The 128,421-nt window shown below is 45.7% G+C and overlaps 1 protein-coding gene and 1 long non-coding RNA gene across 3 annotated transcripts; both read left to right on the top strand.

Annotated features, from left to right (window-relative positions):
- The first annotated feature begins 31,059 nt into the window (after positions 1 to 31,059).
- GNL3L (G protein nucleolar 3 like) lies at positions 31,060 to 68,346 on the top strand. Of its 2 annotated transcripts, XM_058658609.1 has the most exons (16): positions 31,060 to 31,134; positions 39,761 to 39,801; positions 41,647 to 41,754; positions 42,436 to 42,552; positions 43,918 to 44,001; positions 44,168 to 44,303; positions 45,525 to 45,628; positions 52,058 to 52,202; positions 55,123 to 55,210; positions 56,410 to 56,584; positions 56,674 to 56,816; positions 57,118 to 57,254; positions 58,966 to 59,001; positions 59,182 to 59,309; positions 64,067 to 64,286; positions 66,627 to 68,346. In XM_058658609.1, exons 1-16 carry the CDS (start codon positions 31,119 to 31,121, stop codon positions 66,707 to 66,709), a joined length of 1,761 nt encoding a protein of 586 aa, XP_058514592.1. In that variant the 5' UTR covers positions 31,060 to 31,118; the 3' UTR covers positions 66,710 to 68,346. The 2 variants fall into 2 exon arrangements, with proteins under 2 accessions (XP_058514592.1, XP_058514593.1); XM_058658610.1 differs by lacking the exon at positions 58,966 to 59,001 and having other exon boundaries at positions 31,104 to 31,134; positions 66,627 to 68,345.
- A 16,731-nt stretch (positions 68,347 to 85,077) lies between these two features.
- Positions 85,078 to 122,198, top strand: LOC131478600 (uncharacterized). The gene is made up of 3 exons (XR_009244571.1): positions 85,078 to 85,134; positions 120,260 to 120,324; positions 122,093 to 122,198. It is a non-coding gene; the product is annotated as an uncharacterized LOC131478600 (long non-coding RNA).
- The last annotated feature ends 6,223 nt before the right edge of the window (positions 122,199 to 128,421 follow it).

Genomic DNA, 128,421 nt, shown 5'->3' with positions numbered 1-128,421 from the left:
ATCCGCCTGGCAACAGCCCAACCTTGGATCCGTCCAAGCGCCAGCCTGCCTGTCTGCCTTTTCCATGCCTCAGCCCAGCCGGTTGAATACTGCTGGCCAAAGTCATTCAACCCCGCAGAATTGGGCCGTTAACCCTTGCTTCCTAGCTTCTGCCAGGCCCTCAGTGCCCACCCCAACCCAAACAGCAATCCAAGGCGGCCCTTTCAAACCTTCCCTCAAACTCTCAACTCCTCGAACTAGCGGCTGACCCACACCTCCTACTTCACAGTCAACAGAAGCCACCAAAGACGTGTGGACTTCTTGTCAACACGCTCCTTTCCCCTTCCCATCACCATCTAAACATCGTCAGGTTTCTTTTGTCTAAAAACAAATAATGACCCCCAAGATTTGCGTCTCCCTCACCTCCCTCTCTTTTCTACAGTTGCCTACGCTGAAACTGTCTTCCTTTTGCCATGTCCCACTTATGTGTCAACCCTCTTCACTCAGCCTCCACTACTTGTTTGAACTGGCTCTCGATGAAGTCCACTGCGGCCCCGTGCATCTAAATCCAACAGCATCTCTTCAACGTGTATCCTCTGGGGCTTTGGGTAGCGTTTGACACCGCTGACCATTTACTTCTCTTTTGCACCTCAACATTTGTGTTTTTCCCCCACATCCTGGCTAATTCCTTCTTCCTCTCCAGGCTGTCCAGGCTCTTCTGTCCAGCTCCTTTTTTTTTAAAGGATGTATTTATTGTAATTTGAGTTTCAGAGAGGAGAGAGAGAGAGAGACAGAAAGGAGAGTGAGGGAAAGATAAATAGATAGTGAGACCTTCTATCTGCATGTTCACTCCCCAAATAGCCACAATGACCAGAGCTGAGCTGATCTGAAGCCAGGAGCCAGGAGCTTCTTCCAGGTCTCCCAAGGTTTTGGGCTGTCCTCTACTGCTTTCCCAGGCCACAAGCAGAGAGCTGGATGGAAAGTGGAGTACCCGGAACATGAACCTGTGCCTATACGGGATGCCAGCCTTTGCAGGTGGAAGAATAGCTTGATAAGCTCCTGCGCTAATACCAGTGGTTCAGCTCTTAATGTGAATACTCTTTAGGGCTCGAACTCTCTTTGTCTTACATTATTTCCTTCATTTGTCTAATTCCCGCCCCAGGCTTTAGTTAGCACCTCTTTGCTGATGATTCCCACACTAATTCCTCAAGTCTACATATTTCTCCTGACCCATGCATTCAACTATTACCTCTACCTAATTTTAGCGACATCCACAACTTCAACTTCTCCCTTAACTCAAAACCTCTTTCTCCCCGTTTGTCCTTTGTATCTTACCTTAGTGAATGACCCCAGTGGAAGCAGACACCTGAGAGACACGCCTGGCTCTTCATGCCCCTCTACCCGCCATGCAATCTCTAAGTCCTGTCATTTTTACCACTTGAATAGTTCCTGGTCTATTTATGTAGCCCTTTTCTGCTGCTACTACTCTCACTTAAGACAGCCCCTTGGCATCGGCATATGGGCAGTGGTTTGAGTTCTGGCTGCACCATTTCTGATGCAGCTCCCTGCCAATATTCCTGGGAAAGCAGTGGAAGATGGCCCAAGTCCTTGGAACCTTGCACCCATGTGGGAGATCTGGAGGAAGCTCCTACTTCCGGCTTCAGACTGACCTGGCTCTGGCCATTGCAGCCACTGGGGGAGTTTATCAGCAAATGGAAGATCCCTCTCTTTCTGCTTGTTCTTCTAACTCTGCACTTTCAAAAAAATAAATAAGTTTTTAAGAAAAAGACAGCATCCTTTCATTCTCTTTCCTTCTCCCCCCCCCCCTTTTAAAGATTTATTTAATTACAAGGCAGAAATACAGTGAGAGAGGAAGTGAGAAACAGAGAGCTCTCCCATCTGCTGGTTCATTCTCTAAACGGCCCCAACAGTGAAGGCTGGGTGGCTGAAGCTAGCAACCTGAATCTCCATCCGAATCTCCCAAATGGGTGGCAGGGGTCCAAGGACATGGGTGGTCTTCTGCTGCTTTCCCAGGCATATTGAGAGGGAGCTGGATCAAAAAGTGGAGCAGCTGGGACCAAAACAGTGCTCATACATGATGGTAGATATAATGCCAGCCTAAGCCACAATGCTTTCTACCTTGCAATATAGTGCCATAGCCTTCTTGGTTCAATCCTATTCTCCAGGCTCTTTACATTGTTGGCAGTGTGGGTCTTCGGAAAGGGAAGTGAAATCATATCACCCCTGCATGCAGGATGCTTCAGTGTGTCCCCATTGACTCTGAACCTGGAAAACGATGGAACTGGATCCTTCAGGATCTGGCTGCCCCCTTGGCCTGCAGCTGCTTTTCCAGATTCCATGCCTGCTTGAGTCAAGGCTGGAATTCTTAGACTGTGCTTAGTCTCCTCAGTTTTATAGTTGTTGCATACACTGTTGCCATTGCCTGAAACCTCCACACTGCAGCTCCCCAAGTCCACCTCACTGGCTCTTCAAGATCTCAGCTCACTCAAACACTAGCTTTTTTTTTTTAAAAGATTTGTTTACTTTTATTACAAAGTCAGATATACAGAGAGGAGAGACAGAGAGGAAGATCTTCAGTCTGATGATTCACTCCCCAAGTGAGCGCAACAGCTGGTACTGTGCCGATCCGAAGCCAGGAACCTGGAACCTCTTCTGGTCTCCCACGTGGTTGCAGGGTCCCAAAGCTTTGGGCCGTCCTCGACTGCTTTCCCAGGCCACAAGCAGGGAGCTGGATGGGAAGTGGAGCTGTGGGGATTAGGACCGGCGCCCATATGGGATCCCTGTGCGTTCAAGGCGAGGACTTTAGCCGCTAGGCCACGCTGCCGGGCCCAAACACTAGCTTTTTAAAAAGAGATTTATCCTATTGTTTATTGGAACGTCAGATTATATTTACAGAGAGAAGGAGACACAGAGAGAAAGATCTTCCATCTGCTGATTCACTCCCCAAATAGCCACAGTGCCTGGAGCTGAGCTGATCCAAAGCCAGAAGCCAGGAGCTTCTTCTAGTTTTCCTCCATAGGTACAGGGGCCCAAGGACTTGGGCCATTTTTCACTCCTTTCCCAGTCCAAATTGGATCACCTAGGACACGAACTGGTACCCAAATGGAATGTTGGATTTGCAGGTGGAGGATTAGCCTGTTGAGTCATTGCACCGGCCCCAGAAAAAGTTGTTTTTAGGTGGGAATTTATTTTAGTGAAAAAGTAATCTTCAGATGCATGCATAGATTTTTCAAAATACACATTTTCCACATATTATGAAGCAAAAACTCTGTAGTCCCCAAAATTTTTGGACCAAAATAAACTCATACTTTTAATTCCATTTGCATGAAATGTTTGATGTAGTCTTATATTTATCCCTTTCTTGATACCCTCTGATGTCTTCTTTTTTTTAAGATTTATTTATTTTTATTGGAAAATCAGAGTTTTACAGAGACAAGGATATGCAGAGAAAGATCTTCCATCTACTGATTTACTCCCCAAGTATCCACACTGGCCAGAACTGAGCTGAAGTGAACTACAGTCAGGAGCCAGGAGCTTCTTCTAGGACTCTCACACAGATGCAGGTTGCAAGACTTTGGGCCGTCCTCTACTGCTTTCCCAGGCCTCAAACAGGGATTCTATGGGAAGTGGAGCAGCTGGGATACAAACCTGCACCCATATGGGCTCCTGGCGCATGCAAGGCAAGGACTTTAGCCACTAGGCTATTGAGCTGGGCCTCTTAGATATTTTCTAGCCTTAAACTGATTTCACTACTTTCTCCAGTTTGACCCACATTTAAAAGCAGCCCATTAATACTTTCCTGTTGCTCATAAGATAAAATTTACCCAACTTGCTGAGGCCTAGAATGTCCCCACATATTTGCCTTTCTCTTCATCTTCCTTGCCACAGTGTTGCTCTGGGTTGCTGTGCTCCAGCTCTGCAGGCCTTCTGACAGCTCCTGGATATGTCCCTTCCCTTCGCGCCCAGCCCTTCCCTTCCGCCATGTCTTCTACCTTCAACACGTTTACGTCCAAGGCTCATCAGATGATGTCCATACCTTCATGTCTCACCTTCAGTAGCAGGCCTTGCCAGACAGCTCAGGCGAAGTCCCCCGTCCCCGTTACCTCTTTCCTCTCTTCCTGTTCTGTCCTGTAACAGCCTTATAATGATTTACAATTACGTGTGTTTATGTGTACTTGTGATGTGTTTGTTTTATGTTCTCTCTAATGCCAGATCCAAATTCCAAGGGCAGACCTCACTGCTGTCTTGGTCACGTCTGTCTTAGTGCTGCATAGCCAGTACCTCACGTTGCCTGGCTTGTAGTGTGTGTTCAAAAGTTAGTCTTTGGGAAAAAAAAAAGTTAGTCTTTGGGCCCAGCGCGGTGGCCTAGTGGCTTAAGTCCTTGCCTTGAATATGCCGGGATCCCATCCACCGGTTCTAATCCAGTCAGCCCCACTTCCCATCCAGCTCCCTGCTTGTAGCCTGGGAAAGCAGTGGAGGACAGCCCAAAGCCTAGGGACCTTGCATGCATTTGGGGGACCTGGGAGAAGCTCCTGGCTCCTGGCTTCGGATCATTGCCACCAGCCATTGCAGTCACTTGGGGAGTGTATCATTGGACAGAAGATTTTCCATTCTGTCTCTCCTCCTCTTTCTATATATCTGACTTTGCAATACATTTTTTTTTTTTTTTAAAAAGTCTTTGGGCCTGCTGTAATGGCTCAATGGCTAAATCCTCACCTTGAATGTGCCAGTATCCCATATGGGAGCTGGTTCACGTTCTGGCTGCTCCACTTCCCATCCAGCTCCCTGCTTGTGGCCTGGGAAGGCAGTCAAGGATGGCCGAAAGCCTTGGGAGCCTGCACCTGCGGGGGAGACCAAGAAAAGCTCCAGGGTCCAGGCTCCTGGCTTTGGATCAGCTAAGCTCCAGCTATTGTGGCCACTTGGGGAGTGAATTATCAGACGGAAGATCTTCCTCTCTGTCTCTCCTCCTCTCTGTATATCTTCCTTTCCAATAAAAATAAACAAATCTTAAAAAACTTTTCAGTTTGCAGTGTGTATGAACTGTATCATGAAGATACAGCATATCTTTTGTAGATTACATCCAACAGATGCTGAGCTATACACTGAAAGGTTTTAAGCTTGCAGTTGAATCAAAAGATGACTGGTTGCTGTGGATTGGATTGGAGGTGGACAAGAATACGGACATATTGTGGTCAGAGATGATGACAGGTTAACCTGGGTGGTGACTGCACGTGGAGAGAGGTAGATTTGAGAGAGATTTGGAATGGACAGGATTTTGTCTGGCGGCTTAGAAGAAGGAAGCAGAGGGAGGAATCAAGGAGAACTCCCAGGATTCCGGCAGTGGTGGGACCAGTCACTCGCTGGGACAAGACACAGGTTTTCCAGGGAACATCAAGTTCTGTTTGGGAGATGTTAATCCAGCCAAGCCCTTGAGCTATCCAAGTGGAGAAATCAAGTAGGCAGTGGCATATACACTTGGGATTTGGATAAAGTTGAGAGGCAGTAACGTAGAAATGTCATTTTGATGAGCCCTGGTATGCCTACATCCAGCAGCAGCAGAGTTCCGATTCCAGTCTTTATTAGTCTGCTTCTGATCTAGTCTCCTGCTAATGAGCATCCTTGGAGGAAGCAGAGGAGGAAGCAGAAGCTCACTCAAGTAATGGGAGATCTGGATTGAGTTCCGGGCTCCTGGCCCAGTCCCAGTTACTGTAGGCATTTGGCAAGGGGGCCGAGGAGAGGGGATAAATTAACCTGTCAGTCTGGTTCTGTCTCTGTCTTTCAAACAAATAGATTAAATAGAACTTGAAAAACTGTTTTAGTAGGGCACCACAACGGTAGCCTAGTTGCTAAAGTCCTCGCCTTGCACGTGCCGGGATCCCGTATGGGTGCCAATTTGAGTCCCAGCTTCTTCACTTCCCATCCAGCTCCCTGCTTGTAGTCTGGGAAAGCAGTCGAGGACGGCCAAAAGCCTTGGGACCCTGCACCCACATGGGAGACCCGGGAAAAGCTCCTGGCTCCTGGCTTTGGATTGGCTCAGCTCTGGCTGTGGCAGCTACTTGGGTAGTGAACCAGCAGATAGAAGATCTTCCTCTCTGTCTCTCCTCCTCTCTGTAAATCTGACTTTCCAATAAAAAAATAAATAAATAAAATCTTTTTTTTAAGTAAGAGTTGAAAAAAATCAGCCTGAAACAGTCAAGGGTGAAAAAAGCAGAGGATCAATGATTGAGCTCCAAGGAACCCCAATTTTCTATGTTGGATGAAGGAGCAGGAACTGGCAAAGAGACTGAGAGAGAGGTGAAGAGATAGAAAATAACAAGGAGTGTGCCAGGCATGTATCAGGAATGCTGAGTTGAGTTAGATGAGGATGGAAAAGGGTCCACTGAGTCAGGCAACATGGATATTATTGGTGACCTTGACAGTAGTTTTTGAGGAGTGATAGGAGTGATTGGCAGAGCCAACGAGGAGTGGATGGAGTGGATGGATCTACCATTGGTGGGCATGTGAATGGATACAACCATTCTTTAGAAAGAAAAAATTGCCCCCCTCTTTTTTTTTCCAGCAAAATTAAAGGTTGCTCTGCCCCAGCAGTTCTAGGTGTACTCGTATATCGCAGACTAGTAACTCTCACAATGTGTCTGGGGATCCTGCCGACTGGAGTGGGCAACCAAAACCATAACACTAGTAAGACTGTATTAGATTTTTTAATCTCTGCTCTTTCAAGAATGTATAGTGGAGTTTTTCAAGTGGCAACATGACATGTGCATTCACAACAGACTGAATGCCCGAGTAGATTTGACAATTCACATGTCGTCTATTAAGCCACACAGTAGAGAGAACTACAAAAGCGTAAAATAGGGGCCAGGATAGTGGTATAACAAATGAATCCTTTGTCTGTGGTGCCAGCATCCTGTATGGATGCTGGTTGGTGTTCTGGCTGCTCTGCTTCCAATCCAGCTCCCTGCTAATGCACCTGTGAAGGCAGTGGAGGGCAGCCTAACCCCTTGAGACCCTGTACTCACATAGGAGACCTGGAAGAAGCTCTTGGCTTCCAGCTTGAGACCAGCTCAGCTCTGGCTGTTGTTGCCATTTCGGGAGTGAACCAGCAGATGGAAGATCTCTTTCCCTCTCTCTGTAATTCTAAATTTCAAGTAAAAATAAATGAAACTGTTATAAAAATATTATTCATTGTTTAGGTATTTGTGGTTACTTTTCATAAAAATGTGTTGTGTAAAAATAATGAGCTAAAAATAAAAAGCCAATGAAAAGAACATATAGAAAAAACACACAAAAAGTTGTAATGGGCTTATTACTATCATTTAAAATGAACATATTTAAAGTTTTTGAGTTTTAATTTCTTTTTGTTTTTAAGACTTATTTGAAAAGCAGAATAACAGAGTGGGAGAGACGGAGCCAGAGCTTCCGTCTTCGGGCTCACTCCGCAGACAGCTGTAAGAGCCAGGTCTGGATGAGGAACTCTACAGGTGGCAGGGTCCAAGCACTTAGACCACCTTCTGCTGCTTTCCTAGGCACATTAGCAGGAAGCAGGATGGGAAGTGGAGCAGTGGGGACTTGAAGTGGCTCTCTCATTTGAGACGTCAGTGTCACAAGCAGCGGCTTAACGTTCTGTGCCACGATGTCAGCTCCTCAGTTTTAATTTCTAATTTCTATAACCCATATAAACCAAATCCTCGTGGGGGTAGGCAATGCCTTTTAAGAATGTAAAGGAGTTAAGAATGTAAAGGATTGCTTCCTAGAGCAATCCTACCCCATATGTACTGGAAGACCCTTCAGGATGATTCATTTCACAAAAGGTGGGTGTTTGATCTAGCAGTTAAGACACGGGTTCATTGGGGAGGGGTGGGAGAACCCAAGTATCTATGTAACTGTGTGACATAATACAATGTAATTAATGAAGTTAAATAATAAATAATTAAAAAAAAAAGACACGGGTTCAGGGGTCGGTGCTGTGGAATAGCAGGTAGAGACTCCTCTATTTCCAACTTGGTTCTCTGCTAATGTGCCTGAGAGAACAGCAGAGAATGGCCCAATGACTATGCTTTTGCCGTAAGAGTGGGAGATCCAAATGAAGCTCTTGGCTTTTGGCTTCAGTTCTGACCCATGTTAGCCATTGAGGCCATCATGGAAATGAACAAGCAAATGACTTGCAAATAAATAAATACTTTTTTTAAAGGAAAAAAAGAGAGTGTTTACAAAGACCCATTTACAATAGCAAAAAACAAGCAAACAAAAAACCTGGAACCTAGAGCACAGAATGAACACACTGAGCCAGTTATATAATGGAATACCATAAAGAAATTAAAAATTAATGACTGCAGCTACATATATCAACATAGATAAGATTCAAAAAAATCTAACACTGATTCACAAAAGTCAGAGAATTGGAGCGGGTGTGATGGCATATCTCGCTCCTGCACCCATGTGGGAGACCCAGGAGGTGCTCCTGGCTCTCAGGTTTGGATCAGCCCAGCTCTTGCATTGTGCCCATTTGGTAAGTGTACTAGTGGATGGAAGATCTTTTTTTTTCTTTTTTTTTAAAAGATTTATTTTATGGACCCGGCGGCATGGCCTAGCGGCTAAAGTCCTCACCTTGAAAGCCCTGGGATCCCATATGGGCGCCGGTTCTAATCCCCGCAGCTCCACTTCCCATCCAGCTCCCTGCTTGTGGCCTGGGAAAGCAGTCCAGGACGGCCCAAAGCATTGGGACACTGCACCCATGTGGGAGACCTGGAAGAGGTTCCAGGTTCCTGGCTTCGGATCGGCGCGCATTGGCCCATTGCGGCCACTTGGGGAGTGAAACATCGGACGGAAGATCTTCCTCTCTGTCTCTCCTCCTCTGTGTATATCTGGCTGTAATAAAATGAATAAATCTTTAAAGAAAAAAAAAATCCTTGCCTTGAACGCACCGGGATCCCATATGGGCACTGGTCCTAATCCCCGCAGCTCCACTTCCCATCCAGCTCCCTGCTTGTGGCCTGGGAAAGCAATTGAGGACGGCCCAAAGCCTTGGGACCCTGCACCCATGTGGGAGACCAGAGGAAAGGGCGCACCCTTGCCCTAACCCCCGCACTGAAGCACGGTAGATGGACACAGGCTACCGGCAGGGCTCCAGATGGGGCTGTGCAAAGGGAGGCCTCTGGAACAATCCTTAATGTCTGATGATGTCTATATCTGCCGCGTAAGGGAAGGACAGTTTTTATAGAGAGAACAAAACCATTAGTCAATCTTTCTTACTATACCATGGTGAACAGAAATTTGTTTTATGCTATTAATAGTTTATAACAAGTTTCGACTTTAAAAATATTCTACATGTTTTTTTAAGGACTGTTGTCAAATGTGAAAAATCTCTGGCTTTCTTCCCTATGTGGACTGTAAGATTTCTGAGCATTTCAATTTTCTTGTAGCATAACAAACATTCAGTATTGTGCTGTTTCATGGTTCATTCCCTTTGGGGGAACTTGTGCAAACCAGGAGTCCTTCAGCTTAGACTTGGTTGATTTTGATGTGCACCTGCTTCTGGCCTGTTTGAACTACCTCCTTCTGTAGGAGGCTTTCTTTGCTTGGGCCTGGGCTGAGCTGCTCCCCGCAGGGCTTATCCGTGCCGCTTGGAGGACTCACCCCAGTCTCTCCGCGCTAGCTGGAGCTACCTCTCTTAGCTGACAGGAGCTAAAGGGTAAGTTGGGACACCCTGACCCTAAGGTCACCCATGAGACAGTCATCAAGTCCTCACTGAAGCACTATGGCTCAGGGATCAGTCACCCAGGCCTTGGAGGCAGGCTGAGCAGCCTTTCGCGTTTTGTCCCTTGGATGTAAGGGTTAGGCTTCATCCGAACCCTTCATTCACAGTGTCCTCTCAGCTTGAGGGGTTTCACTCCCACGGCCTCTTTGTGACCTTGGACAAGTGATCAGTTTTCCCCTCTGAAAACCATGGAGGATGAGAATATCTGTGATATCATGGTTGAGGGGAGTTTATGACTTGATCCACACAAAGGCACGCCACAGTCTCTGGTATTTAATGTATAATAAACAGGAACCCTCCACATGGCTGCTACTCACTAGGGATGTTGGATATTCATGGGCAGCAGACAGCAGTAACGGCCTTGGGCCCTGCTGCCTGAATTCAGAGTGTAGGGGCCCACTCAGTGCAGTTCCAGTTCTGGTATATCCAAGAGACTTTTTTTTCAAAATTTATTTATTTATTTTATTGGAAAGGCAGGTTTTTTACAGAAAGAAGGAGAGACAGAGATAAAGATCTTCCATCTGCTGGTCCACTCTCTAAACGGCTACAAGGGCTGGAACTGAACTGATCTGAAGCCAGGAGTCAAGAGCCTTTTCCATGTCTCCCATGTGGGTGCAAGATTCCAAGGACATGAGCCATTTTCTGCTGCTTTCCCAGGCCACAAGCAGGGAGCTGGATGGGAAATGGAGCAGCCAGGACATGAACCTGAGCCCATGCGGGATGCTGGTGATTGCAGAGGTAGGATTAACAAATTGAGCCATCGTACAGCACCTGCCAAGAGACTTTTGAATGGTGGTTGGATTGAAATAACTTCATCATTTTGTCTCTATCTCCTTTTCCTTCTTTTAAAAACATTTCCTAGTTTCAAAGGCAGAGAGAAGGGGGTGGGGAGAGAAATAAAGAGATTTCCCATCTGCTGGTGTAGACATCGAATGCCTGCAATGGCTGGCAATAGGCCAGAGCAAGGCCCTGAGCCAGGAATTGAATCCAGGTTTCCTACGTGAGTGGCAAGGATCCAAGTACTTGAGCCTTCACCTGCTGCCTGTCATTGTGCGTCCTAGTAGGAAGCTGGAATTGGAAACTGAGCCAGGACTCAAACCTAGTGACTCCAATATGTAGTCACCCTAACCCTAACCCTAACCCCAAGATGTAAGCATGCCAGGTAGCACCTTACTGCTGTGCCAATGCCTGCCCTCCTCTCATGTGTTTGGCTGTGGTCCCCTGCTGCCAATCCCCGTCACTGTCCCCACTCTCAGCCCTCATCTCTCTATTTTGCTTTCTCTTTTTTATTTATGTGTATCTGGCTTTCTCTTTCCTGGTTCTCATATTTTCTCGAACCTGCTCCTCTTGTCCTTGTGCTTGCTTGCTTGCTCTTTCTCTGGCTTTCTCTTTCCCTACTAGTTACACTGCCAGCTGTCCTGTCCCGCTCCTGTCCCTAGCTAACCCACAGTCCTCACCTTGGTCTGTGTCCCTGTCTTTAGAGATAGGACCACACCACTCTGCCTCATCTGTTCTGATTTGATGTGCTCCGAGTTTCAGCCTTTCCTGTTTCCCTTGGCTCCTGGGCCTCTTTTGTGGCCTCCTCCTTCTCTGTCCATGTCCCAGTCCTCATCTTTGTCTCATGCTGCTGCATCCATCTGTCTCCGTTCCCCACCTGTCTCACTCTGTTCTCTTTCTGCTCCAGTAGCCAGATCTATGGCTTCACTCCTGCCCCCTCTCCCACTAACATTTATATGCTTTGTATCTGTCACTGACAGGCTAGTCAGGAGTATGGTCTCTGGGGCCAGATGGTTGCCTTGGAATTCCAGCTGGGGCACTGACTTTATGAAACTCAATGTGCCCATCTGCAAAATGGGGCTGATGAGAATACCTATGCTTCACAGTGTTCCTATGAGGATCAGATGAGTTCAGGCACATCCAGAAGGCTGTCTGTGATAGTACAACGCTCTGAAACTTCAGCTTCTATGTGATCAACATCATCCTCATTGTCATCACCATCCATTTCCATCTTTGTCTAATCCTAGTCATTCCCTCCTGATCTATTTAGCTCTGCTATTCTCTCTGGGTGTGTCTCTCTCCCATCACTTTTTTCCCCATGAAGTTTTTATTCTATTTTTTTCTCCCATCACTTTAAAAGATTTATTTATGGGCCCAGCGCGATAGCCTAGTGGCTAACCCCTCACCTTGCACTACCAGGATCCCATATGAACAGCAGTTCTTGCCCCGGCTGCTCCACTTCCCATCCAGCTCCCTGCTTGTGGCCTGGGAAAGCAGTCGAGGACGGCCCAAAGCATTGGGACCCTGTACCTGCATGGGAGACCCGGAAGAGGTTCCTGGATCCTGGCTTCAGATCGGCATAGCACCGGCCGTTGCGGTTCACTTGGGGAGTGAATCATCGGATGGAAGATCTTCCTCTCTGTCTCTCCTCCTCTCTGTATATCTGACTTTATAATAAAAATAAATAAATCTTAAAAAAAAAAGATTTATTTATTTATTTCAAAGGCCGAGCAAGAGAGCAAGATACATATATACATAATATAAAATATATTTTTAAAGATTTACTTATTTTTATTGGAAAGTCAGATTTACAGAGAGAAGATACAGAGAGATCTTTCATCCACTGGTTCACTCCCCAAGTGACTGCAACAGCCTAAGCTGAGCTGATCTCAAGCCAGGAGTCAGGAGCTTCTTCCAGGTCTCCCATGTGCATGCAGGGTCCCAAGGCTTTGGGCCGTCCTCGACTGCTTTGTCAGGCCACAAGCAGGGAGCTGGATGGGAAGTAGAGCAGTTGAGATACGAACTAGTGCCCATAAGGGATCCTGGGGTGTGCAAGGCGAGAACTTTAGACATTAGGCTACTGCGCCAGCCCAAGGAGAGATATCTTGCATTTACTGGTTTACTCTTCAAATGATTGCAACAGGCAGGGCTAGAGTCAGGAATTCTAGCCTGGTCTCCTGTGTGGATGGTAGAGACCTGAGCACTTGAACCATCATCTACTCACTCATGGGGTACGGATTAGCAGGAAGCTAGACTGGAAACAAAGGTGGGACTTGATCCCAGGCACTCTGGTGTGGAATATGGGTGTCACATGCGGTGGCTTAACTTGCTGAGCCATGATGCACCCCCTGCCCCCTCCCCCGCCATCTGCCTTCATTTTCAATGTGGCTGCTTCTCTGACCTCAGTCTGACTCCACCCTGTCTCTGTATCACCCTACCTTCCTGCCTCTTTGACGCTTCTCCCTCTGCCTCCACCAGGCCCACATCGTCTGTGTGTCTGTCTCTGAGGTTCTACTTCTTGGTTTCCATTTCGCACTCATCTTTGGTCTCTATTTTGCTCTCTGTTGCTTTTGTGTTTATCTCTGCTTTGTATCTGTTCCGCAAATCTGTTTGTTTTATCTATTTACTTAACAAAAAAAATCTCATGCTACAGTTTTCCCCATGTGCCTGTGCCTTCCCCTGGCCACTCCAAAGAGCTCGGATGGGATTAGTCTGGTAGATAATGCGCAGCTATAAAAGGGTTCAGGAGGAAGAACTAGGCCTAGCAAGAGGCGAGTGGAAGAGTGTGGAATTTCATGGCTCTGCCCAAACCTCCTGAAAGACATGGCCTCTAGGTCAAGGTTAGTATAAACCCCCTCAACTTAGGCTCTTGAAAAAAAAAACAAAGAATTCTGCATTTATTGGGAGGGCCAGGAAGGGGTATTTTTTTTTTTTTAGTGAAATTCCATCCGGAAGCTGGAATCCAGAGCATTTCCTGTTGTAATGTTTCTTCCAGACTTGGAGAGACTGAACTTGCCACGTAGCATGTGCACTTTCAGGCACAGACTCCTGCAGCAGAATGCAGAGATGCATAGAGAAGGCTGCCTTAGAGACCCAGACCTGTGCCAAGACGTTAAAGTCACGCACAGAATTCAGGACTGGCACAGATGCAGAAATTCAGAGACATGGCGGAACCCCCATGGGCTGAGCTGCAGGTGTGCACGGGGACACAGAGACCTACAGACCTCCCCCCTCACAGTTCGGGGACCCATGCAAAGCAATCTAGAGGAACAACGACACAGAAAGTTATCCAGCCAATTTCCCTTCGAAAGATTGTTCTCTTTCAGTCTTCTATTTTTGTATAAACACAAGCACAGCAGAGCATCATGTATAAACACACATATTCAGAGATGTGTACACAACCATGCACAGTCCCAAATATCCCAAGCCAAAGAACAGCACACTTAGCCATTGCTTGACTGGAAGTGCAAAGGTAATCCAAGTCCCTGTGCCCCCAAAGTGCAAGCATGCACTGCTCTGGCACCCCTCCCTCTGGCACCCCTCCCTCTGGGAAGGCACTGCCAGGCACTCCAGCTAACAACTAGAAAGAAATAATCTGAAAGTCTGTGGGAGACATTTTTTTTTCCTAGAGAAATTGAAAATGGCAAAGATGGTATAGGGAAAAGTTCACAACTCGAATACACGGCTGCGTGCTAGTGAGACTGAAATGGAACACTAGGCCCTCCCCTGCCCACACCCCCCGTGATTTTTGTGGGTACATTGTGCTAGACTCTCAAGGAACAATTCATTCTCTCAAGCTCTTCTCTAACTTTCTCTTTCTTCAGATTTACTTATTTATTTTTACATTTTTTTGAAAGGCAGGGTGACGGGGCAGGGCAGGGGAAGAAAGCGAGAGGGTCTGCCTCTCCATTCCCCAAATGGACACAGCAGCCAATGCCGGGCCAGGCTGAGCGGAGCCAGGACTTCCTTTTAGGCCTCCCATTTGGATGGCTGGGACTCAAACACTTGAGCTGTACTCTGGTGCTTTCTAGGTGCGTTAGCATGGGGCTCAGTTACAAGCGGAACAGCTGGAGCTCGAATCAGTGCTCATCTATGGGAAGCTGGTGTCCCTCGCTATAGCTTAACTGGCTGCACTGCAACATTAGTTCCAAATTTTCTTCTTGTACAAGTTATTGAAGAAAATATAAAAGCTAGGGCTGATGCTGTGGTGCAGCAAATAAAGCCACTGCCATTGGTGCTGGCATCCCACGTGGACTGAGGCCCGACTTCCAATCTAGCTCCCCGTTAACGGGCCTATGAAAGCAGCAAACGATGGCCCACATATTTGCACCTCAGTCCATGTGAGAAACCCACAGGAAGTTCCCAGCTCTTGGCTTCGGATTGGCTCAGCTCCAGGCATCTAGGGAGTGAACCAGCAATGGAAGAGCTTTCTCTCTGTCTCTGCTTCTCTCCGTAACTCTGTGTTTCAAATTAAAAAAAAAAATTAAAAAATAAGATGACAGAGAGATGGGGAGGGAGAGACAGAGAGAGAGACAGAAAGAAAGAAATCTTTCACTACCTGTTCACTTCCCAAATGGCTGCAACAGTTGGGTCTGGGCCAGCCTGAAGCCAGGAACCTGGAGTTCCATCTGGGTCTCCCGCGTGGGGAGCAGGGGCACAGGAACATAAGTCATCTTGTGTGGCTTTGCCTGGTGAGTTAGTGGAATACTGGATCAGAAGCAGAGCAATTGGGACGCAAACTGGTGCTGCTGTGTGGGATGCTGCCATCACAGGTGGTGGCTCAACCCTAAGCTTGACATCGGGATTGGTAAGTAAGGCAAGAGCAATACAAGGAAAGAAAACAGTAAGTTTGCACCATTTGTAAATATAGTTGTACATGTATAAAATTGAACATCAGTCAAAAGAATCCAATTGTATTCAAAACAAAAAGCATATGTACCTGGTGTAGCACAGCACGTAAAGCCACCCACATACAATGTTAGTGTCTGTTCCACATGGCGCCAACTTGAGTCCCAGCTGCTCCACTTCCACTCCAGCTCCCTGCTAATGGACTAAGAAAAGGAGTTTAAAAAAAAAAAAACAACTGTTCGGGCCCCTGCGACCCACATGGCAGGTGTGGAAGAGGTTCTGGCTTCCGTTTGGCCCTGCCCTGATGTTGCGGCCATCTGGGAAGCGAGCTAATGGCTGAAAGACCACTCTTCCTCCTTGTCTCTCCCCCTTTCTTTGTAATTCTGACTTTTGAATACATAAATAAATCTTTAAAAAAAAAAACACCCTGTAACATCTACTACACTTGTTCTACACAAGGAAAACACTTCCTTTAAAAAAATATATCACAACAAAATGGAATTTATTGAAAGAATGCAAAAATTATTTCAATATTAGAAAATCTACTCATCCCATTCAGTCTAAAATAAAATCATCACACAATTATCTTAATTAGTGTAGAAAAAGCACATTATAAACCCATGGCTGATTAAAACTCCTACCACATGGGCCCAGCGTGGTGGCATAGAAGCTAAAAAATCCTTACCTTGCATGCTTGCACCAGGATCCCATATGGGTGCCAGTTTGCATCCTGGTGTCCCGCTTCCCATCCAGCTCCCTGCTTGTGGCCTGGGAAAGCAGTTGAGGACAGCACAAAGCCTTGGGACCCTGCGTCTTCGCGGAACTTGGAAGAAGCTTCGGATCAGCTCAGCTCTGACTGTTGCGGCCACTTGGGGAGTGAATCAGCAGATTTTCCTCTCTGTCTCCTCTCCTCTCTGTATATATGACTTTTCAATAAAAAAAAAACAAATTTTTTAAAAAGGGGAGCCCGGTGCAGTAGCCTAGTGGCTAGAGTCCTCACCTTGCCTGCTCTGGGATTGCATAATGGTGCTGGTTCTAACTCCAGCACCTTGCTTCCTATCTAACTCCCTGCTTGTGGCCTGGGAAAGCAGTAGAGAATGGCTTAAAACCTTGGGACCCTGCACCCACGTGGGAGACCCGGAGGAGGTTCCAGGTTCCCGGCTTCTGATCGGCGTGCACCGGCCCGTTGTGACTCACTTGGGGAGTGAATCATCGGACGGAAGATCTTCCTCTCTGTCTCTCCTCTCTGTATATCTTACCTTCCAATAAAAAAAATAATTTTTTTTTAAAAAAGGTACATTTAAGATTGAGAATAGGGCCCGGTGCAATAGCCTAGTGGTAAAGTCCTCATCTTGTATTGCCGGGATCCCATATGGGCACTGGGTTTAATCTTGGAAGTCCTGCTTCCCATCCAGCTCCCTGCTTGTGGCCTGGGAAAGCAGTCGAGGATGGTCCAAAGCCTTGGGACCCTGAACCCACATGGGAGACATGGAGGAAGCTCCTGGCTCCTGGCTTCGGATCGGCTCAGCTCAGGCTCTTGCGGCTGTTTGGGGAGTGAATCAGTGGACAGAAGATCTTCCTCTCTGTTTCTTTCCTCTTTTCTGTATATCTGACTTTCCAATAAAAATAAATATAAATCTTTAAAAATATGGCAATACTAATATAAAATATCTTCATATCAATAAAGGTAAATGGTCCTAACTCACATATTTACAGAAGAATAGTCCCTCATTGGATCATCAAATAATAGCCAGCTGCTGGGAGATTTAGGGAGACCCAGCTAGTGTTTTAAAGCAGGTCGACTAACACGACCAGACTGGGAAAGAATGTGAAGACAGAATGGACATGCTGGTTTCACTGTTAATATCTGACAGTTTGCGAACTCAGAACAAAATGCATTCGTTGACTGACAATGAAATGAAAACCAAGAAAATGTGGGGAGCTGACAGCGAGTTGAGGAGACACGATGACTAAATGCAGTTTAGCCTGAACTGGAGCCCGAGATTAAAGACAAACAAACAAACAAACAAACAAACAAAAAACGATACTGGTAGGAAAACTGGTGAAATGTGAATGAAGTCTGGAGTTTAGTTATTAATAAAATACCAGGATTAATCTCTTGGTTTTGACAAATGTAGTTACAAGCTAAGTGAAGGGAAATTAGATAGAGGGTATGCAGAAACTCTATTCTTTTTTGCAACTTCTCTGTAGGTCTAAATTTATTCCAAAAGACAAAATTGCTGCAAAAAGGAAAAACAAGGCCACAATTTACGAATAAAACGTTAGAAATATTTTTGGACCAAATAACAAAGCAATTCTCACAAAATTGAAATGATAAGCCATGTGAGGGAAATGGCTAATAGACTGAAGCATAACAAAACGGGAGGAGTGTAATTCACTTTTCTCCCCAAAGGAACGTCAAATTTGGTAAGAATGCAGACATCAGTATGGGGGCTAGAAGAAAATTAAATAAATTCCAGTAAGTAAAAACTTCTAGACAATTTTCTTTGATCAAAATTGAATGAAATGAGAAATCAATGTAAAATGGGTTTTTCATCTGAATATTTAAAACTCTTAAAACAACACTTGGGTCAAAGGGAAAAGAAAGTGAAACCAATGTTGTTGAACTTCTAGGCAATTATGATAATGACAACATTGCATATCATATCAGAGTCTATGGATGAAGCTAAGGCAGTGGTCAGAGGTTCATATCCTTAAAATCCTTATAGTCAAAGGTGAGAAAATACTAAAGAATTATAGGAAAGAAAATACTAAATCAAGAAACAGAAGATCCAGAAATTTGGAAAAGGAAAAGCAACAAATTTAATGAGAAGTGAAGCAAAGAATTGGCAAGAAAATAAAAGTAGATTAAATAAATTACAGAGGGCCTGGCGCTGCAGCCTAGCGGCTAAAGTCCTGGCCTTGAATGCCCCGGGACCCCATATGGGCGCCAGTTCTAATCCCGGCAGCTCCACTTCCCATCCAGCTCCCTGCTTGTGGCCTGGGAAAGCAGTCGAGGACGGCCCAAGGCTTTGGGACCCTGCACCCGCGTGGGAGACCTGGAAGAAGTTCCAGGTTCCTGGCATCGGATCGGCATAGCACTGGCCATTGTGCTCACTTGGGGAGTGAATCATCAGACGGAAGATCTTCCTCTCTGTCTCTCCTCTCTGTATATCTGACTTTCCAATAAAAATAAAATAAATCTTAAAAAAAGAAAGGTATCCGTTAGATAGCCAGACTCAAAGTCAAAAACATGCCAAATTAATTTAGCATAAATCTACTAATTTTAAATTATTTTTAAAATTTGATTTAATCTATTTTTTTCATTTTTCTTTTTTTTTGTCTTTGTTAAGTTTATTGACTTTTTCTTTTTTCATTTGAAAGGCAGAGTTATGGAGAAAGTGAGAGAGACAGAAGTCTCTATGCACTGGTTGACTTCCCACTGGTTCACTCCTCAGACCTGGACCTGGAAGTGGAGCAGCTGGGACTTGAACCAATGCTCATAGATGCTGGTGTCACAGGCAGCAGCTTACCCTACTATGCCACAACACTGGCCCTATTGTTTTTTTCTGTTTCTGAAACTAGACAAGCAGATTCTGAAGTTCAGGTTGAATAATGACATGCAAGCATAGCCAGGGTATCTCTGAGAGAGAGCGATCAATTATGGAGCTTTATTGCTACAATCATATTTTGTAAAAACCCAAAATGAAAGGGCTGGCATGTTGTGCAGTGGATTAAGCTGCCACTGGCACTCTGCTTCTGACCCAACTCCCTGATAGTGGGCCTAGGAGGCAGCTGATGATGGTCCAAATACTTGTGTCCTTGCCACCACCCGGGAGATTCGTAATTCTTGCCAGAGCTGGCTGTTGCCAACATTTAGGGAATGAAGCAGGGGATGGATCCTGGAGCTTGCGAGGTGACGATTTAGCCATCGAGCCAGGCGCTGGGTCGCCCAGGTGACTAAGTCCTGGGGACTCTCTAATGCTGTGATATGGACATCTCCAGAATATATTACTAAGTGCGAAAGGAACAGCACATATACTGTCTGGTACCTTTTGGTAAGAAAGCCTGGAGGTGGAATTGGCTGTAAATTTTGCATTCATATCTGTATAAAAAATCAGTGGAAGAAGACAAAATAAAGCCATGAAAGGGATGTTTATTGATAAGATAGTGTGCATGGAACGGGGTGAGTGAAATGCCTGAGGGTAGAATTTTAAAATAATTTTATATTCAAAATTTTCACATATTATTTATTAGAATATAAAGATATTAGCAGTTGTGATAAAAAAGCAATTTGGTCTTAATATATGGCAATTTTATAGATGAAACTTCAAACTCTAATAAAGAATACAGAGAAGATGAACCCAACAAATAAGATATTCCAAGACATTGTTTGGAAAGAGTTATCATTACATCATAAATTCCTCCTCCTCAAATTAAGGAATAAATTCAGTCAAAATCCCAGTGGGGTTTTTTGAAGACCTTAATGGACTAACTTTAGAATTTATGTGGCAATACAGCTAAGACAACCTTAAAATCAGCTGAAAGAGGATGAAATGTCCCGTCAGATGTTATGATGCGTTACAAAATATTAGAACCAAAAAGCCCAAGATATTAAAACCAAGTGGGGTTAATGCAAGAACATGTATACTGCATGTATCATAGCACGTCCATGTCGAAGAGCACATGGCAAATCAGTGGGAAATTATTTATTACTTGAAGTGGGAAGTTCATTTTACTCTGTGGAAAAAAATAAAGCTGCCTCTTATATCCGTCTTCACATGAGATTCAATTCTAAAAAGGAAAGGTCAAACCGTGACGTTAGTAGGGAAAAACAGAATACCTTCGTGACCTAACAGGGTGAAGAACTTTTGAAATAAAAGACCACAAAGCAAAATAATGAGGAATTTTATTTCAACTAAATTAACAATTTCTATTCAGAGAAGGCTGCTGTGGGGCAAGTTAAGCTACAGCATATTTGCAACTTCTGAAACTAATAAGTACATTATATGAAATTCCATTAAATTAACAGAAAAGACAGAAATGTCATTAGAAAAAAATAGGCCAGGTAAACAAGAATGCAATTTAGAGAAAAGGTATGTAAAAGACATATGAAAAGATAGTTCAAGCTTGGGGCCTGGGTGGTGGGAGCTTTCAGCAGCCTGGCAGCTGCCGGGAATACCCAAGCCAGGTCCAACTCAATGCTTGGGGCCCTGGCCACAGCCACCGCTGCCACATGGTGAGTGAGTTCTGGGGTTTAGGTGGCCAGCGCCAGCTGGCACCAAGCTCTGCCTGCTGGCCACCCGGCTGCGAGCTCTGGGTTCTTGGGGGTGTGGAATTGCTGTCTAGGTACATCCATGAATGAAGCCACTGTGTGTGTTGGTGAAGAATCAATCCTGAGTGACTCCCAATGACAGGGTAACTTTACTTGAAGGTAAGCGAAGGTACTGGGACCTGGTGGATTGGAGGGGAGAGGCCAGATGATCTGTATGGGTCAGACTGATACAACAGCCTACATGTGAGTCCTGTGTAGGACTTGGTACCACCGAATAATGATGACCACCACAGCCAGTTCATGCAAAAGCTAGGGCTGGGGGCCTGTCTAGCAGGGCTAGATCCTAGTACCTGACAGAATGCTGGCTCAGGGTACGGGTCACATTAGGCAAGACCATGACACTAACTAGCATGCGAGAGAACCAAGTCTGGGGGTAGATTTTGTGGAAATACTAGTCCCGCTGGTTAGCTCAAGAGTTGGGGTGGTGACAGGCTGAGTTGAGGTGGTGACCATGGAACCTGCCATTACTCATGGGTACAGGGAATGGTAACAGTCTGGGCAGGTCCAAGCTGGAGCACCTGAATGTGCATCCTAAAACAGGGTGTGGGGCGGGCTGGACCACAATGTTCACCAGCTCATACAAGCCAAGATGGAAGGGCAGATTATGCCGGGCACTGGCCTAACACCCACTGGCATGTATGAGATCTGGGTCTGGGAGTGGGTCAAGTGGGGGAACTTGGGAAACTCCCCTAGTGGCTCATAATTCTCACTGATGATCACATGGTCCAGGTCTGGGGGTGGGGAAGCTGGGCAAAGTAGCTCCAATGGCTGGCTAATGTTTGGGTTGGTTATGGAAGTGGGCGGGCTGAGCAGAGCCAAGCAAACCTTATCTCACAAGTAAGAATAGAAATCAGGCTGGAGCACAGGTCATGCTGAGCTAGGCTCTTACATCTACTGGTTTGCATGAGCCAGGGATGCCAGGGTACAGCACCTAAGGCAAAGGCCAAAACAGACGAGGGGCTATGCCAAGCTGGATCAGGGCAACCATTGGCATGTGTGCCATCTATGGTTGGGAACAGGCCTAGTTGGGGAGCTAAGGGGACACCCTGGCTGGGTTGGGGCTCCCACTGGTGAGTGCTGGGGTCGGAGTGGGAGCTGTGTTCTGGTCTGGATATGGCTACAGTGTTCCTTGGCACAAGTGTGGACTGGGGCTGGGTGTACTGAGCCAGGCTAGACTTCAGCATCAGCTGGTGCTTGTGAAGACCAGAGTAGGTGTAAGACGGACTAGGCTAGGTCTCTGCCCCTACTGAGCCATATGTGAGCTGTGTCTGGGTGTGGATGAGCCTTGGCTGGGCTGAAACATCCAACAGTAAGAACCGGAATGGGTTGAAGGCCAGTTTGGAAAGGCCACTGTTCCTTTTAGGACAGGAGGTGGACTAAGTAGTACTGGCTCATGGACCCACCAGTGTGCACGAGATCTGACACTGGGAGAGGTTCTGATGGAGGAGCCTGGGAAACACATCTGTCGGAGCACAGTCTGTCCCTGCAGGTGAGCGTGAGAACCACTATAGGGAGTAACCCAGACCAAGCCAAGGAGTGGTACCCACTGCATACATTTGGCCCAGGTCAGAGGCAGACCAGGCTGATCAGTTCCCATCACCCGCTGGTGAATCTGAGCACCAGAACAGAATGTGGATCAAGCTAGGTTCAGTCACAACACATACCAGTACACAAGAGGGCTGAAACTGGGGGCTGGCTAGGCTGGGCTAGGGTGTAACCCCCACCAGCCTGAGCTGGAACTGGAGGTGGGCCGGGCTGGCCCAGGCTCCACACCCACTGGCAAATGCTGAGGCAAGGTGGGCCATGCCAGAATGAGCCACAGCACCCAATCAGCACATGTGAGAAACAGGGTGGGAGTGGGCAAAGCTGGTAGGGGGAATGTAGGGAGCTCCCCTGCTGGACAACCACTGCCACAAGAGAGCGTGTGTTGGGATGGGGCAGACCAGACCGGGAAGGGCTACAACACCTGTGGGCCTCATGTGAGCTAAATCAGGGAAAAGCTTGGTGCAAGCATAAGTCAGATTGAGTGTGGGTTGGTTGGGCTTTGCTGCAGCATCAGCTAGCAGATGCTGGCATGGGGCTAATTCTGTCAAGTTACACTGCAGAATCACCTGGAGAGTGCATGTTCCATAAATGGGAGTGGGCCCAGTAGGGAAATAGTGGGCACCTCCCTCTTGGGTTGCCACTCCCACTGGTCAGCATGAAAACCAGGTCTGGGGCAGGTGTGGCTAGACAGAGCGGCACCCACCAGCATGTGTGTGGGCTGAGTACTGGGGCTGTTTGGGTTGAACTAGACCTCAATGCCCACTGACATGTATGAGAGCTGAATGGGATGTGGGACAGACTGAACAAGTCTGTGGTTCATACTGGCAAGCGTGGGAACCAGGGTAGGTGGTGGGCCTGGTGGGGGTTATTGAGGGTCACCTCGACTAGGCTGCAGTTCCCACTGGTTTGTGTGAGGACAGAGTGTGTGGTGGGCAGAATCAGGCTGGACTGCAACACCCATTGGTTCTTGTGGAAGACAGGACTGGAAACAGAATGGACCCAGCAATTGCAACCATCAGCATATGCATAAGCTGACTGGGGCGACGGATGGTGCCGGACCCTGTACACAAGAATCAGGTCTGGGATCACCTCAGACGAATTTCTTTGGAAATCCCTCCAACTGAACTACTGATCTCAGAACCCCAACCACGAAGACAAGTGCAGGTTCCATGGTCTAACCATGGAGTGCTTGTGTCAAAGCTGAGCTTCCTCAGAGGCTCAGACGGAGCAGTGGACAGCATACCCAGGTGCACGTGGAGGATATGGCAGTCCATCGGAACCTGCAGAGGACACCTGGTACCACAACAGAGGATGGAGGACAGAACAAATCGATCATCTACCCCAGTCATGTGTTGGCAGTGAAAATCTGGACAGAGACTCTAAGGTGGACTATGGCAGCCAGTGGATTCTAGAGAGATTTCGTCATGCTTGGGATGGCGAGATTGGCAGCAATTCAGAACTGTTGAACTATCAAAACCATTTGAGCAGGACCCTCGGAGCATGCCCCACATCGGGGAACTTTGGGATGGCTGGGAGACTGGGTGGGGCATCTCCCTTTATCTCCCCCCTTATCCGACACACAGAAAAAAATGATGTGGAAGCAATGGTCTTACCCACTTTCCTGTAGCCCTTGACCCTTTTTGCCCTAATCAACTATGTAAAGATTATCAAAATAAAATAATAATTGAAAAACAAAACAAAATAAAAGATGGTCAGAGATTCATTAGTAATCAGAGTAAATCAAACTACAATGAAATAAGATTATTTTACATCTGTTAAGACTGGCAGAGATAAAAATTTGAAACATATTGTGTGTCAATAAGGATGCGGATCTATAGATCTCCTTATATATAGACATAAGAAAAAAAAATCTTTACACCATGGGGCCCAGTGTGATGGCTCAGTGGCTAAAGTCCTCGCCTTACACGTACCAGGATCCCATATGGGCATTGGTTTGTGGCCCAAGTGCTCTGTTTCCCCTCTAGCTCCCTACCTGTGGTCTGCGAAAGCAGTGGAGGATGGCCCATAGCCTTGGCACCCACATGGAGTCCTGCGAGAAGATCCTAGCCCCTGGCTTTGGATTGGCTTAGCTCCAGCTACTATAGCCACTTGGAGAGTGAATCAGTGAAGATCTTTCTGTCCTTCTCTCTGTATATTTGCCTTTCCAATAAAATGAGACCTAAAAAAATGTATATACTTTGATATGCATAGATTTTAAAAACACAAGGACAGGGGCTGATGCTGTGGTTTAGTAGGTTAAGCCTCAGCCTGAGGTGCTGGCACCCCCACATGAGCACCGGTTTGAATCCTTCTGATCCAGCTCCTTCCTGATGACTTGTGAAAGCACTGGAGCATGGCGCAGAACCTTTAGCCCTGTACCCATGTGGGAGATCGAAAAGTTCCAGGCTCCTTTTTGGACCAGCCCGAAACCAGCAGTTGGAGCCATCTGGGGAGTGAACTAGTAGATGGAAGATCTCTCTCTCTCTCTCTCTCTCTCTCTCTTTTCTTTCTCTCTCTGCCTCTCAAATAAAAATAAATCTTCGAAAAAAAAATCACAAGAATAAATGAACATGATGTGAAATATTGGGTGAAATAAACCTGACCCAGAAAGAAATATACTTATGTTCTCCCATATATACGAGAGCTAAATTAAAAAAAAAAAAAAGAAAGAGAAAAAATAAGAGAAAAAGCATCCGTGTGTCTCAGTATCACTGCAAATACAGTTTGGTAAGACTTTTGCACCTTTTTGAAACCAATAGTTAAGAATGTTATACTACTATGAAAAATAAAATGAATGAAAAAAATGAAAATAAACAAGTTATTTCTTAGAATAACAGTATTACAGTTCTGTAGAAGAACACATGACAAAACAATCATGGTACAGGAGTTGTAATTCTACTATTCCTTCAACTTCTTAATTTTGAAAAATTATAGGGCCCGGCGGCGTGGCCTAGCGGCTAAAGTCCTCACCTGGCGGCAGGATCCCATATGGGCGCCGGTTCTAATCCCAGCAGCTCCACTTCCCATCCAGCTCCCTGCTTGTGGCCTGGGAAAGCAGTTGAGGATGGCCCAAAGCCTTGGGAGCCTGCACCTGCATGGGAGACCTGGAAGAGCTCCTGGCTCCTGGCTTCAGATCAGCTCAGCTCCGGCTGTTGTGGCCATTTGGGGAGTGAGCCAGCAGATGGAAAATCTTTACCTTTCCTTCTCTCTGTAAATCTGCCTTTCAAATAAAAAAAAGAAATAAATCTTTGGCTGCGGGGGGGGGGGGGGGAATGCAAAAGAACCGTAACAGTTTAGATAAATAGTAGACGTCCCCTATATATCTGTCTTGCATTCTGTTACTTGTTTTCTCCCCTGCAGATAATTATCATAATATTTTTAGCATTTCTTTTTAATTTTTTAAAAAGAGATTTATTCATTTTTATTGGAAAGTGAGATTTACAGAGAGAAGGAGAGACAGAAAGATCTTCCATTCCCTGGCTTAATCCTCAAGTGGCTGCAATGGTCAGAGCTGAGCCAATCTGAAGCCAGGAGTTGGAGCTTCCTCTGGGTCTCCCATGTGGGTGCAGGGTCCCAAGGCTTTGGGCCATCCTCAGCTGCTTTCCCAGGCCACAAGCAGGGAGCTGGATGGAAGTGGGATTTGAACCAGCGCCCATATGGGATACCAGGTGATGCAAGGCAAGATTTAGCCGCTAGGATACAGCGACAGGCCCATATTTCTCTCTCTCTCTCTCTCTGTGTTTTTAAAGATTTATTTTTATTGGAAAGTCAGATATACAGAGAGGAGGAGAGACAGAGAGGTAGATCTTCTGTCTGACGATTCACTCCCCAAGTGGCTGCAACGGCTGGAGCCAAAGCAGGAGCCAGCAGCTTCCTCTGGGTCTCCCACAGGGGTGCAGGGTCCCAAGGCTTTGGGCCGTCCTCAATCGCTTTTCCAGGCCACAAGCAGGGAGCCGGATGGGAAGCAGGCTCGCCGGGACACTAACCAGTGCCCGTATGGGATACATGTGTATGTAAGGCAAGGACTTTAGCGGCTAGCCTACTGCGCTGGGCCCAACACTTATGTTTTTAAAAATATTTATATATCTATATCAACAACATAATGCATTATTTTCTGGACATTAATGCTAGTCTCATGCTCCATGTTTCCTTCTGTAGCTTGCAGCTTAGCTCAGCTCTGTTTCTGACACTTATCCAGGTTGATGACTTTGTCAAATTTTTTTAATGGTAATGTGTTGTAAGGACATATTATGATATATATTTATTCTCCTCTTGCTAGACATTTTGGTCATTTTCTGTCATAAACATTTCTGTGAATATCCTCATAATGCTTCCTTGAACTTCTCTAGGACTTAATGTCTTAGGGAGTTCTGTGGATCCGGCCACCCCCCCACCTATGTCCAACAACAGACATGCTCTTTTTTTTTTTCAAACTAGTAATACTAATTTTCACTGATATTAAAGACTTCATTATAATATTGTCCGTTTAGTTTGTGCATGTGAGACTTTTTTTTTTTTAAAAAAGAATTACTTCTTTGTATTTGAAAGACAGAATGAGAGACAGTATCTTCCATGCACTGGTTCATTCTCTAACTGGCTGCAATGGCCAGAGCTAGGCTGATTTGAAGCCAGGCTCCAGGACTTCTTCTGCATCTCCCACATGGTTGCAGGGGCCCAAGGACTTGGTACATCATCCGCTGTTTTTCCAGTTTAGATCAGAAGTGGAGCAGCCATAGCTAAAACTGCTATTCATAGGGGATGCCTGTGCAGCAGGTGGAGGATTAGCCTGTTGAGCTACTGAGCTGACCTGTGGAGTTTGGAGGTAGGACATAGTGGCTAACTCACTGCATCCCATATCACAGTGCCTGGGATCAAGCCCTCTGTTGAATTAGTTTTAAAAAGATTTATTTATTGGAAAGTCAAAGTTACAGAGAGAGGGAGAGACAGAGATCTTCCATCAGCCAGGGCTCAGCCGGGCTGAAGCCAGGAGCCAGGAGCTTCACCTGTGTCTCCCAAATGAGTGGCAGGGACCCAAACATTTGGGCCATCTTCTGTTGCTTTTCCTGGCAGAGAGCTGGCTTGGAAGTGGAGGAGGGGGCTTGAAACAGCTACCAGTATCCATTTGGTGGGTTTCTATTCTATGCCACAACATTGCCCTCTTTGCTTTAACTTCTGATCCAGTTTCCTGGTAAGACACAGCCTGGCAGGCAGAGGACGGCTCAAGTACACGAATCCCTGCCACCATGTGGGAGATGTGGACGGGGTTTTTGCCTCCTGGCTTCAGCCCAGGTTTGGCTATTACCAGGCCTCTGTGGTGGTGGCGCTGGTGTTGAACCAGTGCAGTCAAGGTTTCTGTTGCTCTGCTTTTCAAGCAAAGAACAACCTTTGAAAGCATGAGCCCATGGTGGATGGGAAACAAAAAGTCCTTTCCTAGCAATAACTCACAAAGACGTTTTCCTGTACATTTTTGTGTAAACTTTACACCTTCACAATCTACACTCTTACACGAAATAACTAGGGACCCAGTTTTCTCTTTCTCCTCCTGCCGAGGCCAATTTTCCAATGTTACTTCTGAACTAGTTCGCACTGCTTGTGGTGAAAGGCAGTAAACTGACTTATTGATTTAGTTAGTTATTTTATTTGAAAGGCAGATTTTACAGAGAAGGAGGGAGAAAGAGGAGACAGGGAGATACCTTGCACTTGCTGCTTTACTTCGCAAATGGTCACAGCTGAGCTGTTCCAAAGTCTGGAGCCAGGAGCTTCTTCCAGGTCTCCCATGTGAGTGCAGGAGCCCAAGTCTTTGGGCCATTGTCTATTGCTTTTCCAGGCTATAAGCAGGGAGCTGGATAAGAAGTGGAGCAGCTGAGACTCGAACCACTACCCATACGGGATGCTGGCACCGGAGTTAGAGGATTAACCGACTATGCTACGGCATCAGCCCCAAATTCATGTATTTCACATCTGCTGAAGTTGGCCTTATACAGGTCCTGTGCTGGCTTGATATTACTGAGGGCTCTAAGCTGTATGGCTGCTGCTCTCAGAGTTCAGGCTCTCGTGGAGACAACAGCCAAGTAACTACAGAACAGAATTGATACCTGTCAACTAGCACCGACAAGGTGCACTGGACCACACACTTAGAAAAGCCACGGAAGATTTCAGAGAAGTGGGAAGATTTAAGGCAGCAGAGAAGTCGGAAGAATTTGCAGATACAGGGGAAAGGTGAAGGTGGCCAGGGCCGGTGTGGGGTCCAGAGTAATTTGATGTGTCTGTAGGGTGAGAGGTTGGAAGCCCTCTAACGCATGTAGGGGTGGGTAGTAAATCTTATGTGTATAAGGGGCGAAAGGGAGGCATTTTCAGCCTCAAAGTGCTTGGGTTGGAGAAACATACTTTTGGGTAGGGCCTTCCTGTACTCTGTGCTCCACTCATTCCAAGATTTAGACTTGCAATTTTTTTTTTCAGAGTGCTATTCTACTATTAGGGGAGTGGGGGAGACCTCACTCTCCAGCCAGATTAGCAGTTCCTCGCCATGGAAGTCGTGCAGAACCCTGTGTTCGCCCCCCACTGCAGAGACAGAAACTCATTTCCTTTTGCGGATGCTGCTCCGGGACCCATGGCGGGAAGGAGGAAGAGCGGCCCAGTAGGAAAGGAAGGGAGCGGCTGTCATTTGTCCCCGCTTCTGCTCAAGCCGCGCCTGCCCATGGCTCTGACCTTTCAGATTGGGTCGCTGTCTCGGGGACTGTCTGGGGACCGTACGTTCCGGGAAGTTTGTTGGAAATAACTGACAGATTCACTTCAGGCGGAGATATTTGACCAGACATGTGACCCGGGCGGCCATTTTCTCACACCCGGCTCGTCGCCATCTTCCAGGCAGACAAAGACACCAACCCCCACACTCGTGAGGCCGGCAGGGCCTGCTCATTACGGTTTGGAAACATTCACGTTTAATTGCAGACAGCGGGTCGCGCATCAGATATTTTGCCTTACAAGTAGGATATACGGCCTCAAGACTCACCAGCTGCTTCCTCTGGCTACCTCCCCGCCTTCTCCTCCCACCCGTCGGCTAATTCCTTTCGGAGCAGTCGGGAGGTGGGGCCGGCGTGGGGACGGGAAGGGGACGGGCGGGCGCCAGCTGTCAATCCGAAGCTCCGCCTCCGCGGAGGACGCACGGAGGGCGGGGCCGTGCGTCCGGGTCGTGGGACCCGGAAGTTGCAACCTTGCCGCGTGAGCGCAGGGTTCTCCGCCAAGCTCGTGCTACTGTGTCCTCTCGGGGCCCCGCAGGAAGTATAGGTAAGAAACAATTCTACTCCTTTGCCCTCGTGAACGCTCGCGCAGCCTGCTAGGCTGCAAGATACATTGTTTTTGAGGTGAATCCAGAGTTGCCGCCAGCTTGGAGCAGAGAAGCAAATAGCCGGCCCGCTTCCAGCATAGCTGGGCCAGGGGAGCTGCGCACGCTGCGGCGCGCCAAACTGGTTTCGCACGGGTTAAAGGGGCACGCCCGTGCCTGACCGAAAAGACTGTGGACTCTGCTCACAGCGTGTACGGAGGCACACATCTTATTTGTACGGAAGGGCGTCTGTGGCCCCCTGGTCCCCAGTATAATGGCATTCCTGTGATGTAGACAGGCTGGCTGGGCTGAACCACGCAGACCTGAGATCCTGCCTGGACGCTCCCCATCCCGCGGACAGGTGCTCTTCACGGCCACTGCCTGCTCACATAGAGGGGTGCAGAAATGTTAGCCATATAGAGTCAGGGGACCCCTATCTCCCTCCACCCACGAAGAGGAACTCTGAGATGCAGTCCCACTCTCCCTCTTGCACTCCCTCCCTGAAGTGGGGGCGCAGGTCTCGGCCTGTTACACAGCTTTCCCCTCCCCTTCTGTTTAGGCATGGCTGAGAATAGACAGGAACCTTAATCCCATGAAGAGGTGGGCCTGATAGCAAACGGAACCGCACCAGAAACAAACCGTGCTGCCTTCAGTGTTCGGGTCGTGTTGCTCTCCCCCCGCAGCTCATCCCGGTCCACGTGCCCTGTTAGGCTCCAGGATAGACTGGGCCAGGCCAGGTGCTGGCCCCACTTACTCAGCTTCACAGTGGTGCCCTTTGCTCCTGCTGTCACCTCACTGTAGGGGCAGGACTGTCAGTGTGGCCCCATAACTTTTTCCACGGTAAAGTGACCCAGGCCTCCCCGGGCAGCAGGGAGGCACACACTCTGTGTGCCAGCTTCCCTAGATTCTCCACACCCTAGAGTAGAGGCACAGGTGCCAGGCCCCAGCTCTGGTTATCAAAGTCCAGACCCAAGCCACACGTGGAGACACAGATTTTTCTGCTCCTCCTCCAAGATTCTCCACTGACCTCTGTCTGTATATACACACTGTTAAGAGCTCCTTTTTGAATTCCCCTTCCCCCAAGTTAGACACCTGGGGTCTGGTCTGTTTCCTCTTTTCCCAGGGGAGGTCAGACCCAGAAACCCCTCCCTGGGACAGGGACACTGGTGCCATCTCCTGTGGAAGCAGACCAGGCGTGCCCCTACCCTCCCGCTCGTGCCGAGGGTTTAGCTTACCTAGGGTATAGAACTACAAGGTGGTAGCTTGAGGCCCCGACTCCCTCCACACAGAGAGCCTCATGCTGGTCTCTCCCTGTGGGGACACTGCCCGTCCTGTGTGCACTCAGCTGTGTGAGGTCCTAGCTCCAGAGAGCCCTGCTTCCTGTGACTGTATTTGCTAATATCTTTTTTTTCATATTTTTATTTTCCTCACAAATGATCTCATGGCGCTGTGATTTCTACCCATGTCTCATCTCTCATTTTGGCAAGAACAAGGCGGGCACAACTGAAGCTACGTGCTTTCCACTGATCACCATGAAACTAAAAAACAGTGAGTGTCCTTTGCCACCCCATTGCATTCTGTGTTTCTAAGAAGTATTTACAGTATTTCACAGTAACTTTATGTGTCTGTGTGTGTGAAGAGTTAGAGTGAGAGACAGATAGAGGGGGAGATCTTCATCCGCTGGCTCATTCTTTGGATGGAGGCAGTGTCCAGGGCTGGACCATGGTGAAGCCAGGAGCCTGGAACTCCATCCCAAGTTCTTAGGCCATCTTCTTTTTTTTACTTTTTAAAAAAATACATTGTTAATATAGTTGAGAGGGATGCATGCCCATGTGGGTCTCTGATCACTGATTACCGTGCGGAGGGTCGAGGTATGCAGGAAGTGGATGGGACAAATGTTTCTTTTTTTTTTTTCTTGATGTTCACCGGGGAGGAGGGAAGGGTACCATTTCTTGCCGTCAAACTACATCAGCACCTGGGGATGGGGGACAGTCATTTGATGAGTCCTTAGACACCCCAATGTGGAGCAGAGTGTTCTGAGGGTGTTATTTGGGTGGTATTGATAATTCTGAGATGATGTTGGCTTTGTTGCACCAGGTTTGAGAAAAACTTTCTGAGGTCTTTTGACTGACTGTGTTCATCTTAGTTCCTCCATAGACCCAGGAACCTGTTGCAAAGCTTGGACACGAGAGTTGCCCATCCTGTTTGGCTTTCCATCCTCTGATGAGGCACTTGATGCCCTCTGATAGCCTAGATGAGCTGGCTCTCAGGTTCTCTGTGTGCATCTGGGCGTGCTGACCACCGCACGGGCATGAGCAACTGAGGGAGCCCAGTCCTGACACATGCACTCTAATATCAGACAAAGATTTACTGATTTTCCTATGGACTCAAAAGATCAGAGGTTTATTAAAATAATTTTCCCCACTGTTTAATTTTTTTAAAAGTGTAATGTGAGAGTAGGTAGGTTAGGACCAGCAATGTAGCATAACAGGTAAAACTACTGCCCTCAGTGCTGGCATCCCATATGGGCACTGGTTCAAGTCCTAGAAAGAATATTCCTGTTTTGATCTAGCTCCTTGCTGATGTGTCTGTAAAAGCAGCAGAGATAGCCCAAGTACCTGGGCTCTTGAATCCACAAGGATTCTAAAGAAGTTCCTGGTTTGTGGTTTTGGCCTGTCCCAGTCCTGGCTATTGTAGCCATTTGGGAAGTGAACCAGGAGATGAAATTTCTTTCTTTGTATAGCTTTCTTTCTCTCTGTAATTTTTCTTTCCAAACAAATAATCTTTCTTTTTAAAGATTTATTTTATTTTTATTGGAAAGTCAGATATACAGAGAGGAGGAGAGACAGAGAGGAAGATCTTCTGTCTATTGATTCACTCCCCAAGTGGCTGCAATTGCCTGAGCTGCGCCGATCCAAAGCCAGGAGCCAGGAGCTTCTTCTGGGTCTCCCATGTGGGTGCAGGATCCTAAGGCTTTGGGTCATCCTCTCCTGCTTTCCCAGGCCACAGGCAGGGAGCTGGATGGGAAATGGAGCAGTTGAGATATGAACCAGCGCCCATATGGCCTTCTGGTGTGTGCAAGGCAAAGATTAAGCTAGGCTATTGCACTGGGCCCATTTTTGTTTTTTTCATGAGCCATTCATAGGTCATAAAATTTATCAACTTAGGGGCTGGTGTTGTGTGGCTGGTTGACAGCATGCCCCTAAGTTGCTGGTTCCTGTCCCAGCTACTGCACTTCAATGCAGTTTTCTGCTACTGGCCTGGGAAAGGCAGTGGAAGACAGTCCAAATGTTTAGACCCATGCCACCCACATGGGCGACTTGGGGAAGCTCCTGGTTCCTAGTGTTGGTCTGTGATCCAGCCCCAGCCATTGTGGCTATTTGGGGATGAGCCAATGGATGAGGATCTTTCTCTGACTCTCCCTCTCTCTCTGAAACTCTGAGTTTCAAATAAATACATTAAAAGATTATCATCTTAAACATTAGCCTGCTATAGCTTTAGTTTATTGAATTTCTAGTCCCATTTGTGGTTGCCTTAGCAGAGCCAGACCCAATGATTTCATGGGCCTTCTAGAGCCCACGTGCTGGTTTGCCACCTCTGGCTTAGATGGTGGTGGTGGATGTGGACATTGGCACTGAGAGAGGTTTAAAGTCATTCTTCAAGGTCACGTAAGAATAAGAGCCTAGGTCTGCCAGTTACGGAGGGCTGAGTGCTTGGAGAATAGCTTGAACTAGCCGTGCTGAGGTGCTCACGGCCCCGTTTCCCCTTCCCCCTCGCTCCTGCTGATGGCTGAGTGCAGGCGCCCAGTTTCCAGGGGAGTTGAGCAGATGGAAATTGTTGGGTAAAATGGCCAGACCTGGTTCATTCCAAACCTCACTTTTTTTTTTTTTTTTGTCGCTACATGAGTACTTTGGCAGGAAAGGGGACTGGGGATCTTTTTTTTTAATGGTTTTTTTTTTCTAAGATTTATTTTATTTTCATTACAAAGTCAGATATACAGAGTGATGACTCACTCCCCAAGTGAGCGCAATGGCCGGTGCTTTGCCGATCCAAAGCCAGGAGCCAGGAACCTCTTCCGGGTCTCCCAAGCGGGTGCAGGGTCCCAAGGCTTTGGGCTGTCCTCGACTGCTTTCCCAGGCCACAAGCAGGAAACTGGATGGGAAGTGGGGCTGCTGGGATTAGAACCGGCGCCTGTATGGGATCCTGGCGCTTTCAAGACAAGGACTTTAGCTGCTAGGCAAGGATACCAGGCCCTATATGTGTGTTTTTCAACAGAGAAATTCAAAATTCACAGTTGCTACAATAAAATTACTTCCATTTTATTTAAAAATTTTTGAAAATTTATTTTTAATTGGAAAATGAGATTTACAGAGAGAATGATCTGCTGATTGATTCCCCCAAGTGGTTATAACGGCTGGAGCTGTGCCAGTCCAAAGCCAGGTGGCTCTTCTGGGTCTCCCATGCGGGTGCAGGGTCCCAAGACCTTGGGTCATCCTTGTCTGCTTTCCAGGCCACAAGCAGTGAACTGGATGGGAACTGGAGTAGCCGGGACACAAACTGGCACTCATATGGGATCCCGGAGCATGCATGGCAAGAACTTTAGGCATTAGGCTACTGTGCTGGTACTCATTTTATTTTAATTTTACAAAATTGAAAACACCTTATTATGAAACAAGAGGCAGAGATACGGAGAGACAGGGAGAGATTTTCCATTTTCTGGTTCACACCTCAAATGCCTGTAACACCTCGGACTGTGCCAGAGTGAAGCCAGAAGCCAGGAACTCCGTCTGTGTCTCCCGCGTGGGTCAGGGACTCCGCCCCGTGAACCACCATGTGCCTCCCGGAGCACACATTGGCAGGAAGTGGAATCCAAAGCAGAGGCAGCACTTGAACCTGGCACTCCACTATGGGATGCAGGCATTCCAAACGGCATCTTGACTGCTGTGTCAAATGCATAGTCCTACCAATTTATTTTCCACTTATTTCTTTGCCCTTAACCCGTTGCTGTCTTTTAAATTTTTTTTATTAGAGAAAGAGAGAGATTGAGATTGAGATTGAGATTGATAAAAATTCTTCAAATGGCTGCAGCTGCCAGGATTGGGCCGGGCTGAAACCAGGAGTCAGCCGCTCCGTCTGGGTCCTTACCTGGGCTGTCTTCTGCTGCTTCTCCCAGGCACGTTGGAAGGGTTGGAAGTTGAATTTGAGATTTGAAGGGTTGCTGGTGTTGCAAGTGGCGGCTTGCACTGATACGCCACAACACCAGACCCTACAGTCCTTTCTGAGTGTGTGTTGCAGTGCTTAGCTACATTTCTAGCTTTTTAGCTATGTTTCTAGCTTTTTACAGAGGAGGAGTGAGTGACAGAAAAATCTTTCGTCCGCTGGTTCACTCCACAAATGGCCGCATTGGCCGGCACTGAGCCCATCTGAAGCCAGGAGCCAGGAGCTTTTTCCAGGTCTCCCACTTGGATGCAGGGTCCCAAGACTTTGGGCCGTCCTCGACTGCTCTCCCAGGCCACAAGCAGGGAGCTGGATGGGAAGTGGAGTAGCCAGGACACAAATCGGCGCCCATATGGGATGCTGTTGTTCGCAGGCCAAGGAGCAGCCAAATAATCCATTACACAGGCTCCTCCACCTTTCTTCTTTCATGCTTTACTTATTTATTGGAGAGAGAGGAAGCTCCCATCTCCAGGTTTGCTGCTTAAAGCCTGTAGGTGCTCCCTAGCTTTGAGCTGGGAACTGAGAATTCAGTCTAGGTCGCTCACATGTGTGGCAAGAGCCAGGTCCCATGGGCCTTCCCCTGCTTCCCGGCCTTTGTTAGCAGGGGCTGCAGTCCGGAGCAGAACTGGGAGTTGATCCTAAACGCCGGGGCCCAACGTCTGCTCCCAGCTTTCTGTTTTAGATTTAATAATAAATTGTAGTAGATATTCTGCATGTCACTATTTGTTACCTTTAGCTTGAGATATTTATTCTGATTTAATTTTTATTTTTACTGGGAGTTTTACCAGAAAGGAAGTACAGGTAATAGTCCACACATCTGAAAATGTCTTTATTTCAGATTCACATAAGAACGATCTATTTACAAGGTCCAAGAACTTGGCTTGCAACATAGTTCCTTTTCTGGGAAATTTGGAGTGGATTTCCTTATGTCTCAAGTGTGCGGAACTACAGGTTTGAGAAGGCTGTCTGCTTCATTCTCTTTACTAGACAGTTTCTTTCTTCTTCTTGTTCTTTTTTTTTTTTTTTTTGAAAATCAGATATACAGAGACAAGGAGAGAGAGAGGAAGATTTTCTGTCTGCTGGTTCACTCCCTAAGTGCCCACAACAGCTGGAGCTCATATGATGTGAAGCAGGAGCCAGGAGCTTCTTCTGGGCCTCCCACAGTGGGTGCAGGGTCCCACAAACCGGTGCTTAGGTGCTTATTTGGGATCCGGTATGTGCAAAGTGAGGATTTAGCCACTAGGCTATCTTGCTGGGTCCCCATTCTCATTTTTTTTAAAGATCTATTTTATTTTTATTGCAAAGTTAGATATACAGAAAAGAGGGGAGATAGAGAAGATCTTCTGTCCGATGACTCTCTCCCCTAGTGATCCCAATGGCCAGAGTTGCACAAATCCGAAGCCAGGAGCCAGGAGCCAGGATATCTTCTGGGTCTCCCACGTGGGTGCAGGGTCCCAAGGCTTTGGGCCATCCTCTCCTGCACTCCCAGGCCACAAGGAGGGAGCTGGATGGGAAGTGGGGCTGCTGGGATTAGAACCAGCAACCATATAGGATCCCTGTGCGTTCAAGGTGAGGAGTTTAGTAAGCTTTTTTTTTTTTTTTTAAAGATTTATTATTATTGGAAAGCCGGATATACAGAGAGGAGGAGAGACAGAGAGGAAGATCCTCCGTCCGATGTTTCACTCCCCAAGTGAGCCGCAACGGGCTGGTGCGCCGATCCGATGCCGGGAACCTGGAACCTCTTCCGGGTCTCCCACACGGGTGCAGTGTCCCAATGCATTGGGCCGTCCTCGACTGCTTTCCCAGGCCACAAGCAGGGAGCTGGATGGGAAGTGGAGCTGCTGGGATTAGAACCGGCGCCCATATGGGATCCCGGGGCTTTCAAGGCGAAGACTTAAGCCGCTAGGCCATGCCGCCGGGCCCAAGGTGAGGACTTTAGCTGCTAGGCCACCACACTGGGCCCGGTTCTCATTGTTTTTTTTTTTTTTTTTTTAGATACTCGTGTTGGGAAACTTATGAGGTTTTTCTTTTTTTTTTTTTTTAGATTTATTTTATTTTTTATTACAAAGTCAGATGTACTGAGAGGAGGAGAGACAGAGAGGAAGTGGAGCTGCCGGGATTAGAACCAGCAGCCATATGGGATCAAGGCGAGGACCTTAGCCACTAGGCCATGCTGCCGAGTCCCAAAGGATTTGATTTATTTTTTTTTTTTTAATTTTTATTACAAAGTCAGATATACTGAGAGGAGGAGAGATAGAGAGGAAGTGGAGCTGCTGGGATCAGAACCAGCGGCCATATGGGATCAAGGCGAGGACCTTAGCCACTAGGCCACGCTGCCGAGCCCTCATGAGGTTTTTCTTTTTAAAAGTTTTATTTATGGGCCCAGCATGGTAGCCTAGCGGCTAAAATCCTCACCTTGAACGTGTTGGGATCCCATTAGGGTGCTGGTTCATGTCCTGGTGGCCCTGCTTCCCATCCAGCTCCCTGCTTGTGGCCTGGGAAGGCAGTCAAGGACGACGGCCCAGAGCCTTGGGACCCTGCACCTGCGTGGGAGACCTCGAAGAAGCTCCTGGCTCCTGGCTCCTGGCTTCGGATCAGCTCATCTTTGGCCGTTGTAGCCACCTTGGGAGTGTATCAGTGGATGGAAGATCTTCCTCTTAGTCTCTCCTCCTCTCTGTATATCTGCCTTTGCAATGTAAATGAATAAGAAGAGGTTTATTTATTTATTTATATTTACAGTTTCTTTTCATTGGAAAAGCAGATACAGGGGAGGGAGATAGAATCTCCTCTCTGTTGGTTCACTCCCTCAAATAACCACAACGGCCAGAGCTGAGCCTCTCTGAGTCCGCAGCAGGGAGCTCCTTCTGGGCCCCTACATAGATGGTGGGAGCCCAAGGACTTCCACTGGCTCTCCGTGACCGTTAGAGGGAGCTGGGTTGCAAGTGGAGCAGCTGGCGGCTTAGATCCCATATAGGAGGCTTGTGCTGGAGGCATAGCTTTTACCTACTAAGTGACAATATCAACCTAGTTTTTCTTTATTCTTGGAGAAGTTTCATCAACTTCAGGAAATGTGATCTGTTATTTAAGAACAATATTTCTAGGGCTTGTTGTGGTTAGCCTAGTGACTAAATCCTCGCCTTGCATGCATCGGGATCCCATATCGGCACTGGTTCGTATTCCAGCTGCTCCACTTCCCATCCAGCTCCCTGCTTGTGGCCTGGGAAAGCAGTCGAGGACGGCCCAAAGCCTTGGGACCCTGCGCCCGTGTGGGGGATCCAGAAGAGGCTTTGGATTGGCTTAGCTCCAGCTGTTGCGGCCACTTGGGAAGTGAACTGACAGAAGATCTTTCTCTCTGTTTGTATGACTGCAATAAAAAAAACGAATAAATCTTAAAAAAAGAAAAGAAAGTGTTTCTTCTCACTTTGGACCGTTTTGTTTTGTCGAGACAGAACAGTGTGACAGAAATGTAGAGGTTTCGTTCACTGGCCCATGCTTCAGATGTCTGCAGTAGGCCGGCTGGGTGAGGTGCAAGCCGGGAGTCTGCAAGGCCGTCTTGGTGGTTTACACGGGTGGCAGGGATCCCGGTTCTTGAGTCAGCACTGTTGTTTGCTAGAGTCCAGGAGAAGGAAGCCGGTCAGGGGTCAGAGAGTTGGACTTGAGGCAGGCATTCTGATGAGGATGTGGGCATACCAGTGGTGTCTTAACTCTTTTTTTTTTTTTAAAGATAGGTCTATTTTTTTTAAAGATTTATTTATTTATTTTTATTGCAAAGTCAAATATACAGAGAGGAGGAAAGACAGAGAGATAGATATTCCGTCCGATGATTCACTCCCCATGTGGCTGCAATGGGGATCACAGGGAGCCAGGAACTTCTTTCCTGGTCTCCCACAGGGGTGCAGGGTCCCAAGGCTTTGGGCCATCCTCGACTGCTTTCCCAGGCCACAAGCAGGAAACTGGATGGGAAGCGGGGCTGCCGGGATTAGAACTGGCGCCCATATGTGATCCTGGTGCATTTAAAGTGAGGACTTTAGCCGCTAGGCCATGCTGCCGGGCCCGTATCTTAACTCTGGCCTCAGATTCCTGTTCCCATTTCTTTGGAATTTTGTTTTTGTTTTTTCCTTTGTTCAAAGTATGCTTCCCGCTTTGTCTTGTAGCTTATTATCTTGTTAGTGATGTCCCATTCATTTTGTTTTTCACAACATCTGTTGCATTTTTATTCAGTATTAAGTTTTTGGATTTTTGTCTTTCTCACGTGGTTTCTTTGAAACATCTTGGGTTTCCAGGAGGATTTCCAATAGTGTTCCAGTTCCGTCTCCTGCACTAACTGTGCCTCAGTGTGTGCCGCCTGAAGTGACGGTGAAGCTGGTTTTCTGTGCTAACGCCAAGTCGCTCATATGTTTGTGATGCATCTTGATCTTCCTGAGCTTCCTCCCTCTTTTGGAATTTCTGAGCCCCTCTTAAAGGTGGGGAGAGACCTTCTCAGTTCTGGGCTTTATCCAGGCATGACTGGGCATTTGGCTGCCCTGCCTCTTCAGCTGAGCAGGTCAAATCACTTTGCAGGCAGTGGCTTCAGCAAAGTCCCTACCTGCTGAGGGCATTTGCCCAGGCTTAGGTGCTGGGACTCCTCTGAGCGCTTTCTCAGGCTTTCAGCAGCCTTATCTCTGCCTGGCACTAAAATTGTTGACTTGTCCCCGTTGGGCTGTTGGCAGGGAGCAAGCAGTCACAAGTGCATATTTAGGTCACTCTTTATGGAACTGCCTTTAGTAGAATTGTTGGTGTTTGCCCCAAATATAATAGAACCTTTTCTCCTACCATTGTCCGCGTCTGCTTGTCGGCCTCGTGTGGTTCTAGACAGACATGCTGAGGTTTTCTAGGCTCTCAGGGCGATCTGGTCTTGATGTAGTTGTCAGTAAATGTCGGGTAGGTGAACGATGGCTCTTTCCTCTTTGTTTTGCAGAAAATAAGAAGGCAGGTAATGGTCCCAAAGGCTTCAAGAAGGTAAGTTGGCTCTGCCCTCAGGTGAGGAGTGCGCACTGAAAAGGGGTTCAAATTAGGAACAGGTTGCTGGCCGTTGGAATGGCTCACACAAAGTGACAGACACTGGAGTGACTGGCGGAGTCAGCGGGTCAGGCCTGATCCTTCCTCTCTGGGTGGCTGCAGCAGTCAGCACTGTTCATGAAGCTCCTACCACAAACCATTTGCTGCTTTGTGCTCAATTTCCCTTGATTGAGATTATCATCATCCCCATTGAAATTTTTATTTATAGTGTGAGAACTAGAGAGAGCAAGAGTATATGCTCAAATGGTGGCTCACTCCCCAAATGACCCCTATGGCTAGGATAGGCCAGGCCACTGCCAAGAACCTGGACCTGAACCCATGACTCTCAGTTGAGTCACAAGGGGCACATTAGCAGGAAGCTAGAATCAAGTGGAGCCAGAACTTGATCCCAGTTATCAAGTGGCATCTTAGCTACATCCATCCCCACACCCCCATTTAAAGTTTTTTAAAGATTTATTTATTTTTATTGGAAAGGCAGATATACAGAAAGGAAGATCTTCTGTCTGCTGATTTACTCCCAAACTTTACTCCCAAACTGGCTGCTGAGCGTATCTGAAGCCAGGAGCCAGAAGCTTCTTCTAGGTTTCCTGTATGGGTGCAGGGTCCCAAGGCTTTGGGCCATCCTCGACTGCTTTCCCAGGCCACAAGCAGGGAGCTGGATGGGAAGTGGGGCTGCCAGGATATGAACTGGTTCCCATATGGGATCCTGGTGCATCCAAGGCGAGGACTTTAGCCACGAGGCTACTGCACCAGGTCCACCCCTATTTAAAATTTATGTTTAAAGTCTTATTTATTTGAAAGTCAGAGTTAGAGTGAGTTAGAGAGAGAGAGAGAGAGAGAAATCTGCTGTATTCTGCTGATTCATTCTGTAAATGACTGCAATGACCTGAGCTAGGCTAGTCTGAAGCCAGGAGCCAGGAGCCAGGAGCCAGGAGCCAGGTCTCCCATCGGCTGGTTCACACCCCAAATGCCTGTAATGGCCAGAGCTGAGCCAGTCTGAAGCCAGGAGCCAGGGGATTCTTGCAGGTCTCCCAAGTCCCTGGACCATTGTCCACTGCATTTTCAGCCTGTTAGCAGGGAGCCGGGTGGGAAGTGGAACAGCCAGCGCTCAGTCCGGCGCTCATCATGGGATGCTGGCACGACAGAGGAGGATTAGCAGGCTATGCCTGTGCTGGCCACCCCATCCCCTTTTGAAGTGACTGAGTCCCAGAGAGTTTTTTGGAAACGGTAACACAATTGGGAATTGAGTCTTGTTCCCAGGTGCTTCCTTCTTATGAGGAGTTGAAAGCATCATGTTTGGCCCTAGAGTTTAGGTCTCCTGGTGCTGCCGGGAATGATGTAAGTGAAGAAGGCTCGGGCTAGAGCTGTGAGAATGAGTGTGGTCTGCCGAGGATAGAAGCACCGCCTGTGTGGTGGATGCTGCTGCAGATACCTGGCCCCATCCCGAGGTTTCTGAATTATGTGACAGTTTTTCTGAGTAGCTGCCAGTTTGGTAGTGAATTGTCCAGAAAGCGTTTCTCTTGGCCTTGGGAAAGCTTCCCACCTGCCACTCCCTGTACCCTATCTGGAGTTCTTTAGTTCATCCTTACCTGCTTCAGGAGGAGAGATCTTCCAGTCAGATGGGCAGGTCTCAGGAACAGAGCCCATAAGGCCCACTTCTCGCCTCCCCTGCCGCCTACCAGCTGCACTGCTCGGAGCTGCTTTAGACTCTGCCTCTCTTAGGTGGGCTCATGTGCCTGGAGCTGTCAGCTCTGTTTGATTTCTCTTCTCTTGTGTGCCCACCAGCCAGCAAAGGGCAGTGGTAAGAGAGCAAACCATGACGTGCCCTCTGCCTCCCAGTTTGTTCGCTCCAATGATCATGCCAGTCGTGAAGCTGAATTAAGGAAGAAGAGGGTAAGTTCTCTCGGAGGAGAGCGCTGGCCTGCCTGGAGTGTCGGATCTGTCCAAGGGTGGAGGGGTGGAGGCTGGGGCTGTTAGAGTTCTGAGGCTGTTTGTGAACGGCTGAGGGGAGATTATGGTGATATTGAATGTAGTACTCCGTTTGCTCCTTTGCCTCTCGGCCCAGACCATTGTTGCCCACCTTATGCCCACACCCCTCCACTGCAGCTACCCCTGCTGTCCTTACTAGTGTCTTCCCTGACTTCCCATTTTACAGATGATTCTCTTTTCTCATCTTAATGGAATTGTCCACATTTGAGGCCATGCTTTGCCTAAAGCAGTCCGAGCACCTCACTTTTCATCCTCCTCCTCTTAGGCTTCTGCTCTTCTTGCTGCTCTCTCATTGATAGTGAATCCAAGACCTAGTCCTCTCTTCTCCTCTGGTCCAAAGCAGTTCTCTGCCCGGGCTGCATTCTGCGTGTGCTTCACACCCCCGGTTTTCTCTGCCACTCTTTCCTTCTTTTCATCTCTCTTCCCCTCAAACCTATGTCTGCTGCTGTCACATGATCCCTCTCTGTACCCCTGCACCTCAGATCTCTGTCATCTCACACTCCATGCTTTTTCTAGGTGCCCCCTGTCCCTCCTACAGGCTGCAGTCCCAGGCAGCTGCAGTCTCACTGTGTGTTCATTTGTCAGGTGGAAGAGATGAGGGAGAAGCAACAGGCTGCCCGGGAGCAAGAGAGACACAGACATAGGACTATAGAGAGCTACTGCCAGGATGTCCTTAGGCGCCAGGAGGAGTTTGAGCGCAAGGTAAGAGAGCTCTCGCCCTTTCCCTGGAGTCGGTGTGGGTTTCCTCAAAAGTAACTCTTATCGTTGTTCAGTGACAGGACAGGTGTTTAAGTCTGTTTTCTGTTGCTGTACCGCAACAACTGAGGCTGGCCAATGTATAGAGGAAAGAGATTTGTTTAACTCACAGTTCTGGAGGCATATACATCCAAGATGTGATGAAAGCCTTGTGTTCTGTCTTAGCAAGAGCAACTGGGCATGTGTAGAAGAGAAGGCCGCAAGGGTCTAGTAACTATTCAATGAGAACCTCTCACTGCTGTGACACAGCATCAGTCTCTCCATGACAGCTCTGGCTCTGTGACCCAAACCCCTGGGCTCCCTTCCTCATGCTGTCATATTGAGGGATCCAACTCAACATGAGTTTGGGTGGGGACAGACCCTTTTTAAACCATAGCCAAGAGTTGTGTGGGTTGTTGGAGTGGGATATCTGTGGCAAGGATAGAAAATATTGGAGACAAGAAGCATGAGGATAAGAGGGAGTAAAGGAGCCTGACTTGTGACTGGCACAAGCCGTAGAGAGCTCCTCTTTCCCAAACTTGAATCCAAAGATTGAAAGTGGTGGCTGGGTCAGGGACCAAGAGAGGTGTGACTGGGATTTCGGGGTGTGGGGGAAGGGAGTGTTGAGAGACGGAGAGAAACTTATGCAAAGGCATTCGTCTCCTAAGGCTCCTTGGCCTGCCTTTCTGGTATATATTCTCATTATGCATCTGGCACCCAAGACTCGTTTTTTTTTTTTTTTTTAAAGATTTATTCATTTTATTACAGCCAGATATACACAGAGGAGGAGAGACAGAGAGGAAGATCTTCCGTCCGATGATTCACTCCCCAAGTGAGCCGCAACGGGCTGGTGCTGTGCCGATCCAAAGCCAGGAACCTGGAACCTCTTCCGGGTCTCCCACGCGGGTGCAGGGTCCCAAGGCTTTGGGCCGTCCTCGACTGCTTTCCCAGGCCACAAGCAGGGAGCTGGATGGGAAGTGGAGCTGCCGGGATTAGAACTGGTGCCCATATGGGATCCTGGCGTGTTCAAGGCGAGGACTTTAGCCGCTAGGCCATGCCGCCGGGCCCAAGACTCGTTTTTCTAACAAAATGTATTTTGCCCCCTCTCTTGTCGCCCGTGGACAGTCCCTTTCCCCACTGTGTACAATCAGATCTGAAGCTGGTGCTCAGCGTACACGTGGGTGCAGACCTTCACGGTGTCTTCGCATTCTTCCAGTTGCGCTGGGCCGAGACTCACGTGACCTCCCCAGCTTCTTGTGGTTACCAAAGCCCTGCTGTATTCCCCTTATCCTCCTCTGGATTATTCTCTCTCTCTTTTTTTATCTCTGTTAGGAAGAAGTTTTGCAGGAATTAAATATGTTTCCTCAGCTGGATGATGAGGCTACGAGGAAGGCTTATTATAAAGAATTTCGTAAGGTATGGGGGTCCAGTTCTTGAGGCCCTTTGGGCAGGGCCCGATCCCTTCCCATTTCCTCTCCATTTTGATTTGATTTTACCTGAGACAGCGACATTTGCTTTCCCAAGCTTCCGAGGCTACTGTCCAGTACTTCCCTACTTGGAACCACTCTCTTCTGCCCGGCAGGTGGTAGAATACTCTGATGTGGTTCTGGAAGTCCTGGATGCCAGAGACCCATTGGGCTGCCGTTGTTTCCAGATGGAGGAAGCTGTCCTGCAGGCACAAGGCAATAAGAAGCTGGTCCTGGTCTTGAACAAGATTGGTAGGTGTGCCAGAATTGGGAAGGGCAGGAAAGGACCAAGGTTTCTTGAAAGACTAACTTGGATTGGACACAGCAATCCAACAACTCAGTGGTACTCATGATAGTCAGTGTAAGATAGGAATTCTTGTTCCAGGTTTTCAGAGCCAGGAATGTAGTCTAGAGGTCACACACACACACACACACACACACACACATGGTGTCTAGCCCCAGGTGGCAGATGGCAGTGGAGTCAAGAGCCTGTCTGCCTTTTGGTTTCCTGTTGCTGATGTTTTGAGCTTTTTCTGTGAGCACACAGTCCAGGAGAGCTCCTGTTTCCCTAAGCTGGAAGCCCAGGACTGGAGCAGGAGAGCACATGGATCCAGAAGGTGGTTGGGAGTCACTGAGATCTGGATTTCATCCAACCCGTGCAACCTGTTCTCCCTGAGATCCTGGACAAGTCTTATCGCCTCTGAGAGTTTCTACTTCTCTAGTGGTGATATGGACCAGAAGTGTCCCAAGCTAGGAAGACTTTTGTTAAAAAATGATTTATTTGAAAGAGCTACAGAGAGGGAGAAGCAGTTATCTTCCATTGCTTGCTTCACTCCCCAAATGTCCAGGCTAGGCTGAAGCCAGGAGCTAGGAACTCCATCCACATCTCTCACAAGGGTGGTAGGGTCCCAAATACTTGGACCATCTTCCCAGGCATGTTAGCGGGAAGCTGGATCAGAAGCAGATAGCCAGGAGTCAAATTGACACTGTGATATAGGTTGCCAGTGTTGTGGACAGTGGCTTAACGTGGTGAGCCATAATACCAACCCCAAGCAGCCTCACAATGTTGTGAGAAGTAATGATAAAGTGCTTAGTATATGGTTGGTACTTTGCAATGGCACTCATTCTTGTTAGGGTAATTCTTGGCATTTGGCCCAACCTGCGATGATCCAGAGAGGTGATGGCAGAGAGGTCTTTAAGAGACCTCTGGGTACCCTGTCTTGAAAGGAAGATGTTTGGGATCAAACAGCTAGTGTGACTTTCCTGAGAATACAGCGTCCTCATCAGGGAGAGCCACATTTTCCCATAGACCAGGCTGTGCTTTTTAATGTCAATCTGGGGACTGCATGGGGACCGGCAAACTGATGGAGAGGCTTGCTGAGAGGAGGTCAGGCTAGCCTTGTGTGTGGGCAGGTGCTTTGCAGTGAACCATGAAGGTGTTGTACCCTGATCATCTGTTCCAATTTTCCCTAGACCTGGTCCCCAAGAACATTGTGGAGAAGTGGCTGGATTACCTTCGGAACGAGCTGCCAACTGTGGCTTTTAAGGCCAGCACCCAGCATCAAGTCAAAAACCTGGTAAGCCTCATTTGTGGTTGTCTGAGGCCAAGGTTACGAGGATCACAGCTTAGACTGTGCAGTGGACTCCTTTTAGTAATTGAATTTGGACTTTAGCTTTGAGTTATATTGAAGCAATTTTTTTTATTACTGGTGACTTTTTTGTTTTTACATTTTATATTATTATTATCATTTTATGATACAGTTCCACTGGCTCCTGGCATTTCCCTTATCCCCACCCCAATTTCCGCCCCCCCACCTAGTTCCTCTGTATCATTACTAAAGTATAGTTCTTCATACACAGTCATATGTCCATCATTGCAGGAATGGACAATGGCAGAGAGTCCAGCATCCTATTGTCAAGATATAGTGAACAGTTTCATTGTAAGTCCATCTTTGTCTGGAAGTAGAGGTGCATACTGCATTGTATCCTCACATCTGGATATGTTAGTCTCCATTTCATAGTTACTGTACATTCCCTTAAATAAAAAGTCACAGTACAAAATCAACAATAGAAAGAAAAATAGAAATTTACAACGCCATGAAGTTAAATAGCATGTTACTAGATATGACAGTCTCCATTATACAGCTACTATATATCCCCTTAAATGAAAAGCCACAAAACAAAATCAGCAACAGGGAGAAAAAAGAAATTAACAACACCATGAAGTTAAATAACATGCTATTAAATGACTAATGTGTAGCTGAAGAAATGAAAATCAAGAACCTTCTTGAAGAAAATGATGCTACTGTATGATCTAGGAGTCATTGAAGAATTTAATCAGAAGAAAATGTTTTGAAAAGAAGAAACTAACAGAAAACATCACAACCCATGCGATATAGTTTCTGCTGATTTTTGTTGGTGAAATGTGTCTCCTCCAGACAATAAACAGATGGTATTTTTTTAAGGTTTATTTTTATTTTTATTACAAAGTCAGATATACAGAGAGGAGGAGAGACAGAGAGGAAGATCTTCCGTACGATGATTCATTCTCCAAGTGGCCGCAACGGCTGGTGCTGTGCCGATCCAAAGCCGGGAACCAGGAACCTCTTCCGGGTCTCCCAAGCGGGTGCAGGGTCCCAAGGCTTTGGGCCGTCCTCGACTGCTTTCCCAGGGCACAAACAGGGAGCTGGATGGGAAGTGGGGCTGCTGGGATTAGAACCGGCACCCATATGGGATCCCAGGGCATTCAATGCGAGGACTTTAGCTGCTAGGCCATGCTGCTGGGCCCTTGTTTTGTTTTTTAATCCAGTCTATTAATCTATGATGTTTGATTGAGCTGAAGCCATTTACATTCAGAGTTAATATGTATGTGTAGTACTTTGGTCCTGTCATTTTAGGAATGGCTTGTTCATTGGTTTAGCTTCTGGTGTCATTTTACTGGGATGTTCTTCCCATTTGCCTTTGGTTTTGCTGGGTGCTCTTCCTCTTCTCTGTCAAGAGAACATCTTGAAGTATCATTTGTAGGACAGGTTTGGAAGAGGCAAATTCTTTTAACTTTTCTTTACTGTGGAAGAATTTTATTTCATTTTCAAAGACAAAAGAAAGGCTTGCTGGATATGTTATCCTAGGCCGACAGTGTTTTTCTTTTAGAATCTGGAATATGTCACTCCATTCTCTTGTTGCCTGTAGAGTTTCCTGTGAGAGGTCTCCTGTGAGTTTAATTGGCATTCCTTTATATGTCAATTGATTTTTTTTCACATGCACATTTAAGGAGCTTTTCCTTATGTTCGATTGAAGAGAACTTGATAATCATGTGTCTTGGTGAAGATCGCTTTGATCAAGCCTGTTGGGAGTTCTGTGCCCCTCCTGGATGTTGTTTCCCAATTCTTTCTCCAGATCAGGGACATTTTCCTTTATTATTTCATTAAATACATTTGCAAACCCAGCTTCTCTTTCTGCACCTTCTGGGACTGCCATAACTCTTATATTAGGCCTCTTAAATAGTGTCTTTCAATTCTTGAATACTTTTTTTGGCCTGATCCAGCTCTGCTTCCAGCTGTTTGTTTGTTTCCCACTAATGACAGGAAATACCTTCCAATTCTGAGATTCTTTGTTCTGCTTGCTTCATTCTATTTTGGAGACTCTCCACTGTATTTTTAATTTGCTCTACTGTGTTCTTAGTTTCTGATATATCAGCCTTGATTTGCTTTATTGCTGCTATTGCTTGTGTAAAATATTCCTTTAATTCTTTGAATTCTTGTATGTGCTTCTCATTGTTGATCAGAAGCCTTAAAATGAGTGTTCTGAATTCTGTGTCCCTCATATTCTCGATGTCTTTCTCAGTTAACTCTGAGTTTGGCATAGGGTTTAGCTCCTTTGCAGGGAGAGTTTTCAGTAATATTCATTGTGCCTTTGTCTCTTCTTTTGCTCTTGGTCATTGTACTTCTGGTTGGCATAGTCTGCTCCTTGGGGCAGGTTTCTAAGCTGTGTCACCACAGGTCTACAGTTTGATTTTACTTATTGCAGTTGGTACACAACTCTTTGCTTGCAGCCAATTGTGCCACTCCCTCCAGCGAGTTCCAGGTCTGGGTTCTTATGTTAGATTTCCACCATGGTCTCCACAGCCCCAGCTCCTGGCTCACCACTCTCCACCTCCTGTGACACCATGCTGAGGCTGCACTGTTGTCACTGCAACCTTTCTCCCACTTCCGATTGGAGCAGGTCCCAGGATTAGGGAGGTACCAGGTGTCCTGTATAGCTAGGTTGTTGGTGGCGCTGATCTTGTTGGAACCTGTTGGACGTTAGGTCTGGGTGCCACACGGACCTATTTTGACCGGTATGATGCCACAGTCGGTATTATTTTCCTGTGGGACCAGTGCAATCCACGGAACTCAGTGGGTACTCGTGAGCTCAGCACATGCGCAGTTCACTGTTGTCCCCTGCAGTCCTAAAGCTATTGCCACAGTGTACAAAATGGTGCCTGACATACCACTACTGCAGTTCTTGATCTGCTGGCCATCAGATCTAAGGACTACCCAGACCTGTCTTGGGTGGAACCTGTAGAATGCCATGTTGATGCAGTTCACTGAGTCTGAAATGAGTTCATTCCCAGCTCAGCGTATGCTCAGTCCTTTCCCTTGCCTTTGCCTCCTTAAGCAAAATGGCCCCCAATTTGGCTCTAGGGGACTGACTGGGCTGTGAAATCCACCCTGTTCCCACGCTGCCCATCTGGGATTTGCTGCTCTGTCTCTGCTCCTGGTGAAATCAAACGGACCAGCAGGATGGACAGTTCTTTGTCTGGGTTTACCTCCCGAGCTCCCAGTGAAAGTCCCTTCCCACCTGGTTGCTGGTGGAGTTCTGGCTGCTGGTGGAGTTCTGGCTGCTGATCGCCGTTAGATGAATGTTGCTGGAGTATCAGTCACTGCAACAACACACCATTATGTCCGCTACTTTCCCATGTCTGTCAGTCTCCATGTACCCCTCTGCTGTTGTTCTGTCTTCTCCTATTTCCTGGAAAGTGTCCTCTCTGCCTCATTCTGATTTAATGTTTCTCCGTCCGTTTAAACGTGTCCTTACCCTATTCTGCCATCTTGATTCTCCTCTTACTGGTGACTTTTTAAAAAAAGATTCATTTACAAATTTATTTGCAAGGTTGGGTGGTGTTTGGAGGGGGATCTCCTATTTGCTCTTTCACTTTCCAAATGCCTGCAACAGCTAGGATTGCTGAAAGCCTAACTCCATCCGTTTCCCCCACGTGGGGAAGTTGGGTCGGCAGTAGAGTAGCTGCCACAGCAGTAGGGGATGTGAATATGCCAGCTTGTGGCTTGGGCATTGGGATCCCAGCCTGCTGCACCGCAAGGCTTGCTCCAACTTTAACTTGTCAGTAGTTTCATTTCAATCTGCCCAGATTATCACTCCTTGGGAAACTTTTGTTTTTTCAGTTGGGAGGATAAAACATGATGTTAATGGGAAATTTGGAAAATACAGTTAATATAGTTAACTATTTGTTAAGAAAACCTCCATTTTTTTTCTTTAAAACAAATCATATCACTTAACCTCAGAATACCTTTTCACAGTACATTATTAAAGTATTTCAGAAGGTTCAAAGGAAAGATTCCGTGCTAGGGAACTTTTTTTTTGTTTTGCACCTGATGTTAAACTTATTGAAAAGTAAAGTAGAACAAATAAGATCAGTTACAACTTAAATATCTTCTTCCCAGCTACCTTAACTCTGGTGTCCTTTTCTGTACCCAGAAGTGACAACCGCTCTCAGTTTGGAGTGTGTCCTTCCCAGACATTTGCTGGGTTTTGTACATGCATAGGTCATATATAAACAGGAAATACTGTTTTTGAGGTGTTATATGAAGTTACTTGAACAAGTTCATGGAAATTGTATTTAAAAACTAGGGCCTGATGCAGCAGCCTGGTGGCTGAGGTCATTGCCTTGCATTGGCCGGGATCCCGTATGGGTGCTGGTTCATGTCCTGGCAGCTGTACTTCCCATCCAGCTCCCTGCTTGTGGCCTGGGAAAGCAGTATAGGATGCCCCAGGGCCTTGGGACCCTGCACCTTCATGGGAGACCCAGAAGAAGCTCCATGGCTCCTGACCTCAGATTGGCTCAGCTCCAGCTGTTGTCACCCGTTGGGGAGTGTATCAGTGGATCAAAGATCTTCCTCTCTGTCTCTCCTCCGTTCTATATATCTGACGCTCCAATAAAAAAAAAAAAATCTTTAAAAAGTTAAGTTTATTTTGTTGCAAAAACTTTTTTTTAAATTGAAGATTTGTTTATTTGAAAGGCAAAGTGAAAGAGGGACAGAAAGAGACCTTTGATCTACTGATTCATTTCCCAAATGGCTGTGATGGCTAGGCTGGTGCAGTCAGAAGACAGGAGCCTGGAGGTCCGTCTAGTCTTCCACATGAGTGGCAGGGCCCCAGGTAATTGTACTGCTTGCTGCTTGCTTCCCAGATGGCTTGGCAGGGAACTGGATCAGAAGCAGAGCAGCTTGAAGTTGAACTGGCACTGTGATCGAACTGGCACTTAGTTATGGAATGTCGGCACCACAGGCAGTAGAGATCCGTAAAAATAAGGTGTATGCGTACTTTACTAAAACTGTATTAAGAACAAAATTGTATGGGTTTCAAATTTTTTTGGTACCAAACTTAACATCTCATTCCAGTGTCCATGAACTTTTTTTTTGAAGATTTATTTATTTGAAATTCAGAGAGAGAGAGATCAATCTTTCATCCATTGGTTCACTCCCCAGATGTGCATAACAGCCAGAGCTGGACCAGGAACCCTGTTTTGTTCTGTCACATGTGTGACGCGGCCCAAACACTGGGGCCGTCTTCTGTTTTTCTCAGGTGCATTATCAGGAGGGAGCTGCGTCAGAAATGGGGTAGCCAGGACTAGGTCCTTAACAGGCAGTGGCTCAATATGCCTATGCCATATTACTGGCTGCTCCATGAACTTTTTGAAGTATCTTTTCTTATATTCTTTTGTGATTTTTTTTCTTAGAGTTATTTCCATGGAGATATACCTTTGGGGTGGCAAAAATAAATTTAATTTCTGGTTTTCCATCATTATGACCAGTGTGTACATAAATGTTTGTGCCCATACTTTGCTGGCATGTGGGCCATCGTTTGTGCAGGTTAGGTCCTGAGATGGGGAAAGGCGTTATGCTTTTTGCGTTCTTCCTGTGTACTGCCAGTTGTCTAGCTGTGGCTATGCCAGTGGCTCTTCCCACCAGTGCAGTAGAAGACTGGGAGAGGGCCGCTGCCCTATGCCTTTGCCAGCCCTCAAAAGCATTGAATGTCTAAATCTTCGAGAAACTTGATATTCCATTTCCAGGTTTTTGGTCTTCTTGATGGCCAGAAGGTGATAAATGTCCTTTTCTAAAAGCTGTATTTCAGTTTATTCCACTTGAAGGATACACCTTTTGAAACTGTTTCTTATTGCTTGACTATTTAGGCTAATTCCAATTTTGTGATTTCAGAAAGCATGCGGGTGAGGAAGTAGTGAATGGGAGAAGTGGGGGAAAGATATTTTTGGTATTGGAGGTGGCATCGAGAGTAAAGACCTGGAGGCTGGAATTTCATGCCTTGTATAAGGAGTCCAGGCCATATAGGCCGTGGCCAGTTGCTGTCGTCCCTGCACAGGTAGGGAGAACAGGCATCCTTGTTGTGCCCATGAGGGCATGGAAGCCCAGAGAAGGGACGCAGGCTTTGCAGAGTATCAGTCTGTGAGAGGTAGAGCTGGGTGAATTCTGGCCTGTCTGGAGTAAGCCTGCACACATGATCCTGCTGTGGGGGCGAAAGAGAATCATTGAGGCAGAGCTCGGGAGGTGCAGATAGCAGAGGGAGCAGGGAAGCAGCCTGTGGGAGAAGGCCCCTGTTCACAGGCTGAAAGCCCCAGTGGGGAGTCTGAAAGCTTCCTTGGAAGTTGAGAAGCTGGGCTCAGACTGCATTTCCTTCCTGAGGTTTCTTCTATACCTTCCCTTGTCTTCTAGAATCGTTGTAACGTGCCTGTGGATCAGGCCTCGGAGTCCCTGCTGAAAAGCAAAGCCTGTTTTGGAGCCGAAAATCTCATGAGGGTTCTGGGGAACTATTGCCGCCTTGGTGAAGTGCGCACCCACATCCGCGTGGGTGTTGTGGGTAAGGCCTGGCAAACAGGCGCAACGCGCAGGTTCTGCCTTGGACAGCAGGGGAAACAAGCCTGAGAACTTGGTGTTGCTCTTTTGGCAAAGAGAGGAGCGCTCAGGAAGGATTTTGTGATTTGTGCTTTGGATTGGCGGGGGTAGGAAGGCACACTGATTCACCACTGTATCATAAGTGTTTGAAGCGTGGACCAAATGTGTGGTGCCAGCCCTGGAATTGGCACCATGTCATCCTGTCAGAGCCATGGGAGGGAGAAGTGACCACCCACCTTTTCAGATGACAAAACAGCCTCAGACTAGGGAAAAGACCCCATGGAGACAAGATAGATTCAAAGCTGGGCCTTTTAGGAACCCAGGGTATCGAGGGAGGGCTGTTGCAGTGGGAATAGGGAGCTTGTGAGAGCAGAGATAGCTCATCTGGGAGAGAAAACGAACCCAAAAGAGACACTGGAAAGAGCTGGGCATTGCGAACATACAGATGCACAGCCCTGAGAAGCCTCAGAAAAAGAACCAGGGTGCTGGAAGGCAGAGTTGTTGGACTATGGAGAGGAGGCAGTGAAAAGGAAGATGCCTGCAGAGACAGGGGGATAGAGCCAGGGAGACACGTATGTGTATAAATACCTGCAAAGGGGCATGCCAGGGATGGACACCTGTGTCTCAAGAGAGGCAGGCATGTGTGCACAAAGGAAGGATGCTAGCAGCAGAGATAGTGGAGCAGGAGAGAGGCTGTCAGAGATAGACGCAGAGAAGTTGACACAGGAGTGCACATATAGACCTCAGTACACCTACAGCACCGCAGACAGATCTACACGTGGAAAGATATGTACAGGCCTGGGAGAGGCACATCTACAGATACTACTGGTCCAGGAGCAAAATATGTCAGCCTTTCCTACTCACACTACTCCAGCTCTGCTCTCTTAAAGCAGATAGAGCCTCAGGAAGACACACACGTACCCAGAGAAAGCCTCACCCACTGATAGACTGGTGCACTCTTGAGTCCCTGAGAGGCAAATACACAGACATATCCATGGTGACTCAGATGAGGGGACTGCAAAGCGCTCATTGAAAGTGGAATTAGGGCACGGGGCAATAGTCTAGTGGCTAAATCCTCTCTTTGCATGCACTATAATCCCATATAGGCACTGGTTCATGTCCCAGCTGTTCCACTTCCCATCCAGCTCCCTGCTTGTGGCCTGGGAAAGCAATGGAGGATGGCCTCAAGTGCTTGGGACCCTGCACCTGCATGGGAGACCTAGAAGCTTCTGGCTCCTGGCTTTGAATTGACTCAGCTCTGGCTATCATGGCCACTTGGGGAGTAAACTAACAGACGAAGGATCTTTTTCTCGTCTCTCCTTCTCTCTGCAAGTCTGCCTTTCCAAGAAAAATAAATAGAAATTGGAATTAAAAATTTGTTTGGGGATACATTTTTTTCTTTTTTCTTTTTTTTGAAATCCATGCATACAAGGGGTCATCAGACAGCTCCTATGTGTGCTATGAAGAAAAAATGCATGAATTTTGATTTCTTAATCTTTAATTTTTGATTGAAAGGCAGAATAACAGGGAGATATAGAGAAAGCAGTTGCCCGTGTGCTGGTTCACTTCCCAATTGCCTGAAACAGGAGGGCTGGGTGAGCCTGTGACAGGAGCTGGGAATTCCATCTGGGTCTCTCATGTAGTGGCAGGAGCCCAGATAGTGGGATGTGGACTCTTACCTCCCAGTGTGTGTTCAGGAAGCTGGATTAGAGGCCAGGAGTAGCCAGGACTTGAACCAGGCATTCCATGTGGGATGTCTGTATTGCAAGTGGTAGCTTAACTTGATGCTGTGTTCCCAGACCATTAGCTGGATAGGAAGTAGAGCAGCCGGGACATGAACCGGGATCCATATGGGATGGCAGCAGTGCAGGTAGAGGATTAGCTTGCTGTGGCATCATGCTGGCTTTCATTAAGCTTATGTTTTCACCTCCCAGTAAGCTGTCCATTTTTCCATGGACTGTTTAAAGTGCCCCCTCCCACCCCCAACGAACGCATATAAAGAAATAGAGACATATAAAGAGTGTTAATGAGGCAGAGCAAGAGAGTGAAAAAAATATGGAGTAACATATATATAAATAAGTTCCCAGAGACAGAAAGAGATGGACAGGAATTGGCTTAGAGGGAATTCCAGGTAGAGTGGGGAGAATCAGAGGAAAGGACAATGGCGAAAGTGAGAAACAAGCCAGCAGATAAAGAGATGCTGAAGACAAAGAGCTAGACGGAGAAAGAGATGATGGAGACAGGCTGAAAAGGGAGTAGACAGTGCTGTTTAGGATGCGAAGCCACCCCCTCCACACACCCGTGGAAACTTCCTTGCACAGGAGATAAACACAGGCATATATGGAAGAGAGGATGTGTATATTAACAGTACACACAGAAAGAGAGTGGAGTGAGACCCACTCGGGAAAACACGAGGACAGGCGGAAAGCTACTCAGGCTAGCCAAACAGAAATACAGCGCCAGCAGGTAGCTGCCCGGGGAGCCTGGCACACCCCTGCAGATAGTTCTGCGTCTCCCAGTGGCTTGGTGATGTCCACCTTCCATTGGATTGTGTACCAGGTCTTGCATTGAGCACCTCTCTAAGGCAGCAGCTTCGTGGTGTGGGAGGTGGGTGTCAGATCCCAAGGGAAAGACCTATCTACTTAACATGCTCCCAAATGCAGGAGAGAGCTAGAAAGGCCCTGCTGGAGGTTGGTCAGGGCTTGGTGTGGGAGGGTAGGAGGCTGGGAGGCCGGGAGGCCAGGTGGCCAGGTGGCCAGGTGGCCAGGTGGCCAGGCATTACTTTCGGCTTTCCTGTGGCCTCATCCCTGTGCCTGCCTGGGCCTCCGTCACACGCGGACTTGAACGTTCCTGCGGCTCCTGAGCCATGTGCTGCTGCTTTGCAGGCCTTCCCAATGTTGGCAAGAGCAGCTTGATCAACAGCCTGAAGCGCAGCCGTGCGTGCAGTGTGGGCGCTGTTCCTGGAGTCACGAAGTAAGCACCTGTCTGTTCCGTGCCCCACAACTCCTTGCTCCTTCCATTCCCTTCAGCTCCCACACCTCCAGCCGCTGGCCCTTTCCTCATCTCGGGACTCTTTTGATTTCTGCTCCTGGCATGGGATCCCTCACTTACCTGTCACAACCTGCATGGGGTTAGGCAGTCATCTGGGTACTTCCCACTTGGCAGCTCCTGCTGTGCGTGTTTCTTCTCCTCCTCACCACCATTGCAAAGTCAGTTTTACACAGAGAAGGAGAGACAGAGAGAAAGATCTTCCATCTGCTGGTTCACTCCCCAAGTGACCGCAACAGTTGGAGCTGAGCTGATCTGAAGCCAGGAGCCTCCTCCAGGTCTCCCACATGGGTGCAGGGTCCTAAGGCTTTGGGCATGCTCGACTGCTTTCCCACTCCACAAGCAGGGAGCTGAATGGCAAGTGGAGTGCCAGGATATGACCTGGTGCCCATATGGGATCCTGGTGCATGCAAGGTGACTATTCAGCCACAAGGCTAATGTGGCACCAGCCTCCTCATGTTCTGCTGATGAGTAGCTACCTTGTAGCTGAGTAGGGCGCAGCTGAGGCTTGGAGTCAGAAGCTTATCCAGGAACCCCTGTGGCAGAGGCTGGGTTAGGGTTGGTCCCAGGTCTGTAGGGCCCTAGAGCATCTTGGCTTGATGTCTCTCCAGCATCTTCTATATCACACCCTCCCCTCTTTCTTTATCCCAGTTCAGGCCCAACTTTAAGACGGGAACCTAAAGGATGCCACATATACCCAGGCCAACGTGCCTGCCTGCCTGCCTGCCTTTTTTTTCTTTGTTTGTTCCTTCCTTCCTTCCTTTCTTTCTCTTCTTTTCCTTCTGCCTTCCTTCCTTTGGATTTATTTTTATTGTTACTGGAAAGGCAGATTTCCAGAGAGAAAGATCCTCTGTCCCCTGGTTCATGCCACAAATGGCTACAATGCCCGGAGATGAACCAATCTGAAGTCAGAAGCCAGGAGATTCCCCGTGGAGGTCACCCATGTGGGTACAGGGTCCCAAGGCTTTAGGCCGTCCTCTACTTTTTCCCAGGCCACAAGCAGGGAGCTGGATGGGAAGTAGAGCAGTCAGAACACAAACTGGAGCTCATATGCGATCCTGGTGCATTCAGTGCAAGGATTTAGCCACGGAATCATCATGCCTGACCCCTTCTTTCTTAACTAGATTCATGCAGGAGGTCCATCTAGACAAGTTCATCAGGCTTCTGGATGCTCCAGGTATTGTCCCAGGACCCAATTCCGAGGTGGGCACCATCCTGCGCAACTGCATCCAGGTGCAACATCTGGCAGACCCTGTGACCCCAGTTGAGACCATCCTGCAGCGTTGCAACCTGGAGGAGGTACGTAGCAAGGCCACTGGCCAATGCCCTACCCCACTGCAAGAGCCTTTCATGCCTCTTATAGTTTCTCTCCGTCTTCTCTTTGACAGATCTCCAGTTATTATGGGATCTCTGGATTCCAGACTACTGAGCAGTTTCTGACAGCAGTGGCCCACCGCTTGGGCAAGAAGAAGAAAGGAGGCATTTACAGTCAGGAGCAAGCAGCCAAAGCTGTCCTGGCTGACTGGGTGAGGTGAGGAAGGGGACTGGGCGGAAGAGTGAGGCCTTTTGACATTCAGCTCCGTAGAGCTCATCTGTGTTCATTTCAGCTCTGGGGGTAGCCTGGTCTGGCTGCAAGGCAGGGGCTGACGAAGGTGTCAGATCCTGTCTTGCTCTGGATAGGTTGCCCAGTGATTGTCCAGCAGCTCAACTTCTTGCTCGGAAACCACTAAGTTTTCTAGTTCCTCACTGTTTCGGGCTTGTGAACTCATCGTCTTTGGTCATTTGTTCTATCAGTGACATCTCTGCTGCTGTCCCCCTTCCTCCCAATGCAGTGGGAAGATCAGCTTCTATACACCACCACCACCCACCCACACGCTGCCTGCCCACATCAGTGCCGAGATTGTTAAGGAGATGACAGAGGTCTTTGACATTGAAGATACTGAGCAGGCCAATGAAGATACCATGGAATGTAAGTGCGGTGGGCAGGTGTGCTTCGTTCTGTGCTTCATGATCCTGGGAAGGGGAGTTGTTTCAAGATACCACCCCAAGTGTTCAGTGAGGGGAAGTACACGCTGAGCAAGTGGTCATTTTTTTTTAAAAGATTTATTCATTTTATTACAGTCAGATATACAGAGAGGAGGAGAGACAGAGAGAAAGATCTTCCGTCCGATGTTTCACTCCTCAAGTGAGCCGCAACGGCTGCTGCGCGCCGATCCGAAGCCGGGAGCCAGGAACCTCTTCTGCGTCCCCTACACGGGTGCAGTGTCCCAAAGCATTGGGCCGTCCTCGACTGCTTTCCCAGGCCGCAAGCAGGGAGCTGGATGGGAAGTGGAGCTGCCGGGATTAGAACCGGCGCCCATATGGGATCCCGGGGCTTTCAAGGCGAGGACTTTAGCCGCTAGGCCACGCTGCCGGGCCCGCAAGTGGTCATTTAATCAGTACGTAGGCAGGTGGGATTTACAAAGGGCAGGCGAGGGTGGCTTCTGGTTCATGTCCCTAAGCTGGGTAATTCCATTGTGCAGAGAAGCCAATCGCAACTCACAGTAATTCTAGCAGGCTTCTCCTTCTTAGCCCCATTCGCAGGCAAGGTAACCAAATCATAGAAAAGCATATAGTCAGTGACAGGCTGAAGTGGCCTTCAGACCAGTGTCCCACCGTGTTGTCTGAAGTCTGAGAGTACCTAGGTAGGTAAAAGTGTAAATGGCTTGGATGCAAATCCAAGCTTTGTTTCCTGGTACGTGTGATCCTGGACAAGTTACTTTATTTCTCCTCGACTCATTGATGTCATTTGTGAAATGGAGACAGCAGCACCTACCCAATAAGGTAGTGGTGAATATTTATTATGTAAAAGAACCTTAAGACAGTAGTGCCTGGCATATAGCATATACTCAGTAAATGTTTGCGGTTACTAAGATGATTATTTGCTGCAACAGAGGTATGGTTTTTAGAAACTTTGAGAATATTTGTTCTACTTCACCACTACCCTCTAGCCGTGCCTTATGGCTCCTGCTTCCTTCTTTATTCTGTCCAAGAAAGGTGGGCCTTTCTTTGCGCCTGTCTGTGGATGCTATGGAATAGTCAACAAAGCCCTTGTTGGGCTTTAAGGTTCTCTCTGGGACCAGTAGTCCTCCCTTGCTGGATCTGGTAGCATCCTCAGATTGCAGACGAGGGCAAGGCCTGCCTCCTAGTGTATTCCTCATGTGGCTTTGGGCAAGTTGGTTCCCCTTTCTGTGAACTTGAATTACTCTTTGTGTCAGCGAATGAGTGAGAGATGTGGAGCTCATGTTCTTAGGGTGATGCTTTTCCCTGGCTGGATGGGTCAGGAGGGACCCCATCTCTGGGAAGGCTAATGCTTGAGACTTGGAATTTGAGAGAGGGTTGAGGAGAGGCTGGTGGGAAAAATGTTTGTCAGAGGAGTTGGCTCCAGTGCTGGATCTTGGAGAAGGGCCAGAGGACAGTGCACTAAGTTGTGGAAGCTGGCTTGAGGGTAGTGTGGACACAGAAGGGCAGTGGCACACCTGCAGGTTGCACTGGGAACAGAGAGAGCTCTGGTCATGCAGAGGGAGCCCCGAGGCTGCCATTTACAGTATGGCAGTTTAGGCCTGAGCATTATGGGTGTCTTTTGCCATGTTGCACAGCAGTCCTGAGTGAATAGACCCTGTGGAATTCTCATGTTTCAGATCAGGACACGCAGGTTCCAAGGCAGCTCTCAGCAGGTCAGTGCATTATGCAGAAGCCATGCTTTGAATCCTTTGTCACATAGCCTCTAGCAGGAAGGACAAGGCCACCAAGTGCCCTGGGCAGCAGCCACCATATCGTTTTCCACCGGGGTCTGATCAAGAGTCTGGTTGTGGGGATGGGACGTTCCCCTGACAGTGGTATTGCTTGTGTTCAAGGCTTGGCTACAGGAGAATCTGATGAGCTGTTGGGTGACACAGACCCCCTTGAAATGGAGGTCAAGTGGCTTCATTCTCCGATGGTGAAAATAGCGGATGCCATTGAAAATAAAAGCACCGTGTATAAGGTACTTGTTCCCTTTCTTCCTGGCAGCACTTTCCTCTCCCCAGGGCTCTGAGAAGTGGTCACTGCCTTCTGCCTGACTTCTTGACGTGTGGGACATGGGTGCTTCCTTTGGTCCCGGAGGGTTCCTGGGTGCTGGTCTGGTGCATCCTTTGCCCAGCAATCGCAGTTCTAGACAGGGAAGGCATACTCCGTCAGGCAGCTTTCCCAGCGCTGGTTCCAGCATAGAATAGGTGTCCCTGTCTGATCTCCTGGTTGTCCAACTTGCAAATGGCTTTTGCTTCCACCATCCTGGATGTAACAACTTTCTGTTATTTTTTAAAAGATTTATTTATTTTTATTTGAAGGGCATAATTACAGAGAGAATAAGAGATAAAGATCTTCCATCTACTGGTTCACTCTCCAAATGGCCACAACGGCCCCGGGCTGGGCCTATCTGAAGCCACGAACTGGAGCTTCTTCCTAGTCTCCCACATGGGTGTAGGGACCAAGTACTGGGGCCACCCTCCATTGCTTTTCTTGGCTATTAGCAGGGAGCTGGATGGGAAGTGAAGCCTATGGGACTTGAACCAGTGCCAATAGAGGATGCTGGCACTATAGGTGGAGATTTAGCCTGTTAGGCCACAGTGCTGGCCCCTACTAACTTTTTAGAAAATATTTGTTTATTTGAAAGAGTTACAGAGAGTGGAAGAAACAGATTGCTTTTTTTGTCTGCTGGTTACTCCCAGATGCCTTCAGCAGCCTGGGTTGAGTGTGGAGATGCACTAAGGTCCCTCATGTGGGTGCAGGGGCCCAAGCAACTCGGGTCATCTTCTGTTTTTCCCAAGCCATTACTGAGGAGCTAGATCAGGATATGATCAGGAGCAGCCAGGATATGAACCAGCACCTCTATGGGATGCCAGCTTTACAGCTGGTGGCTTTAGCAACTACGCCACAATGCCAGCTCCCTGATACAAACTAAAAAATATATTGTTTAAGTTTATTTTCTTCTAATTAGAGGACAAAGAAACAGAGAAACAGATCTTCCACCCACTGCTTCATTCCCACAATAACTGGGACTGGGCCAGGCTGAAGCCAGGAGCCCAGAACTCCATGAAGGGTTTCCACGGAGGCGATAGGACCCCAAGCTCCTGAACCATCCTCATCTGTCTCCCAGGGTATATGTTAGCAGGAATCTAGATCAGAAGCAAAGGCAGAGCTCAAACTGCTACTTAGATACGGGATGCAAGTTTTGTAAGAGGTGACTGAAATTAAAGTACTCTGCTACATATGTACAAGCAGATAAAGCTAAATTTTCATTGTATACCTGTTCCATGCTATTCGTATTGTTCTGCACTTTTTAAATTTTTTTAAAGTTTTATTTACTTCATTACAAAGTCAGACATACAGAGAGGAGGAGAGACAGAGAGGAAGATCTTCCGTCCGATGATCCACTCCTCAAGTGAGCCGCAACGGCCGGTGCTGCGCCGATCCGAAGCTGGGAACTGGGAACCTGGAACCTCTTCTGGGTCTCCCACGTGGGTGCAGGGTCCCAATGCATTGGGCCATCCTCGACTGCTTTCCCAGGCCACAAGCAGGGAGCTGGATGGGAAGTGGAGCTGCCGGGATTAGAACCGGCGCCCATATGGGATCCCGGGGCTTTCAAGGCGAGGACTTTAGCTGCTATGCCACGCTGCCGGGCCCGTTCTGCACTATTTTTAAAGATTTATTCATTTTATTGGAAAGGCAGATGTACAGAGAGGAGGAGAGACAGAGAGGAAGATCTTCCGTCCGATGATTCACTCCCCAAGTGGCCGCAATGGCCGGTGCTGCGCCGATCCAAAGGCAGGAGCCAGGAACTTCTTCCTGGGTCTCCCACGTGGGTGCAGGGGCCCAAGGCTTTGGGCCATCCCCAACTGCTTTCCCAGGCCACAAGCAGGGAGCTGGGTGGGAAGTGGAGCAGATGCCACACGAACTGGTGCTCATATGGGATCCTGGCAATTACAAGGCGAGGATTTATCCTCTAGGCTATCATGCCGGGCCCCTGGATAAATTCCCTGGATGGGTTCCCAAGGCTTTGAGCTGTCCTCTACTGCTTTCCCAGGCCACAAGTAGAGAGCTGGATGGGAAGCAGAGCTGCCGGAATACGAACCGGCACCCATATGGGATACTAGCACATTCAAAGTGAGGACTTTAGCCACTGAGCCACCTTGAATGGCCTGGATGGGTTTCTTAAACAGGGGAGTAATGTGGTCAGTTTTGCATACTAGAACAGTGATTCTGGTGCCTGGGGAACAATCAAATGAGAAATGGGTCAAGGAGTGACCCAGTAGTTAAGATACTTGTGTCCTGTGTCAGAGTGCTGGTTCTACATCCTGGCGCTGGATTTCATTCCTGAGTTTGGCTGCTGACCCCAGTTTCCCAGCAGTTCAGAGTCAGGGAGGCAATGCTGATAGCTCAAGTACTTGCATTCTCTTCCCCCCTCCCATGGGAGATATATGGATTGAGTTTCCAGCTCCCAGCTTTAGCTGGGCCCAGTCCTGCCCATGCTAACCATTTTGCGATGAGTCAGTGGATGGGTGCTCTCTGTCTCAAACAAATTTGAAGAAAGAGGGGGAGAGAAGAAGGTAAGAGAAATTGGAGGATTTATTGAAGGGGAGGTAGTGAAGGGCAGGGCAAGTTCAGGGAGCAGCCTGTGACCTACAGTGAGTCGATGAGGGAAGATGAGATCTGAACTGTAACAGTGGCAGGTGTCATACTCCTCACCTAGCTGCAGAAGTTCCCTGGTGGAAGCTGTGTGTTTAGCTTCATAATCCTCTAGTACTGCCTCTCACTGAGTTCATATGCCCCAGAGCCTAGTTTTCCTCCGGAACCTGCTCTCTCGTCAGAGCCATAGCATTGCACAGCTCTGAGACACACCACGTAGAGACACTATGTGGTCAGTGGTGTCCCTGTCCCAATCCCAGAATGGCACAATATGTGGTCTATTTTTCTTAAATTATATTTTATTTATTTGAAAGGCTGAATTATAAAGAGACAGAAATGGGGAAAAGGAGAGACAGAGATCTTCCGTGCACTGGTTCACTCCCCAAATGGCTGCAACAGCCAGTGCTGTGTCAGGCCGAAGTCAGACATCAGGAGCTTCTTCCAGGTCTCCCACATGGGTGTGGGTCCCAAGCACTTGGACCGTTCTCTGCTGCTTCCCCAGGTGCATCAGTAGGGAGCGGGACCAGTAGTAGGGCTGCTGGGACTCAAAACAGGAGCTTCTTTGGGGTGCTGGTGTCATAGGTGCAGTTTAACACTTCAACGCTGGTCCTGGTACAAGATGATCTCTGCTCAGACCCACTCGTCTTCCCCATGATAGGGTAGTGGGTTGCCTGTGCATATGGGTTTTGGAGCCAAACTGCTTAGGTCATTATTTTTTTCTGTCCATTAGCTTTCTGGCCTCAGGTACCTTGTTTGTCATAGCATTATTAGTAGTATAGTCATGCATCATTTAGCAGACATAATGTTCTGCAAAACAGATCATTAGGCAAGTTTCTCATTTGGTAAACATCACGAGGGTACTTAAAGTGTGACAGTTTATGGCATTTCTGTGTGATAAAATATTACGGAACCACCACATACGTGTAGTCCATTGTTGACCAAAATGTCTTGATGAGGTATGTGGCTGTACTTACGTATGTGCCTGTGGGCATGTGTATTGCAGGCACACTGCTCATGGTGATATCCGTCACACAGCTTTCTGTCTTTTCTGTGCATTTGCACCTTTCTCTTTGGTCACAGAGGTCCCTTTTTGGTGCCCATGTATGCTGTGTGCTTTTCCAGTGTTCAATCAGGAATGGCCCTCCCCATCAGTAGTATGCTGACCAGGCCGTTGCCCACAGTCTCCCAGTCACTTGACCCTCATATCTCTGGTGGGCAGTTAGCCTCTGGCTGGCGGTATAGGTTGTTCTATCTTCTGTATGTAGCCTTGCTGTTCTGTGAAAGTGGAGCTGAGTCTGTCCCATTTCTCTGTTCACAGCATGCCCCACGTAGAACTGGGCACAAAACGTGTCAGAAAGTTTATAAAATTGAATCAGACCTTGAAGAATCATTGAAGCCAAAGAATCATTTAAGTACCAGTTATTGATGAGGCAGTTCTTCCATTGTGTTCTTATAAAAGCCATGCAGATGGCCTGCATTTAGCCTGTGTGACCCATGAGACAACTGTGACTGAGAGCAAACAAAAATTTGCTCATATGAGTGGAGCCAGAGGGGAAGCTGAAGTTCTGGTTTTTGTTTGTTTTTTGAATTTTTATTTTTATTGCAAAGGCAAATTTACAGAGAAACAAAGAAAGAGAAAAAGATCTTCCATGTGCTGGTTCACTGCTCAAGTGGCCGCAATGGCTGAAGCTGAACCGATCCGAAGCCAGGAGCCAGGAACTTCTTTCCGGGTCTCCCATGTGGGTGTAGGGTCCCAAGGCTTTGGGACATCCTCCACTGCTTTGCCAGCTCATAAACAAAGAGCTATATGGAAATGGAGCAGCTGGGACACAAACTGGCAACCATGTGGGATCCTGGCACTTGAAAGATGAGGATTTACCCATTGAGCCATTGTGCCAGGCCCCCAAGAGTTCAATTCTACGTAGCTCCAGGTTTCCCTGTTTGTACCCAGGTTTTTCCCTAACTGATCTGCAGTTCTTATCGTGGAGTTCTTATTGTGGTCAACACCAGACTGTTATATTGTCTCTCTCTCTCTCTCTCTCTCTCTCTCTTGCTCCCCATCCTCATCCTGACCAGGTTGGAGAGCTCACTGGATATTGCACCAAACCAAACCGTCATCAGATGGGATGGGCTAAGCGCAATGTGGACTCCTTGCCCAGAAACAGCAAAGAGGTGAATGTGTGTTCAGTGGACCGCCGCCCGATGCTGCAGAAGATCATGGAGACAGACCCCCTGCAGCAGGGCCAGGCTCTGGCATCTGCCCTGAAGAATAAGAAGAAGATGCAGAAACGTTCAGGTGGGTGCCCCTGAGCTCATGGTGTTCCAGAAAATGCCTGCCTCCGGCTTTGAATTGGGGCACTGGCAGGGGCATCTCTGTGTGTCTGGCTTTGGGCAAAGCTTAGGGGCAAAGACAGTTTAGGAGGCTCAGCTATCAGCGTAGTAGTATTCTCAAGCTCCTTGCTTCAGAATTGCCTTAAAGATTTGTTAAAAGATTTCTGAGACCACTCCTAGAGTTTGTGAGTAGAATAAATGTGGGACCCAAGTGTTCATACTCTAACAGAAGATGTTGTTCCTCTGGAGACCACACTTGTTGAATTGTTGGTGTAGTATACAGATAGAAAAGCTGCATATATGAGGTACCTTGTAAGTGGTAGGCAACTTGCAGGCTTATATAATTTTTGCTTTAGCAGTTGACAATACACTGAAAACTCAAAAGATACAAAAAGGCTTATTTCTCATTCTCAAGTCATGTATTCCTCCTCCCATAGGCAATCAGTGTCTCTTTCCTGAGTTAGATACACAACAAAATGTGAGGATACTTCGAAAAGTTCAGTAGGAGTGAAATTCAAAGATAAATTTATTTTGGTGGAAAAATAGTTGCTGGGTGGGTGTTTGGCATATCAGGTAAGTCCCTGCTTAGGGCATCCGCATTTTGAGTTAGAGTGCCTGACTCAAGTCTAGCTCTTTGGCTCTCATCCAGTTGCCTGCTGATGTGCATCTCGGGAGACAATGGATGATGTCTCACGTACTTGGAGTCCCTGTCACCTGTTTGAGAGACACCGATGACTCCTGGCTTTGGCCTGGCTCAGTTCTAGCTGTTGTTTGCATTCAATCAGTATCTTTCAGATAGAAAAAGGAAATTAAAAAAAAATGTGCATAGTTTTTTTCATGATGGGCGTTTTCCATGACCTTAGGAAGACTTGTTGTGTGCGGGGAATCTTTTTTTCTTGCATCACACTAAGCATCTTTCAATTCCATTTTCCATGGAGTTTTTGGAGTATCCTAGTATTTATATTCCTTGTTCTCTTCTCTGGTACAAATGTTAGTCTACCAAGCCTACACTTTTGCTGGTTTTTCCATTTAACATATCTTAGAAGTATTTCCATATTAGTGCAGAAAAGAACCGTCCCTTCCTCTGTGTAGCTGACTTTTCCAGGTCTGTATGGTATAGCTATTCTCACCAACTCAATGCAAAAGTCTTTCCATATTTTGGAAAGTGAGGGAACAGACCCAGGCAAATTCAAGGTAAGGCCACTAGTAACTGCTGAATTTACCCAGGGAAATTCAAGGTAAGGCAACTAGTAACTAGTAACTAGTGACCATAGGTTGTTTGACATGTCAGGTCCATTCTTTGAGCCAGGCTCTTTGTTATAATCAAACATTCATTCTTTTTTCAATATTTATTTATTTGATAAGCAGAGTTACAAAGGGCTAGGACAAGACAAATAGATTTTCCATTGGCTGATTCACTCACCAAATGGCTACAATGACTGGGTCTGGAGCAGGCTGAAGCCAGGAGCTTCCTTTGGGTCTGATTTGTAGATATGGGGGCTCAAGCACTTGAGCCATCTTCCACTGCTTTCCCAGGCATATTAGCAGGGAGCTGCATTGTAAGTAGAACAGCCAGGACTTGAACTGGTGTCCATATGGGATGCCAGTGCTGCAGGCTTTTGCTTTACTCTCTATGCTACTGCACTGGCCCTCAAACGTTCACTCTTAGTCTGGCTCCATCCTGTATTCTGGAAATTCAGAGATGAATTGCCCTTGAACTCCTAGTCTTATGTTGGAGAGTTGTGGAGACAAGCAAACACATGGATAACGATGATCCAAGGAGCACAGTGAGGAAGTTTAACCTTGCCAAGGGGGTCGGGGTTGAGTGGGGGTCGTCAGAGAAGGCTTCTTGGAGTAGGCGAAGCCTGAGGGAGTATTGAGGAACAACAGTGTCTGGAGAATGGGAGCTAGGAGTGGGAATCATCAGGCCCCTAGTCCTCATGTGATCCTGCCGCTTCACTGGAACACCTTTGTTTTGAGATTGATGACAGAGTGCTAAGTTGAACACAATGAAGGAAAATGGCTGTTTTGGGACTTGAAATGATGAAAGCACGCAAAACACTATGTGTTGAGCCTTAAGGTACAAACTGTGTTGAGGTGGAAATTTCACAGATAGACAAGTGGGTTGACCTGTGAAGTAGAGCTGTGGCTTCCCACAGGTCATCAGTTTTGCTTAGTGTTTGGCAGATAAGTGAGCCAGTTTTGGGGAGCTTGGTGTACACTGAGGTAGATGTGGGCCAGCTCTAGCCGGCTGCTTGTAGGCAAATCAATCACCAAAAGGATGCCTGTGTTTGTCCTCCTGCAGATAAAATCGCCAGCAAGCTGTCTGATTCCATGATGTCTGCCCTCGACCTATCTGGCAATGCTGATGACAGTGCTGGTGACTGAGCGACTGATCTCCCTCCGCTCCCCCTCCAAGTACCATTTCCAGTGGGATGGGGAATGCAGATGATACAGTTTGGTTCTCGAAGCCCCTGTGTATTAGAAGAACCCATCCCACGTGTCCCACTTGTATGTCTCCCTTGTCTCCCTACCCCAACCCAGTGTTGCTACTGTCCTGTCCAGTAAACAGAAGTGTCCCAAGTATCTGGAGCTGCCAAACCACCCAATACCCTTTATTTAACTCCTGTCCTCTTAGCAGAGAAGTAAGCGCCACCAGAACTCAGGTAGCTAGCAGTTCTTCCCCCACCTTCACTCTTGGGGTCCTAACCTGTATGTTGGACTGGTGTGCAAGCTGATCCCTACTTCCCTAAACCCTCTTGGGTGATGGACATGCAGCTCGTGCCTAGGCTGCTGAGAGTCCTGGAGGTTCCTGGGAAGGGAGTATGTGTATGTAGACGGCTCTCATAGGCAAGGCTGTCCTGCCATGGACTTCGTGCAACACATCATCCTTCCAGGTCTACAGTCTGTTGCCTGCTTGGCAGCCTGGGTGGGCAGAGAAAGTGATGAGCCTTGTGTTGCTGGAAGAGTCTAGGGTTAGAGGAAAGAAGAGAATGTATAAGTCTGTCTGATGCTGAAGGGTGGCAGGTAGTAAGTAGTTCGCTCACAGGAAGAGGAAACAAGGTAGCTGTTGGTAGAAAGGCTAGGCAGGCTGACTTGGAAGAATCCTTTTAACTGAAGTACTCGGCTGCACCATACTGTGCCAGCATTTGAATTCTGTGATTCACAAGGATTCTGGTACCATGTATTCACAGACTGTGTCTTCAAGGAATTATTGTAGTTGGAGGTGTACCTGCTAACTCCTTTTTTAGAGTTCAGAGGCCACCCCAATAAAATATAATTAGCTACCTCCTCTTGGAGAACTTATTCCATCTAGACAGTGGGCCCGTCCCAGTGCCAGGGACCTTCAGAAGGAGACTAGGATCCATGATTGCAACTGAAACTCACTCTTGTCGTGTTCTTTGGGATTCCGTGCATGATTGCTTAGGTAGCATCGGCAGCTTATTTTTGCATTTGTCTCGGGCTGGCACTCTCTGCCCAGGTGCTAGAAGGGAAACTGCATGATAGGCGCCAGAAAGCCACTGGCTGGACACTGGGCAGGACAGTGTAGACTCTGATCATTTAGGATTAACTGAGTAGATAATTTGGTATTGTTTGAGCACAAACTGCATCAAGGCCTGAGAATCTGTTAGCTCCCGTGACTGTAGTTCCCATGTGAAAAATAAACAGGCTCAGAGGGTGGACAGGCTGTACCCAAGATAACATGTTAGGGAATCATGTCACAGGTACAATATAAGTGTCACTAAAACCTTGTCCTCTGCATTGTACTGCATCTGTAACAAAGGAATATTAAGTGCCTACTGTGTGCTGCTGGTTTCTGATACCAAGTTGTTGAAATGCATCGCCCCCCCCCCCTTGATTTGAAACCAATTTCACAATATTTCATTATCCAGCAACAGGGTTACAGAACTTTCTGGCATGCCTGGGGACTGAGACCTGGTGGTTTGGAGGGGAGAGTCCATAAGATCTATTTGGGCCAGACTGATTCACCAGCCAATTAGGAATCCTGAGATGGGCTGTCAGCATAGAGCATCACTGACTGCCACACACCAGTCCACATGAAGGCTGGGGGCTTGTCTGGCAGGGCTAGGTACCAGTACCTGACTGATTGGTGTAACAGACGTCGGGTCACACTTGGCAGGATCATGACGCTAACTAGCATCCGAGAGAACCAGGTCTGGGGATAGATTCTGTGGGGGAACTGTGGGTCCAACCCTGTGGAAATACAAATCCCATTGGTTAGCTCGCGAGCTGGGGTGGTGATGGTTGAGCTAGGTGTGACCTTGGAACCCGCCATCCTTTACAGGTAAAGGAACTGACAACAGTCTGGGCAGGTCAAGGCAGCAGCAACCGAATGTGCATCCTAAAACAGGATGTGGGTTGGGCTGAGCTGCAACTGGAAGGGTGCGGACTGGGCAGGGCCAAGCAAATCTCAACTCACAAGGAAGAACAGAAATCAGGATGGAGCATAGGTCATGCCTAGCTACGCTCTTAGACCGACTGGTCTGCATGAGCCAAGAATACTAAGCTACAGCATCAAAGGCAAAGGCTGAGACAGGTGAGGGGCTAAGCCAACTGGGTCAGAGCAACCACTGGAACGTACGTAATCTAGGGCTGGGAATAGGCTCGGTTGGGGAGCTGTGAGAGTACACCCTTGCTAGGTTGGGGTTCCCATGGGAGAAAGTGGGGGCTGCGTTCTGGTCTGGAGATGACTGCGATCTGCCTTGGCACAAGTGTGAACTGGGGCTGGGTGTACCTAACTGGGCTAGACACCGACACCTTCTGAGCACCTCCCTGTTGGGTTGCCACTCCCACTGGTCAGCATGAAAACCAGGTCTGGGGCAGGTGTGGCTAGACAGAGCGGCACCCACCAGTATGTGTGTGGGCTTAGTACTGGGGCTGTTTGGGTTGAACTAGGCCTCAATGCCCATTGACATGTATGAGAGCTGAATGGGATGTGGGACAGACTGGACAAGTCTGCGGTACATACTGGCAAGCATGGGAACCAGGGTAGGTGGTGGGCCTGGTGGAGTTTATGGGGAGTCACCTCGACTAGGCTGCAGTTCCCACTGGTTTGAATGAGGACCGAGTGTGTGGTGGGCAGGATCAGGCTGGACTGCAACACCCATCGGTTCACGTGAAGACAGGACTGGAAACAGAATGGATCCAGCAACTGAAACAACCAGCATGAGCATAAGCTGATTGGGGTGATGGACTGTGCCGGACCCTGTACTGGCAAGCACACACCAGAATCAGGTCTAGGATCACCTCAGATGAAGTTTCTTTGGAAATCCCTCCAACTGAACTGCTGATCTCAGAATCCCAACCATGAAGAGACTATGTCAGCCAGTGGAGTTTGAATAGGTTTCATCGCGATTGGAACAGCAAGACTGGCAGCAATTCAGAACTGCTGAACTATCAAAAGTGCTTGAGCAGGACCCTCGGAGCATGCCCCACATCGGGGACCTGGGATGGGAGGGAGGCTGGGTGGGGGTTCTCCCTTTGTTTCTCCCCTGACCCCAGATACAGGGAAAAAAATGATGATATCAGTGTGGAAACAATGGTATTACCCACTTTGCTGTAGCCCTTGACCCTTTGTACCCTAATCAGCTGTGTAAGATTATAAAAATAAAAAAAAAAAAAAAAAAAAAAAAACCGAAACAAAAATCTTCTGGTACATTGTAGCAGTGTTATAGTGTAAAATGAAGATGCGAGAACAGCTGAGGTCACTTTACCAGTATATGACGTTTCATAATTTAACATTTATGATATTTACTTCCAAGAAATGCTTGTATGTACCAGAAGTAGAAGGCTCTAGGTGAGTAAAAACAGCATGTGAATGTAGTTTGGGCAAAATCAGAGGAGCTGAAATAGTCACATTAGGATAAGACTTTGAGGGTCTGGGTTCTCTGCTTTGAAAAAAGCTGTTTGTTGAGGTAACTTTTCTTTTTTAAAGTATTAAGATGTAATTTGTACACAGTAAAACTGGCCATTTAGGTTCAGTGAGAGAGCTGCCCCAGGGTAGCCCCTAACCCTTAGGCTCATACTGTGGCAACAGTGGATCTCTTTGCTGTCTCTGTACTTTTGCTGTGGCATGAATGTCCTATAAATGGAATCATATAATATATAGGTTTATTTTGTGCCTTTGTGTCTTCAATTAAAAAAAAATTCCCATTGCAATTACTGATGTATAGTTCTGTAAAATTTGGTAAATGCCTCCAGTTGTGTTAGTGCTAACATGAGCTACGCAGAAGGACTGATTAACCTCCTCCCACTAAATTATTGCTTGTCTGTTGTCAAAATGAGTACCCCCCAATACCTGGCGATGGCTGTTTTTTTGTCCTTACAGTTTTATCTTTTGAAGAATGTCACGTAAGTGGAATTACATAGGATCTAGCTTTTTGAGAGTGACTTTTGCTAAGAATGATACATTGATGATTCATTTGTGGCTTTTGAGTGTATCAGCAGTTCTTATTTCTGACTCGTACTCCATGGTGGACTTACCACAACTCCTGCTTTTCCCAGTTAGGCACATTTGGATTCTTTTCAGTTTTCGGATGATTATGAATAAAGCTGCCATAAACATTTGTATGTAACTTTTTGTGCTTTAATTTCTCTAGAGTTAAATTGCTGGCTATATGGTAAGCATATGTCTGCCTAACCGCTAAACTGTTTTTCAGAGGGGCTCTAACATTTGACGTTCCCATCAGTGTATGTAAGTTTCAGTTCCACATCCTATCTAGCACTTGATATTGCCAGGTTTTTGTTTTTTTACATTAGGTATTCAGATTGGTATGTAATGGAATCTCATTATAGCTTTGATTTGCATTTCCCCAGTGACTAATGATTTGAGCATATATTCATGTGTTATTTGCCATCTCCATCATTGGCAGAGTGTTCAAACCTCTTGCACATTTTGTATTGGGATGCTTTGCTGTTGAGTTTTGAGGATTCTATGCTGAACATACAATCTTTATTAGATTCATACCTTATAATTGTTCCCAGCCTGTGGCTTAACTTGTCATTCTCTAACTTACTTTCTTTGTGGGGAAGCTTTATTGACAGGCTTATTTTAATTTTCTTTAAAAAAAAGATGTTAAAATGCGTGAATGTAAAAGTTAGCTCTTTCGAAGTGCAGTTAGTGGCATTAAGTACATGTGCACTCTTGTGTGCCATCGCTGCAGTTCACCTTCAGAACTCTGTTGCTTCAACAGTATCCCCTGGCTGTGCCTTCTCAACACCTCACAACTAACATTTTCCTTTTTTTTTTTTTTTTTACCATTTTACTTCTTCCGTGAATTTGACTACTCTGGAATCATATAGTATTTGTCTTTTCATGAGTGCATTTTTGCTAGCATAATGTCTGCAAGACGTTTCTGTGTTACAGCCTGTGTCAGAATTTCTTTTTAAGGTTGGATAATATTCCATCGTATGTATATACCACATTTTGTTTATCCAATCATCTATTGAATACTCAGGTTGCCTGTCTCTTTTGGCAATGAGCATAGCTGTACAGATAACTGAATGATTGCTTTCAGTTCTTTTGGATATAGTCTTATACCCAGGGTAGACCTGTTGGATCATATGGTAATTTCATTTTTATCTTATTTTATTTTTTTGAGAAGCCTCCATACTGTTTTCCAGAGTGGCTACACCAGAGTACACAGGAGCCAGTTTCTCTATCTATACTTGTTATTTTCCATTTTTTATAAGAGCCATCCTAATGGGTGTGAAATGGTGTTTTGTTTACACTTCCCTAATGATTTATAAATGCATCTTTTTAAAAAAGTCTTTAAATTTTTTTTTAAATTTTAGAGGCAGATTTGCAGAGAGAAGAGAGACAAAGATCTTCCGTCCCATGGTTCACTTCCCCAAATGGCCACAACAGTGAGAGCTGAGCTGATCTGAAGCTGGTAGCTAGGAGCTTTATCCAGGTCTCCCAGTGGTCTCCCATGTGGCTTCCAGTGACTTGGGCCATACTGGGTGCTTTCCCAGGGCATGAACAGAGTTGCTATTAAAGATTTGTTTATTTTTATTGGAAAGGCACTTTTACAGAGAGAAGGAGAGAAAGAGAAAGATCTTCCATCTGCTGGTTTACTCTGCAAGAAGCTGCAACAGCCATTGCTGAGCCGATCTCAAGCCAGGAGCTTCCTCCAGGTCTCCCATGTGGGTACAGGGTCCCAAGGCTTTGGGCCGTCCTTGACTGCTTTCCCAGGCCACAGGCAGGGAGCTGGATGGGAAGTGGAGCAGCTGGAACGGGAAGCGGCGCCTGTATGGGATTCTGGCATGTGGAAGTCGAGGACTTTAGCCACTAAGCTACGGTATCAGGCCTGAATGTAACAGTTTCACATCTTCCTTTCCAAAATACGTTTTTGTTCTGATTCATTTTAGTAACTAGGTCAGTTTTTGTTTGAAAACTTACCAGAAAACATCCAGTCTTTCAATGTGATGTTAGCTGTTGGTTTTGTAGATGCCCTTTATTGAACACAGAAAGTTCCTTTCTATTCTTGGTTTGTTGAGAGCTTTTTGATCATGATTAGGTGTAGCATTTGTCACACACTTTTCCTGCATCTGTTGAGATATTGGTTTTTATATAGTATATTAATTGATATCTACATGTTAGATCAATCTTGCATTTCTGAAATAAGTAGTTCTTGGGTGTGGTATACAGTGTATTTCACGTGTTATGTATTCACTTTGCTACTGTTTTCTTGAGAATATATCTGTATTCTAGAGATATGTTTATCCATGGTTTTCTTGTGATGTCTACTTTTAGAATAATTCCAGCCTTATAGAATAAATTTGGAAATGTTAGACTCTCTTATTTTGGGGGAAGAGTTTGTAAAGGATTATTTTTAAAAAATGTTTGTCTTATTTGAAATGCAGAAAGGTAAGGCAGAGAGCGAGGGAGAGCGTGATCTCTTCCATGTGCGTGTTCACTCCCCGAATGACTGCAACAGCTGGAGCTGGGCCGGGCACAAGTCAGGAGCTAGGAGTTTCTTCCGGATCTCCCGTGTGGGTGCAGGGCCCAAGCCAATGGGCCATCTTCTGCTGCTTTCCCATGAGCATCAGCAGGCAGCTAGATCAAAAATGGAACAATGGGGACTTGAACTGGTGCTCAAAGGGATGATGGCATCCTAGGCAGCGGCTTAACTCACTGAGGTACAGCACTAGTTACTGCATTTTCTTTATTTTAAACTATTTATTTAAATTATATATGTGTACATGAGAGAGAGAAAGATCTTCCGTGTGCTGGCTTATGCCCCCCAAATGGCTGCAGTGACCAGGGTTGTGCCAGGCCAAAGGCAGGAGTTTATTCTGGTGCCCCACATGGTGCCAAGCACCCATGTACCTGGGCCATCTTCCTTTTCCCAGGAGTATTAGCTGGGTCAGAAATGGACTCGAAGCAATGCTCAGATGAGGTTCTGGTTTCACATGCAGTGGCTTAACCTAGTGTGTGCCAACCCCTATCTTTCATTTTTAAATCTTCATACTATTTTCTACAGTGGCTGCACTACTTTACAATTCCTCCAGCATTGTGAAAAGTTTCCCGTTTGCGGGGGTGGCATTGTGGTGGGGTGGCTAGCATTGCCTCCTGCTTCACTGGCATCCAATATGAGGACCAGTGTATGTCCCAGCTGGTCACTTTCTTTCTTTTAAAGATTCACTTATTTTTATTGGGAAGGCAGATATACAGAGAGGAGAAGGAGGAGAGACAGAGAGGAAGATCTGTCTGATGAATCACTCCCAAGTGGCTACAATGGTTGGAGCTGAGCTGATCCAAAGCTAGGAGCCAGGAGCCAGGAGCTTTTTCCAGGTCTCCCATGCAGGTGCAGGGTCCCAAGGCTTTGGGCCATCCTCGACTGTTTTCCCAGGCCACAAGCAGGGAGCTGGATGGGAAGTGGGGATGCCAGGATTAGAACCGGTGCCCATATGGGATCTCAGCTCATTCAAGGAGAGGACTTAATCTACTATGCTATTGCGCTGGGCCCTTATCTGGTCACTTTCAATCTAGCTCCCTGCAAGTGGCCTGGGAGAACAATGTAGAATGAACCTGCTATCCATGTGGAAGACCTGATTGAAGACAGGCATCTGACAGAATGGAAGAAAATATTTACAAGCTACCAGAATAAAACTGCTGGCTTTGGCCTGGGTCAGCTCTGGCCATTGTGGCCACTTGGAGAGTGAACAAGTGGATAGAAGATCTGTCTTTCACTCTCTCACTTTCACTCTTTCAAATAAAAAATAGGTCCCAGCACCATAGCCTAGTGGTTAAAGTCCTCTCCTTGCCCAAGCCCGTATTCCATACAGGCGTCAGTTCTAATCCCGGCAACCCCACTTCCTTTCCAGCTCCCTGCCTGTGGCCTGGGAAAGCAGTGGAGGACGGCCCAATGCATTGGGACCCTGCACCTGTGTGGGAGACCCGAAGAGGCTCCTGGCTCCTGGCTTCAGATTGGCTCAGCTCTGGCAGTTGCAGCTTCTTGGGGAGTGAATCCACTGACACAAGTTCTTTTTCTCTTTTTTTCCTCCTCTCTGTATATCTGACTTTCCAATAATAAAAAATAAATCTTTAATAGATGTGTGTGTGTGTGTGTGTGTGTGTGTGTGTGTGTGTGTGTGTGTGTACACGAGTTCCCCTTTACCCACAGCCGTCACTGTCTTTGGATGTAAGCCATTCTGACAGAGGAGGCGACGTCTCCCTGGTGTTTGGATTTGCTTTTCCCTGATGGCCAGTGATGTTGTGCATTGTTTCATTTCTTTGGATTCTTTTTAGAACTGTCTGTTGAGGTCGTTTGCTCATTTCTTAACTGAATGGGTTTATGTTGCTGATATATTGTGGACAGTAACACTTTGAGGGTAAATAGCTTGCAGATATTTTCTTCCATTGTGTCAGATGTCTCTTCACTCGGTTGATTGCTTTTCTGTGCAGAAGCTTCTGCGTTTCAGAAAGTTCCATTCATCTGGTTTTGCTTTTGCTTCCTGTACTCTGGGGGTCTTACCCAAATGTCTGAAAGTGTTTCCTCTATGTTTTTCTCTGGAAATGTCAGCCTCAGGCCTTATAATTATGTCTCTGCTCTATTTTGAATTTATTTTTTTTAATATGGTGGACGTTAAGAATCTAATTTAATTCTACTTGTGTCCAGTTTTGCAAGTACTGTTTATTGAGAAGACTCATTTCCCCATGTATGTCCTTGGCACAGTATCAAAAATAAGTTGGCTGTATGTACATGGATTGGTTTCTAGACTCTGTATTCTGTCTGCTAACCTGTGGGCTTGCTTTTTTTTTTTTTAAAGATTTATTCATTTTATTACAGCCAGATATACAGAGAGGAGGAGAGACAGAGAGGAAGATCTTCCATCCGATGATTCACTCCCCTAATGAGCCGCAACGGGCCGGTGCTGCGCCGATCCGAAGCCGGGAACCTGGAACCTCTTCCGGGTCTCCCACACGGGTGCAGTGTCCCAATGCCTTGGGCCGTCCTCAGCTGCTTTCCCAGGCCACAAGCAGGGAGCTGGATGGGAAGTGGAGCTGCCGGGATTAGAACTGGTGCCCATATGGGATCCTGGCGTGTTCAAGGCGAGGACTTTAGCCGCTAGGCCACGCCGCCAGGCCCTGGGCTTGCTTTTGACTGTAGCAGTTTGCAGAAGTAACAGAATGACTTTAAAGTCCATATGAGCCTCCAAAGGCATGTGTCTTCTGTTCCCAGGGAGTTGAATGTCAATCACACATGAGTTTTGATGGCTGCAGCTATGTTTCTGGTGCTATAGGACACATAGGGATTGTCATCTTGTCCCATCAGGCAAGCCTCAGGGATGCTGGGGCCTATAACATGAATAGCCATGGTCCTTGGACTCTCTGATATTTATAAGACCTTCCCTGGATGCTGATATGTGGGTGTGACTAATGCTGAGAACTTAAAACATCAACAGCACCAGTCCCAGCCCTGTGCCATAGTAAGAGGGCCTTGACCTAGTTCCATGGGGGTGAACACGGGTCATGCTGAGGTTTGTCCACTGATGGCTGTGAGACTGGAGCACTGGCATACAGGTTAGTTCTTCGCTAAGTCCCATAAGGCATGTTCCAATGACTCTTCCAGCAACACAGTGTTCCCTGGCTGACAGCAGGCCGTGGCAGCAGCAACATGCTGTGCAGCTCTGCTTGTTTTCACTATCGCTGCCATCTGCAGTTTTTGTCCATTTTACTGTTGTGTTCTTTCAGCTCAATCTCCTCTTGCCTTTTTTTCCCAAAGATTTATTTATTTAAAAGGAAAACACACACACACACACAGAATCTTCCATCCACTGGTTCACTCCCCAAATGATAGCAATGCTGGAGCTGAGCTGGTCTGAGGCTCGGAGCCAAGAACTTCTTCCAGGTCTTCCACGTGGATGCACTCGGCCCATGCTCTGCTGCTCTTCTAGGCATGTGAGCATGCAAGTGGATTCGAAGTGGAGCAGTTAGGAGTGGAAGCGCCACCCAAATGGGATGCTGGTGTTGCGGAGGTGGCTTCACTGCTATGCCACAGCACTGGCCCCAAATTCTAGTACTTTATATGTCAGACCCTTTCCCCAGCAACATGGTGTGCCCTGGCCAGGATGCCAGGGTAGGGGCAAAGCAGAGTTGTAGTTTGTATTTTTCCTCTCTACAGATTTGCAGAGTCTCCATGAGCTTTGTAGTTCCTGTGACCTCTTCCACGCTTGTCTCCTTGCTCTCAACCCGATTTTTCTGGCTGAGGTAAATGCACGCCCTCTCTTCAGCCATCTTGACTCCCTCTCTTCCAAGTACCATCTCACCTGCTGTGCCAAACCTCTGTCCCAAGCTAGCATTTTCTTGCTCTCCCTGTCTATTGCTCTGGCTAGCGTTTCCACTGTTGAGTAGCAGTTGTCAAAGCAGGTGTCTTTGTCCTGTACATGATTTTAGCACAAATGCTGTCTGTCCATACTATATTTTCCTTATCTATTCATCAACTGGAGGATACTTTGTTTCCTTTTCTGAGCTTTTGTGAATAGTGCTACAGTAAACATGGGCATGCAAATGTCTCTTCAACTGATAGATTTCATATCCCTTAGATAGTTTTCCTGTAACGAGATCTCTAGGTCATACAGTAAATCTATTTTTAACTTCTTAAGGACATGCTTTGCACAGTGTCTGTACTAATTTACATTTCCATCAACTCTATGCAGAGTTCCCTTTTATCCGTGCCCGAACACCTGTTATCTTTTGTCTTTCTGATGATAGCTATCTTTCTGGAGTGAGATGATATCTCATGTAGTTTTGATTTGCATTCTCTGATGATTAACAACAACTTTTTTTTACATTCACGTGAGTTATTTCTATGTGTTCCTTTGGGGAATGTCTGTTTGGATGTACTGCCCATTGTTTAACCGGATTCTTTTTTGGGGGCTATTGAGTGCTTACGTCCCTGCGTGTGAGCACCTTGTCTGGTGTAGAGCTTACCTGTATGTTTTCCATCCTGTAGGTTGTATCATTTGCTCTGCGGATTGCTTCCTTTGCTGTGCAGAAACTCTTTCATTTAATGAAGTTTCACTTGTTTGCTTTTATTTCCTATGATTTTAGAGTCTGGTCTCGGACAGCCTTGCCATTCCAGTTTCCTGAAGTGTTTTTCTTATGTTTTCTTCTAATAATTCCAAAGTTAGCTCTTTTATTCATTTGAGTTTATTTTTAGACATGATAAAAGGGTGTAATTTAATTCTTCTGTATTTTTATATTTAATTTTCCTAGCACCATTTATTAAGAAGACTATTCTTTTTCTTTTTTTTTACTTTTTGAAATTTATCATAAAATTCTGTATAGTCTGGGATTCCCCTCCCCCCATTTCCGCCCCCCCCCAATTGATTTTTCTTATAATGTCACAGACTATTCTTTTTCTAATGTTTGTATTTGGCTTATTTGTAAAAGTTCAGCTGTCTGTATATGTATGAGTTTACTTCTAGGGTCTCTAGTCTGTTGCATTGGTCTATGGGTGTGTTTTAATGTCAGTAGCATATTGTTTAACTACTGTAGCTTTGTAAAATGTTTTACTTTTTCAAAAGGTTTATTTATTTGAAAGGTGGACTTGAAGAGAATGTGTGTGTGTGTGTGTGTGTGTGTGTGTGTGTGTGTGTGTGTATGAAAGAGAGAGAGAAGCTGGGAGAGAGACAGAGAAAAATGATCTTCCATTCACTGGTTCATTCCTCAGATGGTCTCGATGACCAGGGCTGGGCCAGGCTAAAGCCAGGAGCTTCATTTGAGTTTTCCACAGTTGTGACAGGTACCCAAACACTTGAGCCATCCTCTGCTGCTTTCCCAGGCCATTGGCAGGAAGATAGATCAGAAGTAGAGCAGCCACCAGCACCCATATAGGATGCCAGTGCTGTGGGTGGTGGCTTTATTACTGTGCTGCAATGCCAGACCCCTGCAAGATATTTTAAAGTCAGGTAGTGTAATACTTCCTGCTTTATTATTTTTTGCTGAAGATTGCTTTGGCTAGGGCCAGCATAATGGCATAACAGGCAAAGCCTCTGCCTGCAGTGGCAGCATCCTTTTTGGGCATTAGTTCAAGTACTACTGGATGCGTTACTTCCAGTCTAGCTCCTTGTTAGCGGCCTGGGAAAAACAGTGCCGGATGGTCCTCCAAGAGTTTGGACCCAGCACCCACAGGGTCAGGACAGGCTGTGATGCAGTTCCTGGCTCCTGACTGTACCCTTGCCCAGCCTAGACCACTGTGGCTATTTGAGAAGTGAATCAGTAGATGGAAGCCCTCTTTCTGTCTCTCTACGTAACTCAAATAAATAAGTGTTTTTTAAAGAAAGAGTTCTTAGCTTTTCCTCCTGCCACTATGGCAGGGGACTAGGGTCTTTTAGCTTTTCCTCCTGCCACGATGGCAGGGGATAAGGGTCTTTTTCTATCTCAGAACCCCCTCTCGTCACTAGGACGGGAGTCTCCTTTCTCAGCTTTTCTAATAAATCTTACTTTAAAACTAAAAAAAAAAAAAAAAAAAAAAAAGAAAGAGTTCTTTAGCTATTTTTTTGTGATTCCCCACAAATTTTAGTGGATTTTTTTCAAATGCTGTGAAAAATGTCATAGGGATTTTGATAGAAATTTAATTGACTATGTATATCAGTTTGGATAGTATGCCTGGTTTTTTTTAAAAGATTTATTTATTTTATTACAAAGTCAGATATACAGAGAGGAGGAGAGACAGAGAGGAAGATCTTCCGTCTGATGATTCACTCCCCAAGTGAGCACAATGGCCGGTGCTGTGCCGATCCGAAGCCGGGAACCTGGAACCTCTACCGGGTCTCCCACATGGGTGCAGGGTCCCAAGGCTTTGGGCCGTCCTCGACTGCTTTCCCAGGCCACAAGCAGAGAGCTGGACGGGAAGTGGAGCTGCCGGGATTAGAACCGGTGCCCATATGGGATCCCGGAGCGTTCAAGGCGAGGACTTTAGCCGCTAGGCCACGCCGCCGGGCCCTAGTATGCCTGTTTTAATGATACCAATTCTTGTAATTCCTGAATACAGGATGCATTTCGTTTTTTTGTCCTCTTTGATGTCTTGCATCACTCATTTGTACTTTTTGCTATTGAGATCTTTTATCTCTTTGGTTACATTTGTTCCCAGGTATTCTGAATTTAGGCCTATGTATGTTTTTACTTGTCACAATAAATGCTACATCCCAGTGACACTTCCTGTGGGGTCCTCCAAGCTTCTCCAGAGGAGGAGCCTGGCCATAGGATGAGGGAGAGAGGTGCAGGTGTGCCACTGGGGTCACTAGGATCTGAGACCTTCACGAGATACATACAGATGTTGTGGGTGGAGGTCCTCACCTGTCTTGGCCAGCTGCAGCCTCGAGCACAGCTGCCTTCCATACGTGACATCATCAGGGTGGGAGGGCTCACGGGATCCACTCTGGGAGACCCCCTTCCTCACCCTCTGCTCATTGCTGGCACAGTAAAGCACTCCCAGCTCAGGTGGACAAACAGACTGACATGCCAAGCCAGGGCCGTCAGCAGATGCCATTGTTTGGTGACTGCTCTACCATAGCGCACAGCCCAGGCACTGACACTGGAGTGTAAGCCCTCACATGGGGAGGCTCTGTGGACATCCCGGTCACATGCGAAGAGAAGCCTGATGCCAGAAGGGAAGCTGATTTTTCATAGCCGGAGGATTGGGGAAGCTGAATTGATAATCAGAGTCTCCAAAAAACTGATGGAGCCAGGGCAGGTGCATGCCTATGGTGCTGGCTTCCCATATGGACCTCTGAGTTCCAGATGCTCCACAACCAAGGTAGCTTCCTGCTTATGGCCTGGGACAGCAGTGGAGGATGGTCCAAAGCCTTGGGACCCTGCATCCACATGGGAGACCTGGAGCAAAGTCTTGGCTTCTGTCTTTGGATCAGTTCAACTCTGGCCACTACAGCCATTTGGGGAGTAAGCCAGCAGATGGAAGATCTCTCTTTGTGTCTTTCTGTAACTCACAGAAAAATAAATAAATCCCCCCCCTCAAAGAAAAGATGAAAAAAAACTTGGTAAGAAGGGACAATGTTGCACTGACCTATCTCACCTTTACTTAGCCATCGCCTCTCAGCCTCATCACAGGGGCCCATTTCAGGCCAATGAGAAAACCAGTGTCTGAAATAAACTAGGAATTAGCAAGGAAGGGCAAGTCAAAACTAAGCTGCAGTGTGGCAGTCCCTGCAATCGCTGTGACCAGAAAGAGGCAGGAGGAAGTGCTGGCATGACACCCGGGTAAATCTTAGTCCAAGGAGACGTGAGGTGGGGCAGCTGCTAGTGGCCATGTGCCACAGCCCCAGCAGTGGAAATAGCTTTCCTGGGATCTCACCGGTCCACTCCTAGGCACATGCCCAAGGGAGATAGAAACACGAGTTCACAGCCAGAGGATTCACATTGAAGTAAAAGGTGGGAAGAGCCATGTGCCCATGGACAGACACAGGGAACAGTACTCAGCCCTAAGGAAGAGTGAGGCCCTGACACTCACTATAGCTGTGGTGGGACCTCAAGGATGCCACACTCAGACACCAGACACAGAAGGTGTGGGACTCCAGTGATAGGAAATATGCAGGACAAGAAAATCCACAGATGGGAAGTGGGGTTGTTTCATTTTTGTTGATATTTATTTGAGAAGAAGAGAGAGAGAGATCCTTCATTCTCTACTTCAATTCCCCAAAGCCATACAGCAGCCAGGGCAGGGCCAGGCAGAACCAGGATTCAGGAATTCAATTCAGGTTTCCTGCTTGGGAGTCAAGGGATCCAAGTAATGGAGCCCTTATCTGCTGCCCCCAAGGGTCTGAGTTAATAGCAAGCTGGATTGGGTGCAGAACAGCTGGGACTGGAACTGGCATGCACACATCCCAAGTCACTGCTTTATCCACTGTGTCACAGTGCCCAGCCTAAAATGGTAGTTTCTTATGAACATTATAGCACACGATTTACAAATAGTGATACAACTACATATATATATATATGTATATATGTGTATATATATATATATATATACACACACACACACTCCCATGTATCTTTCATGTAAAAAAGTTATTTACATTTCTCTTTTCAGACTGCTTTTGCTGTATCCTGTAAGTTTTGGTTCTGTTTTCAATTTGTCCAAGTATTTTTAAATTTCTCCTGTGATTTTTTTTGACTCGCTGATTGTTTAAAAAATTGTTTAATGTCCATGGATGAAGGGCCAGCATAATGGCATAACAGGCAAAGCCTTCTCTTTTTCCCTCATCCATGGCTGGCTAATTGTATTGCATGGTTGTCAGAAAAGATATTTTGTAGTACTTGAATGTTTTGAATTTTGTTCAAACTCACTTTGTGGTTTAACATATGTTTCTCCTTGGAAAGTGTTCCATGTGCATTTGGGAAGAACACTTATTCTGTTGTTTTGGGGTAGAGCATTCTATTTGTAAAGTGTATGTTTTTTTTTTTTTTGATACAATTTAGTGGGCATTAGGCTCTCCCTCCCCCAAATTCCCTCCCCTCCCCTCTGTTCTCCCCTCTAGGTTCATAATGTGTGTCCATCGTGAATTTTCCCAAGTCCATCATGCTTCCACTGGAGTGTCTCCCAGCCATGTAGGAGAATAACTTTTTGTTGTAGGTTAATTCTTGTATCCTGGGGCCCTAATGCAGCTGCAGTGAGGATTAGGCCTTCATTGTTTATGGGCCGTATTAAGAACAGTTATATATGGACACTGACTATCTCAGGTGGTTATAAACAGTCCGACTCTTGAGGATGGTTAACTAATGAATTACATCGCAAGTTGTTGTTACCTTAGGTACAAGTAAGTATGAAGTAACATTGATTAATATAGAGTAAGATTCACATATGTTATAACTAGATTTGACATATTATATTACATTAGAGCAAATATATATCTGAGCTTTTGGGATTGACTCATTTCCCTTAGCATTATGGTCTCTAGTTTGGCCCATTTGGCCACAAAGTAATGCATTTCATTTTTTTTTAATTGCCGAATAGTATTCCATAGTGTAAATGAACCCCAGTTTCTTTATTCAGTCCTCTGTTGATGGGCATTTAGGTTGCTTTCAAGTTCTTGTAATTGTTGATTGTGCTGCAATTAACATTGGGGTGCATGTTGCTTTGTTGTATAACAAGTCTTTCAGATATATTCCTAGAAGTGATATTGCTGGGTCATATGGTAGGTGCATTTTTAATTGCTTAAGTGTTCTCCATACTGACTTTCATAGTGAGTGCACTAGCCTGCATTCCCACCAGCAGTGGGGTAGAGTTCCCTTTTCTCTGCAACCTCGCCAGCAGGTGGTGTTGGCATTTTTCTGTACATGGGCGATTCTTTCAGGCGTTAGGTGGAACCTCAGTGTTGTTTTTATTTGAATTTCCCTTATTGACAGAGAGCTTGAGCATTTTTTCATGTGTTTGTTAGCCATTTGAATTTGTTCCTTTGTAAAGTGTCTGCCCATTTCCCATGCCCATTTCCTGATTGGTTGGTTTGTTTTGATGTTATTGTTTTTCTGGAGCGTTCTGTATATTCTGGAAATTAGCCCTTTGTCTTCTGTGTAGTGTGCAAAGATCTTCTCCCATTCTGTTGGTTTCTTATTTATTTCGTTGATTGTTTCCTTTGCTGTGCAGAAACTTCTTAGCTTAATGTAGTCCCATTTGTTTATTTTGGTCTTCTTTTGCTTTTGATGTTTATTTCTAAGAAGTTTTTGCCCACTCCTGTGTCTTGCAGAGTATGTCCAACTTTTTCTTTCCAAAGTTTGATGGTCTTTGGGTGTAGGTTTAGATCTTTAATCCATTTAGATTTGGTCTTTGTGTATGGTGAAAGGTATGGGTCTTGCTGCTTGTTTCTACGTGCTATTAGCCAGTTGTCCCAACAGCATCTATTGAAAAGACCTTCCTTTTTCCCCCGGTTTTCTGTTTTCTTGTCAAAGATTAGGTGGTTGTGCATATATGGGTTCCCTTCTGGATTTTCTGTTTTACTCCATTGATCTACCTCCTTGTTTCTGTACCAGTACCAGGCTGTTTTGATCATCACTGCCCTATAATATGTCTGAAGATATGGGATTGTGATCCCTCCTGCTGGGTTCTTATTCTTCAGGATATTTCTTTTTTTTTTTTAAAGATTTATGTATTTTATTACAGTCAGATATGCACAGAGGAAGACAGACAGAGAGGAAGATCTTCCATCTGATGTTTCACTCCCCAAGTGAGCCGCAACGGGCCGGTGCTGCGCCGATCCGAAGCCAGGAACCTGGAACCTCTTCCGGGTCTCCCACAGGGGTGCAGGGTCCCAATGCATTGGGCCATCCTTGACTGCTTTCCCAGGCCACAAGCAGGGAGCTGGATGGGAAGTGGAACTGCCGGGATTAGAACCGGTGCCCATATGGGATCCCGGGGCTTTCAAGGCGAGGACTTTAGCTGCTAGGCCACGCCGCTGGGCCCAGGGTATTTCTTTCTATTTGTATTTTTTTTGTGTTTCCAGATGAACCTTTGCATCATTTTTTCCAGCTCTGTGAACTATGTTCTTGGTATTTGAATTGGAATCGCGTTGAATGTATATATTGCTTTTGGTAATATGGCCATTTTCATGATGTTTACTCTACCCATCCAGGAACAAGGTATTTTTCTCCATTTTTTGAAGTCTTTTTCTATTTCGTATTTTAATGTTTTGTAGTTTTCCTTGTAGTGGTCTTCCGCATCCTCTGTTAGGTTTATTCCTAGGTATTTCATTTGGAATGTAGTTGTTTTTAAGATATGCATTCTGTGTACAGTTTGTATTTGGTCTGGTTGGTTTATAATTCTGCTTAAATTCTCTACTTAATTGCAGTGTTTTCTAGATATTTTATCCATTATTGAAAGTAGGGTATTGAAGTCTTAACTATTATTGTAGAATTGTCCAGTTAACCCTTTAATTCTTTAATTTTACTGTATGTGATTGAAATTTTATTGGTTTTGCAATTCTTTGTCTTACGGAATTTTAACTGACAAAATAAAACTGTATGTGTCTATAGCACGCAAAATGGTGATCTGATATATACAATCATTGTGAAATGATTACCATACTCAGTTAATTAGAAGGTCAACCATCTCACATAGTTATCCCCTTCAAATGCCTACAACAGCCAAGGTTGGATCCAGGCCAAAACTTGTACTCAGAAACTTAATCTGAGTCTCGACAGGAGTGGAAAACCAGCAAATTCTTGAACCATCACTGTTTCCTCCCATGGTGCACACTAGAAAGATGGCAAAAGCGTTACTGGAGCTGACGCTTACCCCTGGCATTGAGACCTGGAATATGGCTGTTGCACAGTAAGTCTTAATCATTGTATCAAATGCCTTTCTGCCCCTCACATACTCATATGTTTTCATGTTGCTGGTTAAAATCTTCTCATTTCTGCTTAAGGAACTCTGTTTACCATTTCTTGTAAGTCAGGCCCAGTGGTTATGAGCTCTCAGATTTGTCTCTCCATTTCTGAGTGGTCTCAGTTGGAAGCTTCCTTTTCATTCAGTGTTTTGAGATAAGGATCCCACTTTTTCCTATCAGATTTCTCCTGATAAGTCTACTTACAGTCTATGGAGATTCTCTTGTATGAGATTAATTTCTTTTTCATTGTTGATTTCAAAATTATTTCTTTGTTCTTTTTTTTTTTAAAGATTTATTTATTTTATTACAAAGTCAGATATACAGAGAGGAGGAGAGACAGAGAGGAAGATCTTCCATCCGATGATTCACTCCCCAAGTGAGCCGCAACGGGCCGGTGTGCGCCGATCCGATGCCGGGAACCAGGAACCTCTTCCGGGTCTCCCACGCGGGTGCAGGGTCCCAAGGCTTTGGGCCGTCCTCGACTGCTTTCCCAGGCCACAAGCAGGGAGCTGGATGGGAAGTGGAGCTGCCGGAATTAGAACCGGTGCCCATATGGGATCCCGGGACTTTAGCTGCTAGGCCACGCCGCCGGACCCTCTTTGTTCCTTTTTAAAATAGTGTAATTATGGTGTCTTTTTTTGGGGGGGTTAAATCTTTTTGGGGACATAAAGATTTCCCTGGATATCTACATATCTCTCCCAGTGTGGAAAAATTTCAATGATTGTTATTTAAAAATAAGTCTTCTGGCCCTTTCTATCTCTGTTTTCTCCCTCTGAAAATCTCGTGAGTATTTTTCCTTTGTGGTCCTACAGTTTCCAGAGTTTCCCCACTATTTTTTATTTCCTTTTTTCCTTAGATCGGATAATTTCAGATCAGCTGTTTTCAAGTTTATAGACCTTTAATTTCTCTGGATTAAATCTAATATTGACACCTTTCATTTTATTTCATTCATTATGTTCAAAGTTGTGGCTTTGTTTTCTTCTTTTTTTGACTCTCCATATCTGTTGAGCTTCTGGGTTTGTTCATGGATTTTTATAAAATTTTGTTGTATTGTCCATCTGTTGTTCCTTTGTAGTTAGTTCACTGAAACTCCTTGTGATAATTAGGTTGAGGTCTTTGGAAATGTGTAGACCCTCATTTCTTTTGGGGTCAGTTGTTGGAAAATTAGTATCTCTTGGTAGTGTCACTTACCCTTGATTTTTTTGTTTGTATAACTTTGATTTGATATTTGCACATTTGATGGAATAATCACTTCTTTTGGACTTCGCAGAGTGACATTACTCAGGAAAGACCCCCCATGTGGTTGGGTATTAGGACACCGGCTGGGTGGGGTGTCCTAATTCTGGTTCCAGAGAAGGATCAGCATTGTGGTCTTTGTGCAGCTCCATCAGCTGAGGTCAGCATCAGTAATGATTTCAGGGATCTTCAACAACAACCAAGGCTGTGTCTTTCTCAAGTAGTGGTGAGGAGGGCTTCTGGTTGTTTTCATTCATGGTTGATATCATAGCCATAAGTATCCTTTTTGTGGTGTTAGATCTGGCTTATGAGTGCCCTCGAGGAGTTAATGGGCCCATGTCTGTTTCATGGCTCCTATGGAGCAACCAAGGGGCAAAGTATCATGCTGGGCGTTTGTGGCATAGCATGGGCTCCAAGGTTTGGAGTCCTATTTAGTTTGCACCAGCAGTGCCTCTGTCACTTGAGATGTGACAGCACATGAAGCAGTCTATGCAGCTTGGCTTAAGCCAAGAGGGTACTCAGAACAGCTGTAGAGTCAGGGTCAGGACTCTGATTATGTGGGGAGCAGCTGCAAAGCTGGGGTTTGAATTGCATGTGCATCTTAGAAGCTTTGGCCCTAAATAAACAGGATTGTGGGGGAGGAAAGTTCAGCCCTGGTGTAAGAGCAGCCAAACTGCAGCTCTTTCTGAGTGTGTGGCTGCAGCAGTTTCTCCTCTTCCAGGGCTTACAGGATGGTGGTGGCTGTTGATTGGCTCAGTGCAAAGTTCTTTTGCAGAGAAGGCCAGTAGAGTTGGCCCTAGTCAGTGCTGCCAGAAGTCCCCTCTTCTCATGGGAGCTGTTGAGGTCAACAGCAGCAAAGATTGCTTGGGCCTTTGCACAGCAGGCTGCTAGGGCTACAATGGTACCTGCCGCAGGGTTCATCCACTTAGCCCCTGTCTTTGCTGTCCCTCCTAGTTGTCTGCAGATATCTCAACTAAGTGCTTCCTTCTGTGTGGGTTTCTCCATGTTATTACTCTGCTGTGTTGCTATAGTCTTACTTGGATTCTTGAGCCCTTCCATGGCTGTTTTCTTTTTCTTTTGTTTTTTAGTTTTAAAAAATTTTTTATTTAAAATTTTGAATTTTATGGTACAATTCTGTTGAGTCTGGGATTCCCTCTTCCAGTTTCCACCCCCCAACTGATTTTCCCTGTATTGTCACAACAGTACATTCTTTCATAAGGAGTTACAATTCCAACAGTCTGCTATTTATATGTGCCCGGACATTGCTGGTACAGACAATGTCAGACAGTCCATCATCCCATTGTCTAGATATGTCCAACACTTTCATTTGGAGTCCGTCTTTTCTTTGGAAGTAGGGATGATGCATGTTGCGTTGTGTCTTCACATCTGGATATGGTAGTCACCATTACTCCAGCACTATACATTCCAATTTGCATGATGGCTTCCTTATATTAGAGAGAACATATGGTATTTGTGTTTTTAGAATTGATTTATTTCACTGAGCATAATGGTCTGTATTTGGGACCATCTGGTTGCAAATGGTATAATTTCATTCTTTTTAATCGCTGAATAATATTCATGGAGTAGATGTACCACAGTTTCTTTAACCACTCCTCTTTGGATGGGCATCTGGATTGTTTCCATGTCATTTTTTTTTTAAGATTTATTTATTTTTATTACGAAGTCAGATATACAGAGAGGAGGAGAGACAGAGAGGAAGATCTTCCATCCGATGATTCACTCCCCAAGTGAGCTGCAACGGGCCAGTGCACGCCGATCTGATGCCGGGAACCTGGAACCTCTTCCGGGTCTCCCACACAGGTAGAGGATTCCAAAGCATTGGGCCGTCCTCGACTGCTTTCCCAGGCCACAAGCAGGGAGCTGGATGGGAAGAGGAGCTGCCGGGATTAGAACCGGCGCCCATATGGGATCCCGGCATGTTCAAGGCAAGGACTTTAGCCGCTAGGCCACGCTGCTGGGCCCTCCATGTTGTTGCTATTGTAGATTGTGCTGTTGTAAATATAGGATTACATATCCCCTTCTCAATTGCAGTTTTTGTTTCCTCTGGGTATATTCTTAGGGGCAGGATGGCTGGGTCATATGGTAGGTTTATTTGGAGTTCTCCAAGCACTCTCCAAACTGATTTCCACAGTGGTTGTACTAGCCTGCACTCTCACCAGCAGTGAAGGAGGGTGCCTTTCTCCCCACATCTACGCCTGCAGGTGTTGTTATTTGAGTTCTGAATGTAGGACAATCTCTGGAGTTAGGTGGTACCTCAATGTGGTTTTCATTTGTATCTCCCTGACGGCTAGGCATCTTTTCATATGTCTGTTAACCATTTGAATCTGTTCTTTTGAAAAATGTTTGTTGGGCCCGGCGGCGTGGCCTAGCAGCTAAAGTCCTCGGCTTGAAAGCCCCGGGATCCCATATGGGCGCCGGTTCTAATCCCGGCAGCTCTACTTCCCATCCAGCTCCCTGCTTGTGGCCTGGGAAAGCAGTTGAGGACGGCCCAAAGCTTTGGGACCCTGCACCTGTGTGGGAGACCCGGAAGAGTTTCCTGGTTCCCGGCATCAGATCGGCGTGCACCGGCCCATTGCAGCTCACTTGGGGAGTGAAACATCGGATGGAAGATCTTCTTCTCTGTCTCTCCTCCTCTCTGTATATCCGGCTTTCCAATAATAATAAAATCTTTAAAAAAAAAAAAAAAGAAAAATGTTTGTTCATTTCCTTTGCCCATTTTTTTTTCAGTTTTTTTTTTTTTTTTTTTTTTTGTGCTGTCCCTGGGTTTCTGAAGCTTGTTATAAATTCTGGATATTAGTCCCCTATCACTTGTGTAGTGTGCAAAATTTTTTTCTCATTCTGTTGGTTGCTTCTTCACTTTGTTAAATCGTTTCCTTTGCTGTACAGAAGCTTTTTAGTTTGATGTAGCCCCATTTGCTTATTTTGTCCTTGACTGCCTGTGCTTTTGACGTCTTTCCTAAGAAGACTTCCCATTCCTATTTCTTGGAGAGTATTTCCTATGTTTTCCTTTAATAGTTTGATGGTTTCTGAGTGTAGATTTAGGTCTTTGAACTCTTTAGAGCTGATTTTTGTATAATGTGACAGGTGTGGGTCTTGCTTCTTAATTCTGTAGACTGCCAACCAGTTGTCCCAACAGCATTTGTTGAATAGACCAGGCTTTTTGCCAGGATAGATGCCTCCAGTGCTTCCTTCTGCGTGGGTTTTCTCCATGTTGTCACTCCACTGTGTTGCTATTCCTGCTTGGATTCTTGAGCCCTCCCGTGGCTGTTTTCACTGATGAACAGGTGTCTAATTGCCTTCTTTGTGAGACAGGACGTCTGTTTTCTCTGACGCCACCATGTTGCTGATGTCACTGTTAATTTTCTCCTCATCACCAGTCAGCTTGTACCTTTGAACCTGGCGAGAATTTCTTGTAGAGAGCATAAGATAGAATCTTGTTTTTCAAACATCTATTTCTGCCATCCTCTGCCTTTTAATTGAAAAGTCCATTGACATTTAAAGTAATGGCTGGCAGCAAAAAACTTCTGCCATTTTTCTGTTTATTTTATTTTGCTTGATTTTGTTTTTATTTTTATTATTATTTAAAAATTTGTATTATTTTATTATTTTATGATACAGTTTCATAGGCTCTGGGATTTCCCTGACTCTCTCTCCAAATCCCCTTCCCCTCAGCTGATTTCCCTTCAGAAACAGTCATAAGTCCATCATTCTGCTATTTAAATGTATTCTGACATTATTATTATTTGAAGATTTATTTGAAAGAGTCTCTTTCTCTCTCTCTCTCTCTCACAGACACACACACACACAGATCCTGAATCTGCTCTTTCACTTCCCAAAGGGTCACAGTGCTTTGGACTGGACCAGGCTGAAGCCAGGACCTTCATCTGCATCTCCCCTGTGGGTGGTGGGAGCCCAAACACTCGGACCACTTTCTAGTGCTTTCTCAGGCTTATTAGGAGGCAGCTGAATCAGAAGTAGAACAGCCAGGACACAAACTATTGTGCATATGGGATGCCAATGTAGCAGCAAGCAGTGGCTTAACCTGATGCACCACAGTGCCAGCCCCACAATTAATTAATTAATTAATTAAAATTTTATTTTATTTATATTGGAAAGTCAGTCATATAGGGAGGAGAGACAGAGAGGAAGATCTTCCGTCCGCTGGTTCACTCCCCATGCAGCTGCAATGGCCAGTGCTGAGCTGAGCCTAAGACAAGAGCCAGCTGCTTCTTCCAGGTGTCCCACGTGGGTGCAGGGTCCCAAGGCTTTGGGCTGTCCTCGACTGCTTTCCCGGGCCACAAGCAGGGAGCTGGATGGGAAGCGGAGCACCCAGGTTTAGAACCGCCACCCATATGGGATCCCGGCGGTTGCAAGGTGAGCATTTAGCCACTAGGCTACCGCATTGGGCCTTAAAAGTTTCTTTTCTTTTCTTTTTTTTTTTTTTTTTAAGATTTATTTGTTTATTACAAAGTGAGACACACAGAGAGGAGGAGAGACAGAGAGGAAGATCTTCCAACCGATGATTCACTCCCCAAGTGAGCTGCAACGGCCGGTGCGTGCTGATCCGAAGCTGGGAACCTGGAACCTCTTCCGGGTCTCCCACGCGGGTGCAGGGTCCCAAGGCATTGGGCCGTCCTCGACTGCTTTCCCAGGCCACAAGCAGGGAGCTGGATGGGAAGTGGAGCAGCTGGAACGGGATTAGAACTGGCGCCCATATGGGATCCTGGCGTGTTCAAGGCGACGACTTTAGCTGCTAGGCCACGCTGCCGGGCCCAAAATTTTATTTTCTATGACTTTGTTTTGTAGGTATAGGAATTCCTCTACCTCCCTCCCCATTTTTCCTTTCTGCCATTTCCCCCTATATTATTATACAATAAGAATTATATAATAATTGCAAGTTTAACATTTTCTGTTTAAGTGTATATGGCATTGTAGGTATAGACAAAGGTAGAACATCTAGTACCATGTTGTTGAGCTATAGTTAACAGTTTCACTGGAGTCCTCCTTTTATTCAGGAGTAGAGATGCATGCTAGAACGCATCTTCACTTCTTGGCATGCTAGTTTCCATGATACAGTTCATGTATGAGAATATATGTAAATACATGTTACCATGCTTTGTGTTTTGAACAGTGAGAAGAATGTAAGTTACATAGTGGGAGCCTTGGAGCTCTGTTGTCTGACTTCTGGATTTAAATTCAGTTTCTGTTACCATCTGTGTGACTGTGACAGTTCTTTGACCTTTCTGTGCCTCATTCTCTTGTTTCTCAAAGTGAAGATGAATAGTCCCAACCTAAATAAGCTATTTGGGGAATTAAATGCTAAATGCCTGGAGCATGGGTCTAATGCATGTTATAAATCATCATCTGAACTGCTCTGGCCTGGGACCATCCCGGTTAGTACACGCCTTCTGGCTCTAAGTGTGTGGGTGGCGACAGGGAGCCCAAGCCCAGGAGACTCTTAGAAACATGATCGGATATGGGCACCATCTTCCCTCTTTTCCACTCCCTCCACAACCAAGTCCTTTGCAAGACATTTCAATCAGAGTAACCACATAGTCTCCCTAAAGAAAACCCAATTCTAATGTTTTACATTGACCTGGAACTCAAGTTCAACTCCTTTTAAAAAAACTTGTAAATAAAGACTATTTTCAAATTATTTATGTATTTTTATTGGAAAGGCAGTTACAGAGAGGATAAAGAGAGAAACGTCTTCTGTCTGTTGGTTCATTCCTCAATAGCCACATTGGCCGGAACTGAACCATTCTCAAGCCAGGATCCAGGAGCTTCTTCGGGGCTCCCACACAGGAGCAGGGTCCCAAGGCTTTGGGCCGTCCTCTACTGCTTTCCCAGGCCGCAAGCAGGGAGCTGGAGAGGAAGTAGAGCAGCCTGGTCATGAACCGGTGGCCACATGGGATGCCAGTGCGTCTAGACAGAAGATTAACTAGAGGAGCCATCACGCTGGCCCCCAGCAAAGGCTAATTTTGACCTCTGTCACAAATACAGATGAAGCTCTGACTCTTTGTCCAATCAAATCCTGAGTGTTTCCTCAGTCAGAGGTCTGCTGCTCGCTGCACATCTGCCAGGTCTGGATTTTGTTCTAACAAGCCCACATTTGGCCACATCCAGCTCCCTGCACCTTCACTTCATCTTTATTTAGCCTTGACTACTTCAGCAGCAGTCTTGGATAATGGTGCTAATCTCAGAAGTGCTTCCTGTGAGATGCTGGGATTCTTGCCTTGATCTCTAAGATCTTGTAGGAAACCACAGTGTTGGGATGAATGGACTCTATCATGGATCATCAGAAAGGCTCCTTGCATATCTCCTGTCACGCCCTGTATCCTCTCAGCGTGCTGTTTCCCCATTATCTGCAGAGTCTGCCCGGTCCGTTATCATCTCCCCAAATCTTTCCGTTATCAACTTATGCTGTACTTCCCTTTGGCAGGCCATATTTATGGCTCATTCCACACCCATGTCTTGTGGAATTCCATTCAACTTTCTATTTCTTTAAGATATTTCTTTATTTATTTGAAAGGCAGAGTGACAGAGAGGGGAAGGAATGGGAGTAGGCAGGGAGAGGCTGGAGAGAATCTTCATGTACTTGTTTATGTCCCAGTGACTGGTGTGGCTAGAGCTGGGCCAGGCCACAGTTAAGAGTCAGCAGCTCCATCCAGGTCTCTCCTGTTGGTAGCAGGGGCCCAGGACTTGGGACATTTTGATTGCTTGCTTAGGCTATCAGTGAAGAGGTGGATCAAAAGTGGAACAGCAAGGGGTCCGGTGCAATGGCCTAGTGGCTAAATCCTTGCCTTGCAACCTTTGGGATCCCATATAGGCCTGGGTTGGTGTTTGTGACCTGGCTGCTCCATTTTCCATCCAGCTCTCTGCTTGTAGCTTAGGAAAGTGGTAGAGGATGGCCCAAAGCCTTGGGATCCTCCAACCCATGTCTGAGACCCAGAAGAAGCTCCTGGCTCCTGGTTTCAGATAGGCTCAGTTCTGGCCTATCTGGGGAATGATCAAGCTGATGGAAAATCTGTCTCCCCTTCTCTCAGTAAGTCTGCCTTTCTGATACATACATAAAAGGAAGTGGAACAACCAGGACACAAACCTCATCCTGGGCCCTGCAGCATGGCCTAGCAGCTAAAGTCCTCATCTTGAACGCACCGGGATCCCATATGGGCGCTGGTTCTAATCCTGGCAGCTCCACTTCCCACCCAGCTCCCTGCTTGTGGCCTGGGAAAGCAGTCGAGGACGGCCCAAAGCCTTGGCACCCTGCACCTGTGTGGGAGACCCAGAAGAGCTCCTGGCTCCTGGGTTCGGATTGGCGCAGCACCAGCCGTTGCAGCTCACCTGGGGAGTGAATCATCGGATGGAAGATCTTCCTCTCTGTCTCTCCTCCTCTCTGTATATCTGACTTTGTAATAAAAATAAAATAAATCTTAGAAAAACCCACCTTATCCTGTGTGGGATACCAGCATCAAATGTGGTGGCTTGACCTGCCATGCCATCACACCAGCCGCTCAATTTTTTGTTTTTTTTTGTATCCTTTCCGGTAAGCAGAGGCCTTAACACTGGAATTCTGGCTGAGTGAGGCTTGAAACTACATTTGTGAACAAATACTCTCTATCAAATCATGCAAGGTGGGATTTTGCTTTGGATAACTTGAATAACCTTTCTGAGTTAGACAGTTAAAATTTCGGATAGATGGTAACTTCGCAAGGCATGTCGACTGAGGTAAAACCCAAATCCTGTATGAGGTGGTGAATCTAGTAGGGAGATACAACAAATAAATGGTAATCTCACCAAAATGCATCTAAAGAACAAAGAAAATATAAAGAATGCAAGTGATTGAGTAAATGTGATACAAAGTTAAAAACAGATGAGCCAGAATGAAAAATACATGAAAATTCTGTTATTCTTGCAACTATATGTAAATCTGAACTAATAAACTTTCCCCAAAGATTTCATAACCACAAGCTATCGCTCATATAGATCTGTGTTTGGAACTCATGTTTTTTTTTTGTGTGTGTGTGTGTACAAAATTACCAACCCCAGCCAACACAGTGGCTCAGCAGGCTAATCTTCTGCTTGCTGGTACTGATGTCTCATATGGGCTCCAGTTCTAGTCCTGGCTACTCCACTTCTGATTCATTTCCCTGCTTATGGCCTGGAAAAGCAGTGGAGGATGGCTCAGGTGCTTGGGCCCCTGAACTTATATTGGAGAACTCGAAGAAGCTGCTGGATCCTGACTTTGGATCGGTTCAGCTCTGGCTGTTGTAGTCGTTTTGGGAGTGAACCAGCAGATGTGAGACCTTCTCTCCATCTCCCTCTGCAAAATCTGCATTTTATATAAACATACATAAGTATTCTGAAAATTATCAAGGAGAACATTTTATTTTAAATGATTTTGGATTGGTAGTAGACCTACCTAACCAACAAAACAAAACAAAAGAAAAAAACAAAAAAAAAAGCCAAAAACAAAAACAAATTCAGCTTTGCTTAAAGCCCCAAAGAAAGCCCATGGTTTAATTCCCCGAGAAATGAACATTTTCCAGTAAACAATTATTTAAAGTGTAAGGAAATGAGACGCCATGACTAAGAAGAGAGTAGTAATTCAGAAGATTGGGGCTGGTATACCAGGCTAATACTCTGCCTATGGCGGCAGTATCCCACATGGGCATCTGTTTGTGTTCTGGCTGCTCTACTTCCAAACCAGCTCCCTGCAGTGGAGTATGGCCTAAGGCCTTGACACCTGTACACATGTTGGAGACCCAGAGGAAGCTCCTGGAGCCCAGGTTTGGACCAACTCAGCTGTGGCCATTGTGGCCATTTGGGGAGCAAACCAGGAGGTGGAAGAGCTCTGTGTCTCTCTGTGTATTCTTTTTATTTTTATTTTTTATTTTTTTTAAAGATTTATTCATTTTATTACAGCCAGATATACATAGAGGAGGAGAGACAGAGAGGAAGAGCTTCCATCCAATGATTCACTCCCCAAGTGAGCCCAACGGCCAGTGCTGCACCGATCCTAAGCCAGGAACCTGGAACCTCTTCCAGGTCTCCCACGCGGGTGCAGTGTCCCAATGCAGCTGTCCTCGACTGCTTTCCCAGGCCACAAGCAGGGAGCAGGATGGAAAGTGGAGCTCTCTGTGTATTCTTTGAAGTAAAATAAATAAATCTTTGAAAACTCAGAAGACAGGTAATTATTAGGCATAAAATATATACCCTTGTTGAAATGGTCAAACGCACAATATAGGAACATTTAAAGAAACAAAAAGATTGAAAATAAGAGTATAGAAGGCAATAGCAAATGATGAAGAAGATCTGAAAAAAGCCGACTGAATACAAAAAATAGTGATTGAAAATAAAAACTCAATGCATAAGATGTAGATTAAACCTTGCTGAATAGTAAATTAGTAATGTATGAGAAAAATATTTTAAAAAATACATGATTGGGTATTGGCTTAGTGACTAAGATGTCACTTGGAATGCTGCATTGCCTCTCACAAAGGCTGGGCGTGAGGACTGGTTCCTCTCCCAGTTCCAGCCTCCTGCTGATTCCGACCTGGCAGGCCAGCAGTGATGGCTAAGCTGTTCGGTCCTTACTTTCCATGTGGAAGATCTGAACTCCGGTTCTGGCTCTCCAGGCTTTGACATGTTCCAGTCCTGGCTGTTGCCTGCATTTGGGGAGTGAGGCAGTAGATGGGAACTCCCCATCTGTATGTCTGGCTCTATCTACCTCTCAAATGTTTAAAAATCCATGATGTGGGTCAGAGAAGCAAATAGGAACTATGAGAGATGTCGAGAGGTACGAATAAGGGCCAGCGCTGTGGTGCAGTAGGTTAAACTGTGATTTGTGATGCTAGCAATCCTATATGTGAATGCAGATTCAAGTCCCAAGTCCCAGCTGTTCCACTTCTGATGCAGCAACTCTTGTAATGTATCTGTGAAAGGTGGCCTAAGTGCTTGGGTCCTTGCCACCCATGTGGGAGAGCTGGTTAGAGTTCCAGGCTCCTGGTTTTGGCCTTGCCCAGCTCTGTCCATTGTGGCTTTTGTGGGAATGAACCAGCAGATGGAAAACTCTCTCTCTCCTTACTCTGCCTTTCAAATAATTTTTTTAAAAGGCTGAATTGGAAGTTCAGAAGAAGATGACAGACAAGTTACACTTATAATCTGGTTTCTGTTAGGTCCTATAAGGTCGATTTTCTGCATATAGTGAGGATACGTTCTTGACAACATTATAAAAACTGCCAGATGCTGCTGTTCTTCGACAGTCAGAATGGAGGAGTGGCAACAGGTTGAGTCCCAATTTTTTTTTTTATGGCATTTAGCTTGAGGTAAAATTCCCAATGCCCTCACTGTGTGGGGTACCTAAACTGTGAGAACCTAGGGTTATTAGCTGAAACAACTAGCAGAGAGCCTTCAGAAAAGCAGCAATTGGAAAATGAAACTGGAAATCCATGAAAGGGGAAGGCTAAGGAGGGAGAATCCACAGTACTCTGCTAAAGTGCTGCCCAAAGTTCTCTGTGTGATTGCTGAACCATGGATGTGAGAGGCAGTCAAAGAAGCCTAAAGTTACTATCACTGAACTGAAATTTCACAGAAAAGAAAGTTTCTTTTATTGTACTTTAATTTTTTAAATTATTGTTTTGTGACACAGTTCCAAGCCCATCTCCGAATACTGCCCCCCGCTGTTGATTTCCTCCTTGGTATTACAATGGGTGGTCCTTCATCAACAGACGTAAGTCCATCATTTCACTGTTCCTGATGTTGTAGGCATGGACCATGTCAGAGAGTTCAGCATCCTACTGGAAGACAGAGTTTCTAACTGGAGTTTATCCAGGTTAACCATGTGTTCAAATGAACAAAGATCAAAACTCTTGAGAAAACTTAGCAAAAAAATCAATCTCTGCAATATACCCTTCACTAAATGAAGGCCCTTGGAGGCTTGTGAATAATACAGAAGTGCCTGCGGGTCTTGCATGATGGCGCAACACACTGAGTCACTGCCTGCAACACTGGCATCCCACATGGGGCAACATTGTGAGTCCCGGCTGCTCTGCTTCCAATCCAGTGCCCTGCTAATGTGCCTGGGAAGGCAGCAGGACTGCCCTAGTAACTGAGGCCCTGTCACCCATATGGGAAGGGAGAATGGAGTTCTCGGCTCCTGGCTTTGATCTGGCCCAATCCCACCCATTGCTGCTCTTTGGGGACTCAACAATCAGATGGAAGATCTCAATCTATTTCTGCCACATCTTTCTGTAACTCTGCTTTTCAAACAAGTAAACTAGATCCTTAAAAAGGCTAATATATGTGTAATTGGAGTGTCAGAAGGAGAGGTGAGAACTAGTGGAGCAAAAAAAGGAGCAGACATTGACACTGATTGGGATGCCTGTATCCCATATTAGAATGTTTGGGTTGGAGTCCTGGCTTCCTGCTAATGTAGACTCCAGAAGGCAGCAGGGGGCAGATCAAGTGCTTGGGTCCTTGCCACCCATGTAGGAGACCCAGACTGAATTCTAGGCTCCTGATTTTAGCATGACCTAGTCCTGGCTATTGTGGGCTTTAGGCAATGAGTCAGTGGATGGAAGATCTCTATTTCTCTGATTTTGGAATAAAATGAGAATAAGTAATTTTTAAAATTCAAAATATCCACGAATTTAAAATTCAAATTCTGAATGACCAAGAATTTCTCAAATGCGTTGAAAGACAAACATTTATAGATTTAACAAGCTTAGTGAATTCCAAACCGTTAACAACTAAGAGAGCAGGCCTTAGCACATCATAGTTAGCCTAGTGAAATTCAAAAGTAAGGAGAAAATTCTGAAAGCAATCAGAAAAATGATACATTAAGTAAAGGATAAAGATGGTTTGAATGACTGCTAGCTTCTCATTGGAGATGATGGCTATGAAAGATAACACAATTATCTTTAATAATGGGGAAAATACTTGCCAACTCAGATTTAAAAAAAAAAGTTTTATTTATTTGAAAGGCAGAGTGACAGAGAGAGGGAGAGACAGGATAAGAAAGAGATTTTTCACTCCCTGGTTCACTCCCCAAGTGTATGCAACAGGTACGGCTGGGCCAAGCTGAAGTCAGAAGCCAGGAACTCCATGCAGCACTCCCATATGGGGGCAGGGATCCAAGCAATTGTATCATCAGCCTTTTCAGATACATTAACGGGGAGCCAGATGGGAAGCAGAAAAGCTGGGACTTGAACCTGTGCACCCGTATGAGATGCTAGTGTTGGAGGTGGTGCTTATCCTGCTGAGTCACACACCGGCCCCTTGACTCCATTTTTTAAAAAATGATTTCTTTATTTCACTTGAGTTAGAGAAAGAATGTGAGAAATACAGGAAGAAATAGCTTCTTTCTGCTAGTTCACTCCCCAAATGACTGCAATGGCCAGAGGTGAGCTGATCCAAAGCCAGGAGCTTCCTCCATGTCTTCCACATAGCTACAGGGGCCCAAGGACTTGAGCCATCTTCTGCTGCTGTCCCAAGCTACAAGCAGAGTGTTGGATGGGATGTGAAGCAGCTGGAAATCAAACTGGTGTCCATATGGGATGCTGGTGCTGCAGGCAGTGGAGTAGCTTGCCATGCCACAGCATCAGACCCTTGAATCAATTTTTTTTTAATCAATAAACATATACTTAGGACAAATTCAGATAAAATGAAGAGAATTCATAGTAAGCATTATTTGCTACCTGCAGTTGCCTTAAAACAAAAATAGATGAAATCAGGTGTGCACTTACATTTCATTTAGTATCAGCCATAGCTCAAATACTCAGCGGTCCCATGTGATGACACAGCTCTAGAGAATCTCTCAAATACTCACATGAGGAGCCATCTACAAAAAGGTACATGTAGCATCACTTTGAACATCAAAAAACCAGTAGCAGTTTGGTTCATCAGCAGGAAAATGCATAAGTTGTAGTTCATTAAAATAATGAAACACATGGGACAGTGAAATGAATAATTTATTGTTATGTGAATTTGTTGTTACATGCATGAATCTCAGAAACAAAGCTAAGGGGAAAAGCAAATCATAGAATACATAAAAATGTTTTACATAAAATTCAAAAGTATATAGAACTAAATATGTAGTGATACAAACGACTGTAAAGTTAAGTAAAGGCAATAGATTACAGATTTTAGGATAGTGGCCATCTTTGTGCAGAGAGAATGCTATGTGTTTTGGGAAAGGATTCTATGGTACTATAATGTTGAGTAAAGGGCAGCAATATGTTAATCATATATCACTTTGAAATTTAATATAGACATTTTATTGAGACAAAATTCAGAAAACATAATACTAGTCATTTAAAAATATTCAGTAGCATTTAGTGTATTTGCAGTATTGTACAGCCACCATTTCTACGTGGTTCCAAACATTTAAAAATTTTTTTTTCTGAAAAGCGGAGTGGCTGGGAGAGGAAAGGAGAAAGCTCCCATTCACTGGTTCACTCCAAAATACTTGTGACAGTTGAAGCTGAGCCAGGGCTAAAGCTAGGAGCCAGGAATAAAACACAGATACTTCTATGTGGAACATGGGCATCTTAAATATTAGACTAAATGCTCCCCTTTTAAAGATTTATCCCTCTCTGTTGAAAGGCAAATTTACAGAGAGAAAGAGAGATGGAGAGACAGAGAGAAAGATCTTACGTGTGCTGGTTCACTCCCTAAGTGCCGCAGTAGTCAGAGGTGAGTTGATCTGAAGCCAGGAGCCTCTCCCGGGGGTCCCATGCAGGTGCAGGGTCCCAAGGCTTTGGGCCGTCCTCGACTGCTTTCCCAGGCCACAAGCAGGGAGCTGGATGGGCAGTGTAGTAGCCAAGACACGAACTTGCTCCCATATGGATCCTGGTGCATGCGAGATGAGGATTTAGCCACTAAGGTATCGCGCAGGACCCTAAATGCCACTTTCCCCAAATGCTTTTGTTACCTCAAACGGAAACCCTTTCCCCACGCTTTCCATTCTCCATTTCTCTTCAATCCTGACAACTGCCAATGGCTGTATTTATTCTGAATAATCTATATATGAAATCAATAAAAATGTGCCTTTTGGGGATGGGGTTTTTTCACTGATCTTGGGTTTGATGTTCATCCATGTCGTAGCATGTATCAGTTTTTGCTCTTTTTACTGGCTGAGTTATGTTGTATTTCTCTCTCTACATATATGTATATGCATATACATATCTCACAATCTTTTATACTTTCATTGTTGATGGATATTTATGCTGGTTCTGCTTTTTGGCTCTTGCAAATAGCATTGCTATGCTCATGCATGTACACGAATTTGAATACCAGTTTTCATTTCTCTTGGTTAAACACCTAGAAGTGCAGCATTTGGTGACTCCATTTTATGTTCTAGAGGAATTGTCAAAGCTGTTTTTCATACTAGCATATATGTATCTTACCTTCCAATTAAAAAGTTAAAAACCTAATAAAAGACTAGACATGTTAATGGAGTCAATGACTAAAATTTCCCCTTAGCATTTCACTAGTTATTTTCACTGCTGCTTTGCACCAAGCCTGTGCATTTCCTGTAAGCAGAAATTTGCTTGGTTTTTAGTAGCAGAAAATCATTTACCTTGGAAAGCAGATGAAAGGAGCTTTCCCAGAAACCATTATTTCTGAATCCCAGGAAACCAACAGCTTTTCTGAAACCTGGGAAATATAACTGTAAAAACACAGTTTCCAGTAAACATTTGTTTTCTGCTAGGCACTCTGTTAGCTGGTTCATGGAGTTCATTACTTTGAATCTTCAGCGCTCTCTTGTGATTCTGATGTTATGGTTTGTGGGGTCTAGCGTGAGGTGAGACACACTGAGGAGCTTATTCAATGCCAGGGCAGGAGGTGGGGGAAAAGGGGTTCAATGTGCTCTAGGTGCAATAAGAAGGGCTGGCAAGGGCGGTGCCCACGTGTGGGCACCAGAAACAATTTCAGAAAGTTAGCCCCCAAACTGATGGTTTTAAAATTTTCGTTTAGCATTTATTCGGCAGGATTATGGAGAAACTGATTTTTCTTTAATACATTTCATACATTTCTAGACTTTGAAAATAAAGAATGTAGTATATGAACTCAACATAATATTTTAGCTTATTTGGAGATGCCTTGTATTTCAACAGTTTTTCCATTGCTTGTGATTGGAATGCATTAGTCACTCATACTCAGTAAGGGGAGAAGTAACTGTTCGTGGAGAAAGACAAGAAGTCTTGTTCAAATACATTTGGTGCTGGGCATTTGGTCTGGCAGTTAAGATGCCTTCCTCCCACATCAGAGTGCCTGGGTTTGACTCCTGGCTCCAGCTCCTGATTCCAACTTCCTGCTAATATGTACCCTGGGCAGCAGCGGTGATGACTTTAGTTGTAGGGTTCCTGCTATCTATGTGGGGGATCTTGATTGAGCTCCCAAGCTCATGGCTTTATTCCCACCCTCTAAACACCCACTTTGGCCTCTGGGAAGTGAAGCAGTGCATGGGAGCACACTTTCTGTATCTCTCTCTGCCTTTCAAAAATTGTAGAAATATAAATATGTTTGATAAGTCTTTAGGCAAAATTATTTGTACTTTTGAATAGCCATTGGTCTTCATTTTTTTCTTTAGTAGTCCCTAAACCTAGTAAACTTTTTTTTTCTTAAGATTTATTTATTTTTATTGGAAAGGCAGCTCTACAGAGAGAAGAAGATACAAAGAGAAAGGTCTTCGGTCCGCTGGCTCACTCCCCAAGTGGTTACAATGGCTGGAGCTGAGCTGATCCGTAACCAGGAGTCAGGAACTTCCTCCGGGTCTCCCACGCAGGTGCAGGGTCCCAAGGCCTTGGCCCGTCCTCTACTGCTTTCCCAGGTCACAAGCAGGGAGCTGGATGGGAAGTGGAGCTGCCGGGACATGAGCCAGTGTCCATATGGGATCCTGCTGCGTGCAAGGCAAGGACTTTAGCCACTACACTATCATGCCAGGCTCTAAAAACTTCTTAAACAGGAAAATTAAATGAATTCAATTTTGATAATAAGCTAGAAGACTTATTGTAGATAGCCTTGCAGTGTGCATTTCGAGATTCCCAAGTAAATGCCTGAATCCATAGATAATACGGAATTCTTTGTATACTTTGTTTTCCCTTATGTGCCCTGCAGCATTGCTCTGCAGAGCCAGAGTTCACCTGCCCTTCCATGTTTTATGCCCTGCTGCCTTCTCTGTATTACTACTCTTGTGCGTTGAGGCCATTGTTGAGTAAAATAAAAGTTACTTGAAGACAAACACTAATATCCCAACAGTTAATTTGAGAATCAGGACTACAAAGTGACTAGTTAGGTGGGTAGCATATACAGGTTAGATACGCTAAGCATAGCCTGGGAAGGATGGAGTGAAACAATGTAGGATTTCACTATGTTACTCAGAATGGTGCATGGCTTGTAACTTAGAAGTTGTTTATTTCTTAGGGCCCAGCACGGTGGCCTAGCAGCTGAAGTCCTCGCATTGAACGCACTGGGATCCCATATGGGCACTGGTTCTAATCCCGGCAGCCCTGCTTCCCTTCCCGCTCCCTGCTTGTGGCCTGGGAAAGCAGTCGAGGATGACCCAGGGCCTTGGGTTCCTGCAACTGTGTTTGAGAGACCTGGAGGAGGTTCCTGGCTCCTGGCTTCGGATTGGCACAGCACCGGCTGTTGTGGCCCCTTAGGGAGTGAATCATTGGATGGAGGATCTTCCTCTCTTCCTCTCTGTATATCTGACTTTGCAATAAAAATAAATACATCTTTTAAAAAGAAGTTGTTTATTTCTTAAATTTTTCATTTAGCATTTTTGGATTATGGTTGAACATGGGTAACTGAAACCACAGAAAGTGAAACTGTGGTTAAGGAGGGGGAACTGTGGTTCAGTTTCAGGGTAAAGTTGCCTCTGGATTTACTTCCTTCTGTCCAGGTCCTTTGGATGGTGTTAGCCTCAGGAAGGTACTTATAAGCACAACTGAAATAAATATTTCATAGATAGTACTGGCTTGCAACGGAACTTATTACTATTATATGTATTCTATTATAGGTGTAGTTAACTTTAGAAGGGAAGTTGGAATTCTTTAATTTAAAAAATTAAATGGGAACATGTTATTTATTTATTTAGAAAGACAGGGGGCAGCACAAGCTCCTACTTTTTTCGGTTTTACTTGCAAATGCTGCAGTGCCATAGGGCTGGGCTACACGGAAGCTGGGAGCTAGAGACTCAATCTAGGTCTCCCATGTGAGTGACATGAGTACCCAGGTATTTGAGCCATTGCCATTGCCTCCCAGTGTCCACACTAGCAGGATGCTGAATTCAGATTCAGGAACAAGAAATTAAACCCAGGTTAAATAGGATGCAGTGTCTTAAGCAGCATCTTTGCTGCTAGGTTAAATACCAGGCACCGAGAGAAATTTTTGTGCTATCAGTTAGTTATAAGTTTATTTTGGAAATTTGACTCTAAGTCAAATATTTAATCCCTTGATATTTTAATTTTCCTTTGTATAGTGTCATCCCAAGCAGCTGGCTAAGTCATCAACAGTTAGCATAGTTTGTTATCTGTTTGGAAAAGGGAAAGGTTAATTCTTTTTTTTTTTTAATTTTTTTTTTAATTACAAAGATATACTGAGAGGAGGAGAGAGAGAGGGGAAGTGGAGCTGCCGGGATTAGAACCAGCAGCCATATGGGATCAAGGTGAGGACCTTAGCCACTAGGCCACGCTGCCGAGCCCCGGAAAGGTTAATTCTTAATCAAGAGGGAAGCTTGTCTTCAGATCTCGATTCAATTTCCTAGAACTTGGTGGAAGAAACAACTTCTGGCTCTGTGTCGGGATTCCATCTTTTGCTTCTGTGGGTACTTTATTTCACCAATGATCCCTTTCTGTTCAGATGTTTCAATCTCTCTCTCTCTCTGCAATCTTTCGTTAGTACTGGCCAGTGTTTCAGATTCTCCCTTTTGAGCGAATAAGAAAGAAAAAGAAAAAAGAAAAAGAAAAAAAAAGGAAGAAAGGAAGAAGGGAAGGAAAGAAAAAAAGAAAAAAACCAAACCCTTGCCTACTTCTCCATGTCCCTGTTCTTTTTTACAGAACAGTTTCCTCAACCTGGTGTGATTTGTCCTTCTCTTCCTACCTCATGACTCATAATTGATTCTACTAACATCATCCAACTACTCATTACTGGCTAAGTACAATGGTTTTTCGCTGTGTCTCTTCTTGATTACTCATCACATTAATCTCTGTTGAGATAAACTTACTTACCTCTTCAGGGACCTGATGTCAGCATACAGTAATATTCCAAGGTTCTTGGAGTTAGGGCTTCAGCAAATAAACTTTGGAGGAACCGAATTTAGCTCAGAACATCAAATAGGATAATGATATGGGGATAGGGTTAGGTAAGAGACAGGTTTAGGGATATGGATGTTACCCGGTACCAATCTTGATCTGAAACAGTTTTAGAGAATGAAGCAGATTACAATAAACCAGGCACTGGTATAGAAAGCCTGAATTTTTTGGATGCTATTGGTTGGGAGGAACAGAAGTCCCCAACACAGCTGAGCCCGACAATGAAGGGATCATTTATAAAACAAGAAGTGAGAGGCAGCACAGCTTCAGGGCTGGTTGCTTTAGAGGCTTAGCGATGCCCTTTAAGGCCCAAGTTCTCTCCGCTTGCTTATCTGGATGATGCCTTCTTCCTTTTTCTTTTTTTTTAAATTGTATAAATTTCCATTTTTTATAGTTTTTACATGTTTGATTAGGGTGTGAAGGGTCAAGGGCTAGAGGAAAGTGGGTGAGAGCATTGTTTTGACATTCTCTGTTTTCCTTCCTGTATCTGGGGGAAGGGGTGAGACAAGGGAATAAGCCACTCCCAGCCTCCCAACCATCACAGGTCCCCTGTGTGGGGCATGCTCCGAGGGTACTGCTCAAGTGGTTTCAATAGATCAACAGTTCTTTATTGCTGCCAATCTTGCCACTCCAGTCACAATGAAATCTCTCCAGGATCCACTGGCTGACATAGTCCGCCTCAGAGCCTCCTTTTGTTCAGGTATTCACTGCCAACGCTTGGCTGGGGTAGTTGATCGATTTGTCTGTCCTCCATCCTCTTAGGGTACCAGTTGTCCTCTGCAGGCTCCAGTGCACTGCCCTATCTTCCATGTGCATCTGGATATGCTTTCGCTGCTCCATTGAAGCCACTGAAGAGGCCTCGCTCTGACACATGCATTCCATGGTCAGACTAAGAACCTGCAATTTCCTCCATGGTTTGAGTTCTGAGTCCAGTGGTTCAGTTGAGGGGATTCCCAAAGAAACTTCATCTGAGGTGATCCCAGACTGGTACAGTCCGCCCCAAGAAATCAGCCTATCAGTTGCAATTGCTGGGTCAGTTGTCTCCAGCCCTGTCTTCTACGAAAACTAATGGATGTTACAGTCCAGCCCGATTCTGCCCACCATACACTTGGCCCCTATGCAAACCAGTGGGAATTGTAGCCTAGTCGGAGTGACCTACAATAACCCCTACCAGGTCCACCTCCTGCTCTGGTTCCCGTGCTTGCCAGTATGTACAGCAAATTAGTCCTGTCTGACCCACATCCCATTCAACTCTCCTACATGTCAATGGACATTGAAATCTAGTTCAATCTAACCAGCCCCACTATCCAGCCCACACATGTGCTGGCGGGTGCCACTCTCTGTCTAGCCAGCCTGTCCATGTCCTAGTTCTGGTTCTTATGCTCACCAGCGGAGTGGCAACCCAAGAGTGCCCACTGTTTCCCTAATGGACTCACTCCTATTTCTGCATCTCACACCCTCCAAGTGGTACTGCAGTTGAGCTTGACGAAGTTTCCCCCCATGTCAGTACCTGCTACCTGATGCTGCGGCAAAGCCCAAACAACCCACACCCATTCTGGCTTATGCATGTAACAGTAGGTACAGTCCATCCAGTGTACATGCAGGCCAACAGGTGGTGTAGCTCTGCCGAGTCTGGTCTGGCCCCAATCCCAACTCTCACACTTACCAGTGGGAATAGTGGTCCAGCAGGGGAGCTCCCTGCAGCCAACCTTACCTGGTTCACCTACTCTCCCCTGGGTCTCACATGTGCTGGTTGGGCGCTGCGGCCCAGTCTGGCGTGGCCTGCCTCACCTCAGCATTTGCCAGTAGGTGTTGTAGCATGGCCTGGCCCGGCCCACCCTCAGTTCTAGCTCACGCTAGTGGGGACTGTAGCCTAGCCAGCCCTGCCAGCCCCCAGTGGATTAGTTCAACTGTGGTTATTTAGGCCATTTGGGGAGTGAATCAGTGGATGGATGACTTCTCTGTCTCGTTCTGTAAAATCTGCTTTTCAAATAAAAATAGATCTTTTTTAAAAAAGAGAAAAAGTTGTAGAAAAAAATCATCTCTGAGTGTCCATCCAAATCTCAGTTTTGATCACAGGCATACCAATTATAGGCTCTGCCTTGAAATAAAATGACAGGAGCTATGTAAGAAATTCTTACGTTGTGGTGTTATTCCTTTCTCAGCAGTTTTTCGAAAGGATGCACATTTATATATGGATACTTCAAGTGACTGAAAGAATTTCAACATGAAACATACAAGGAGATTTTGTACTCCAGCTTACTTTCAGAAAGCTTACCTGTAGTTGAAATGGAAAGTCTTGCTGGCAGGTGCTTGCTGTGTGGAGGACTCACGTGACCATGTGTCACTCACAGGTCCAGGGATTTCAGACGTGCTGAAGGCCGTATACTATCCAGCGTTCTCAAGGCTGATACCGAAGCCAGCGCTTTTCTCTACTGCTTGCTTTGTTCAAGGCTTGTTCTCAATGCTGAAGATGAAAGTGGTGAGTAAAAGAAATAGGCAGCTTCCATCTTGTTGAGTTTACATTGCAGTGGGGGTAAGGGGCACTACATAAACAAATGTGTGTGCAATAAAAGGCCAAGCAATTTGGAGCACTATGGAGAAAAAATAAAGCAGGATAAGAGGATGGAAGAGAATATGTGTGCTATTTTCAATTGGAGATTTGTAAGAGTTGAGTGATAAGTCACTAAACTTTCATTCACATCTACCTGTCACCAAGTCTGTCCATTTCAACTGTCTGAAGTGTTTGACAATTGCTCCCCTTTATCCATTCTCATATTGATTCTTGTGTTAGCCATGTTCTTTTTCTGGAGCTTGGTTTTTCATTCCATCCTCCATCCTAGCTGTTAGGGAATCTGACACCTGGATAGGACAGAGTTTCTCCCCTGCTTAGAATTTCTTCTGAAGTTGAAGATTTATTTCTTCTATTTCTGCCCAGAGAGGCTATTGGAATATTGTTTTAAAATTTTGCATCCTTTTGGGCAGTGTTAGCATCTTAACAATATGAAGTTTTCCTGTTAGCTTGAGAGGTCTTTTTCATTTCTTTCAGTATTTTTAAGAAAGATTTATTTATTTTTGGGCCCGGCGGCATGGCCTAGCAGCTAAAGTCCTCGGCTTGAACGCGCCGGAATCCCATATGGGCGCTTGTTCTAATCCCAGTAGCTCCATTTCCCATCCAGCTCCCTGCTTGTGGCCTGGGAAAGCAGTCGAGGACGACCCAAAGCCTTGGGACCCTGCACCCGCGTGGGAGACCCGGAAGAGGTTCCAGGTTCCCGGCTTCGGATTGGCGCAGCACCGGCCCGTGGCGTCTCACTGGGGGAGTGAATCAGCAGATGGAGGATCTTCCTCTCTGTCTCTCCTCCTCTCTGTATATCTGACTTTAAAAAAAAAAAAAAAGGTTTATTTATTTTTATTTTTATGGTGGATTTACAGGGAAAGGAGGAGATACAGAGAAAGATCTTCTGTCTGCTGCTTTACTCATGAATTGCCTGAAATGGCCAGAGCAGAGCTGATTTGAAGCTAGGAGCCAGGAGCTTCTTCTGGGTGCAGGGTTCCAAAGCTTTGGGCCATCCTCTACTGCCTTCCCAGGACACAACCATGGGGATGGATGGGAAGTAGAGCATCCAGGTCATAAACTAGTGCCCACATGGAATGCTAGTGCCACAGGCAGAGGCTTAGCCTGTTATGTCACGGTGCTGGCCCCTTTCAGTAATGCAAGGCTTCAAATCTTTGGTTAAGTTTCTTCCTACTTCTAGCTGTTATTATAATGAAATTGTTCCCCTAATTTCCATTTTAGATGGTCCATTGTAGGATTATAGAAACAGAACAGACTTTTCTTATGTATGTGTTTCTTATGTACTTTTATTCTGTAACTTGGTTGAATTTGGTCCATGCTCGCAATGAAGGAATCATGACTGGATATGAACTGTACTACTGCAACAGTATGGAGGAATCCAATATGGGGGAGGGCATGGGAGAGGTTGGGGGAATCCCAGAGCCTATGAAACTATGTCATAAAATGAAATTAAATATATTTATTTTTATTGGAAAGTCAAATATATAAGAAAGAAGGAAAGAAAGAGAGAAAAGAAAGATCTTCCATCTGCTGGTTCACTCCCCAGTTGGACACAATGGCTGGAACTGAGCTAATCTGATCTGAAGTCAGGAGCCAGGAGCTTCTTCCAGGTCTCACGCGGGTGTAGGGTCCCAAGGCTTTTTTGGGCCATCCTTGACTGTCTTCCCAGGCCACAAACAGGGAGCTGGATGGAAAGTGGAGCAAGCACGATATGAACTGGTGCCCATATGAGATCTTGTTGCATGCAAGGTGAGGACTTTAGCCACTAGGCTATCACGCCTAGAGCAACTTGGTTGAATTTGTTCACTTCGGTGGCTTTTCGGTAGTTTCTTTGAGATTTTCTGTACAACAAAGCTCCACAGCCTGGTGGCCCTCAACAGCAGAAGTAAGTTTTGTCAAATTCTGGAGGCCAGAAGTTTGACATCAAGATGTCAGCAGGCTGAATTTCTTCTGCGTGGTGCATGGTCATCTTCTCCCTGTTTGTCTGTGTGTTTTCTTCTATGGATTATCAGTGCTGTAATCTCTGATGATAAGGATACCAATCATACTGGATTAGGGCCCGCTCTAGTGACCTCATTTGATATTATTTACCTCTCTAACAAGCCAAATAAAGATGTGATCTAAAGTACTAGGGAATTGCAGATGGATTACTGGGAGGACACAAGTGAGCTCTAAGGGTTTCTGATTTGGATGCTTTGTGTTTCTTATCCGATTGCTCTGAGTAGGACTTCAGTTCAGTGTTGAGGAGTAGTGGTGAAGGCGTTTTGGCTTATTCCTTAGCTTAGGGAGAGAGTTTTCATTTTTTCACTGTTGAGTGATGTTTGCTTTGGATTTTTAAGAAATGCCTGCTATCATTTTGAGGAAGTCTCCTGCTGTCCTAGAATGCTGTTTTGTTGTTGTTGTTGTTGTTTGTTTTTGTTTTAATGAAAGGATTTTGAATTTTGTGGATGATCTTTCATAATTCAAATGAGATGATCATGAGGGTTTTTGTGTTTTGTGTTATTATTAACTTTTAAAGGTTTTTTTTTTTATTTGAAAGTTGAAGTTACAGAGAGAAAGCAAGAGAGAGAGAGAGAGAGAGAGCGAGCTCTTCCATCCACTGGCCCATTCCTCAGACTACAACACCCAGAGGTGGGGCAGGCTGAAACCAGGAGAAAAGCTTCTTTCAAGGCTCCCATGTAAGTGCAGGGGCCCAAGGACTTGGGTTATTCTCTACTACTTGCCTGAGTACCTTAGTGGGGAGCTGGATAGGAAGTGGAGCAGCTGGGACATGAAGCAATGCCTATGTGGGATAGTGGCATTGCTTTAACATGTTATGCCACAATGGCGGCTCCAATAAAGTTTATTTTAAAGAATGATGTAGGAGTTGCTCCTCTTTGTTTTTGGAGGATTTTGAGAAGGACTGGTGTGGATTTTACCTTCAATATTTTTATGTTTTTGTAGGATTCAAGCATTAAATCCACTGTTCCTGAGCTTTTCTTTGTTTGAATTGCTTGTTCACTGCTTTGATCTCATGGAACTGATCTGGTAAGGATTCCTATTTTTTTGAGTCACTTTTTAAATTTGTGTGTTCCTAGGAATTTTCCACTTCATCTAGGTTCTATTTAATGTGTTGCCATACAATTAATTCTTCATAAAAATCTTGTATAATTATTCAAAAAGTATCTGTTTAAGAAACAGAGATAGAAAATATTTTATTTTAGATATTGTTTACATAGTTGAGAGGGATGCACACCCATGTGGTTCTCCGATTTGGAGGGGGAGGGTTGAGGTATAGAGAAAGGTGGATGGAACAAACGATTAAATTTTTTTCTCCTGTGTCCACAGCAGGGGAAGTGGAGGGGGGCATTCCTTGCTGTCAAAATACATTAGCACTTGGGGATGTGGGACAGTCATTTAATGATGCCTTTGAACCCATGATATGAGAAAGAGCATTCCAATGGTGTTACTTGAGTGGTTTTAATAGTTCTAATATATTGTTGGCTTTTGTTGCACCAAGGTTGAGAAAAGCTTTCCAAGGTCTATTGGCTGACCAAGACCACCTTAATGCATCCACCGACCCAGGGAACCTGCTGCAAAGCTTGGCCATCCTGTTCTGCTTTCCTTCTTCTAACCAGGCAGTTGACATTCCCTGCTGGCCTAGATGAGCTGGCTATCATGTTCCCCGTGTGCATCCATGCTGTTCACTGTATTGGCATCAGCAACTGAGGAGGCCCAGAACCCTAACATGCACTCCTGGGTCAGACCATGTATGTTGTGATTTTTCCTGTGGCTGGGGTTTGAGTCCAGCCATCTAGTTGGGGAGTCCCCCAAGAAATCTTTTTTTTTTAATTCATTTTTATTGGAAAGCCGCATATACAAAGAGGAGGAGAGACAGAGAGGAAGATCCTCCGTCCGATGTTTCACTCCCCAAGTGAGCCACAACGGGCCGGTGTGCGCCGATCCGAAGCCAGGAACCTGGAACCTCTTCCGGGTCTCCCACGTGGGTGCAGGGTCCCAAGGCATTGGGCCGTCCTCAACTGCTTTCCCAGGCCACAAGCAGGGAGCTGGATGGGAAGTGGAGCTGCTGGGATTAGAACCAGCGCCCATATGGGATCCCGGGGCATTCAAGGCGAGGACCTTAGCCACCAGGCCACGCTGCCGGGCCCAAGAAATCTTGACTGAGGTGACCTCACACCTCACTATTCGCACCAGCCAGTGCAGGATCAGATGCAATCTGTCATCTGCACTAGCCAAAGCACATACCAATGGATGCAGCTGCCTGATCAGTTCTACCCCCAGCCCTGTCTCACACAAACTGATGGGTGCTGTGGTCTAGACAAGCCCTTCCTTCCACAGGCCTGGTCTTCACACACACACCAACAGGTGTTAAAGATAGAAATTAAATTCTCTTTGTTCATCCTGCGTTTTCTATTTTTTGAATGTTCTTAAAGGCTGTAGTAATGCATTTACTTAGTGACTTTCCCCAACTGGTTTTGCAAAGGATGCATTCCTTGTGTGTAGTCACTGAAGCCTTTGTTCTTTCGTCTGTGCTCAGCTAGTATTTTGATAGATTTCCTTGAATGTTAGGAGCTGAAACAAATAAACAAAAATCTCTACCTCCCCGTCTTTGCAGAATTCATCTGTTTTAGTGTACTTCTTCAATATTTGGGCAAGCTTGCATTAAGCCTTGGCATCAGCTCCTGGTTAAAACTTTGGGTCCTTCTCAGGTCTTTTCTGAACATCTGTATTGCATGAGGCATGCACATGGCTTTCCTAATTATCCCACGAACACAGCTGCTTTTGAATGTTTTAATTTCTCCAAGAAATTCTCCCCAGCTTTTACTCCCATGCCTTAGGTGGTCTATTTTATGTTTTGACTGTAATACTTTACCCAGACATGTGCGTGTTGCTAGTCTTTCTTGCATTGATTTTGAGTAATGTTTGTCATTTTTCCAGCTTTAGTTCTGAGTGAAGTGAAACAGAAATGAATGCCCTTGTTAGTCTTTCAGCTCCCATGACAGCTTGAACATACATACATGATAATTTGCACATAAGGTTTGCTCCCTTCTCTTTAGAAGCAGGACTCAGGGTTCCATGTGGGAATTTGAGCTGCGCTATTCAAGACCACCACTCCACTGGTGAGTGGGTGGGGCAAAAGAAAGAAAAAATGCTGTGAGTGTTCTTATAATTTTGAAGATTTTTTTCCTTCTTTATTCAGCATCTATTTGGTTGCTGTAAACCTTTGAACATTTCTCAGAGTTTTGGCAAAGTTGGTTTTGCCAGTTTCTATAGGAGCAAGTGCTTGGAGCTCCCTGTTCCACAATTGTGCTAATGCCCTGTTGTATAAAGTTAGCTGTCAGAGACAGGTCTCTGTTGGAGTGAGACAGGGGAAGTCTTTTGAAAGCGTGCAAGATGCTTGTGTTTCCTCAAAGACTACCTTTAGGAAGGTACCATAAAAGTCCCACAACTGAGTTTCCACTTTTATCATGAGAATAGCAAGGGAACTTGGAGTCCATTCTTCTGAGATTTTAGCTTATCATGAGAATCAAAAGAGGTTATCAGGCACTCCCTCCTGATGGCTTTTTGTTTTCAATAAGCCACACAATATTAGAATTCTGGACCTTTGAGTTTCGCATCCCCATCCCCTAATTGATGGTTTATTTTTGTCCTAAAATTTGGCTTAAAATACTCCATTTTGACCATATTTTTAAAACATTAAAAAAATTTTCCCTCTCCTGATTACTGCGCCAGGTGTCTGTCTTTGATACATCTCACCTTGCTCACTGGCTTGTCCACATGGAAATTCTTCTTTCATGTGAGACAAGAACAAACATTGCTTCTATCCTGTGCACTGATTTCCCTGTAACACTGCCTCTGTCTTTCTATTGCATTTCCTTCACTTTAATTGTATTTATTATAATCATATTGTATAATATGAATAAATTGTATGTATATCATATTATAATTATGAATTATTTGTTGGCTTATTGTCTATTTCCCTCACTAGAATGTTGGTTCCAAGAGTATAGGGACTAGAGAATTGTGGCACACTAGGGAAGCTGCCACCTGCAGCACTGATGTCCCATATGGACGCTAGTTTGTATACTGGCAGCCCCACTTCCCATCCAGCTCTCTGCTGATGTGCCTGGGAAAGCAGTAGAGGATGGCCCAAGTGCTTGGTCTCCTGCAGCCACATGGGAGACCCTGAAGGAACTCCTGACTCCTGGGTTCACACCAGCTGATGTCTGGCCATTATGGCTATTTGGGGAGTGAACCAGCAGACAGAAGATCTTTCTCTCTCTCTCTCTAAATTCAAATGAGTACATACATACATAAATCTTAAAAAAAAATCGTATTAGGGGGCTATATCTGTCTTTTTACCCTTGTGTTCCCCTAGAAATGTCAGACTTTCTGTACATTTGTGTATGTGTGTGTCCTCCCTCAGCAGAATTTTATTCTTTCCTAATAAGTTTTTATAATGTGTGGTTTATGAAGCCCTAAAATCTAGGAATGGGGTTTTGCAACTTACTCATTTTGACTGAGATTTTTCAAAAGAGAAAATCCGACTTACTACTTCTTCCTGGAAGGCTGCCCAATCTCCTCTGAGATACTACATTCATTCTTTGCCTTTTTTCCCCCTCCTCCACTAGACTGGGACTGGGTCTGATCATGTGATGCTCTAAGCATTTACTGACAATGTCCTGAGCATTGTTAATGTGGGGTGACCGAGATATAACCATACCCTTGAGCATTGCCGTAGAAACCGAGCTAATGAATTCAATGTCCTAAGTACAGTGCCTCACATAGTGGAAGAGCTCCATAGATGCTGTTAGCCACTTTTGCCACCGTCACTGATACCTTTACATGTCAGTTTATCATAGCCTATTTAGCTGATAAAGCCATCCAATCATCAATCATACTCTACTCCTTGATGGTGCTTTCAATCTCTCATTGGAAGTAAATTAGCAAGGCTTATACTTGTTCTTCTGAGCTCCTTGGGATTTTTTTCTCTACCTCAGGAACAGAAGGGTTTTAGTGTGGTTTCTGAAGCAGATAGCATAAGCATTACTCTGGAGCTTGCTAGAAAGGCAAATTATCAGGCACTGTTTCAAAGCTACTGAATCGGAATCTCTGACAGTGGGCAAGTTTCAGTAATCTGTTATAACAAATCTGGGTGGTTCTGACACACACACACACACACACACACACACACCCAACACCCTGGGTTTCAAGAAGTTCATGAAGAACTCACATTACGTTTTCGTTGTATATTTACTATGGATCTTTTTTTTTTTAAAGTTCTATTTATTTTTATTGGAAAGTCACATGTACAGAGAGGAGGAAAATCTCCCATTCACTGGTTCATTCCCCAAGTGGCCACAATGGCCAGCACTGAGCTAATCTGAAGCCAGGAGCCAGGAGTTTCCTCCTCTGGGTCTCCCACACAGGTGCAGGGTCCCAAGGCTTTGGGCCATCCTTGACTGCTTTCCCAGGCCACAAGCAAGGAGCTGGATGGGAAAGCAAGGCCGCCGGGACACAAACTGGTGCAGCTGGGACACAAACTGGTGTCCATATGGGATACTGGGCATGCAAGATGAGGACTTTAACCACTGGCTATCACACTGGGCCCTACCATAAACTCTTTAAAGCCTCTGTGTAAAATAGAACTTGAAAAAGTTTGTAGAAAATGGTGTTAAAAGATAAACACTAATCTGACAAATACATCACACTGATATGTTAATAGAAACTGGGTGTGGGATTTATGGAAACTTTTTACTACTTTAGAATGTTTGTCTTGCAAATTTAAAGCTATCCCGAAATACAAGTTTATTTAAATTAGATATTTTTTGGTGCAAAAATGTTTGGAATCCATGCAGGTGACGGGTCTTCAAAAGGTTTCTGGAAAAGAATGGAATGAATCAACTTTGCATGGATATCAAATTTTTGCATCAGAATAAATGTCTTTTAGTTTCATTTTCTGTGAAGTTCTTTAAGTACATTCCTATATGTAAATGGAATTGCTGAGACTACAGACTATGTGTATTTTAACACGCTGGACAATCTTTCAGAGAAAGGCACGAAGCTTTAGTTCGATACTAAAGTCTCACTTGGATGGCGGTTACTAAATCTGCCGTCTTCTCCCCGCTGCGATCCCTTCCAGCAGCTGCTGCCCATCTGTCTTGATTGTATCAGCTTCCTATAGCTCCGCCCTAGGGTGCGTACACCCGGGTGTGTTGGGCGGAGTGAGACGCATGGTGGACGGGCTTCAATTCGCGGCTAGGCTTTGAAGGCGGGAGGCCGGCGGGGTCAAGGGGGCGTTATCCATGTAGGAAGTGGGTGGGTATGGCTGAAGCTGGAGTAGCGAGTTTTAGGGTTTGCAGCTTTTCTTGCTTCCATTTCTTAGAACCCTGAGTTTGTGTGCGAATGTCTCTCGCCAAGTAAGGCGTCCAGGACAGACTCGCCACCTTCAAAAGCTTAGGAGAGTGGGAAAGCCCCCGAGCCGGCCGCCTGCATCAGGGGCAGCCAATTGGCCATCGGCAAGGGCGCATGCGAAGCAGGAACAATGAGGTAATCTTGCAGAGCCCAGAGGGACGCTGGCAAGGCTGGGAGGGGGAAGAGGGGAGGAGCTGGGGTTCGAAGAACCGGGTGGGCAAAGCGCGGGCCTTACCGCTGCTGGAACGCTTGCTAGGGGACGGAGGAGTCTTAAACGTTGGGAGAACGGGGCTGGGTCAGGGGAGTGGAAGCCTTCTTGACAGCAGGGGTTAGAGCCGCCCCGGGCAGGCAGTCGGGTCGCCGCCAGGGGGTGACTGTGCCTGCATTCGACCACAAGTGGGCCCCCACACACTGCTCCATGTACTTTTGAAAATGTTTATTTTTGTATCGGTTTCTTTCGGCCCTAGCATCCCAAGCGTTTGAATCACCAAGCACCTAGTGAAGGGCCTGGTTTCTAAAGGCACGTAGTTGAGACAGTGGACTGACTGAAGGAAAAGACACCTGTATCTCCAAGAGATAGAAATAACATCGAGAACATTCAAAGCTTGTGTATCATATGGAAGAAATTTTTGATGTGCACCCGCAGATCCTGCACCCATGCAGTTTTTACGTTGTTGCGATTAGAGTGTACACATACCTTGGTATCCTTGGTTACAGCATAATAATTTTTCCTGTTGCTATAGAATCCCCACAGCCGTCATCCCTAGGTAATGGTTGTAGAATGTTCTGTCAGACAGCTGTGACACGATTCACTTAACCCTTCCCCTCTGGATGGACGTTAGGACTACTTTACAGTGTTTGACCATCCACAATCAGCCCTGCAGAAAATAATTTTGTGCTGAGAACTTTTCTTGTTTGGGAGTGGGAGCACATGGATACGTATCCTAGGAGCAGAATTCCTGGGGAAAATGACCTGAACAGTTTTAGGCTCTTGCCAAGATGCTTTCTTGAGAGGGATTATACCCATTGACAGCAGGACCAAATCCCAAATCAGCTCTGCTCCTCCGGGTCTTGCCTGTGTCCAGGCTGGTTTGAATTTCCCTGTCCTGCAGCAGTGCTCAAGTTTATTATTAGTTCTGACCTTTGGGGCAAGGCAAACACACACCAAAGGTTCAGGGACAACTTTAGCAACTGCAACAGCTGACATGGTGAGCTGCTGCGGCTCAGGTTTCAAGCTTGAGCAACTGGGTTGGATGAACTTGCCTCACTGAGACTGGGAATCGGAGAAGAGGAACAGGTTTGGGAGGGGGCCGATGAGATCAGTTTTAAATATGTTTGGTTCAGAGTGCCTTTGGGACATGTAAGGGGAGGGATCCAGGAGACAGGCATACATATGAATAAACAACACTCTGCCCTTCCCTGAACTCCCCCAGCTGCTGTCTGTGCATCTCGCCTGGCTCAGGTTGCTTTTTACCTTGTAGTACCCACATTGCTCCTTGAGGCTGGAATAAGAGCCTGATACATTTTTTGTGGCACTTCTCCCAGTGCCCAGTCCAATGCTTTCAACTCGGAAAGCCTTAAAATCTGCCCTATCTGATGGAATTTTATTGATTTCTTAGTTGGGTGATTCCTGCAAGCAGAGATTCTAATCTGGGAGAAAAGGTTTGGTAAACTTGAGAGACCTAGGAAGGCTTCCTGTAAGAGGTAGCACAGTGTTACTGTTAATCATGACAGTTTCTTGAACACTTACCACGTGTCACTCTGTTTCACACATACATTAGAGGTGCCACTTTTTGCCTTCCATCCTTACATTCTGTGCTGGGAGAACTGACTTTGCTTACAGCTCCTGTCAAATGATCAAGCCTCAAGTAGATATGTACCACTTCCCCCTCCCCCTGCCCGCCTCCGCTCTTTAGGGTACAGCACCTGATCCAAGGCTGGCCCCACAACCTGTGTGTTGTGTAGCCCAGCCTAAGATGATGAGGTGGGCCAATCAGATTGCTGTGTTGGGAATGTGAAATAAGAGATCCAGAGGGGAGTTGCCAGTTAGTTGTGGGGAGCTGAGCTGACAGGTCCAGTGGACTTGGGTGCTAGTTAGTGGGGTGGGGGGGCATTATGGACCAGACAGCACTTGCCTGTTACAATTTTAGGGGAGTAGCTGAAGGTGGTTGGCTGAGTGAGGACCTAGAGGCAGATCTACAAAAAAAGCAGACATGTAGTATAGGTGAGGTATAGTAATGGCGAAGCTCTAATGCAGAGGCTGGGGCCTCGTTCAGCAACTTCCTGCAGCTCCAGGCATCATGAGCTCTGTCTGTTACTTGACTTCCTGTCTTTGGATTTCCGATTCACGATGTAGCTTCACGGGGTGTCCGTTGCAATCAAAAGAGCCCTAATCAAAACAGCCCTTTACATAGATTTAATTTAATTTGCCCTTCAGCCCTCTGAGGTGAGTGTACTTTTCCTCCTTTTACAAGCGAAAAAGCTGGGACTTATTGTTGGTGAGGTGAATTGAACTAAGGTAAAGCAGGCAGTGATGGAGCTGACTTACGTGATTCTCTTAATCTCTTTGTAAAGCCTTAATATATGATTGCTACTTTGGAAATGACCAAGGCTTTGCTATTAGAAAAATCTGAAAGAAAATCGATACAAACATGATTCGATCTGATCTGCAGATTCTTCCTCTTATTTACTAATCTCAGCTACCTTGGCCTCCATTGTGGAACACCCCAAGGTTGCTCTTACCTTTGATCCTTTGCACCCAGTGGCCTTTCTTGTTGTTTTTCTAGACTGCCTTCTTGTCATTTAGATCTCACTTCAGTTGCTACCTCCTCAGGCCCCTGCCCAGTCATGCAATGTGAAATAACCCCTCAGTTTTTTACCCACTGCTCTCTCATGTCATCCTCTGTGTTGTCTGTCATAGACTTTATCACGTCCTGAAAATGTGTTGTTATAGATTATGTAATTGTACGTTGCCCGGCTCCCCAATCTATCATCATCTCTATCCTTAGACCTTAAAAACATGCTGGTGTATAATAGAAGTTCAATCAATATTCATCGAATGAATGCATAAATTAAAAAGAAATCCTTGTCCAGTCTTTCTCTCTCCCAGTGCCAGTCCTCAGAGCTGATTACTGTTAGTTTCTGGTCCATCTTTGTAGTAATTGTCTTTGTATATCCAAGCAAGCACATTTCCCTCTCAAGGTAAATATGAATATATCCTTTGTAACACTGATGAAAGTTCTTTAATTTGCCTTTTTCATATAACATAACAATTTATTATCAAAGTCTTTCTGTATCAGATTTATCTCATTAAAAAAACAAGTCAAATTTATGGCTTTGCATTGCATGGGTGTGCTGGAATTTATTTAGTCAAACATATCTTATTACCTTTCATTTTCCCCAATTTTGTTTTAACAAATAAAGGTAAAAATGAATATTACATTTATACAAACATTGCCCACACTCATTTACTGTTTTTAGATTTTGCTTGTGGTACTCGCAAAGAGGAACTTTGAACTGAGACATTCTGGATTATCAATAATTCCCTTTATTGCTTCTGGACTTCATTTTAGGCTTTACAAAGGATCTTCTGCATTCCAAAATTATATATGAAAAATAATTCATCAGGCCCGGCATGGTCCTCGCTTTGAACGCAGGGATCCTGTATGGGCGCCGGTTCTAATCCCAGCGGTCCTGCTCCCATCCAGCTCCCTGCTTGTGGCCTGGGAAAGCAGTCAAGGACGGCCCAAAGCTTTTGGACCCTGTGCCCACATGCGAGACCTGGAAGAGGTTCTGGGCTCCTGGCTTGAGATTGGCTTAGCTCCTGCTGTTGTAGCCACTTGGGGAGTGAATCATTGGGTGGAAGATCTTCCTCTCGTCTCTCCTCCTCTCTGTATATCTGACTTTCCAAAAAAAAATAAATAAATCTTTTTAAAAATGCTTCATCTGTGTTTTCTTCTAGTGCATTTATTTGTTTTGGGGTAGGGTTTAGGACAGAAGCCTAGTTTCATATTCTTTCAAATAGTGAGTGTATTGTCTCAGGATCATGCATTAAATAAATGTCTTGACTTGTTTGTTGAGTTGAAATTTCACTGTTATTGTATATGTACTTTTCATATTGTGCTTGTATTGATTTCTGTGTTTTCTGTCCCATTGATCTGTGTGTCCGTGTGCACCTCATTTCAGTCAGTGATTTCATATTTTTCCTATGCAGTGGAGCAAAGCCTCTTTTGTCTTCCTTTCCAGAAAATTTCTGCCTATTTTCACCTGCTATTCTTTCAGGTGAAGATTAGCACCATTTTGTGAAGTAAAAAGAATATAAAATAGCTTATTGGTATTTTGATACAGGCTGTATTGAAATTTTAGCCTATAAAAAATTTCCATTTTTATAATATTAAGACTTCCTATTGCAAAGTAAAATGTGATTTTTATCTCTTTAACTATTTATGTTACAAATATAATCTTTTAAAATTTAAATTGTTACTTTTAATATTGTTAATGTAGTTAAGAGGGATGCTTGCCCAAGTGGACCTCTGATTAGAGTGGGGAGGATTGAAGTATGGAAGAAGGTAGGTAGGACATATGTTTCATTTCTTTTTCTTTTTTTCTGCCTGTGTATGCTGTGGGAGGAGTGAAGAGGGTAGTCCTTGTTGTCAAACTTCATCAGCTCCCAGAGATGAGGGACTGTTTTTTGATGATACCTTAGAGATCTCGATGTGGGGAAGAATGTTCTAAGTGTATTACTTGTATGGTTTGGTAGTTTGAAGACGTTGTTGGCATTCTTGCACCAAGGTTGAGAGAATCTGACCAAGACCACCTTAGTATATCCATAGACCTAAACACTTTCTACATAGCTTACTTGGAGAATTTTCCAATCTACTCTGTTTTCCGTCCTCTGTTGAGGTACTTCACATCCTCTGTAAGCCTGGGTGAGCTGGCTGTCATGTCCCCCGTGTGCATCTGGGTATGCTGTGCACTGCATGGGCATCAGCAACTGAGAAGGCCCAATCCTAACACATGCACTCCAGGTTCGGATTACACATCTTGTGATTTTCCTTGTTGCCAGGGTTTGAGTCCAGCCATCTAGTTGGGGAGTCCCCCAAGAAAACTCGGCTAGGATAGCTTCAGACTTGACGCTTGTGTGCACCAGTCAGTGCAGGGTCAGATGCAGTCTGTCACCTGTGCCAGCCAGTGCACATATGAATAGATGTCTGCTTAGTTTCACCTCCATTCCCATCTCTCACACAAGCTATGGGTGCTGTGGCCTAGCTCAGCTCAGCCTATCACAGGCTTGGTCTCATGCACACCATCTGATGCTACAGCCTAGCTGGGGTGACCCCCAGTAACCTCCTCCAGTTCTGTCCCCAGCGCCCTTTTTGCATGCGCTGGCGTGTGCTGTGGCCGCCCAGCTTGTTCTGCATTTGCATTCCATCTGGGGCTCATGCCTATCCATGGCCATTGCAGCTTTGCTTGGCCCAATTTGCCCCAATTTGCCCCAAATCTGGCTTATGTCTGCCTATGGGAGCTGCCACCTTGTGTAGCCCAGCCTGCTCCCAGCCCTGGCTCTGTGCTTACTACTAGAAGCTGCAGCCTAGCAGGGGGTGGTGCCCACAGTTTCCCTACCAGGCATGGTCCCAGCCCTGGTCTTGTGTATGGAAGTGGCTGCTGCAGCTCAGCCTGGCATGGCTTGCTCGCAATATCTGCTTTCACCAGCAGGTGTAGCAGACTAGCCCAACCTGGCCTAGCCCCAGCCCGGGCCCTCCTGTGAACTGGCAGATGTAGCAACCCAACCTGGACCAGCCTGTACCCCAGCCTGGCTCTTGCTCCTGCCCCTGCCCCGTGTGTTGCACATTGACCCAGCCCAGCCTGTTCCCAGACCTGAACCACACATATGCCAACAGGTGTTGCAGCCTGTCCTGGCCTGGCTTTCCCCTAGCTCTGGCTCTTGCACTTACCAGCAGGAGCTGCAGCCTAGCAGGGGAGTACTCAAAGTTCCCCTTCTAGATCCCATTCCAGCCCTGGATCTCATGCATGCTGTGGCCCTGCTTGGCATGGTCTGCCCTCAGTTCTGGCCTTTGCATGTGTTGATAGGTTCTGCAGCCTAGTCCGGCTGGGACTCCTCCCAGCCTTTGCTCCCACGATTATAGGTGAGTTCTGTGGCTCATCCAACTCAGCCCATTACCACCCCCAGTTCCTAAGCAAACGTGCAGATACTACAGTCCCACAGAAGAGAGCCCACAGGTCCTCTACAGAATCAGCCCCAGATCTGCTTTTCTTGTGCTCCTGTGGGTACTGTGACCCAGTCTGATGTGGTCCACCCTGCCCCGACATTCACAGGCAGGTACTGTGGCTTAGTCCAGCTAGGCATGGCCCTCCAGATGAAGCTACTAGGTGATGCTGGGTGCCGAGGTGATGCTGCTTAGCTCAGTCCAGCTCTCCCGGGTGAGTAGGGGCCTTGATCTGTTTTAGACATGCCCTCCAGCTTCCCCCCTCTAAAACATTCCATCTCAATTCCCTTGCCTATTCACAAGCATAGTTGCCTGGTTTGTGGAAGTCCCTAGCAGTCACTCCTCACCTGTCAAACATGCCTTCAATGGCCTGTCTCCAACAAGTCCCCAGATCCCTTCCCCAGGCAATCTGCAGCCCTGCCCACGCCCCAGTGTTGTACAGTGGCATGCCTGGGCTGAACTGTCATGTCCCAGTCGGCTCCCCCACCTTCTGCCATGCACATAGTTTCCTGTATATTTTTTAAAAGACTTTTTTCATCTTATTGGAAAGTCAGATATACAGAGAGGAGGAGAGACAGAGAGGAAGATCTGTCCATTGATTCACTCTGCAAGTGACTGCAATGGCCGGTGCTGTGCTGATCCGAAGCCGGGAGCCAGGAGCTTCCTCCAGGTCTCCCACATGGGTGCAGGGTCCCAAGGCTTTTGGGTCAGCCTCGACTGCTTTCCCAGGCCACAAGCAGGGAGCTGAATGGGAAGCAGGACCGCTGGGATTAGAATTGGTGCCCATATGGGATCTCGGTTCCTGCGAAGTGAGGACTTTAGCCACTGGGGTATTGCACCGGGCGCACCTGTATATTCTTAATTATTTTTAATTGGATAGCCAGCTATGCTGACGTAGTGGTATAGTTAGCACAGATTTGGCATTAACCAGGTCCAGAATGCCTGCCAGCTATTGGCTGCTTTTCTCCCAGAAGTATAACACTTGCCTAGGTATAAGGCAGCCTAGGCAGTTGCCTGCAGCTGGGGACCGAGGATAATTCTTATATTTCCTTTTTATGTGTTCTACATCCCCTGCTAGCATATTTCATATGCTTGGTTGCTATTGTGAAGGTGATTTTCCCCATTATCTTTTTGAAGTGGTTGTGGGAAGGCAGTATTTCATTAAATCTCATTATGGTTTCTAATATATTTTCCTATAGATATCCTCTGGTTTTCAAATCATGCAGTCATGTCATCAACAAATAGAGATTATTTTGCTTTTAGCTATCCAAAGTTTATACCTCATTTAATTCTCTTGTCTCACTGTGTTATGCTGTGCCTTCAGGTGATAATAGTGCTAGTAATGTGGATTTTCACCTTTCCCCTGACTTTAATAGAAATGCTCACATTTTGGTATGCAGTTTGATAATGGCTTTTGCTTATAAGTACATGGTATAAAATTATGTCAGGGAAGTATCCATTCCTAGATAACAATCAGAAATACATGTTGAATTTTGCTAAATTCATCCTTTGGACGTGTTGTGATTATCATGTCTTTTCCCACTGGGCCTATGAATATAGTAAATGTATATATTTAATACTAATATATGTATTTAACATATATTTAAAATATATTAAGTATATTAATAAATAAAAATATATTACAATAAAATATATCTAATATATTTGTTTATATATTAAAAATAAAAAACATAAACAATATAAATATATATATTTCCTAATACCTAATTACAAAATTTATCAGTAAGTTGAAAAAATGAAAAACGTGGCTTCTATCCTCAGAGTGCGATAGTTGTTAGGTATTAGGACCTCAGGTGGGAATGGGTCCATGTCCCAGCTGCCTGTCATTGCTGACGCAGCTCCCTGCCTAAACCCTAGGAAAGCAGCAGAGGCTAACAGCTCAAGCGGTATGGGAGACCTGGATGAAGCTGGTTTCAGCTTAGCCCAGATCAGGTGATTGTGGCCATTTGGGGAGTGAACCAGTAAATGCAAGATCTTTCTGTTTCTCCTTCTCTGTCTCTAACTTTGACGTTTAATCAAATACATAAATCTTTTGAAAAAAGTCGATTATGAGTAGATCTTTCCCCTCATGCTCAAGACTCTGATTAATATGCCTATTTCCTATATCGCAGTACGTGGGGCGGATACCCCACTCCAGGTCCTGACTCCAGCTTTCTGCTAATGCAGATCTGGGCAAGCAGTGGTGATAGCTCAATTCATTGGTTTCCTGCCACCCTTGTGAGAAAAGTAGACTGAATTCCCAGTTCTTGGCTCAGCTTGACTCGGCCCAGTCTTGGCCATTGTAGCCATTTGAAGAGTGAACCATCAATTAGGAACTCTGTCTACCTCTCAAATATAACAGGGTTAAAAAATACTGAAAAGAAATTATTTGTAAAAGTAGCTGTTACTTTGTTCTAAGCAATTAGTGCAATATTAAAGGCTCATCATCAAAAAGCTTTCACCCTACCATTCTGTGTACATTATCCTTCCTCCACTGCCGACAACTACAACATTCTTTATAATAGGTCCATATTCGTATAAAATATGTGTATATTGCTGTTGATTTAGTTTAAGCTTAATAGCCCTTATATTTTAGAGCAATTTGAGATTTACAGAAAAATTAGGTGGCAAGTACAAAGTTTGCATGTAGTCCTTTTTCTTAGTTTCCCCACAGCTTGCTCTATTAACATCTTGAGTTAGTGTGGTATGCTTGTGTAAAGTATGAGTCAATCCTGATAGACTATTTGTTTAGCTGCTTATCTAGACTATTTTAGTGAAATCTGTTTTTCCCACAGTGGGCTGCTGCTGTCCTCACTCGTCAGTGGGTGCACACTTGGTCAGGCACACAGTCCCCTTGGAATGACTGAGGTTTTAACAGGGATCGCCTGGATCGTCTCTCACTGATTTTTTGTTGAGCTGTCTACCTCTGTGGCATGACAGTCATTGACCCTCACTAACTGCGCAATCATTGCTCTGTGGCTTGCAGTTCCACCCTGTGGTGGAATTTCACTACAGTGAGATTCAGTTAAATTCAGGAACGCTTTTTGGATTTTAAGGTTTGCTCTGCTGCTGGAAAGACAGTTCTCTCCTTCCCTGGTAGAGTAGGTGACCTCTCATTTAGCTTGTTGCTTGTATAGCTCTACTAGCTGTCTCCTAACTGCCTACCAAGAAAAATCTCTATTGTTTATGAAAAGGCAGAGAGCTAGAAAGTGCTTTTTCCTCTGGGCAGAATCTCTGTGAGTCATTGTTCCAGGCACTGGCCTGGGATGGTACCCCTTTGTTCTTCTCAGATTGTGTCTTCTGGTTCGGAGCCTGTACCATATGAGCAAACTGGTGTGAGGCCAATTGGCACCCTATGAGTTGGGGCTGGATGGAGGAAGGGACCCATCAGGGATTTAGCTTTTGCAACTCAATGTTAAAGGGGTTGAGAAGTGCTGGGGTCCCTCCCTTCTTGTAAGAGATGAAATCCCTCGACTGGCAGTGAGGAGCAGAGGAAGCAGTGTTTGGTCCCATGTACCCACATGAACTGCAGGGATGAGTGAAGGACAGATTATGGTCCTTTGGCCACAGATTCTGTTTGGATGTGATATATTTTCTTGAAGACACTTTAAAAAAATTGATGTATGCTCATAGAATATTTCCAGTCTTTACATGGTTATTTTATTAGAGATCTTTCACAAATTTTGGTTATTTGGAGAATGGGTTCATGGAACTGTTCATATTGCAATCCCTCCATCCCAGAATTTGTAAGTTGGTGGTCATTTTCAAAATAAAATAGGAGAGGAAGAGTAAAAATTCTCTCTATGTGTTTGTGCATGTGTGTGTGTGTGTATGCACACATGCAGATTTATATCCAGAGGAGAGAGAGAGAGGGAGAGAGAGAGAGAGATCTTCCATCTGCTAGTTCAATCCCGAAATGGCTACAATGGCCAGAGCTGGCCCAGCTTGAAGTCAGGAGCCAGGAGCTTCTTCCTGGTCTCTTACATGGATGCAGGGGTCCAAGGGATTAGTCCATCTTCAACTGCTTTTCCACACATTAGCAAAGAGTAGGAAAAGAAATTGAGCAGCCAGTATTCAAATTGATGCCCATTTAGGATGCTGACACTGCAGGCAGTGGCTTAACCTACCAACAACCTGTTCACTTTTATGTCAGTTGAACTCTGCTGCTCAGCCTGTTTAGTGAATTTAAACATTTAGTTATTGTACTCTCAACTGCAGAATTTCTATTTTTTGTATTTCAATTTCTTTATTCATATTATCTGTTTGGTAAGATATTTTCCTCTTTTAAATTCTTGTTAGATCAGATTTTCTTTAGTTCTTTCTTTTTAAAAATACTTGTTTTTCAAGGGCTGGCATGGTGACTCAACAGGCTAATACTCTGTCTTACACTGCTGGCATCTAACATGGGTTCTGGTTTGTGTCCTGGCTGTTCCACTTCCCTTCCAGCTCCCTGCTTATGTACTGGGAAAGCAGCAGAAGATGTTTGGGCCCCTGCACCCACATGGGAGACCTGGAAGAAGCTCCTGGCTCCTGGCTTTGGATCAGCTCAGCTCTGGCTGTTGCAGCCATTTGGGGAGTGAATCAGTAGATGGAAAAAGCTCTCTTTGCTCTGTCTCTCCTTCTCTCTATAGATCTGCTTTCCATGTGAAAACAAACCATTTTTGAAAGATTTTTTTCATTTTATTTGAATGATACTCCACAAATGCCTACACCAGTCAGGGCTGTGCCTGGAAGAAATTAGGAGCCTAGAACCACATCTGGATCTTCCAGAAGGTTGACAGGGTCCAAAGCACTTGAGACATCTCCTGCTGCTTTCCCAGGGTACACATTAGTAGGAAGCTGTGTGGGAAGTGGAGCTGGGACTCAAACCAGGCACTCCAGTGAGATGCAAGCATCCCATGTGGTGTCTTAACTGCTGTGCCAAATGTCTCCCCTTTCCTTTTGTTCTTTGAACATACTTACACAAGCTGACTTAAAGCCTTTATCTTGTAAAGTTCAAGTCCTGAGGGACAGTTTATATTGACCTCATTTTTTTTCCTTTGCGGGAACAACACTTTCCTGTTTCCTTGGCAGTCCCATGATTGTTCAAGTGTGGATGTTTTAGATAATACAATTGCTGTCTGATTTTTTTACTGGACAAATTCTGTAAACTTTGCTTTCTGGTCATGTGTGGCCATTGAAATCTCTGCTCAGATTGTTTAAGACTGAGGGGGAGAATTTCTTTCTTTTTTTCTAAAGATTTATTTATTTTTAGTGTAAAAGCAGATCTACAGAGAGAAGGAGAGACAGAGAAAGATCTTCCATCCACTGGGTCACTTCTCAAGTGGCTACAATGTCTAGAGCTGAGCTGATCGGAAGCCAGGAGCATGGAGCCCTTTCTGGATCTCCCATGTGGGTCCCAAGGCTTTGGGCCATCCTCAACTGCTTTCCCAGGCCACAAGCAGGGAACATCATGGGAAGCAGAGCAGCCAGGACACGAATCAATGCCCATGCGGGATCCTGGCACTTGGAGGTGGAGGATTAGTCAATTGAGCCATTGTGCTGGGCCCAGGAAGATATTTTCTTAACTGCTCTGTACGAATGCACTTCTGAGGCTTGGCTTAGGAATCTGTTTTTGTATTAGACACGCCTTTGACATTCAACAGGACTGCCTTAACTTTCACTTCCCTCTTGCGTAGGACCCCAAGGTAAATCTGAGGTGATAGGTTCAAGCCTCCCAGGTCTTTCTTGGACATCCACACTCAGACTTGCACAGGTACTTGGGCTTCTCGGTTCCCAGGCATCTACTGAAGCTTGTCAAAGTTGTCTGTAGACATTTCCCACCTGTTCCTTTTAAGTTTTTGCCTGTAAACTTGTTTACATCGACCTTGATGCCTGCCTGAGGGAGCTGTGATGTTTAACAATTTCTGCTGGTTGCTTTCTACAAGCACCTGGAGGAAAAGGCTGCACACGTGGGAAGGGGCCAAAGACAGTCAAAGAGCGAGCCAGGGATGGAGGTCACCAGAGAACTTTCAGACAGGCCAAATATTGACATACTCTTGGGTTATGGATTTGGGGGAGATGCAAACGTAATGTGCCAAATACCTTGGCTACTAAATTTCTGGTTTTCATGGTTGTTATGAGTGTGAGGTTACTGGTTTTCCAGCTTGCCACCGAGCTAGAGAGAAGGTGATGGGGATAGCACAAGCTGATATGTCATAGCTCAGTATTCTTGCCAAAATTCTATTATTTTTGTTGAATAGATTTTCCTCATGTTGTGGGCATGCCTTTAAAATGTTTTTCTTAAGTTATGAAAAAGTTGATTTTGACAATTTTTACTAGTGTTTTGGTTGCTTTTATGGCAAACAGATTTTTGGAAGCCTTTATGTCTCATTCCATTTTTCATTTTCTGCTTTCTTTCCAACCATATCTGTATGTTATGTATATTTTGCCTATGCA

Source organism: Ochotona princeps, chromosome X (genome assembly GCF_030435755.1).
Source record: "Ochotona princeps isolate mOchPri1 chromosome X, mOchPri1.hap1, whole genome shotgun sequence".
In the NCBI taxonomy this organism is placed as follows: Eukaryota; Metazoa; Chordata; class Mammalia; order Lagomorpha; family Ochotonidae; genus Ochotona; species Ochotona princeps.
The sequence above is the reverse complement of the archived record's forward strand: the minus strand, read 5'-3'. Positions and strand labels throughout refer to the sequence as shown.

Coding starts and splice junctions, on each gene's coding strand:
- GNL3L (XM_058658609.1), top strand. Junction 41,755..42,435: donor CTGAATTAAGGAAGAAGAGG/GTAAGTTCTCTC, acceptor TTCATTTGTCAG/GTGGAAGAGATGAGGGAGAA. Junction 55,211..56,409: donor GCTGTTCCTGGAGTCACGAA/GTAAGCACCTGT, acceptor TTTCTTAACTAG/ATTCATGCAGGAGGTCCATC.